This window comes from Nelumbo lutea, chromosome 7 (genome assembly GCF_056320005.1).
Source record: "Nelumbo lutea isolate HS-2025 chromosome 7, American lotus-T2T, whole genome shotgun sequence".
In the NCBI taxonomy this organism is placed as follows: domain Eukaryota; kingdom Viridiplantae; phylum Streptophyta; class Magnoliopsida; order Proteales; family Nelumbonaceae; genus Nelumbo; species Nelumbo lutea.
The window spans coordinates 14,900,443-15,044,621 of record NC_142690.1 but is presented as its reverse complement, the minus strand read 5'-3'; the positions used below and the strand labels follow the sequence as shown (position 1 = coordinate 15,044,621).

General features: G+C 40.3%; 5 protein-coding genes, 1 long non-coding RNA gene, 1 other non-coding gene and 1 pseudogene across 9 annotated transcripts in view; 5 read left to right on the top strand and 3 right to left on the bottom strand.

Moving 5' to 3' along the window:
• Positions 1-6,656, top strand: part of LOC148845259 (uncharacterized) — a 7,022-nt gene extending 366 nt beyond the window's left edge. Inside the window, exons 2-6 of one of the 2 annotated variants that reach the window (XM_088953445.1) lie at positions 88-162; positions 308-389; positions 921-1,534; positions 5,472-5,647; positions 5,766-6,656. In XM_088953445.1, coding sequence (XP_088809571.1) covers positions 926-1,534; positions 5,472-5,647; positions 5,766-6,252 — 1,272 coding nt within the window. In that variant the 5' untranslated portion in view covers positions 88-162; positions 308-389; positions 921-925 and the 3' untranslated portion in view covers positions 6,253-6,656. The remainder of the gene's footprint in view (positions 1-87; positions 163-307; positions 390-920; positions 1,535-5,471; positions 5,648-5,765) is intronic. The other variant, XM_088953444.1, reaches the window with a different exon arrangement.
• A 1,158-nt stretch (positions 6,657-7,814) lies between these two features.
• LOC148845257 (uncharacterized) lies at positions 7,815-10,909 on the bottom strand (annotated as a pseudogene).
• LOC148845258 (small nucleolar RNA snoR114) lies at positions 9,759-9,842 on the top strand. Its single transcript, XR_016102734.1, has one exon. It is a non-coding gene; the product is annotated as a small nucleolar RNA snoR114 (small nucleolar RNA).
• Positions 10,910-42,930: 32,021 nt separating the features above from the next.
• On the top strand, positions 42,931-104,666 carry PYD2 (pyrimidine 2). The gene is made up of 13 exons (XM_088954058.1): positions 42,931-43,465; positions 43,567-43,722; positions 45,379-45,430; positions 58,990-59,259; positions 59,406-59,617; positions 61,330-61,450; positions 80,851-80,938; positions 81,029-81,107; positions 83,380-83,467; positions 83,583-83,623; positions 83,732-83,784; positions 86,863-87,019; positions 104,207-104,666. Exons 1-13 carry the CDS (start codon positions 43,313-43,315, stop codon positions 104,396-104,398), a joined length of 1,662 nt encoding a protein of 553 aa, XP_088810184.1. The 5' UTR covers positions 42,931-43,312; the 3' UTR covers positions 104,399-104,666.
• LOC148845256 (uncharacterized) lies at positions 45,347-102,681 on the bottom strand. Of its 2 annotated transcripts, none has more exons than XR_016102102.1 (4): positions 102,588-102,681; positions 102,434-102,485; positions 102,187-102,256; positions 45,347-45,483 (listed from the first exon to the last, which is right to left on the bottom strand). It is a non-coding gene; the product is annotated as an uncharacterized LOC148845256 (long non-coding RNA). The 2 variants fall into 2 exon arrangements; XR_016102101.1 differs by lacking the exon at positions 45,347-45,483 and adding an exon at positions 85,411-85,559.
• A 447-nt stretch (positions 104,667-105,113) lies between the features above and the next one.
• Positions 105,114-107,470, bottom strand: LOC148845254 (uncharacterized). The gene is made up of 3 exons (XM_088954059.1): positions 107,364-107,470; positions 105,957-106,163; positions 105,114-105,328 (listed from the first exon to the last, which is right to left on the bottom strand). Exons 1-3 carry the CDS (start codon positions 107,382-107,384, stop codon positions 105,266-105,268), a joined length of 291 nt encoding a protein of 96 aa, XP_088810185.1. The 5' UTR covers positions 107,385-107,470; the 3' UTR covers positions 105,114-105,265.
• Positions 107,471-108,993: 1,523 nt separating this feature from the next.
• LOC148845253 (RNA-binding (RRM/RBD/RNP motifs) family protein) lies at positions 108,994-109,870 on the top strand. The gene has a single exon (XM_088954060.1). It carries the CDS (start codon positions 109,335-109,337, stop codon positions 109,707-109,709), a length of 375 nt encoding a protein of 124 aa, XP_088810186.1. The 5' UTR covers positions 108,994-109,334; the 3' UTR covers positions 109,710-109,870.
• Positions 109,871-122,144: 12,274 nt separating this feature from the next.
• Positions 122,145-124,246, top strand: LOC148845252 (flavonoid 3',5'-hydroxylase 2-like). The gene is made up of 2 exons (XM_088954057.1): positions 122,145-123,192; positions 123,443-124,246. Exons 1-2 carry the CDS (start codon positions 122,299-122,301, stop codon positions 124,070-124,072), a joined length of 1,524 nt encoding a protein of 507 aa, XP_088810183.1. The 5' UTR covers positions 122,145-122,298; the 3' UTR covers positions 124,073-124,246.
• The last annotated feature ends 19,933 nt before the right edge of the window (positions 124,247-144,179 follow it).

Here is a 144,179-nt window from a genome sequence, read left to right as displayed (position 1 = left end):
TCTGTTCTTCCCTCTTTCTCTCTGTTACCTGTTTCTCTTTGTTCGTTTTTTTTTTAATGTTTTATCTTTCTGGGCTGATGGGTTCAGGTGGAAAAGCCTCGAGAAAGATCTGATGTGCTTGCTGGTGGATCATAACTGCCATGGTTTCTCCAGAACATAAAGGTAAGATTTTTGAAGCATGGGATCTGTTGATCTTTGGTTGTGTTGATTTTTCCCCTTGTGTTTTGCTGTGTTTTTCTGTTTCTGGCCTTCTTGGACTTTTTAATGATCGTACGGAACTGTCATTTTGGTTGTCACATTGATCTAGGGATCTAGATGCCGTCGAACAATTGCAAATGTTCTTGCTTTTTTGTGGGATTATACTGTTTATTCGAGATGGGTTTTGAAAGGTTTGGGACTCCAATGCTTTTTTCCTGTTTAATTTCGTGTTTCTGTTGTGATCACTGCTTTTTCTTGTTCGATGTTGTGAATTTGTTCCGCATCAGCAGTTGGGGTTATCTTAAAAAAAGGGGAAAGTGGAAATCGTAAGGGGAAGTGGAAAAATTCCAAGCTTCCCATGTGGGTTGTGCTTATCTAAGGATGATGCTCTAGTTTTACTTCCGTGGGGTTTTGATTTTGCTTAAAGGTAGAGGGAAATCATTTTGCTTTCCCTACTTGCATGTTGAAAATGTTATTTTTATTATTTTTTTGATCAGTAACATAAAGAGTTTGAACCACCTCCAAACTGTTCCAAAAATGTACATCACTTAATTTTGTGAAGCATATCATTTGTGTGCACTTGCCACATGGAAATCAGAATATATACATTTTAACAATGTTTTAGTAACATATGATTTGTTTTTGTTCATCTTACATGGAAAATGTAACAAACAATAATATTTCTATTCTGTTTATCTTAACGAGGTCCATATTCCTTGCAGAAGCAATGCAAAAAAACCGTGAGGCATCCATAAGATGCCTCCAGAATAAAGCATTCTCTTGCAACCTACAAGAGAATGGGAACTCAGTGGAAGGATTTCCTGAGACCAAGGATGAGACCAGTGTTCATCCTAGAGGTGGTTCGGTGGAACCAGACAATTCATTAAGCAGTGAGTTCTTTGCACCTCCAAGTGAAGTTTATCATAGACCTATGTACCAACAGGACTTTTATATGTGGTCAAACTTCCATCCTGACTTCCAAAAGGCACAGCAGAACCAATGGAATGCCTTCGAGAACCATTTGTACTCCATGAATCATGAGTACCCATTTCCTGTCGATAACAGATATCAATATGCACCCTTCAAGATGTACTCTCATGGTTATCCGTATGAGTTCCAATTCCAAGAATTTCAGTACTTTGTGGTCATAGACTTTGAAGCCACTTGTGACAAGGAAAAGAATCCCCATCCTCAAGAGATCATTGAGTTCCCATCTGTTCTAGTGAATAGTGTGACTGGACAATTAGAAGCTTCCTTTCAAACATATGTGCGACCTACACTTCATCAACACTTGAGCGATTTCTGCAAGGAGCTTACTGGTATCCAGCAAATTCAGGTATGCTTTGCAATTTGTGATCCCATATTTCATTCAATTTACACATGAATATTAAACCCGTGAAATATTCTGTTATCTATCAAAAGAAAAAAAATGTTAAACCCTTGCAACAATATACCCTTGATTCCCATTTTCTATTATTGCATTTCTGGTAGTATTTTTCAGTACAAGGCAGTGGACTTCATTCTATAGCATCATTGATTACAAGATCCAGAGCTGTTGTTTTTCTATTTACTTTTTCCTTTTCAAAAAGGCGTAGTATTATTTGTAATATATTTATATGTATAAGAGCATGTAGAAGATATTCAAAAGCATGTAAAGTAGTAGTTTGAGATCTTGTATGCCAAGCTGCTATAGTGGGATAGCAAAAAACAGAAATATGTGGTTTTTACTATTTAAAATAAAGAAGCATAATAAACCAATGCTGGTAAAAAAAGAAGCATAATAAACAAAGGATGAAGGTTGAACTCCATTGGAGTGGACTCCTTGGAGTTGATAACTATGCCAATTCTAAGCTCTTTGATATTCCCTGCAAGAGCTAGAGGCAGAAACAAGATGTATGTAATCATGTAGCCTACTTATTAAGTAATGTCTTTGGTCTTGCAGTAAAGGAATGATAAAGTCCCATCAAAGAAACCAGCACAACTCTCTCTCGAATGTTTAGCTTTGAGCAAAAGTGGGGAACTACATGAATTTTCATGATTTTTTACCACATAAGATTCTTGCACCAAAGCATCACTAAGTAAAGCTGTTCATAAAATGGAATAAACCAACCAAACCGGACTGATCCGATCTGAGGTGGTCGGTTCTAAAACGAAGTTGGCCAGTTTTAGTTTGATAAATATTAAAACCCAATGAGTTGGTTCGGTTGCCAGTTATATCCCCATAAATCGAATTGAAACTGATCCAAACTGAGACCTATATCTTAGACTGACCACAGGTTTCAATCAATTATTCAATCCACTATTTTATTTTAAGAATAATGAGAGTGAAGTTCCAACTTGACTTTTGCTCAGTTAACTGATGAAAACGATTTGAATTAAAAAAATTCAAAATTGGTTTTATGCCATTATCGGTCATTTTCAGTTGGCTCAATAATCAACCCAACAATGTCAGTTTGGTTGGCACAAATAAGTAAAACCGAACTGAACCAATCCATGTACAGTCCTATCACTAGAGGGCCGTTTGGTAACATCTGGAATTGCTAAACTGAATGAGATATTGCTTTGTCTTTTGGTGAATTAAGTTACTAGTGAGGTTGTAGGTCCCTTAATGACTGAAGCTGCAGTTGATTGATTATGACACCTTTAAATATTTTATTGTTTAATTATTTTATCGACTAAAAGATGAAGCAATTAGTCATTTATTTTAGCCATTTCAGCAATTATCAAACAACTTATAAGGGTCTTGCTGAAACTTCACCTTAGATCCAAAATCCACCTTGTAATTAGATCATTTTCATAAAAGAAATATAGGGCTTCTCTGTTCCTTTTAACAATGAAAATTCTGCATGATGACCTTACCACCCTATTGAAAGTTTTTTTTTATGCCATTTGATCCAGTTAGTTATTAGGTTGGGCATGGATTTCATACCTGCATATGTTATTAGGTCTGGATGATATCCAGGTCCCCATTTAGTCAAATTACTATAACAATCCAGATTGATTTGAAACCAAAACATATGGCCTAATTTGAATGCACAGCTTTTCCATACCAAATAGATTTTTTTTTATCAGTAAAATGAATTGAGGTTTTATCATGAGAAGGGGAGTTCATTCCAGACTGTTGGAACGAAGACCAATACTAAACATAGTCTATAACTTTTTTACTGATAAAAGAAAACATAGTCTATAACTAATAGTCTTAAGGAAAATGGTTAATAAAATTTGAATTCCAGTTTTTTTTTGTAAGTCGACTTCAATTCTACTTTTTTTCTTTCTGCTTCTTTTCTTCTTTACTCTCTTGCTATGAATCAAGAAGTGACTGATCTATGCTTTCAAATGTTTAAGAACCTAAATGATTTTGTTCCGCATGGTTTCCAAACAGGCCCTTTATGGAAGCTGACAATTTCGCAGACTTGATATTGATTAATGTAAAAGTTCTCTTTCCTGTCCTTTCCAGGTTTTTATTTGTTTATTTATTTATTTTTCATTATATTAGGATTAATTTCCTGTTTATCATTTGCAAGATTTCCCGATTCCTGAGTGTTAAAACCAAAAGGTGTTAGCAACACTTACTCCAACTCATTCCGGAGTGCTTTCTTTTCTAACAAGTTGGTGTAATTTGTTCAAGCCAGCCATAGACAAAACATGTGAATGATTTTAGCAGTCAAAGTTGAAATCGTTCGCATTTAACATGGAGACACAACCTCAAGTCTGCTGTTATGATTCAAATCTTGTCAACTGTATTTTCATCTGTGAGACCTACTTGTACTTTTATCTTCTTCCTCATTAAACTAGCTTCAGTAGCTCAGCTCAAGTTTTGTAGCACACTCCTCTAGTTTCTAGAAGATAGATATAGATACATGGTCTTTTTAGTTTGCATGAAAACAAATCCTTGTTTTAGTTATGGGGGGCGTCAATTGGGCAACTGGGTCCCCTTTAGAACCTAGTTTTGTATGGCCTAGTTTAACTTCTTGTAGTTTGAAGATAAGACTTGAAAGAGGAATAATGGTAAGGTGAGCCATTGTTCTATGGGTTTTTGGCAAGTTGACCTACTGACCCCATTTGCGATTTTTCTTGGTGGAAGTTCTAAGTAAAATCATGCTCAAGATAGAAACTTTACCTTTTTTCATAAAAAACTGTGAGATATAAACTTTACATTGATTAAATGCTTTCAAGAAGTAAATAGGGTATCTAAGGTTACACTTCTACAATTTTCTGGTAGCATGAATATTTTTGCACCCATAGGCAAGGTGAATAAGGGTGAAGTAGCGTCCATTCTCCTTAATGTCTTGTGGGAGGGAGACAAACAAAAATAAGAAATGTATTTTTTTATCAATAAGTAAAAGAAGAGTTGCATAGCATTTATGAACTAAACTAAAAACTGATCAGAATATTATATATTATTAATAAAAGAATCTAGAGATGACTGATATTGTATTATGAATAGAATGATTTGATAACTTATTTAAGACTTGAACCTATGATTTTTTAGTAAAAATATAACATTTAAGCCAACTTTACTACTAGATGAGTATTTCATTTATTCTGTTCGGACATTGTTAGATTTGATCAAATCAGACAGGATAGATCAGATCCATAATTGATTCTGTTATAAAATATTAATGGATTGAATTCAGATTTTTTTAATTAGATAGAATTTCAATTTTGAATTTGGTCGAACAGATAAATGTTTTCTGCTCCATCATGGGAGGGATGTTGGATGGGATCCTAAGCTAGGAAACATGGTGCTATGCTGACATAATTGATTCTGTTATAAAATATTAATGGATTGAATTCAGATTTTTTTAATTAGATAGAATTTCAATTTTGAATTTGGTCGAACAGATAAATGTTTTCTGCTCCATCATGGGAGGGATGTTGGATGGGATCCTAAGCTAGGAAACATGGTGCTATGCTGACATGCTGCCTTGTTGACTTGGTTACTGTGGTTGAATTTCTATTTCAATAGATTTCAGAACAATCAGTTCACTCTGCAAACTTGACTGTCTCTTCCAAAATTTTATTTATTAGTAAATGACAATGCTAGCAAATGTGATCTTAATATATCCCCTAGATCAATGTCCTTCTCAAAACATCCTTTAGCGGTGAATTTTTCTTTGTTCTGGACACTGGTGTTTATAGTGTACAATAAATTTATCATTTGTGTTCTCAATGTTTTATCCTTCCTCCACTATAATATGAAATCAGCTCTGTTCTTGTGGGCATAGCTAGGTACCTTTAAAGCCTATTTCAACTGTACTTTTTTGTTCCAGGTGGATAGAGGTGTTCCTCTAAGTGAAGCTTTACTTATGCATGATAAATGGCTAGAAGATAAGGGGATTAAACACACCAACTTTGCTGTGGTGACATGGTCAGACTGGGATTGTCAGGTGATGTTGGAATCTGAGTGCCATTTTAAGAGGATCCGGAAGCCACCTTACTTCAACAGGTAAAAGATCCTGATGCTTCTTGCTCTCTTCGTCATTGAGAGCTTTCAAATGGTTTTCCTATTAAACAGCAAAGAAGAATTTCAAATGGATTTACCGCTTTGGGATTTCTGTGACTAGATGGATCAACTTAAAGGTTCCATTTCGTGAGGTATTTGGTGCGGTTCGATGTAATCTAAAGGAGGCTGTGCAACTGGCTGGCCTTGCATGGGAGGGTCGTGCTCACTGTGGCCTTGACGATGCCAGGAACACTGCCCGGCTTCTTGCCCACCTCATGCGCTGGGGCTTCAGATTCTCCATAACCAAGTCTCTGATGTGGCAGCCGCCTGACCGCCCATTGACATGGCAGCAGTCCCCTGACCGCCCCTTGGGTGCTAACCATCATCCACTCAAGCTGAAACAGCCGCTGGTGCCCCTTGTCCAGTACCACCCCTCACATGTGGACCCTGGGAAGGAGCGACAAATTTACTGTTTCTGTGGAGTAAAGAGCAGCAAACGCATGGTCCGGAAGCCTGGGCCAAAGCATGGGAGCTTCTTTTTTGGATGTGGGAACTGGACTGCCACCAGGGGCCCCCTGTGCCGATATTTCGAATGGGCTTCATCTTGACCAAAGAAACATGACTTATTGTTGAACTTGTCCTAAAGTTTCACTCAGCATCTCTTTAGGAGTGGAAGTTTAGGAAAAGGAGAAAAAAGATGTTGGTAGTCACCTGTGAAAGCAAATAAACCCTAGCTGCTTTTTGGGGTTGCTACTGCTTCTTTACAAAAAATGCATATAGTATAGTAGTCTCAGAACTGTCTCTCTACTCAATGCCTCTAAGAAGTCTTGTAGGGAATGGGAGTTCTAACATGTAAAACTGACTTCTTATTGACATAAGAGGAAGAAGTGGGGAAATGGGAGATACTCCTTCCTAGGAGGAGTCTCTACATGCTCAGACATGCTTAATTATGTTAAATAATCTGTGAGATAGGACAATTTGTTCCTTTTTAGTGCTTTTCCCATGGGAATCATCGAGTGTGTCACTGCTATGCCATCGTGTGTTGTCAAACTGTTCGATGTTGGTTCCTTGTTGGATCAAAATGGGAATTCTATATAGTTTCCATTGGAGAATCTTCAAGGGAGATGATCTACCTAGCAGATATAGTTCTGTAAAACTGTTACTGTATGACATTCTGGAGGCTGTGATCTAAGTAGACAAACACTCAAAAATCACTGGATGATTGTAAACCATGTGATCTATGGACTTCTTATTTTAAAGTACTGACCCATTCTTCAACACCCGGATACATGCATGATGGATCTCACCCCTGGTGGACATGAAACAGAAAATGAAAGATGTATTGGCTTGGGGCATCGGGTGTTATGATATGGCCCATGCTTCTATTTAAGAATTGCAAGGATAGGATCTGTTACGTTGAAGTGTCAAACCTTTTAAAATATGCATGTATTGGTGTGTTTTTCTGTTAATAACCTGAAGGCCCTAATTTCTACTCCTTATTTAGTGTCAGGGTTTAAAGTATCATGTACCTAGTACTACTCTCGTCCAAGTACATTTAGGGTTTGTTTGTTTCTTTTTTACTCTCATCTCTTAGGAGAAACCATTGAACTTTAAGAGAAATATGGTTGTTTGTTTCTTTTTATCTTTTATCTTTTAAAGTATGATCATACAACTTTTTGTTTTTCAATGATGTTTCAAAAAAGACAAACAAAAACTTTCATATATGGGGTCAAAATGGATATTTAATAATTTTTTGAATTCAGAATTTGGAATAACATTTTTTGCATTCAAATTTCAAAGGAAAGAAAAGTTCACCGATACTAATATACTTCTTAATGTAATTATTGCACTTTTAGATATTAAGAGTTCAGAGCCAATGAATGGTCTCTTAACTTCAGAGTTCTAACGGGATCGGGTGCATTAGTGCTGGTATGATTATCCTTTAATTTTGTTGAAAAATTCTCATATTTTATTTTAATTTTTGAGAGATTTTATTGTATAGCTCTTCAAAATAAATTAATAAATAAATGCCAGGAGTTTTGTGATATTCATTTGTTTTAAATGTTAATAAATTGTGTATTATATTTATTGATAAAAAATCCTAATAAAAAATGGATAAATCTCTTAAACTACCCTTTTTATTTGCAAAATTGATTTATTAGACCCTTAGAGTATCCACAATTGACTAGCTCTACCTTGTTAGCATCCGTTACGTGTAACATTTAAATTTTTTTAAAACCCAATACCTCATCCATTTTCTTTAGACAGACAGCCCTTATTTTGACTGCTTACACCCTGCCAAATTCATCTCATCTTCACGAAACTTCCACTGCTCCAGTTAGATCGCCACTGCAAGCCTCTTCTTCCAGAGAAAGTCCTTCTCCGGTCCCAAAGACAAGGGTTATTTCGGCGTATTCGAGCTGCAGAGGAAGAGATCCGAGTTCTGTTATTGAAGATCCCCTGAGCGCACCCACAACCACCATTTGACCTCCACCACCACCATCGGCGGCACCGCCATTCTCTTTCTCCCACACTATGATTGATCGATCACATGCACCGGAATACAACACAGACCCGTCATTACTGAGTGCTAATACATTAACGGTAGACTGATGTTTCTCCAGTGTTGCCAACAACGAATGCTTCTTGTCGGCTGGTAACTTACTCCACACCTTAATTTTCTTGTTGGCTGATCTAGTGTGGACGAACCCATCATTGGACAAGGCCAATGACTTGATCGCGTCGTCGTGCGCGCTCCCTACAAACACTTGAAGTCGGAGGTTTGCCAAATTTTCAACATCCGATCCCATGAAACGGAGTAGAGCCGTGAGCCATCCCTAGATAGAGCGAGTGCTGAAATGGTGTCGACGTGATGAACCCATGTGCATATTTTGTGCCACCGCACTTGAACATGGTTCTTAGATGGGAAGAATCGCATAACGTGGTCACTGAGGGTGGGAAGTGTGGCCAACCGCCCGTACCTGTACTTGCCTTGGTGGGTCTCCTCGTTACAAATTCTCCATACATTGATCTTGTGGTCCTGGTGGGCGCTGAATAGCTGGTCGCTGAAGATCACAAGAGAACTGTGCCCTTGCCGACAGCAACCGCGTTGTTGGTCTGAGACGTCTCTTGGGCATCAGCGTCAGCTGTTGGCATGGGTAAGTACCGTGGCTTCCCCTTCGTTCTCTCTCCCTGTCTCCCCTGTTTCATCACAGACCCCTCTCTCCCCTGTTTCTCCATTGATATCGGCGTCTTAGCCCAAAGACTTCCCCGCCCTCGACCAACATCGATACTCCTTCGTTCTCTCCGGAAAACCAGTCCAATTGAGATGACTCTCTTACATAATTCAATAAAAGTAGTGGAGGATAAATTTGACATTTCGTTTATTTCTGTTAGACGTTATCGTTTTTTAGAAACAGTAAGACAGTTAATTTCACAAACAGTAAGAATATTTTAAGGGATTTATCCTAAAAAAACAGTTTCAATTGAATGAAACTCTTGATGGACCATTTTTGTGTTTTGAGATTATCAATACTTAGATTCAGATTGTTGATTATTATAAAAATAAAATAAAAATCAGATTGTTGAAAATCCCATGAATTGATGTAGGCATAATGCACCATGGGTAGGATCTATCATATGAGTTTTGGTGCCATCGATCAACCCCCTGACAACAAGTTGGAGTGGGCTCCCTTCAAAGCGTGACCATAGTCCATCCCCTCCGTGCATTGGGAACATGATGCTCTGATGGGGATTGGGGGAGCCAATGCCGTCTCCATGACAACATGGAGCTTCAAGGCTCGAGGAGTATCAACTATCAAAAGTGGGTTATTTTGGAGATGCCCGAGTTGAATGCAGAAATTATATGAGGTGAGGTGGTATGGTTTTCATATTTATTAATGAACTGAATCTGCATAATAAGAATTAAGTAGGAAACATACTAAAACTGGATAGTAATCTCTTAACTCAGAGTTATACATGGGCTACAACCTGGCAATGCAGCAATTGTTCATCTGTTCGTCATGACTTACTGTTCGCCGTTTCGAAGACTGTCCCACATCCAAAAATTGCTACCTCACAAACTCCTTTAACTAATGCCAGACCAACGGATGATGAGCGATAATAAAAGTTGCGTTTGGGTGGAAATGGGTTCCCACCTCCGTCTGATCTGAAGATGACAAGAATCGCGTTTGAGCTCAGATTCGAATTTTTTTCTATTTTATCTTACCTGGCATTTCTCAGTTGAAAACATTCTGACCTTTGGTTTATTAAAATTTTCTTATCGATGGGTGAGAGCTCAAGAGCGATTATTGTCATCCAACATCAGGAGCTGGTGGAAACCCATGTCCACCGAAACGCTGATTCTTATCATTGCTCGCTTACAGTGTGTGAGTTTCTGTAGAACAAACCCTCTACGGAGTTATAATTTTTCCGATGTGGGAATCCGCCAACAGGTCTTGAATCTTCGATAAAACTCAAACTCCAACTGCCCAATGGCTTAATATAAAAATACTGCAGAAGGTGAGCTCAAGTGCGCTTCTTGTTATCCGGTAATGAACTTACAATCGCCCAATTTCTCTGAACCGAAGACCTTTACTATCGTACTCTGTTTTGTTGAGAGTTGACTGCCTGACGAGGATGGACTGGCGCATCCCACATCGGAAGTATATAGAATAAGGAAGTCCTTCTTCAGCACCATTACCAAAATATTTATACAGCAATGATAAGATCTAGCGCGTCGGTGGATTTGGGTCATCGCCTCATCCTGATTGAAGAATTACTCAAGCTCACATGAGCTCGATTGTATTTTATATTCACGCAATTTTAGACGTAGAGATGAACCGACCGCGGGTTTGCCTTATGGATTCGGTCAAAACCATGTTTCCAAGCGTTTGAAATGATTTTTTTTTGGAATATAGCGGGGCAACTTTTGGGGTTAATATCAATAAAAAAATAATTTTAAAAAAATTAAAAATATTTTAATTTTTTTAAAATAATATCTGTTAAGGGTAAAAATATTGTTCATCTTTTTTCTCTTGCAATCCATTCACGGGTGTTGCCGCCTTTGGCAATGCCTCCGACAACGTTGTCGGAAGTGGGTGGAGGCAAAGGCGGCGACAGTGGTGCTGGTGGTCATTCTTCTGTCCAACGCCACCACCTCCACCCACCTTTGCCTCCGCCTTTGGCAACGTTGTCGGAGGTGGGTGGAGATAGAGGCGGAGCGACGACATTGGATAGAGGAATGACCATCATCACCACTGCCATCGCCTCTGCCTCCGCCCACCTCCGGCGATGTTGCCAAAGGCAAAGGCAGAGGTGGAGGTGGGTGGAGATAGGCGGAGGCGGCGGCGCTGGTAAATAAATTGCAAAAGGAAGAAGATGAACAATGTTTTTGCCCTTAATTGATATTCTTTTTAAAAAGTTAACCTATTTTTGAAATTTTTTTAAAAATATTACTTTTATTGATATTAGGGCCCTAAAGTTGCCCTTATATGTTATAATCCCTTTTTTAAGAAAAACGGTGTCACACAATGTTTCTGAACCATTGCTGATCCAGACGGTAGGACCGTTTGGCCCAGAAACCTTCCAAACAACCGGTTCCGTTTCACCCCTAACATGTTTTTGGGTAAAAAAACCGTTGACTTTGTTAGAAAATCGCTGACCCTGGTGGTCGAACTGTCGATTCATTTGACCCGGATAGTGGTTCGTAGTTTAAGAAATTGCAAAGAGGGGAGTCTGAGACAAGTACTCAGATCTGATATCAAGAGAGAGAGAGAGAGAGAGAAGAAGTTGTAGAGAAATCGAAGAAGAAGAAGAAGAAGAAGAAAAAGTTGTAGAGAAATCGATCTTAGATCTGAGATTCGAGAACTCATGATCATATCTCATATCTCAGATCTGTCATTTGCACTGTTACCGCTGTCGTCATCGTCGGTGGGTGTCAAATCATTCTCCTCCTCTTCCTTCTTCTTCCCTCCTCCCTCTTTCTTTCCTTCCTTCCTTTCCTTTCTCTCATTTTCCTTTCTTTTTTTCCTTTATTCTTCCTTCCTTTCTTTCCTTCTTTTCTTCTTTCTGAGTCGATAACAGACTCTCTTCTCCAGTTCTCCTTTCTCATATACAAGACTACAAGTATATAACTATTTGCTATTTTGCCCTAATGTCACGGGGATAATTGTTGGGGCCCCGTGCGGCACTCGAAAGGGGCGAGTAAGCCTACGCAACAAAACAAACACATACAAAAAGGCAACAAGATGGAATGCGAATAATCAGTGGCAAGCACAAGCACACAATACAGTGTCAAGGGGATCTCGTGCTTAACCTTTACACGCTTATGAACTCACTCGACTACCTACCTCCCCTCAAAGAGTACGTTAAGCTTTTGGGGGAGTGACAATAAGAAACATCAAAAAGGTGGAAAAGAATACTACAATATTACAATAGTGTCATCGGCAATCCCCCATACAAACGCACATGCATTGTCCACCCATGGCACACACTTGGACGCTAGAGTGGCGGTTGTAGGCATGGTGGTTGGCACTTGAAGGCGTGGCGAAGAGAACACTTGTTACAGTCTCCCCCACTCAATTCAGTCTTCGTCCTCGAAGACTATCTTCAGTTTGAGGCTTGAACTTGCTGTTGGTGAAAGAAGGTTCTTCGACTGCTCCACGAACTGGGTTTCTTCCAAGGCCCAGATAGTAGGTTGGGTAGGTTGCTAGTGGATGTTCTTGATGGTGGGAAAACCTATGGCTAGTCCCTAAGTTAAGTCCCTGCTTGGCTGCTTCAAGGTAGGATTTTGACTTGTTCCTGATGGTGGTAGGAAAGTTGGTGGCCAAGACTGGGTCAAAATGGTATTTTGGATTATTAGCATATTGGTTCCCATGCATTTTTCCCCAAGGGTGACTCACAAGGCTACTACGGAATTTATCTCGAGGGATGATGTGAATGTGGTCCCTAGATGGCTCGGATGGCACTCGCTCTCCCCGATGGTTGTGGTAGTAGGCGTGGGCAAAGTTTGATACGGCCTTGGGTCTTCTGTTGGGCCCACCAGTTGTGGGTGTGTCCGGCTTCTGCTGCAACGGTGGCTTCCACTGCTGTTGTTGTGGCAGCACTGGCAATGACGCTGACTTCTTCCCAGAGTTGTTGCGATCACTTCCTGTTGCAATGGTGGTAGTTGTAGATCTCTCTGCCAACAATGGTGGAGGGTGGTGTTGGAGTTGTAAGGCAGAGACATGCTTCTTCTTGGTGCTGGCGGTGCCGATCATGTTAGCCATGCAAGATGACTGCTCGTCCAAGATCATCAGGGTGTCAAGGTGAGGCGTCGGTGCAGCTTTGGCCTGTATATTGAAATCATCTATGTGGATGATAGAGAGGTCAATCTCTCCATCCCAGGTACCGAGTTGTAGTCTTACTCGGCGGGTCATGCCTTCAATAGGTTTGGCACCTGTGTTAACTGCTTTGAGCCAGCCAGGCTCTTTGGAAATGGCCAAGTTTAATCTCTTGGCCTTTACAATGGATATGAAGTTGTGAGTGGCCCCTGTGTCAACTAGGGCCCTGGTTGGCCTCCTGCCGATGGTTACATCAACATACCTTAGTCCTCTTTTGATTGAGGAGGGTTGTTTAGAGGTAGCCCCTTTCTTCTTCATGGCATTGAAAAGTTGGAGGGCACCCACTCTTGGCACCTAGGTATTTCGTTCCCCATCACTCTGCTCATCATCACTTAGCTTGGCAATGAGGGCATTCAGCTTTGCTCGCTTTGGAAAATTTCTGGTAAAGTGCTCCTCCCCACAAATGTAGCAAATGGGAGGATGGCTTGGTCTCCCTTGATATCTGTTGTTGTAGTAGCTTTGACTTCCTTGTGGCTGCTTCCCCTTGTGGTGCTCGACTGGTTTGTGGTTGAAGGGTGGCTTCTCTTTCGGGGGACTGGGTTGTCTATCTCCCCCACTCAAATGTGTGGTACGTGGGCTGGCTGGTCTGCTTCCTTCGTCATCTGACAATCTCTGTTCACTAAGTTGTTTGAACACGGCCATGGCGGAGGCAATGTCCTGAACATTGCATCGTTGGAGCTCGAGCTCGGCCCAAGGCTTTAGACCATCCATGAAGTTGAACAATAAGTCCTTGTCTGACATATCGGTGACTTCTAATGTGAGAGCTGAAAACTCTTTGACATAGTCATGGAGGGAGTCGTCGTGCTTGAGAGTCTTCATCTTGCGACGAGCGAGGTATTCCACATTCTCTGGGTAGAACTGTCTCTTCAGCTCTCTTTTAAAGTCAGCCCAGGTACGGATAACACACGTACCACGTTCTATATCAACACACCTTCTGCGCCACCACAACATAGCGACATCAGTCAAACACATAGTAGTAGTACGTACCTGAGTCATTTCATCAGTCGCATTGGCGGCAGCAAGGTACTATTCCATTTGCCACAGGAAGTTGTCAAGCTCTCTTGCATTGCGGGTTCCCGAATAGGGGGTTGGCTTCCTAATCTTGATGTGGGAGGGAGTATGTGTAAAGGAAGTGCTGGTTGGATTAGCGACGGCCCTCTTCAGGATTGCACATTCTACTTTGAGCTCCTCTAATTGAGCTTGGGTGTCGGAGGAGGAACATGCAGCGAACTTCATTGAAGCCCACTCCGCTTTCATTTCATCTAGTTGGGCCTGGACGGCCATTGATGTGGAGGTGCTTCTTCTCCACGTTGCCCACTCGTTCTTCATCTCATCGAGCTGGGCTTGAAAACTACCAAGCCTGTCTTGGACCTACGAGTTGGAGGAGCTTGCTTCTTATTGGCGCGTAGTGCTGCAAATTTGCTTGAGCGTGCCATTGATTATGTCTCGGACCTCGTCCATGACTCCACTCAAGCGACCTTCAATCTCGACCAGTGTGTTGTCCATGGCTTCCATGTTTTGATGCAGCTCGTCTATCGAGTCTTGCATCTCACCTACGGTGGCTTCACAACGTAGCATGCGCAACTCAACAGTTGCATGCTTGTTGGAAGATTTCTCACGTTTGCTGGGCTTCGGTTCCTTGTCCTTGCCGATGTCATCGGCGGGCACATCATCGGCCTCATGGGCTGTGGAGAGTCCATGCTCGATCTCCACCACAATGTCCTTATTGTGCTTCATGTTGTCACTCACGTCGCGGGTTGAATGGCTTAAGAGGAGCTCCTGCTCTGATACCAACTATCACGGGGATAATTGTTGGGGCCCCGTGCGGCACTCGAAAGGGGCGAGTAAGCCTACGCAACAAAGCAAACACACACAAAAAAGCAACAAGATGGAACGCGAATTAGCAAAAGGCTATTTGTATTGCAATAATCAGTGGCAAGCACAAGCACACAATACAGTGTCGAGGGGATCTCGTGCTTAACCTTTACATGCTTATGAACTCACTCGACTACCTACCTCCCCTCAAAGAGTATGTTAAGCTTTGGGGGGAGTGACAATAAGAAACATCAAAAAGGTGGAAAAGAATACTACAATATTACAATAGTGTCATTGGCAATCCCCCATACAAACGTACATGCATTGTCCACCCATGGCACACACTTGGACGCTGGAGTGGCAGCTATAGGCATGGTGGTTGGCACTTGAAGGTGCGGTGAAGAGAACACTTGTTACACTAATGCAAATTGTCTGAATCGTTTGACTCGGACAATCAAACCGCTGACCCGGAAACTGGTAGCTAGAACGGTTCTATTTCTGAGTCAGATTTTAAAAGCTTGGTGTCACATATGGAAAGAAAGACATGATATTGAAAAAGCTTATGGTCGAACTTTTTTTGGTATTCGGTGCTATGCGCTATTAATAATTTCTCCCTTGACCCTTTTTTCCTCAAAGTGCTAGTTGCAGGATTTAATTCCATGTTAACGCTAGAACAAACCAGATAATACATCAACGAGCCAGCCCTCAATTGGTATTAATAATAAAAGAGGTGATAATCAGGTGGTATTAATCACAATTCATAGGGTGTTTTGATTGGTCAAAACTCTTATGATCTTATAGTATCAAAGGTTTTCCTAAAATTTAAAGATGTAATTTGAGTTTTTGAATTTCAACCCTACCTTCTAACCTTAACAGAATAATAATGAATATAACATTTTTTTTTCAAGAAAAATGAAAAACAATTACCTTTTAGGCAAGGAGCTGTGAGTCGGATTGCCTACGATTTTTGCCCTCCTTTCAAAAAGAGTTGAGAGGGCAGAGATTAGAGGGAAAAGCTGTCGTTTGTCTCCATTGTGCTATTGTCGCTACCTCCACCGTAGTGTGACGGTCTAACACAGGCTTAGCCTTGCCTACGCTAGGCAGGCTTACATTAAAGACATGCCCGTCATTTTTGCCTGTAAGATTTTTGGAAAAACTGATGTCATCTTCAGGCAAACCACCAGAAGCTTAACATACTCTTTGAGGAGGGGTGGTCAACCTCCTTGGGTGCCTAACCTTGGCACTCCTAGACCTTCATCCCCTTGCGGGGCGGCCCTGGTTAACGACTAGCATGGCTACCAGGGTTCCTCATGGGCGCACACTTGCTCATGGGGATAGTGTTGGACCGGCACTGCATTGCTGATACTCAAGGGAGGCTTGGCATACGGGCTTGGCTCAAGCACATCCCTTCACCACGCCAGTCCCTTGCCCAAGCTGAGTGAGCTACCCCGTTGCCCTTGGCGCACGAGTGTGTTCCGGCCCAAGCGGTTGCCTATCATCATGGCACACAGGTGCCTGTCATCATCAGCATACAGGAGACCCATCACATTGGTGCCAAGTCACCTCATCGGTGCATGGTCGCCTTGCATTATGGTTGTCCCCCTTTAGCACGTAAGCGGCGCCTCCCATGGACTGGTCTGAACTAGGAGAGTGCCCCGGCCATTGGACTTGAGGTCATGATCCAGTGCCACTGACTTTGGTGGAGCCATCCCATCGGGCAACTCCTAGCCTCTATGCGTTATAAAGGCTTGTTCTGGCCTGCCTTGGCCAGGACGCTGCACGGGTTCTTCCGCTGTAGAACTACCCCCGTGACAGTTGGTATCAGAGCGATTTGGCCAATTGCAGTTGCAGTTGGTTTTCAGCAGATTAGCCCAGAGCCAGTTGAAGCGGTCATTTCAACAAGCAGCATTTTGTGGGGTGCGGTCCCTAGGCACTTCCACCCAGGATCGAGCAGATTTCAAATCAGGCCTGGCAAGAGGCCATTTCTTAGTCCATATCCCCATTCCAATGACACTAAAACAGCTTCCCTTGTGGGGCAGATGCATGGGTTGTTGTCCTCATGCGCGGGCAGATGCGTGAGCCTTGATAGGAATGTGGGTGCACTACCCAAGCAGATTGCTTATCAGGCCTAACAAGAGGCCATTCATTGTTCGTGTTCCCATTCCAATGACCCTAAAACAGCTTCCCTTGCGGGTGGGCCTTGTTAGGAATGTGGTTACGCTGGCCGTTGGAGCATGGCGGCCTTACACCGGCAAAGTTTCAGGTGGACATGCTCAGTTTTCAGGTTGAACACTTGCAGTAGCAGAAGCTCATCACAAGGCGAGTGCATGTTCGGCAACTCATGGGTAAAAGTTGCCACACTCGTACAGATTGCGGTCAGGTCTCCTTGAGGCAGCAGTAGTGGGGCCCCCTCGGAGTGAAGATGTAGCCCGAGTCGGCGAGGCGAAGCGTAGTTTCGAGGGCCAGGAGAGCATAAGCCATGGCTAGGTTTGAGTAACCCGCACAGGGCGAGGTGAAGTCTACAGGCCAGCATGGTGAAAGGGTACCCAGGTCATCGCCAACATGAGGAGTAGACCTATCAGCGTGTTCGGTAGCATCACTGAAAAGCTACCAAGAAGATGGTTGAGCCTTGAGGTAAGATGATACATGGGGCGGACCTCCGCGAAGCACCACACACATTTCTTCGAGGGCCCTTCTTTCACAATTCAACGGCATAGCCATTGCACGGTTTGAGTAACCTCAACATTGGAGGGGTGAAGTCCATGCAGGCCGGCATGGTGAAATGGTTCCGTCCCCATAAATGGACACCAACATAGGCAAGACCCGGGTTGACCAAGCGAGCCCAGGAACTGGTGGAGAAGTGGATGGCGCGGGACACAGACGCGCATTCACATGAAAGACCATTGTCGAGGTCGACAATGGATTGAGTGGGGGATCCTGTGATGGTCTGACACAGGCTTAGCCTTGCCTACGCTTGGCAGGCTTACGTTAGGGACATGCCCGTCATTTTTGCCTGTAAGATTTTTGGGAAAACTGATGTCTTCTTCAGGCAGACCACTAGAAGCTTAACGTACTCTTTGAGGAGGGGTGGTCGACTTCCTTGGGTGCCTAACCTTGGCACTCCTAGACCTTCATCCCCTTGCAGGGCGGCCCTGGTTAACGGCTAGCATGGCTACCAGGGTTCCTCATGGGCGCACACTTGCTCATGGGGACAGTGTTGGACCGGCACTGCGCTGCCGATACTTAAGGGAGGCTTGGCATGCGGGCTTGGCTCAAGCACGTCCCTTCACCACGCCAGTCCCTTGCCCAAGCTGAGTGAGCTACCCCGTTGCCCTTGGTGCATGGGTGTGTTCCGGCCCAAGCGGTTGCCTATCATCATGGCACACAGGTGCCTGTCATCATCGGCATACAAGAGACCCATCACATCGGTGCCTGTCATCATCGACGCATGGTTGCCTTGCATTATGGTTGTCCCCCTTTAGCACATAAGCGATGCCTCCCATGGACCGGTCTGAGCCAGGAGAGTACCTCGGCCATTGGACTTGAGGTCATGATCCAGTGCTACTGACTTTGATGGAGCCATCCCATCGGGCAACTCCTAGCCTCTATGCATTATAAAGGCTTGTTCTGGCCTGCCTTGGCCAGGACGCCGCACGGGTTCTTCCGCTGTAGAACTACCCCTGTGACAGTAGGGCACAATGAAGTGCGATTTGTGCAGTGGAACTTGAAGAGTGAAAGTTTGAAACATTTCATGTCGATTATAGGGTTTTAAAAGGTTAAAGATGTAGTTGAGGTATAAGCCTCAAAGATTAAGAATAAGATTAACTAAAGTTTATAAATCAATGAAAATAACATTTAATAATGTACCAAGTTAGAATAATAAAAAGTATACATATCTATAAAATATTTAACAAAAAATATCTATAAAATAAAACTTTATAAGGAATAAATTTTATGGTAAATTTCTTGAACTATCTGTTTAGTTAATTGAGTAAATGTACTCTTACTGTTTAAAATTTGAGTAACACTATTCCTACTGTTTCTGATAATTCACTAATACTTCCTTTATCATTAGTTCCCGTTAATAAAAGACAAAAAGACTATTTTACCCCTATTATTTCTGAGAACCAACAAATGAATTGTCACACCCTTCATCCTCTTTCTTCTTCAACATTGGAGTGCTCTGTTGAAAAAACAGAGTGGACCAAATAGGGGCGGCGGTGACAACCCCTTGTGAAACCCCTCTCTCGGAACTGCATCCGCATTGGGCCTAGGAAACCCGAAAACGAAAGCCCATAGATCGGAGGACCCTTATTTTCTTCTTCAACAGAGCCTGTGAAACCCCTTATTCGGTTCACTTGTTCTCTCTCTTCATTGCCACTGGTTCACGGGAGAACCCTTCATTGCGACAGTGGCAACCCCCTATGAAACCCCTCTCTCAGAACTATATGCGCGTTGGGCCTAGGAAACCCGAAAGCGAAAGCCCACAGATCGAAGGACCCTTCTTTGCTTCTTCAACAGAGCTTGTGAAACCCCCTGTTCGGTTCATTCGTTCTCTCTCTTCATTGTTGCTGGTTTACCGGAAGGCCCTTCATTGCGGCGGTGGCAACCCCCTGATCCCCCATGAGGGGATTAGTAACTAATTGTTTTTCTTTCCCTTCTTCTGTTTTGTTTTGGCCCTGAAAGTGTTGAATCTGCTGATGGAGTAATGATATTTCCATCCCACTATGGGGCAATGATAAGTTGTGAAAAATCAATAATAATTAATTAAGAAGCGGCCTTTGATGGTGGAATATTAATTCAAAGTGGTGCATGCGCATTGCATGCAGATCTGTCTGAGATGGGTATACGAGCAAGGGGTGGGTTTGTTGGTGAAAAGCTGCAACGAGGGGAGGCTGGAGGAGAACCTAGATATATTCAATTGGGCGTTGAGCGAGGAGGAATCTAAGAAGATCAGCCAGATCCCATAGTGTAGATTATGCACTGCAGATGTTTTTGTCTCGGAGGATGGGTCGTTCAAGTCTGTGGAGGAGCTCTGGGATGGCGAGGTGTAAGAAAACTAGAGACCGATGCGCGTACATGCATGGTATCGTCGATCTCTACTCCAACCAGAAACAACAATGGCAATCGCCGCTGCCGCTGCAGTTCATCTGAACACGGGGGAGCATACGAGAAGACCGGTTTTTCATTTGGACATTGAGACCAAAGATAGGAGCGGCAACTGAAGGAGCATTTGCATGATAATGATAAGAGCGGCTTTCAGTTGGACACCGAGACCTAGGACGGGCAGAGGGGGAGGTCTGAGAGAGAAGCATAGGCGGAAGGGGTGGTCTAAGAATGGAAGAGAGAGAGAGAGTGGGGGGGTGTCATGGGACGAGGGTAATATTGGATTTTGAAAAAATCTTATAAGCCACATGGGGTTATATGTGGAGAGATCGTAACACAGCATTAAAGGACGTTAACGACAGGGGTATAATTAGTCAATTGTCGGAAACAATAAGGGTATTGTTAGTAAATTTGCAAAGAGTAAGAATACACTTAGTCAATTAGCTAAACCATAAGGGTAGTTTAAGAAATTTATCCTAAATTTTATTGTTTAAACATTAAATAAAATAATAACTAATCAACTAACAATTATAAACATTCTACATTTCATGTTTCAAAATGCACAGTCCTCAAATAATTCAAATGGCCGATTTAGAAGAAAGGAAATATATGAAGAATCATTTATATAATTGGATATTAGATATTTATGGTCATTCAATAGCTTAGAAGAAAGAAAACAACTTATTTTTTTTTATGCAAAACATCAAAAAAAAAAGAAATAAATTCATTAGGAAAAGAAATGAGAAAAATAACAAACTTGAATGTTAGATTTATAATAACAAGAAAAAAAATCTCACTTGATATATCCAAAAGAAACTAAGAACTTGATTTCCCTTATTTGGTTTTTCATTTTCTATTAGTTTCATTTGTTTATCCCATAATTATTGAAGTGTTTCTTTCAAATAACTATAAAAATACACACACACAGACATATATATATATATATATATATATATATATATATATATATGTATGTATTTGCATTAAATAGATAAATAATCAATGATACTTGAAGCTTATGCCTTTTTATGCCTTAAGCTATGTTTCACGCCTTGAGTCTTGAGGCTCACACCTCATTTTGACAAAGGCTAAAGCCTCACATCAAAAGGCATATTGATCAATGATCAATTAGAGGAAGAAAGGGAGGAGTGAAAAAAAGGTTTTTGTTGATTAGGTTTTCATTCAAAAATCAAAACCTAATCAAAATGACTCTTTTGGACATGTATATAAATTTTATTTAATATATAATATATTAAATGAATTTTATATAATATATCAATTTGGGTGTAAGTACCATACATGTTATATCAATTTGAGTGTATAAGGTCCATTGAGCAGTATCAACATGTTATGTCATTTGAGTGTGTGACTCATACGACCCGAAAATGGAATCGTTTTGGCCACTAGTTTTCGAGTTGATGGTTCAAACGTTTGATTCAAACAGACGGCCCGTTTTGACAACAAAAACTAAAAATAAAAAAAAAATGGCCAAAACCATTGAACCGATCAACGAGTTGACGGTTTGACCACTCGGGTAAATGGGTTATTGGTTGATTCAACGGTTTTTGGTCAAGGACTGGTATTGGGGTAAAATAGAACTGGTTGCCTAGACGATTTTCAATTAAAAATAAATAAATAAATGAACGACCCGTTCTGACAACAAAAATTGCAGGCAAAAAATTGAGTGTGTGAGGACCATTAAGTAGTACCATGCATGTTATGTCATTCGAGCGTATGACTCATATGACCTGAAAACGAAACCGTTCTCGCCACTGGTTTTTAGGTCGATAGTTTGATTGTTTGGTTCAAACAGATGGCCCGTTCTAACAACAAAAATTAAAAAAAATAATAAAAAACAACCAAAAACCATTGAACGGGTCAACGGTTTGACCGCCTGGGTCAATGGGTCATTGGCCAATTTAACGATTTTTTACCAGGGACCAAGGTTAGGATAAAACGGAACCGGTTGCTTGGATGGTTCCCAATTAAAAAAATAAAAATTGGTCAAAAACCATTAAATAGGTCAACGAGTCGATGGTTCGACTGCTTGAATCAATAGATCATTGACCGATTCGATGGTTTTTGGCCAGAGACTAGGTCAACGAGTCGACGATTCCATTCCAACCCTTACGGAACAGGGCCCCTCCACTAGTATAATCTAATTATGATAGATAGAATGCCCTGAATATTATGTGAATTAATAATAATATTGTGTGATTTAATTAACATTATGAACTTATGACATGTTAAAGACTTTTAACAACTAAAAAATGATATAACATCACATTTTTTTACTACCAATGGCAACGGAATGGGGTGGGGATGGGAAACCAGTCCCCATTCTTGTCCCCACCCTACCAATGAGAATGAGGTTTTCCTCATCCCTATTCCACCATGGCTCTTAAAGTATGCTGGTACAGAAGCTATTCTCTTGTCATTTTCCCTATAAGGCCAGCTCTCTGGTTTCCTATCACAATATGCATCATTAGAAGCCATTAATTGCTCTATCTTTTTCCTATATACAGGCATAAAGTGATCACTGATCATGATCATGGTTTGTGAAAGTCTTAGCTTGTTGTACAGTGACCCTGAGTGATGAAAATCCTGACCTTGTCCCCTGGTGGCTCCACATTGGCTGCATTAGAGTTTGACAGCACCATTTTGACACCGAGGCCCTTTAGGGAGGAGAAACTGACAATGTGCACGATCTTTCCAGGAGGGAAAAAATGGTGTGCTTCCTTCAGGTTTTCACCCACCTTACCAGTAATGGTTGCTTCCTTTCTTCTTATCTCCTTCGCCACATTACCATCTTCACTTTCTGTTCGTGAGGGCATCACCACCATCCATACCTCGAGACGTTGAAACTTGAAATAGGTAGTTCTTAGTTGCCGATTCCTGAGATGGCAGTCTTCTCGACGTTGTCCATCAATGCCTGCTTCCCTCTTCCACCCAGACCTTCTCGCGAATTCCGTCCAAGACCACACAATGTAATAAGCACCAACCCCAACTAATGACGCACTGTGTCACAATGCTTGGTGATGAAGATTTGGCCCGACCTCACAGTTATGTGACACGTGGTAAAAGCAACAGCTCGGCACAAAAGCAAGCCTAAGGCGCGAGCACCAAGGGGAGAAACCAGCGGTCCGAACTCCCTACTAGGGGTCCGAACTCACCCTTAGCCCCAAACTAGAAAGTAATCCGAACTAGCCTGCCTTGCAACAGTTCGGGACATACCTCACCGAACTGGCCGGCCTTGCAACAGTTCGGGACATACCTCGCCGAACTGGCCGGCCTTGTAACAGTTCGGGATACACCTCGCCGAACTGGCCTACCTTATAACAGTTCGGGATACACCTCGCTGAACTGGCTTGCCTTGTAACAGCTCGGGATACCCCTCGCCGAACTGACCTGCCCTATACATACCTCTGAACTCAAGACTTCGCCTCGTTCACCACTCCACCACATCACCTTCAAGGCACTAAAACCAAACAAACCGTACTATGCCTGACACTAAGGAAGTCCGTACCCGAGGGCGCCACACCTGACTGACTTGGGATCTGACGCTGACGGCCGCACTCTAAACGGCCACCTGCCACCGCCTCCTGACACCGCCATCTCCAGTTAGAGAGACGGTTAGGCAGTGATGGTTCTGTCCCAAAAGAAAGGACGACAACCGAATTAATAGACGCAAGGGTAATCATACCCGACCTGACAAGGGCCTCGGAGCGAGTGCGCGAAGTGATTATAAAAGCCCCCTGCCCCCAACAAACAATGTATGTGAACTTTGCGCTATCTGGTCTACACTTTGCCTTTGAGAGATTATTGACTTGAGCTTCGGAGTTATCACACTGGGTTCCCCTCGGAGTTCTTTCATCTTTCCCGTTTCAGGCTCTCCGACCCTCCAGCTCAGAGGCGAGTTCGTTGACAGCTAAGACCGGCCGGATTGCACTCCATCACTTGGCATTTAAATTAAAGGAAAAAGTAAAATAAATTAGAAAAAAATATTTTAGACATTTAAAAACTTTAAATAATCATATGAAAATCTTTTTCGGAATTAACTGATGATGGAACGCTTAAGGAGGGGGCTAAAGTTCAAAGGAGTCTTGTCTCGACAAGGAAAATCATAGCCACCCCCACTTCATTTGAAACAGGTCCCTATGTGGGTGAGGAAATGAGGAAAATTGTCTTCTCTATTCATCACTTGTTATGCAAAGTTTCAAGTTAACAATGCATGAATAGGTGATTTTGTCAACTAAAGAAATGGCAATGATAGCTATGACCTTGTAAGGGTCATCGTTATATCATTTTTGTCTATTGGGACAAACAATGCTGGTATTTGCCACATGTACTAGTTTATTGAAGATTCCAAGACATGTTGGATTTCTCATTTCTTGTTGGCCAAAATACTTGGACGGAGTTGTAGACTAATAATCATGATGAATTTCAGTTCCAATTGAGGCATTTTACTCTCTCTCTCTCTCTCTCTCTCTCTTCTCGAAAATTTTAAACTAAAATAATAACAATAAAATAATTATTATTACTATTTGTTATTATTATTATTATTATTATTATTATTATTATTATTATTATTATTATTATTATTATTATTATTATTATTATTATATTTGTATTCAATTTCTGTTATAAATAAAGAAATATTTTATTTTAACAATTATTTTTATTTAATATGATGAACATATAACATTAAAAATGTTCCCAAATTTTTTCGACAAAATTTTATATTTTTTCATTTTTTGTATTCTATATTTTTTTATATATTTATTATTCAATTATGACATTGGTTTTAAATTATATATACATCTATATTATATAAATAATTTTTACTTGTCATACTTAATTTTTGTTTGAGATAATCAATATATATTTTTTATATATTTTTTGATTACTTGTACTTTATTTATTTTTTAAAGATTTGTTATTTAATTATCAAATCATCGATTAATCCATTTGACCTAAACCGCTAACCCACCACCCAAAAGAAAAATAGTTTGATTTTTATGTTAACATTAAAATTGTATTACATTTCCATATTCGATAAAATTATTTCTTATGTATAATACTTATTTTCGTTCAATATAATGAATGTATAATATTAGAGATGTACCCAATATTTTGTTTTTTATAAATATATAACATTATATATGTGCCCAAAATTTTCTCTATTTTTTCTTTTGTTTTTTGTGATCCTTTGTATCTTCTATTTTCAAAAAAATTTATTATTTGACTATGACATTATTTCATTTCAAGGTTGATTTTAAATTTGTCATTTCATTTTCATCATTAATTAAAATACTTCTTACATTCTATACTTATTTTTGTTTAGTATAATGAATATATAATATTAGAGATATGCCTAATTCTTTTTTGTATTATATCTTTTATTTATCTTAAACTTTTATTATTTAATTATGGCATTATTTACTAACCCATTTGACCCCAAATAGTTGAATTGCTTACCCACCACCGGGAGGTAAGAAAATGGTTTTGTTTTTAAATTACTTTTCAAAATATTCATTTTTATATTATTAAAATTAATGTTGTGGATATAATTAATAGAATTTAATGATGAGAAAATGTATATTATATATAGGATTTAATGAGAGAATTTACTTGAGATATGAGATTTAATGAGACGAAATAAGAAAATAGTTTTATTTCTAATTGGTTTTAAATTTTACATTCCATTTCCATCATTAATAAAAACATTTCTTCTTTATCATACTTAATATTGTTTAATATGTCAAATATATGATGTTAAAAGTGTTTCCAATTTTTTTACTTTCGATTTTTTTTTGTCTATTTTTAAATTTTATTATTTAATTGTGGTAGCATGAATTGACTCATTTGACCCAAAATGATTTAATTTCTTACCACCACATGAAAAAACTACTTTTTTAGGTAGATTTTAAAGTCTTTTAACAACTTAAAATTGGCATTACATCTCATTTTTATGACTAGTAATGGTAACAGAGTGGGGCTACAGCCGCATTCCACCCCATCCCCGTCCACACGGTGATCCCCATTCTTCATCATTTTTATGATATATTAAATTCATTTTATTTTTTATTTTTAAATAAAACAGTTACTATTTGTAATCCGGTGAGTGAGGTGATGCACTGACTGCTCTAAAAATCAAAGTTTCCTAAGAGCTCAAGAGCACATCTTATCATCCAATATCAGATGATGGTGGAAACCCATGTCCACCGAAATGCTAGTTCTTATCATTGCTCGCCTGCATTCTCTGAGTTCCTGGAAAACAAACCATCCACAACATTATACGTCTTCCGATGTGGGATTCTGCCAAGTTAACAGCTGTAGAGTAGATATTAAAATACTGCAATAAATTATTTTAAGTGGACTTCTTGTAATCCGATAATCAGGATTAGATGGCAATCCAATTCCACCGAAAGCAGTATCTTATCATCGCCCAATTTCTCTGAACCGAAGACCTTCACTATCGTACTATTCTGTTGAGTGCCGTGAGGATGGATTGGCCTATCCCACATTGGAAGCGTATAGACTTCGGAAGTCCTTCTTCAAATCTATTAGGAGACAATATAACAGCGATGATTAATCTAGCGCGTCGGTGGGATCGGGTTGCCACCTCATCTTGATTCAAAGATGACTTAAGCGCTCATGAGCTCAGTTATTTTCCTCCTTTTATATTATGATCTGGATTGGATAGGATATAGATACAAGTATTAATTCTTTAGTTTTTTTTTATTTTTTATTTAAATTAAATAATTTATAAATAATACATTAATTTTCTATTAATTATTGATTAAATTTAGTTTTGTCTTAAATCAACACACTTCACCTAACATAAATCCAAATCAATTTGACCCGAGTTCGGATCAATTCAACGCGGTCTAACCCAATCCAGCATATACCGATCCAAGTCTACCCGAATCCAAAATAGGCCCTGGGTGGGATGGTTCGATAACGCTTGCTCTGCCCAGTTTCGGTCATTTCGTCCAATCAGTATTCACACAATCCGATTCAAGTCGACCTGATTTATTTATATTGACCCGCTTCGGGTCAATCGATTCGGTCCCAAACCCGTGCGCAAACCTGATATGGTCCAGTCCAAACCAATCCACCATTGATTGAACCGGTCTAGTCCGGTCCAACCAGATTAATCTAGATCTAAACGATTCAACCACCCTTGATGTAATTAGCTTGAAGATAATCCAATTAGGTAGTTTAAGTTGGTCTGACCGGTTTGAACCTAAGTGGTTTGATCAAACTCGAAATCCAAAATGGCTTTGTCACTTGTGTAAAAATAACATGCATGTAATGTGATTTTAACCTTCACCACTTGTATAAATAGTAACTATAATTACCACCAAGCTATGACCAACTTATTTGTTAAGAGAGAATTAGTTTGTTTTTTAAGTCCATAAATATAAGATTAATGTGTTTGGGTGGGTTGGATTGGGCTAAAACGGGTTTGGGTTGAACCCCAACCCATTTAATTTTATATAACTTGGTCATTAATGGGTTGACGGGTTAGATGAATTGGATTGAAGCTCATCCCAAACCGGACCCAACCCAACCCACCCAATTGTCATCGCTGCAATCAGCACCATGATTGAAATATGTTATTTTAGATCACACACTCAAACAAAAAACCAAATGTTTTATGAGAAAATGACGTACCAATGCAGTGCCATTTTCTCAAAAACACCTCTTAGATCTAAACATGGAAGAGACAAACATTTATTTCCCCACCTACCCATATAGCCCACACTACCCATTCTAATGACATGATATCTAAAAAATAGAGGTGTAAATCGAGTTGTGCCAGGCTCAACATGATCATGTGGATCATGCTGGGCCTAGGTTTTAGGTCCACGAGCCGTACAGTCCAACACAGTCCATATATATTATATTATATTATATTATATATATATATAAAATAATATATGATGTATTTATATAAATTAAAATTATATAATAATATATAATATATTAATAAAATAAACATTTGTTTTCAATTTTATTATATTAATTTATTAAATTATTGTATATCTAAGCAATTGTATATATCAAAATTCATATAAAATTAAAATTTCAAGGGTCAGTTTGGTTAGTGATTGGAATCGGAAACGGAATGAGAATGAGAATCTCTTAGAATCGGAATGGTCTATTCTCCCTGCCTATTTGGTTCAAACAGGAATCAGAATCGGATTCCAATTGATGCTGCTTGGTTCATGAAGAGGCTAGAATCAGAATCAATCATGATTTTCAATTTTACCCCTAATAAAAAAACATATAAAGAAATAAAAAATCTACAAAAATTCCAAATCCAATACAATCTAATTAACATGTAAAGAGATAGCTAGGGCTATCAATTAAACCGGGTTTGGTCCAATCCAATCCAACTTGTGTCTATTCATAATCCAAATCCAAACCTAGTACAAACCAAACCCAAACCAATCCATTTAAATTTAAATGGACCAAATTGGATCAAACTAATCCAATCCAAACACTCCTATAGGTGTAAAATGGGTCGGGTTGAGCTGGCACAACACTGCTCGGGGGTAGCTCGCGCAAAGTGCGAGTTGTGCCGCAGTAGCCCGCGGGCCGTCTTGGGCTGTGTCGTCCTCCCCTAGGAGAACTTGGGGGATCAACCCAGCATGGCCAATGGCCTAAGCTCGTGCCATGCTATGCTATGCAGCGGGCCAAGCTAGTCCGTGGGTCAACCCGCAAGCTGGACCATGCCAACACATAGGCTGCAGGCGACATGACCCAACCCACGGACCTAAAACCCCAAGCCTAACACGGCACATACCATCATGTCGGGCTTGGTACAACTTGGGGGATCGACCCAGCATGGCCAACGGCCTAAGCCCGTGCCATGCCATGCTATGCGGCGGGCCAAGCTAGTCCGTGGGTCAAGCCTTGGTCCAGGTCAAGCCGCAAATTGGACCATGCCAACACATAGGCTGCAGGCGACATGACCCAACCCACGGACCTAAAACCCCAAGCCTAACACGGCACATACCATCGTGTCGGGCTTGGTACAACCAACGTGTAATCGCGTTAACGGATCGGGCCATGGGCGGCACGACCCGATTTACACCACTAAACACTCCTGAACGATAAGTATGAAACCACTGAATCGTGCAAAAACAACACAAACAAACGAGAACAAACAAGTGATCAAAGAAATGCGAGACGAATCGAACTAGAAACGGGCAGCGGAGCAGGAAGGCCCTTGCGGAACACTGACGAGAAGAATAACTGCACACTTATCATGATAATCCTCGAAGCTGGATCGACAAGCTTCGACAGCCACCCTCTTCTCCCCGCGTCCATGGGGTTCCAGACAACGATCGCTGGCCTATCGTAAGGCGTCGATGTGACTCTCCGAAACAGCTTTTTCCGAAATTTTCCACATGCTCCTCCTTCGTACCCTCCTGCCGTCGTCGCCATGACAGCTCGGTTCCAAGCTTCTCTCAAGACATAGAAACGGAAGCAACGCCCACCTATAATAGGGTTTTTACTTTTTCATTTTCCAGAGGAAGAGGAGAGAGAAGGAGAGGGAGAGAGAGAGAGAGGGAGGGAGGGAGAGAGATCCGTGATTAATTACTTGGCCGGAGTAGTTCAGGTTGGATCTTTAGAGTTCGGCCGCCGAATTGTTGAAGGGTTTGAAGGAGGGAGTGACAAGAGAGAAGAAAGAGGGTTGGACTTGGAATCGGGGGTTTGAAGGTTTTTTTGATCATTTTCATTTTTCGTGTTTTAATCGCATGGAATAGGAATCCGATTCCGAGGGGGTGGGCCGAGAATGGCCATTCCCTCATCAAATGGGGGAATGCCATTCTGCCCAGAGGGAGAATCTGATTCCGATTACACTCAACTAAATGGCCGGTTCCGATTCCGATTTTGGGTCTCTATTCCTATGAACCAAATATACCCTAAGCTTTTTTTTTTTTTTTTTTTCAATTCACAGCATGGCATGGGCTTGGGCCATGGGCCATGCCGGGATGACCCCCAAGTTATCCCAGGGGAGGGTGGCATGGCCCGAGAAAGCCCACAGGCCAACAAGGCCCCATTTACACCTCTACTAAAAAAAATTAACCAATTAACTAGTACCATAAAACATGCGAGTATGTGACCAACCAGGTGGTATTAATCACAATTCAGGGGGTGTTTTGATTGGTCAAAGCTCAAAGCTATTTTTGTATCATTTTTTTTTGGTGTCATAGATTTTTCCAAAATTTAAATATGCAATTTGGAGTTTAAAATTTCAACCCTGACCTCTAACCCTAATAGAATAACAATGAGTATAGCAATTTTTCAAGGAGAAAAAAAAAACGATTAGCTTTTAGGCATACCTTCCACTGCCATAAAGTTATTGTCATTGCTATCACTATTGCCTCATCATAAGGCAGAGATTAGAGGGAAGAGAAGAGCTGAGTGCCTAAATCGTTTCCATTGCTGTCTCAAGACTCTCAACTATGCTATTGTCGCTGCTTCCACCATCAAGTGAAAGGGGGGAAGAGATTAGAGAAAGAAATCAATAAAAGAGAAAAATGAAAGGGGGAGGATTTTGTTAGGGAAGAGAGCTGAAATGTGATTTGTGAAGACCAAAAGTGGTGGAACTTGGAGAGTAAAAGTCTCACACAATTGATGTCGATTACAAGGTGTAGTTGAGGTGTAAGCATCAAAGCTTAAGAATAAAATTAATTAAAATTTATAAATTGATAAAAATAACAAATAATATATCAAGTTAGAATGATAAAAAGTATAAATATCCATAAAATCAAAGTTTAAACAAAAAATTTCAGCATTTAATAATTAAATAAAACAATAACTAATCAACTAACACTTAAAAACATTTTTCATTTCTTGTTTCAAAGCACAAAGTTTTCAAATAATTCAAATGACCAATTTAGAAGAAAGAAAATATATGAAGAATCATCTATATATATTGGATATTAGATTCATGGTCATCATTAGTTTAGAAGAAAGAAATAACTTAATTTGATCTATGCAAAAAAATCAATAAAAATAAAACAAATCCATTAGGAAAAGAAATGAGGGTCCGTTCTGGTCATAGTCAAAATTGGAATCAAAATTTGTCTGAATTGGAATTGGAATGGTCTATTCCCATAATTTGTTTGGTTTAGGCAGGAATCAGAATGGGAATTGGGATTAGTTGGAATGGGATTTCAATTCCAAGAGAGAGGGGAGGGAATGACCATTCCCTTAAATGAGGGGACTTCAATTCCCAAATAGTTGGCATTCTGATTCCAAATTTAGGCCCCTATTCCCACAAACCAAATGGGCCCTGAGAAAAATAACAAATTTGGGATGTTAGATTTAGAATAATAAGAAAAAAAAAATCTCACTTGACATATCCAAGAGAAAGTAAGAACTTGATTTTCCCTATTAGTTTTTCATTTTTATTCTTTTTATTTATTTGGCCCATAATTATTGAAATGCATCTTTCATATAACTATAAAAATGCATAATATATACATATACATATATATATATATATATATATATATATATATATATAATTTTGAGGCTTACACTTTTTATGCCTCATTCTGACAAAGGCTTAAGACTCACACCAAAATTGTTAGGCTTAAGCCTTCCACGCAAAATCCATGTGCCTTGTCTCAAGGCATAAGCCTCATGGCTTAATCCTTTTAAAATTATATATATTAAATGAATTTTATATAATATTATCGTTTTGGGTCTAAGTCAATTCGAGACAAGGTAGAACTAGTCCTGACCCGAAAATAATTGGGTCTAGAAATCAAGAACCAAAAAGGACCCATTAGAATAAATCTTGGAACCAGAACCAGTGCAATCAATTTGGTTGGTTCAAGTGCTCTGGATCTATCTGCTATTGTGCTAAGGAATATTTGGAAAGCCAGAAATGGCTTTATTTTTGAGTCTGCTTCCCCGAACCCTTTTAATACTGTTCATGCTATTCGCAGGTTGAGGATGGAATTGAAGAGAGCTTCCCCTCCAAAATCAATCGACTGTTCTCTGCATAAAAAGTTGGAGGACAAGCCTTTCTTGTGTGAGGGGTGTATTGCTATGACTGATGGAAGCTTTGGAGCAGGCAGTAGTGCGTTTGGTTTTTGTGTTTATGTTAACAGAAAACACTTATTTTTTGCTAAATGTGGACCTTGTAAAGTGATGTCTGCTCTCTATGCAAAGGCCATAGCAGCTCAAGAGTGTGTGTTATTCCTTTATGGGCTGGGCCTAACATCTATTAATATTTTTTGTGACTCCTCTACTCTTGTGTCTGTAATTACTAGGAGACCTTTTGATTGTGAGCCTGTTATCTGATCGATCCTTCACAGCCTGTGACTTCTCTTTGAAGGTAATTTTGGCAAAGAGGACTTCCATTAGAGCAGTGCATAGGCTGGCTGCCATGGGAAAGAATGGTTCTCAGGAGTTCTGGAAGCATCCCCCGCCTTGGATGCTCCTGCTTTTTAGTGTTGAAGATGTGGCTCAAATGCCTGACTTTGCGGAGAGGACCTTTGATCCTCCTTAGTTTTCTGTGATTCTGTGCTCTTGTTCTTTTCTTTTCTTTCTGTTGCTGTGTTGTTTTTTTTTCTACAAAAAAAGTCATCAAGTTAGACCCGACCCATTGACAACCTTACTTTTTCTCTTGTTGCTGCAAGGCTCAATAATCCGTTGAGCTCGACTGTGTTTTAGTCCTGAGTTAGATTAGCCTAGCTTTCCATGACTTAAGCCTAGTAAAGCTCTATTCAAATGATTCTTGATGGATCCTAGTTCCAATTGAGACACTTTAGTCTCTTGTGACGCATCACCTTGGAAAAGGGTAAATTATAGATAACCACCCCGTACGCACAAGTGGGTAACATTTGCCCCTCAAACTTATGCATTCCAACATTTTACCCCTTGAGCCACTAACAAGAAACAAAATTGCCCATTTGAAATTTCATTGTCTGATACAATGGGTATCAAATGATAAAAATAACCATTCAAAAGTTTTGAATGAACCAATTATTCTCAATATGTTCACAACATGAATTTGTTGAAAGAAAGTTGAACGAAACATGTTAGAGTTTTTTTTTTTTTTTTTTTGTTAAAAGGACATTAATAGATAGCACAAGACAACACCAAAACCATCCAGACAACACAACAAAAAAATACAAACCCAATCAAATCTAAGACATGAACTACATAACTGAAGAAAACCAAATAGGAAAAGCTTCTTCCAACAACATATTTGAACTAAAACCCCTCTAAGCTAAATTATGAGTTGCACGGTTGACTTCTCAAGGCACCTAAAGGAACCTGATAGAGAGACGACCTTTGCACAGCTTCAGAATATCATCTTTGATGATTATCATATCAAAGAGACAAGGACTACTAAAGTTCAAGAGCTAGTTAACAAGCTGTACAGAGTCCAATTCAACATCAGCATTAGCAAAATATTTAGATTTTATAACTTTTACAGCTTGAAAAAAGGGGAATTCGCTAGCAAAGAGCCACAACCAGCCCATCTGCAACAATGGTTTGAATCTCTCGTAATAAACCCAAAAGCAATTTTATTGGGAGCCAAAAAATAGGGGATTCTCTTGTCTTTTAGTTGAAGAGCTTTCCAATCTCTGGTGAAAAGTTTAGAGATATATCGGCTATTGACCTATTAATGATATGGATAGCAGTATAGCACAAAGTGGATTGGAATCTTCATTCTCAAAATAATTTCTAGTGCCCTCTATATTAAAAAGATTAATAATAATCCTTCTATCTATCTTGGTCCTTACTCTCAAAGGTCCCGTTCACTTTTTGGTAAGTTATTTACCCAGGTAAATGTAGTTACCTGGGTAAGTGTATTTACCCATGCTTTTTTATGTCTCACGTAAATAAGGCAATGATCATTTTAGCCATAAAAGTCCATTATTAAAAGGGGCATTTTTGTCCCATTCAAGTGTTAGCAACTTCCCCCTAGGTGGGAAAGTTATTTACCCACGTAGGAGATGGGTATCACTTACTCGGGTAAATGATACCCAAGAAAATAAACTTTTCCTGATCCCCACATAAATCTGAAAAAAGAACATGAGATTCTTAGTCAATGGGAACCAAAATCCTATTGACCAATTTTCCCCCTCTCAAAATCCGAAAAAAGAATGCCCCCTAATAGGTAAAAAGAAATGTCAATTGCTCCATTATATATCTGAGAGGGTTGCTTTAAAGGATTTGAGTTAGAGGGACTCATTGCTCTCTCAAGCAAGAAAATGTCCTTTTGAAATTAGTGATTTCATCCATTCCAAGCTATCGTATGCCTTGCTTCTTATTGCTAAAAAGTGTAGGATGATAGCTCTAAACTCCATACATGGTTTTAGTGGGGGAAGAGCAAAGGGAAAGGTAAAATTACATGGGTCTCTTGGGATCAATTGTGCAAAACAAATTGAATGGCGGTATGGGAGACCCATGATTTTCAAAATCGGGCTGGACAGTCAGACCAGAAAAATCGGGAACCGATCAGGTGACCTATTCCATTTCCCCAAAAACAGGATTTCCCCCCGAAACTATTGATTTTAGTCAACGACCCACTGAACCAGATGGTTAATTATTCGAACCGTTTAACCCGATAACTGGACCCCTAACCGATTCAGTCACCGGGTCGATTTTAAAAATCTTGGGGAGACCCACATGCCTTCAACCTTGCCCATGGGCTAAAGTTATGAAATTAAAATATTTTCAGCACTCTGATTTTTTGAAGACCAAGCCTAAAGCAGGGTAGTCTTGGGGGTGACGAGGCATTCTTGAGGCTAGGAAATTCTTGAGTAAGGGTATCCTTTGGAATGTCAACAAGGGTTCTAATATTAATCCTTAGATGGACCCCTAGATTTCAGGGATTGAAGGCTTTACTCCCATTAGTCTAGCTCCCCACTATGTTGCGAATTTATCTATTTCAAACTTGATTAATCAGCTAAATAATAGATGTTGGGAGGAGATCAAGATTAGGGAGTTGTTGAGTACACATCTCCGCCCCACAACACATCCCTGCCATGTATTGGGAGTATCTCCCGATGATACATCATCGATTCTCATACTATCATCGGGAGATGTTCCTAGTAGACAGCGGGAATATGCTATGGGACGTTGTGGGGTGGTGCCTTGTGAGGCGGAGATGTGAACTCAGGAGTTGTTCCCTGAACCATTGTGTAGAAAATCTTGCAAATAAGATTAGCTTCTAACCTGATGATGCGCAATTCGGTTGGTCCTAGCTGCCGATCACCTTGCCTTTGACAGAGCCGAAGATGCCTGAAACAAGGAAGAAATTTGAGACTTCCAGGAGGAACCCGATTGGAACATTCTGAAGCTCAAGTCAATGCTCTAGAGAAGGCAAGGGAAAATGAGAGATGGGGGCCTTTTATAATCACCCTATACACTCACTCCCATACCTCTGCCAGATCGGGCATCATCACCTCCGCCAGATCGGGTGTCATCATCCCTGTCAGACGCCAGTTCGGGTGTCATAACCTCTATTAGTTGCCAGTTCGGGTGTCATAATCTCTGTTAGTTGCCAGTTGCCAGTTCGGGTGTCATAACCGCCACTGTCCTTGTCAGGGCCGTCTCTGCCACGTCTGAGATGGCGGTGGCAGGTGGCCGTTGGAGGGCGGCTCTCATGTGTCAGACTCCTAATCAGTTAGGAGTTCGGATAGAAGTGTGGCCCGAACTGCCCCGGGGTGGGTCAGCTTGGGTTTTTTCCCTTTGCGCTCCTTGTAAGGCTCAGGACCTCTAAGGGAGAGCTCGGGTTCTTCCTTGGGGAGCTCGAGTCATGGGTTCCTTTTTTGGGGGGGAGCTCAGGACTCCTTTCCTCGGAGCTCGGGTTGTGGGCCCGCTGTCGTGCCGAGCTGGCGCTTCTGCCAGGTCACCTCGATTGCTTCCACGTGTCGCATGGCCAAGGGGTCAGGCCAAATCTCCCTCCATCAATTGCCCCCACTCCCCGTGCTCGGGGTTCTGACCCGACGTGGGGAGTTCATGGGATGACGGGTGGATTTGCCTCGTGACGCTTTGGCCTTGGTTTGGAGCTTCTCCGGTCTGACCTGCTTGTGTTTTTGGATGAAGTGTAAACAAGATTAATTTGCAATTAATAGTTCCCCTTTTTTGGCAAAGTGTTGGGCAATTATTTTCCTTTTTTTTTGTCGAACTTCTAGACTTAAGCCCCAAGGCGAGTTAACATAGTGAGGCTATGTGCCCGACCTGTCCTTCACCTGGGTTAGTTAAGCTGAATTGGGCCCTGGGCTATGCACCTTGGGGTCCATACTCATGCAGCTTGCTTCGTTGATGAGGTGCTAAGGTCATATTTAGCTCGACATTCTGGACCTTAGGCTCTGGTAGTGGCTCATGGCCTGCTTAGTTTGATAATTTATAGGTAAAATCGTCTTAAGTTGACGATGTTCCGTGCCCGGGGTATCTGTTTACTCTCCAGAGTCTCGAGCTCGTATGCTCTCCCGAGTGCTCTCTTTACTCGGTAAGGTCATTCCCAGTTCGGCCCGAGTTTGCCAACGCCGGGCTCAGGTACCATGACCTTGCGGAGAACCAGGCCGCCGACGCGGAAGTTTCATTTCTTAACTCTGGCGTTGTAGTACCGAACTACCCTTTGCTGGTACATCGCGGTCCTGATGTACACGAGGTCCCTCACCTTGTTAAGTAGGTCGAGTATTGTCGTTGTATGCTTCCAACCGAAGTGAGGGGATTCCGATTTCGGCTGGGATGACTGCCTCCATGCCATAGGTGAGGTTGAAGGGAGTTTCTCTGATGACGGTCTTTTTTGTACTTTGGTATGCCCATAGGACGCTGGGCAGCTCGTTTGCCCATAACCCTTTAGCTCGGTCTAGCTTGGCTTTTAGCCCGCGGAGGATAGCTCTGTTCGTGACTTCTGTCTAACCGTTTGCTTGTATGTGCGCAACCGACGTGAAGTTTTCCCGGATCCCCATGTCTTGGCACTACTCTTGGAATTTGATGTCCTCGAACTGCTTGCCATTGTCGAAGATCAGCACCCGAGGTAGCCCGAAGTGGCACACTATGTTCTTCTAGAAGAAGTTCTGGACGTTTCGAGCTGTGATGGTTACAAGAGTTTCAGCTTAAATCCACTTGGTGAAGTAGTCTACTACCACTAGTAGGAACTTCCTTCCTCATATTGCTAACGGGAATGGCCCGAGTAGGTCAATACCTCATTGTGCGAAGGGCCACAGTCTGGTGAGGTACTTGAGGTCGGCGGCGGGCTGGTGGTGAATATTGGTGTGCTTTTGGCACTTCTTGCACTTCCTGACTAGCCTGACGGCGTCTGCTTTCATTGTTGGCCAATAGTACCCCTGTCGTAGTGCTTTCTGGGTGATGGCCCTACCCCCCAAGTGTCCGCCACATAGGCCTTCATGAATGTCGTGGAGTACGAGCTCGGCTTTGGGAGGTCGCAAGCAGCGCAGGTAGGGAAATGTGTAGGATTTTTGGTACAATCGTCTGTCTATCATGACGTTCTTGGCTGCCTAGCACTCTACCCTCCTGGCGGCATTGCGGTCTGCGGGGAGGGTTCCATGTAGCAGGAAGCTCGCGAGTGGATCAATCCAGCTCGGTTCCTCTGCCCCCCGGAGAATGCTAGGCCAAGGTAAGTCCTCTATGTACACAGTTCTCATGGTGTTGTCACTGGTGCTAGCTAGCCGGGACAGGGCGTCAGCCTCAACGTTTTTCCCCTGTAACTTGGTTTACCACAAGTTGGGAATCGCTGCAGATAACTATGTATTTTGCCTTTACCTCTTGCGCCAGGGCTAGCCCGGCTATCAATGCCTCGTTTTCTGCCTCATTGTAGCATGCTGCAAACTCGAAGTGTAGCACGTACTCCAGTTCCATGCCACTCAGACCGTGGAGAACTACATCGGCTCTGCTGCCCTGCTAATTTGAGGAGCCATCTACGTGAAGGATCCATGGCTCTTCATCCCAGCTCACGCTCGGCCTAACTAGGAGAGATACCGAACTAGGTGTGACCTCACGGGGCTCGGACTCAACTGGCCTAGGAGCACCGAGCTCACCCGAACTGGGAGCCTCGTGCTCAACCGAGCTAAGGACCTCGGAGCTGAACGTGCATTCTGCAACAAAATCCGCCAAGGCTTGAGCTTTGATAGTGGTTTGTGGCTTGTATTGGAGGTTGTACTCACTAAGTTCGATGGCCCACTTCGTCAATCAACTAGAGACCTCGGGCCTGAGTAATACTTACCTCAAGGGTTTGTTGGTGAGGATGATGATGGTATGGGCTTGGAAATACAGACGGAGTTTGTGGGCCGCAATGACCAGCGCATAGGCTAGCTTTTCTATCTCCGAATATATTGTTTCTGCTCCCTATAATATTTTACTAACATAGTAGATGGGTCATTGGACCCGATCTGCTTCCTTTATTAGTACCAAACTGATCACTTCGTCGCTTGCCGAAAGGTACAGTTCTAAAACATCACCCTCTTCGAACCGGGTCAACACTAGGATATTGGCGAGGTATTTCTTGAGCTCGTCAAATGTGAGCTGGCATTTCAGGTTCCACTCGAACCCTTTGCCTTTTATTGCCTTGAAGAAGGGCAGGCAATGGTCTGTTGATTTAGACATGAAACGACTTAGAGCGGCTATTTTGCCGTTTAGCCTCTGAATCTCTTTCACTTTTCGGGGTGGTCTCATATCTAGGATGGCTTTTCTCTTGTCCGGGTTGGCCTCAATACCACATTGGTTGACAATATACACTAGGAACTTACCCGAGGTGACATCGAAGATACACTTATTTGGGTTTAGTTTCATGTTAAATTGATGCAGAATTTGAAAGACAGAACGTAGATATTGTATCAGTTTATGCGAAAACTATGTCTTGACGACCATGTCATCTACATAACATTCTATCTTTGTGCCAATTAAGGGTATTTTCAGTCCGAAGGGCATAACCTTGTAGCAGTACAGGTCAAACTCGGTTACAAAAGCGGTTTTTTCCTCGTCGGCTGGGTCTATCCTGATCTAGTTGTAGCCCGAGTAGGCATCCATGAAGCTTAGCAACTCGTGTCCCGAGGTCGCGTCCACTAGGCGGTCAATCCTAGGGAGGGGGAAGCAATCTTTCGGGCAAGCTCGGTTCAGGTCAGTGTAGTCGACGCACATGCGCCACTTGTTGTTTGTCTTTTTTACTAGAACGGGATTGGCTACCCAGCTCGGGTAATGAACTTCCCTTATGAAGTCTGTTGCGAGGAGCTTCTTGACCTGATCGGATTTCACAAATAATGATTTGAATTCAAATCCAATAAAGATATCAATTATCCAAATCTGATTCGGTCCAATTTAACTTTTAAAAAATTAATAAGTTATTAAAAGGGAAAGAAAATACAACAATTTAAATAAAGAAAACAAAAAATACAAGTAATTTTCAATTATTTTCAGCATATATACATGTTTTTTATAAAAAATAAATAATATAATATATAGGGGCTGATGTTAATTTGATCAATTTTTTTAATCGGATCCTATTATCCAATCCAATCTGATCCGAAAATATGAAATAGGGATATCTGAATCAAGGCTGGTTTGGAATTTAAAAAATGTTTAATGGAATATTCTATAAAGATTCGGGGACTAAGTGTCACTAACTCTTGAGCACAAGGTGTTTGTATGTAATTTATACTTTTGAAAATGGAATCTCTCATAGACTCCAATTATGATACAATATCTTGAATCTCATGTCAATTAATAATGATATTGAGTGATCTAATCACTTTTTAAACACTTTTAGTGAATCCAGATCTTGCCCACGTCTGCCCACAACACACTACCCCCCCGTGTATTATTGAGAACATCTCCCCTTGTATAATAGTATGTAGGAGGATGAGATGTTCTCCATGTGTGGCTGCGATGTTATGTAGGTAGACATGGGTAGAGTTCTTGTGGGCAGGAGATCCCAAATCACTTTTAACAACTTAAAATGGCATAACATCTCATTTTTATCACTAGGAATGGCAATGGGGTGGGGTGGGGATCGGGGGCCACTCTCCCTTCTTGTCCCCATCCCCATGAACGGAGATGGGGTTTTTGTAAGTACCCGTACTCGCGATGATCCCACTCTCCTTTATTTTTTTTTTCTGATGTTAAATTCATTTTTTATTTCCATTTCATTCCAAATTCTAAATAAAATATATTTACAATTATACCAAAATAGATCTAAATATATTCAAAATATATTTAAATACATTTAAACATGTTCAACCATATTTTTAAAATATTAATACAAATTAAAAAAAAATAATATAAATACATATTAGAATGCATGGATCTCTACGGGGTTAGGAATACTCTCCTATCCCCATCCCAAGAGGAAAAATAATCCTATCACATTCCGATTGGGAAAATCATCTCCATCCCATTTCCTACGCACTACTCTTTACCCACACTCTACATGCCTTTAAATTGCAGCCGCGCATCTTCATCTTGTGTTGTCAGACACTTAGACGTGTGATCGAGGGCACTAGGGGCGTTTATAATTCGGTTAACTAAACCGTGGCCCTTTTTTTTTATAACCAAACCAATACTATTAGTTTTAAAAAAACCGATTGATTAGTTTGGTTAACCATCAGTTTGATTCATCGGTTTTTTAATTTGTATAATATATATTATAAATATATAATAAAAAATTATAAATAAATAAATAAATAAATATATATATATATATAATATTATATTTTAGGGTAAATTTCTTAAACTACCCTTATGGTTTAATTAATTGATTAAGTGTACCCTTATTATTTGAAAATTGAATGATGCTACCCTTATTGTTTCTAACAATTGTGTAAGTCTTATCAATGTTGTGAAACATGGATGGAAAGTCTAAAATGTCCGTTTTGCCCTTTAACTCAAACATTTGACTGATTGGCAAAATTACTTTTTTATCCCTCATTTTAATCTAGATGTGCGGGTTCACTTAGCTTGGATGAGTGGCCGCCGATGACCACCGATCTCTACTCGTTGCACCTACCACCGATCTCTGTTCGGAGGAAACACTACAACATCAACTGCTGCGAGTCTCTGTTGGATTAACCTTAGATTGCTATGAAAGCCTTTTGCCTGATGGGCTAAGATGGAGTTCAATAGATGATTCTCAAAATGTTCCACCAGAAGAGGATTTTCAAACCCCACCAAAGGATAAGGATCAATAGAGCGCCCAAGAATAGAGAGGAGCACCATCGCCTTCGCCCGTGACGCTTGTCACTACAATTTCCAGATGACGGTGAGAAAGGCTGGAGATCTCAAATCTGCAAGGAACCCAGATCTGATATCTAGCCCATCATCTGTCGATTCAATGTAGGTACTCACCATTGATGATGATTTCTTTCGATAGGTGGGTGTTAATTTCTCATCGCTTTGATATACAAGGAACCCTTCTTCTCCTCTGTTGCCGATACTCTTCACCCAAGTCCTTTAAACGCCCAGCTGCTCCCACTCGGGTTGGACTTTTCCCTCTCATTCAAACTCCCCTCCAACCTTCTCTCATGCGAATCCTAGCTAATACAAGACCATCGACGACCAACATCAACTGGTGTGCGACAGCAAGGACTCAGCCGGAGACTGAGTTGTTCCATTCTTGAGGGAAGAAGATGAGAACTAGATCTCATCTTAAGCACGGTCTAAGGTTCTACATTCGACACTCCCGAGCCCTCATCCCTGAAAGTCACTTGCATTGGCTAGGTTCGTGTCAAGACGAAGAAACAGGGGAAGAAGATGAGAATGACATCGAAATGAGAGTTTTAGAAGAACAGACCCAACCTAGGCCGGGATTCATCCGCAACCACATCAGGATTTCCTGTAGCACAAGAAACAGAGATGGGTTCATTTGCCTTTAACGATTTGCAAAGCTCTAAAGAGCCTTCGAGGTCAAGTTTAACCATTTCCTTCCTTGCCAGTCTTTGTGTACTTCAACGAATGAGAGTCAAAAGGCGGTAAAGGCGAGGACTTCATGAGAGTTTAACTGTTCATTGTCTTCGACGAAGAACAAAGTGACGAGAGTAGAGGATTCTGGTGGCCCGTGGTCTTTGTTAGCTCATGAGATCAACAGAGGGTTGATCTTGATAAGAATGTTGATTTGGGAACCGATCTGGTGTTGACGGAGAGGAATCTCTCTTTGTTAGTTCGGGAGCTCAACGAAGGGTTGATCTTGATAAGAATGTTGATTTTGTAACCAATCTGGTATTGATGGAGACGGTCGGAGGAGGATAGAGGGAAGAGAGATCTTAGAGGAGGAAGGGGGTGCCGGGGTTGAGAGGAAGGGGATAAGGGTAACATTGGATTTTAAAAAATTTTAAACTTCTTACATTTGTACGGATTTTGAATGGATGCTAACGTAAGGGTAGGTGGCGTTAGTCAATTTTGTCAATTAGTTCATATATTATAAAATATATATTTATATATAATGTATTTTTATTAATTTATAATATATAAAAAATATAAAAATATATAATATACATAAATATATATAAAATATATAGAAATATATCTATACCAGTCGATTGGATGTCGATTTTCTATATTAGCTAATCAAAAGGAACCATTACCTTTAATTTTTTAAAAACACCAAATCGAAACTAAACCTATTAGTTCGTTTAATCGAATTTTAGATTCAGTTTCAATCGATTTTTTTAACTTTTTCTCACCCTACAAAGCAATGTGGGTAAAGAGTGCAGATAGAGAAAGTGAGACTGGATTTGCTCTTCACACCTGGCTCCTCACACGCATATTCTATTATGCATTGGGAACATCTTCTATATTTATTATTCACAAGTGATATTCTCAATGCACGGTGGATGTGCTTGTGAGACGTCCATTCGTGAGGAGCAGATCCCGTTAGAGAAAAAGTGAATAATAAATTTACGTTCATTCAGGTGGGTCCCGCGAGGATGGGATAGGAGGAAAATTGCCATCCCTGTTTATCGATGACCACTCGATATCCTAAGCTAGTCATACATACAAACGGAATGACTTCGATAGCTATGATCTTGCAAGGGTCATTGTTATATCCTTTTCGTCTACTGAGGATCTTGTGGGGCCTGGTTTGATCTCGTCTACTGAAGATCGACTCTGCTGGTGTTTGACACGTGTACTAGTTTATTGAAGATTCCAAGACACGTCGGACGTCTAGTTGAACGAAAATACTTGGATAGAGTTGCAGATTGATAGTCATGGTCATAGATTCCTGAGGATTCAAATATAAAAGGCGAAGCCGCAATGGAACGGTGCATCATCGTCTTTGTCCTTTCTGAGCATCGGCGAACGCTTACTTGCTTGTCTGCGACTGCTGCTCAGCTGCTGATAAGGTGCTTGACTTAGAATGGCAGAGCCTCGTTTCAGTCGCTCATGGTGGATTATCGGTTATGGATCATCGATGGATTCCAGCTTCAGAACCCAACATGTTGACCTGTTCTGTGTGGTTTTTCTTCTTTTCATCCGTTCTTCCATCTCCGTATCGAACGAGATTCCGGGGGTAAGTGGAATTGGATTTTTTTTTAGGTGAATTCAGGGGGTTTTTTGGTTTCAAAATTTGAATTCTGTCGTTCTTTTTGTATGAATTGGATGGGTTTACAGTTTTGTGCTGTGGGATATGGAGAGTCCGAGTGTGGACCGTCGTCTTCTTCGAAACTGTTGATCAAGGGAGGAACTATTGTGAATGCTGACCGTCAGGAAGTGGCGGATGTTTATATTGAGGATGGGATCATTGTTTCTGTGCAGCCTAATATCAAGGTATAGTCGAATTTTGTTGTAATTTTTCTTTTTGACTGGTAAATTTGAGAATTTTGTCAATTGTATAAAAGTGTGAATATTTATAGGATACGAGCACTCTCAATAATAAAGTGTAAAGCACTCTAGTGAGTAGTGTTCATCTTTTCTGTTGGCGAATTGAATGTATTAGTTTGGTTTTTCTTTGAGTGTTTAAGATAATTCAATTTTGTGGTGAATGAAATAGTGAATAGTCATGTAGTCAACTGTTTCCTTGAAGGATGAAGGGATTTTGTTATATAGCATAGGTAAAGAAGATGGAAGGATAGGGCAGGGCGTGAATGATTTAATTCCATCATCTATGGTTCGGTACTTTAGGCGGAGGGTGACGAGGCTTGAGCAGTGGTTTGAATGGGTTTTAGGATCACCATAGACATACTGATTTATTTTTTTCTTTTTAATTGTTAAGATATACCAATGAAAAAAATTTCGTCAAGCTGATTTTTTTTTAGAAAATGAAAATTTAGGATTTTCTCTATTGTTGTTTGTGATAATGTGTTTATGTGTCTTATATGATGCTATATTTAACGTCTTTTATTACTTCCTTGGTGCATATTAGTTTGAGTTCTTCTTCATACAGTAGTGCCATATTATATTTTTCCTGCATTAATTATTTCAATTATTTTTATATGCCTTTATTGTACAAAAATGAGACCACGGGTTGATGTCAATACAAGATAAGAAACCAAAAAAGTACAAAATGCATAAACACAAAACTTATCCAGTTCAGCAAGATGCTTGCATCCATTATTGAAGATTCGTCCAAAAGAATCCACTAATAAGCCAAAAAATTATATAGATCCAAATTCTCTTTTCAAGAGAGGTACTCTTGGCCAAATCTAAGAATCATTGTTCTTCCCTAGGGGATGCAATCATCTTACCTCAAAATGAAAGAAGATGATTCACCTACCTAATAGAAGGATCCATACACAGTATTGCATGGACACAACATGAGAATCAAAATCTGATGCATGTCTCATAGTCTGACTTGGCAAGATGAAAAACAAGGACTCATGGAGATGTCTATAGACAAGTATAAACTATTAAAACACTCCATACTTGGCTGATTTTTAATATTATAATCCTACAGAAAAGGTTTTAAAAGTTTATCTTTGTTACTTAATAACATTTTGTAGGAATAATGACATTCAATGTGTACATTAACTGTTCATTTACATAAGCAATGAGAGAAAGAAAAGTATCACATAGAAGTGTCCTTGAAGAATCCAAATGAATAGATCAATTTCTCATCCCATGGAGCGCCTAAATTCCCAATGCCTTTCAATTTTGTACCTACTAGATAAATATTTCTTGACTTAAAAAACCCCAAATCTTTTGTCATAAGAAAGCTTCATACACTTCTCCCTACAAAAATTCCAAAATTAACATCTTCATAATCAACTTCTTTATAACCAATTACTGCAGTCAAGAAGGTCAATACTATATTAGAGAAGTGAGAAGAGGAATTAGTTTTCACCTAGGAAACACTGCTCCAAAACTGAACTAGTATATTATCCTTACCTGTATCCACATTTTACCTCCATTGTCTGGTTACCTTGTTCTGTTCCTACGAGGCCCTTGTCTTAGCCTGACATTTTCTTAAACACTTGCTATCTGCAGGTTGGTGATGATGTCACTGTGCTTGATGCCACTGGGAAGTATGTAATGCCAGGTAAAACCTCATATTTCCATGCAAATGGCAACAAAATTGAGGGTTTTCAGTACCTATATCATGGGGTTTAATAGAGTAAATGTGGGACATACATCTGGCCTCATTCAAGAAGCAAACATTGGCACTACTCAGACCTTTCAGTATGAAATTATGAAGTGTATGCTTTGTTTTTAAGAAAAGTCGTTGTTCAACTTTTGCAAATATTACTTGTAGAAAAAGTAGTATACTAGTATACTTTCTATATGTGTTATCAAAGCAGGTAAGCATCCAACTTGAGCATATAATCAGAGTTTGTTAAGCATCTCTAATTTGTTTTAGATTCTCATTGGTGGTATGGTGGCATTTTATCATGCTCTTGAGCAAGGTTCAAAGTATCGACACATATCGGCCGATACGTATCGTTCCGGGACCCCTCCGATACACCCTACAGTGGGTGTATCAGGGGTCTGACCGGTTCAGGGGGTGGAGGAGCCCTAAACTGGCCCCCTGAACTGGTTTTGAAAAATAAAAAATAAAAGAAAGGTATCGATTCGCTCGATACGCCTCTACCAGCGTATCGGGCGTATCGATATTTTGAACCTTGCTCTTGAGGCATCAGTAGATCATACCTGGTCACATGGTTTGCCTTGTGGTTGTGGACTCCTGTCCGACTAAAGGATTTAGCAGAAAAAAGCAGTATTCTCTAGAGTTTCTCTCTTTCATGGAGCTTATGGGAAGAAAGGAATAGCATAATCTTTGGAGGGAGGCATTGGGAAGTTAATCCAGTGATAGGAATTGTTAAAATTTAAATAACAATTGCTTCTTGGGCAATGATTCTCAATGATTTTCAAGAGATTCAGTTTTCTAATTTCTGTAATGATTAGAATGCCTTAGTTTTTTATCTTTGTTATGTTAGGATTGTAATCTGGTTTGTGTGGAATGCCATTTACGGGCTTGTGTATTGGGTTATGACCTCCTTATCTTTTGCCAATAAAGTTTTTTCTTAATTTCTGAAAAAGGACATAAATTGGTAAATAGAAAATTAGAAATTAAACATCTCGTTCATAGACTTGTCACTTATCCTGAATTGCTGGCATAATATTCTTGCCTTTCCAAATAGTAGGGTAACTAAAAGGTAATGATTATCATGTGGTTAGTTTTGGCACTGAAGTTTTCTGAGGAGGACCTACTTGGCTGACTTAAAAATTATTCAATTGTTTAATTCACTTTTTTTCCTTAGATATGATGAAGTGCATGCTTTATTTTTAAATGAGGATTTCATATCCTTGTATGCTATTAGTTTTTGGACAAGCCTAGAAAATTAAGCAATATATGCAAGGTTCAAAATGTCAGTCTTGGAAAATGTTTTATTCCAGAATTTGGATATGCCTTGATCTGATCCGTTTAGTTCACGGGTCGAATTTGGATATGCCTTGATCTGATCTTCCATGACCCGATCCAATCCATTAGTTATGAAATATTATATATTATATATGTCTTTTCTATATATTATTTATATAATTATATATTATATATTGTATATTACATATTATGTATTATATAATATATTATTATATTATGTAATAATATAACATATTGTTTATGTTATATCATAATTTTTTATTACAATTCTAATCAAATCGGATATCCAATAAGATATTCGAATCATACTCTTGAAAATCCGACGGATTCTTATCGCATTCGGATCGGATATACCCTTTATCGGATCCGGTCTGATCCGCTTGCATCTCTACTAAATATTTTGTTGTTGCATTATGGGTAGCACAATTAAGGTATATAATATTAGTGTTATCCCCCACCCTTACAACATAGAGAATTTTCATTATTTATTTTTATAGAAAATATTTATTTATATATAATGGAATAGCTGTTAGAACACAGAAAGTAAATATAGAAGCATAAATTAGTGCAAACAACACTAACAATTAAAATAATTGTACTTGTGATGTAGGACTAGCTTAATTTCAGTCTTAGAGAAGGTTGAATGGTCTATTTTTGGTCAGAAATTTATGGCTGTTGATGGCTGTAATGGCTTGTTGAAGGAATAAGAAAGAAAATGGGAGAGAAAGAAGAGAAAAAAAGAAAATGGGAGAGAAAGAAGAGAAAAAATACCCAAAATCACTCATAGGGTGCCTAGAACCACTCTTGGGTATGGGAATCACTCACCATAATTAGCATAAGCTCAAGAAAACTCAATAAACTTCATTGATCTTTTGTAAAACATCCATATCCTAGTAGTCAAACTGTTGACCCATAATAATCCCAGTAGGGCTCAAACCAAACTGTCATATTCTATTTCAATTCAAACAGGACTTAATAACTCTAATCCTACTTATGCAATGACCCTGAAATTTTAAACATAAACAAACTATAAATAGACAAATCAGACCCTACCATTGGACCCTATAGAAAATCTGTAAAATAACAAAAAAAAAAAACCCCTGGTGTCCACTTCAGTCCAAATCCCAAGTACCATCATTATGCCATATTAGGACTAGTGACCAAGGGTGTTGGTCGATTTCCATCAACTTGACTATCCTAAATTGTCAAATATTACAAGTTCACAATTTATAATGAAATCTTAGTATAAGACATATCCTCATTCTGGGATTGAAGAGAAAAACTAACCTTCTGCACCTGTCATACATTCATCGACATCAATTGGAGTCAAGCTCCCCTATTATATGGGTCTCTATCCATCTAGTCTGGGTGAGACTAGCATTGGTTGGATGGTTGGCAAAGAATGAAATCATTTTCCAGAAATTATTTTCAGGTTGGATAGTTGTAGCCTTGGTTTTTGGATCAGGTTTGTTTAGGATATCACCTTTATATGTACCCTGTTGAAAATGTTAAAATAATTGATTTTATGTTTGTTAGGGTCTGTTTGGCTGATTAAAGTCTTTTTTATTTTAATCTTTTATTGTACTATCACTTAGTAGGGGCACAAGGGTCATTTCCCTTCTTATTTTTTCACCCTATATATTATAATGAAGCTGGCACCGCCAGCACTGTTCCATTGCCTCAACACTTCATCTTCCTTTCCTTCTTCTCTTCTCTTCTCTTTGCTGTAACCTTCAATCAGATTTACTGTCAAGATGGTATCAGAGCATGGCCGTTGAATCTGGGTGATCAAATGTCTTCTCCAAGTTGCTGAATCTGGGCGGAATAGTGGAGTACATCTGAGTTGTTCAAATCAGACCTGCAACTGATACCGCCCCATTTTTTTCTTTTTCTTTTCTTCTCTTCCCTTGGTCGTGTACCAAGAGGAAAACGAATGGACCTGAACCACTGAATGTTGGCACACCCTTGTGAGGTTTTTCCTCTGTTTGTTTCGGATCGTTGATCCTGTACCTGTGAAAGGCTGTTGTAGGTCACGTATGACCTATTTTCTCTACTTGTTGGCTTGATGCCTTGTGTGTAAGGATCTCCCCTTGTGATTATTGTTTGTAGACCTGCTGAGAAAACTAGTAGGCTGGGACTGCTACTCCGTACAGGTCTGAATATCAGATCTGTCATCTTGTTTATTCTGGAAATTGGTGCTGGTCTTGTGCTCAGATTAAGTCCAAAGACTGCAGTGTGGGTGGATTAATCACTTGTTGTGTGTGGAGTTTTTTGTTCTGATATAAGGAGTGATCCTAAGTTGAAGTTTTTTGATAAAAAAAATTCTGTGTTGACCATGTCTTCTGAGAATTCTGCTACTTCAGGGATTTCTGGAAATCAAAATGGGGTAAGTGGGGGAATGGATATGAGTTTCCCCATGGCTGTCATTTCCTTTGATGGTCTGAATTACCTTGAATGGTTTAGGGGAATGAAACTCTACATCACTGCTAGGGGAAAAATAGGATACATCAATGGGAAAGTGAAGGAACTGAAGAGCGGAAGTGCTGAATATGATAGATGGAACCAAGAAAATAGTATGGTGATGTCTTGGCTCTTGGTTTCCATGCTGCCACAGGTGAGAAAAACTTTTATGTGGGCTACTGCTTGTGAAATATGGAAACAAGCAAAGTCCACCTATTCAGAGCAGAGACACTATGCCAAGATATACCAATTGCAAGCTGAATCGTCCACTTGTAAGTAGGGAGAAAGGAGTCTCTCGATGTACTATTCGGATCTGACATCGATATGGAAAGAACCTGATCACTATCAGAATGTTAATTGGAAGTTTGATGAGGATGCAAAGGCATACAAATCACTTGTATCTCAGCAATGGGTATTTGCCTTTCTCTTGGGGTTGAATCCTTTATATGAGTGCATCAGGGTGCAGATCTTGGGAAGTAAAGACTTGCCATCAGTCAGAAGAAAGTAGAAGAAATGTGATGAATTTTATAGAGGGGGAGCCAGTTGCTCTAGCTGTTCGGGGAAGTTCAGATACTAATGTTAGAGGTGGTTAAGAAGGGTGACTCTCAAAAGAGAACAAATGATAAGAGTAAGCTTTGGTGCACTCACTGCCAGAAGGCAAGACACACCAGAGATACCTGTTGGGATCTCCATAGTAAACCTAAATGGGCATAGGATTTGGGTAAGAAGTCAACAACTGCTTAGGGCAAGAAACCAAGTCAGTAGAATTAGAAAATGTATAACTCAGCTAATATGACATCTCAAGAGACTGGTCCCATGGTAACTTAGGAAAGGCATCCTAGTTCTGACCCTAAGGAAGAGATCATCAACTCCTTCCATGACCATTTGGAGTTATATGGTAGGACTCTTCGCCAGATGGATAATGATCCTACTCCTACCTCTTTTGCATCTACTTCAGGTAACACTGCCACTGCCTTTCCTGTGTCATCTCGTACCTTTGATTCCCCTTGGGTAATTGACTCCAGAGCCTCAAATCACATGACCGGTAAGTCAAATTTATTTAAGGCATACAATCTTCTCTCTAGGAGAGATAAGGTGAGACTAGCTGATGGCTCTTTCTCCACCATAGCCGGCCAAGGAACCGTATCTCTCCCACTCCGCCTTACCTTTTCTAACATACTACATGCTCCTAAATTACCTATAAATCTATTTTCCATTAGTAGTATTACTCACTCTTTGGACTGTTCAGTTACTTTCTATTCGTCTTCATCTGTGTTTCAGGATTTGGCCTCTACGTGTTGGAGAATAAAGCTGGTATTGTGGCTATAGAGTCATTGAGTTCGTCCAGTGAGAGTCAAGCCTATTTATGGCATAGTCGTCTTGGTCATATTTCTTTTGAGTTGTTAAAAGTTATGTTTCCAAAGTTGTTTGAGTCTTTGCTAGTGAGTCAGTTGCAGTGTCAGACATGTCAATTGAGTAAACATTGTAGAAGCTCTTTTCCTTTGAGAAATAAAAGATCTGAATTTCCGTTTCATATTGTTAATTCTGATGTTTGGGGCCTTATTACTCTACCTATTGAGGTTGGATATAAGTACTTCATTACCTTGATAGATGATTTCTCTAGATACACTTGGGTTTACCCTATGCGATCTAGAGAGGAAGTGCCTAAAATTGTGAAAGACTTTCAATGCATGGTGTTCACTTAGTTCCAAATCGAAATCCATATTTTCTAATCGGACAATGCAAATGAATACTTTCATAGTGATCTCACAGAATTCTTTGCATCGAGTGAATCACTTCAACGAAGCTCTTGTGCTAGGACACCTCCGCAAAACAGTGTTGCTGAAAGAAAAAACCGTCATCTTCTCGAAGTAACTTGTGGCTTGTTAATCCATATGAATGTTCCGAAGCGCTTTTGGATGGATGTTGTTCTGTGTGCTACGTACATCATCAACCGTATGCCCTCTTGGTTACTAGAGTATAAGACCCCACATCATCTTTTGTTTCCTATAGCTCCATTGTTCCCCATTCCAATGCATGCTTTTGGGTGTCGTTGCTTTGTTCATAACTTGTCACCTACTCGGGTTAAACTTGATCCTCGTGCTATTCCTTGTGTCTTCCTTGGTTACCCTCTATCTCAAAAGGGGTACCGTTGCTATGATCTCGTCTCTCGTAAGTACTATGTCTCAATAGATGTGTCCTTTGAGAATTAACCTTTCTTCTCGGTTTTTCCTCAGGGGGAGAGTAGGGTTGAGGAGAAATAGGCTCTGACTCAACTACCTCCTCTACCCGACCCTCCTCCATTCCGTGTCTTTCTTCGCCGCCACAAAAGCCAACGGAGTTCAAGAGCCATGAAACTTGACACTATGCAACCAACATCATCGGCTTCACCGGAGGTTGATCCTTCCCATCAGCCAGGTACACTTGCTTCTATTGATATGCCTGCTCTTCTCAATGTTGATTCCCCTATCATTAATGATCTTGATGTTCCTATTGCTAAGAGAAAGGGTGTTAGATTTTGTACCACTAACCATCCTTTCTCTCACTTTGTGTCCTATGATCATATTTCATCTTCATATCGTGCATTCCTTTCCTCTATTGACAGTATCCCCGTTCCTAAGAATGTGGCAGAAGCTTTATCCAAACCTGAATGGACAGATGCAATGAAGGAAGAGATTGATGCATTACATAAAAATGGCACTTGGGAGTTAGTGGATCTTCCTGAAGGGAAGGAACCAGTGGGGTGCAAGTGGGTGTTCATAGTGAAACACATGGCTAATGGAACTGTTGAAAGGTACAAGTCCAGACTGGTGGCAAAAGGTTTTATACAAGTATATGGAGTGGACTATGCAGAGACTTTTGCCTCAGTAGCCAAGATGAACTTTATCAGAAATCTCCTTTCACTAGCGGCAAATCTTGACTGGGAATTTCACCAATTGGACATAAAAAATGCTTTCTTGAATGGTGACTTAGAAGAGGAAGTGTACATGACCCAACCTCTAGGTTTTTGTGCTAAAGGAAGTGAACAGAAAGTGTGCAAGCTAAAAAAATCTTTATATGGGCTGAAGCAATCTCCTCGGGTCTGGTTTAGTAAGTTCCACTCAACAATTCAACAGATGGGGTTCAAACAATGCCAGTCAGATCACACACTATTTGTAAAGAAAGGTGAAGGGAAAATTGCAGCTCTAATTGTGTATGTGGATGACATAGTGATCACAAGAGATTGGGAGGCTGAAGTACAGAGACTAAAAAAGTTCTTAGCCACTCAATTTGAGGTGAAAGATCTAGGCCTCTTACGTTATTTCCTTGGAATTAAAGTTGCTCGCTCTCACAATGGCATCTTTATTTCCCAACGAAATATGTACTTGTTGGAAAACATGGGGTTACTGGTTCAGATCTGAAAAATAGAATTGTATATATTCCTAGGATTGTGGAAGGATTGATTTAGAAAGTTTTTTCTTTGTATTTCTTTCTTTCTATTTTTGTACTTTCTATTTTCTCTTCTTTCTTTTTTTCTTCTTTCTATTTTCTTTTCTTTCTATTTTTCTTCTTTCTATTTTCTTTTCTTTCTATTTTTCTGTCTTTCTATTTATTGCAGCAGCTTACTGTATAAATATGCCCATTGGCAATAGAATGAAACATATCAGTATTCTACCATTCCAAAACATGGTATCAAAGCTCTAGGTTTGTCAACCTTGAGATTTTTTCGGCCTTCATTGCCAGATTTTGTGTTTTTCTCTTCTGGCCTTCAGTGTTGATCTGTAACTAGAAGTGTTCCTTTATTCTCCTTTCCTGCTGGCCTTATTTTTCTTCCATTAACAATGACCGACATGACTGCAACAAGTGCCCCCGTCCAAACCGATGAAGGAGCAACAAATTCTCATCCTCACATTGGTGATTTACAGAATATTCAGGCAACATATAAACTGAATGGCCAGAATTACTTGAAGTGGTCACAACTAGTGCGTACCTATTTGAAGGGAAAAGGAAAAATTAGTCACCTCCTTGGAATAGGACCAAGGTTGGGCGAGCCCAATTTTGATGCTTGGGACGAAGAGGACTCCATGATTATGTCATGGTTGTGGAGTTCAATGACACCCGAGATCAGTGATACTTGTATGTTTCTTCCCTTTGCAAAGGCTATTTGGGATGTTGTCCGACAAACCTATTCCAAAGCCCATGATGCTGCTCGTGTCTATGAGGTCAAAGTGAAGACTGTGGCGGCCAAACAAGGGAGCAGGAGTGTTACAGAGTATGCAAATCTGCTGCAAAATTTATGGCATGAACTTGATCATTATCGGGTTCTTGAGACAGTGCGCAGATGATGCTGTGATCTTGAAGAATTTTATTGAAAGAGATAGGGTGTGTGATTTTTTGGTTGGACTGAATGCTGAATTTGATCAGGTCTGAATACAAATTCTTGGCAAAGAAGAAGTGCCTCCATTGAATGAAGTCATAGCCCTTGTCAGAGCTGAGGAAAGCCGCCGTAGAATCATGCTTGAGCCTAAAGATCCCGAAGGCTCAGCCATGGTGGCAAGGGGAGGAAGTTACAGTGGTTCAAAGGGTGAGAACAATCACAACTTGGCTCGTGACACAACCACCCGTGACTCTAATGATAACCTCTGGTGCACCTATTGCAAGAAGCCTAGACACACGAAAGATCGGTACTGGAAACTTCATGGGAAACCTCCCACATCCAGCAAGGAATGGGGAAATCTAGGAGTTTCAAAAGGAGTTTAACAGGCCCATAATGTCTCCACAACGCCGCAGCAAGAACACTCAAGTCAGGGACCATTTAATGATGAAGAAATTAAAGGCTAAGGTGCTTCCTGAAATCCTTGAAACCAGGAAGTGGTTCTACCTCTCTTGCTCTCTCAAGTGAGTTTATCTCTAGGATTACATGCCTCGGCTAGTGTTTTTCCATGGATTCTTGATTATGGAGTTACTGACCACATGACACCCTCTTCACTACATTTTCTCACCTATACACCACACTTTGTCCTAGTAATAGAGAAATTCTGTTGCTGATGGTTCTTTCACCACAGTGGCAGGGATTGGGAATATTCAAATTACTCCATCCCTATTACTTAAAAATGTGCGTCATGTTCCTAAGTTATGCACTAGCCTTATCTCTATACATAAACTCACACAGGATGTGAACTGCAATGTTGTGTTCTTCCCTTCTTACTATGTATTTCAGGACCAGGTTTCGGGGAAGAAGATTGGACTTGCTAAGGAAAGAGATGGACTCTACTACCTTGAAGCAACCAGCAAATCATCTCACACTGTTATGCATGTCACATACGAGTCATTCTTATCTACCTTCAATAAAGATTTAATTTGCTGTCATCATTTCCGTTTTGGTCATCCTTCATTTCCTATTTTAAAAACAATGCTTCCTTCCTTGTTTGAAGGAATTGATGTTGAAACCTTTCATTGTGATGTTTGTGAACTTGCTAAGCACAAAAGGGTTTCTTTCCCAATCAGCAATAAAATATCTTCAACTCCTTTTTATTTGATTCATTCGGATATATGCCCTTCTCAAATTCCCAACGTTACTGGTTCCAGATGGTTCGTCACCTTTATTGATGATTGCACTAGGGTCACATGGATTTTTCTTCTTAAGTCTAAATCTGATGTGGGTACGATTCTTCCCAACTTTCATAACATGGTCCAAACTCAGTTTGGTGTGAGAATTAAAAGGTTTCGATCTGATAATGCTACAGATTATTTTAATCAGAATTTGTCCCCATTTTTTCAGAAAGAAGGCATTGTGCATGAATCCTCCTGTGTTAACACTCCCCAACAGAATGGGGTAGCTGAGAGAAAAAATGGCCATCTTTTGCAAACCACCCGAGCCTTTCTCTTTCAAAATCAGGTGCCAAAACAATATTGGGGGGAAGTTGTCCTTACTGCTGCCTACACCATAAATAGACTACCATATAAAGTTCTTGACAACCAAAGCCCAATACAAGTCCTTTCTCAATTTTACCCTGATATTCGAGCCTCAAATAATCTCACACCAAGAATTTTTGGCTGCATTGCCTTTGTTCATGTCCATAATAAGGGAAAATTAGACCCACGGGCAATCAGGTGTGTCTTCTTGGGATATTCCCCAACTCAGAAAGGTTATAAATGTTATCATCCCGTCACCAGAAAATTCTACACCTCCATCAATGTCACATTTGAGGAAGGAAAATATTTTTTCACTCAACCTTATCTTCAGGGGAAGCCCTCATTAATGGAAGATAAGGCCTCGGATCTACTCTCCCTAGATGTATTACCCTCCTCATAGACATTCAATCGTCAAGAATCACATCCCTCTGAGTCACATTCCTCTGAGCCCCACATTCCCGAGTCTCAACAAGAGTTAAACAATCCGACCATTGAACCAAATTCGGACACTGTTAACCCCACGAATGATGTGCATGATAATGTGAGATATATGCAGGTTTACTCTAGGAGGAAAAATCCAGATCCTCAACCTGTGCAAGTCCAAGATTCAACTCCTAATCCTAGAACTGAGGGATGCTTAGAACCTGAACCTACACCTTCACAGTCTGAGTATGAGTATGACCTACCTATTGCACTGAGAAAAGGAACCAGAGAATGTACCAAACGCCCATTGTACCCTTTAGCCAAATATGTATCATTCCAAAGATTCTCTAAATCCCATAAAAGTTTTCTAGCCAGCCTTAACACCATTCCAATTCCTAATACTCTAGCCGAGGCACTTTCTAACAAGGAGTGGAGAAAAGCCATGAGAGTGGAAATGGAGGCATTAGAAAAAAAACAACACATGGAAAGTTGTGGATCTACCAAGAAACAATAAGACGGTAGGTTGTAAATGGGTGTTCACAATTAAGTACAAATCTGATGGTCATTAGAAAGGTACAAGGCACGCCTGGTAGCCAAGGGATATACACAGACTTATGGGGTAGATTATCAGGAGACTTTTGCCCCAGTAGCTAAATGAATACAATAAGGGTGTTACTGTCGTTGGCTGCTAACTATAATTGGGATTTGCAACAGTTTGATGTAAAAAATGCGTTTCTCCATGGTGATCTAGAAGAGGAGATATACATGGACATTCCACCGGGTTTTGGAGAAGGCATTAAAGGGAACAAAGTTTGTCGGTTGAAGAAAGCACTATATGGTCTCAAACAATCTCCGAGAGCATGGTTTGGAAGGTTTACGAAGGTAATGCTGAGTACAGGTTACAAGCAAAGTCAAGGTGACCACACATTGTTTATCAAACACACAGCCTCAGGGGGAGTTACTACACTATTAGTCTATGTGGAGGATATAATCGTTACTGGGAATGATAAAAAGGAGAAGGAAGCATTGAAAAACTGCCTTGCCAGAGAATTTGAGATAAAATACTTGGGGAGACTAAAGTATTTTCTCGGAATTGAAATTGCACATTCTAAACAAGGCATCTTTATCTCTCAACAAAAGTATGTTATTGATCTTTTGAGAGAAACAAGAAATATGGCATGTAAACCAGCTTCCACGCCTATAGATCCCAATCATAAACTTGGAGAAGCCAACGAGAATGCAAGTGTAGACAAGGAGATGTTCCAAAGACTAGTTGGAAAAATCATTTATCTTGCACATACACGACCGGATATTGCATATGCTATAAGTGTAATAAGTCAGTTTATGCATAATCCTAAAGAAGTTCATCTGCAGGTTGTTCATCGAATTCTACACTATTTGAAAGCCAATCCAGGAAAAGGAATTTTATTCAGAAGAAGTGGAGGACTGACTCGTGGAGCATATACAAATGCCGATTATGCAGGATCTCCAGTAGATAGACGGTCCACTTTTGGTTACTGTACCTTCTTAAGAGGAAACTTAGTCACTTGGAGGAGTAAGAAGCAAAATGTAGTGGCTTGGTCAAGTGCAGAGGCAGGATTTAGGGCTATGGCACAAGGAGTGTGTGAATTACTCTGGTTGAAGATAATTTTAGAAGACCTGAAGATTCCACGAGAAGAGCCTATGGAACTATATTGTGACAACAAGTCAGCCATCAATATTGCTCACAATCCTGTTCAACATGACAGGACGAAGCACATCGAAATTGACTGACACTTTATAAAAGAGAAACTGGACAACAAGTTGATTTGCAGTCCCTGTGTGTATACAAAAGGACAACTGGCCGATGTACTTACTAAAGGGCTCAATAGTACATACTTTTGGAGAATTATAGCCAAGTTGGGAATGGAGGATCTCTATTCACCAGCTTGAGGGGGAGTGTTGGAAAACGTGGGGTTACTGGTTCAGATCTGAAAATAGAATTGTATATATTCCTAGGATTGTGGAAGGATTGATTTAGAAAGTATTTTCTTTCTATTTTTGTACTTTCTATTTTCTTTTCTTTCTATTTATTGCAACAACTTACTGTATAAATATGCCCATTGGCAATAGAATGAAACATATCAGTATTCTACCATTCCAAATTAGTACTAGATCTATTAGAAAATACAGGCAAACTGGGGGTGAGACCAATTGACTCACCAACTGAACCTAACCATCATCTGGGAGACAGTTAGGGAGAGTTCTTGAAAGATGTGAAGAAGTTTCAGAGACTTGTAGGGAGACTCTTGTATTTGTCTATGACCAGGCTTGATATTGCTTATGGAGTGGGTGTCCTTAGTTAGTTCATGCACAATCCTAAGACAACTCGCCTTGAATCTGTAGAGAGGATCCTTAGATACCCCAAGAAGTTTTTTGGAGCTGGTTTGCTGTTTCAGAAACAACATTTAAAGATGGAGGTATGTACTGATGTTGATTGGGCAGGGGCAGTTGATGATCGAAAGTCTACCAGTGGATATTGTGCCTTTGTAGGGGAAACCTAGTCACATGGAAAAGTAAGAAGCAAAGTGTGGTGGCTAGGTCTAGTGCTGAAGAAGAATACAGAGCTATGTCTCATGGAGTTGCTGAAATCATGTGGATAAGAAATCTGTTAGGAGAACTGGGTTTTACAGTTAGCACTCTATGTCACTCTATTGCGACAATAAGGCTGCTATCAACATTGCAGCTAATCCAGTCCTCCATGATAGGATGAAACACATTGAAGTGGACAAGCATTTTATTAGAGAGAAACTTGTAAGTGGAGAAGTGTGCACCCCATATGTCAGTTTAGAAGAACAACTTGCAAACATTTTCACCAAAGGCCTTCATCATGTGCGGCATAATGATTTGTGTGACAAGTTGGGCATGATTGACATATATGCTCCAACTTGAGGGGGAGTGTTGAAAGTGTTCAAATAAATGATTTTATGTTTGTTAGGGTCTGTTTGGATGATTAAAGCCTTTTTTATGTTAATCTATTATTGTACTATCACTTAGTAGGGGCACAAGGGTCATTTCCCTTCTTATTTTTTTGCCCTATATATTATAATGAAGCTGGTGCCGCCAACACTGTTCCATTGCCTCAACACTTCTTCCTTCTTCTCATCTCTCCTCTTCTCTTCTCTTCTCTTCTCTTTGCTATAACCTTCAATCAGATTTACTGTCAAGACACCCTACAATTGTGTCTTCCTACCCTTATCAATTCATGGCATGCATTGGATAGAGGAATTGAGGATGGTTTCTTTTCATCCAATTACCCTTAAATGAAATCTCAACTCTCCTATATATATATATATTATAATCTTTATAATCTTAAGCTATCGCATAAACACTAGCATGTGCTTTTTTATACTATTAATATCTTAATAATGGACTGTGGTTTTGATTTCTATGATTAACAGGAGGGATTGATCCTCATACGCATCTAGAGATGGCGTTTATGGGTACTGAGACCATAGATGACTTCTTCAGTGGTCAGGCTGCTGCATTATCAGGGGGAACAACAATGCACATTGACTTTGTAATACCAGTTAATGGTAGTTTATCTGCTGGGTTCGAAGCCTATGCAAAAAAAGCAAAGAAATCCTGCATGGATTATGGTTTCCATATGGCCATCACAAAATGGGATGAATATGTTGAAAGAGAGATGGAGGTTATGGTTAAGGAGAAAGGTTAGCATGTGCTACTTGCATCTTGCCTTTTGAATTGGTTATCAACCAGAAGTTCATTATGTTGAAGGGCCATTATTATGGGTATCCTGATGTAGTTATTTATTTCCATTTGGGGAGAGTTCTAAGTCTTGTCATGTGGCTCATAGGTATCAACTCTTTCAAGTTTTTTCTTGCCTACAAAGGGTCTCTTATGATTAATGATGAACTTCTACTGAAAGGCATGAAAGCATGCAAATCTCTTGGTGCCTTAGCTATGGTCCATGCAGAAAATGGAGATGCTGTAGTTGAGGGTCAGAAAAAGATGATAGAACTTGGTATTACTGGTCCAGAGGGTCATGTGCTTTCAAGGCCTCCTGTGGTAAGACTTAAAACATCTTTTCCTTTTTTTTACAAGCTTATATTATTATGAAAATTTATTAGAATTTCCTTTTTAGACTTTCTAAAATATCGTAGGGAAAGTATTTCTTTTGTGAAGGTAAAGCAAAAGGAGTTTTATTATAACAAGGAAAAATTACATCAAACCCTTGAAAGGAGAGGGTGATATGGCATCATCAATTAGATAACATGAACTAACAGCCTTACAATCCATTAGAACTTTGACGAGAATGAAATAGTTACTTAAGGCTCAATTCCCTCTTTGTAGTTTTGATCAATATTCGTTTCAGCAATGCTGCATTGTGTGCAAGGTACAGGTGGTATTAGGAAGTATGCATCTGAGTTTTTTTGACTTTCAGTTTCTAATGAGTTGGCTAAAACCACATCACAAAAGGCTACATTTTATGTTAATGACCTTAAATCAGCCATACAAGAAAGAATGGCAGGCTGAGATGTATGATACTTGAATGAGGCCGTTTGCCTTGCTATTAAGGCTGGAAAGCACCTTGAATGCTATCCAAACAGAGGCCAACAACTTGGAAGGCTCTACTTAAGTGAGATGTCCAGGGTTGAGACAACATTTGAAAGGGGAGAGGAGGTTGTTAGAGACAACCAGCACACCTCCATGACTTTTCTAAGAGCTGGAGCCCCTATTACACGATTCACTGATATCTATTAGTGAAGATATCAGCCTATGGAGAAACAAAATCAACCACACATGGAATAAAACCAACCTATACAGTAAAGAAAGCAGCCTAGAAACAGCAACCCCTAGGAACATCTATTGGGAACAAGTGTTATAGGTATGGGGGAAGTGACCATACTTATAATTCATGGCCACAGCCACATAATACAGCAGTGCAAGTATAGGGGAAGTGTCCATACTTCTAATATATTCATTGTTGCAACTTTGGGAATAAAGGAATGACCGAAAACTTTTCAAGTCGTGGGGCATACTCCTTGACATACATTGGACTTGGTTCCACTTCCAAGAATGTTGAGGTATATCATAGCACCAGAGCATTTTGTTGATAAGATTATTTCCACTTATGAAGAAGTAAAGAAAGCACTTAGAAGTAGCCAATGCCAAGTACAAAGAAGAAGCTAACTAGAATAGGCATTTTAAAGTTTTCAGAGAAGGTAATGAGGTGATTGTGTTTCTTACGGAGGATAAATTGCCAACAGGTTACAAGATTTTGAAGAAGATTAGTAACAATACCTAGGTACTCCCATGAATATATCTAGGACTTTCAATGTTGCTAATCTTTATGAGTACCATCAGCTCATGCTAGCATTACAAGAATCAGGGACCAGTCCTCTTCAAATGGAGGGGATTGATGTAGAGGCCACAACACTCAAGTATGGAGAGTCATGTGACAATTGACAAGCCAAAAAAGATCAAGAAGAGGAAACTGTCATATCTCTGATTTCACTAATTAATTGTTTTCAATTCTGTTTTGATGATTTCTATTTGCTTCTAAGTTAATTCTTGCATTTCTAATTGATCTACTTCTGTTAGAGGGTCTTTGAATTAGTTATTAAGATTAATTAGTCATAAAACATGATTATTTTAGTGATCCTTGGACAAGGGTACACTTGTAATTTTGTTTGTTAGCACTTTTTTTTTTTTTGTTGGTAATGCCTACAAGGTTATGCTTTTGATCTAATTTCTCATTTAGTTCTATTCTTCTGCAGCTAGAAGGGGAAGCAACTGGTAGAGCTATTCGTTTAGCAAGTTTTGTGAATACACCACTTTATGTGGTTCATGTCATGAGCATTGATGCAATGGAAGAGATAGCAAAAGCTAGAAAGGCAGGTTAGGGTCTATTCTCATTTTCTATCTTCATTGTGTTTAGATACATATAGGGATGACATCAATTTTTAAGAATCTTTTCATGTTACTGATTGGGCATAACTTGCATTTTGAATTTACTTAGAAATGGGACCATGATGTCTGCATATCATCAATCTTTGAACCTTGATCCTTAAGTTACACTTGATTGGTGCTATCCATGATTCCAAGTTATTGCGACCTAGTCTCTACCTTGAAGAACGTTTCCACACTTAGACAATAAATGGAATAAAAGAAATTGTAAGTTATTGCATCAAATCTTGCTACTGTGGAGCCTTTATGCATTTTAGAACATGTTGTGTTGGAGAGGTTTGGTCTATGGGTTTGCTTATGGTATGTTGTTTCTTGACTGTGATCTTCTTTTACTATTTAAGATTTCTGTATGGTTCCCTGGGGTTCATGATCACTATAAAACAGTGTTGCATGGACTCTCCTAAATGGACGATTTGCCCCATATCAGATACTCAACACTCCAAGGATTCCTGAGGACACTTCTACGTACAATTTTCTTCTATCTTATTTGACATAAATGATGAGGTAATTTACAAGATAAAAGCCATTTTTTATATCAAATTCTACTTATTCTTCTATGTTTTTTGTCCAAGTTGGCTAGTGGTATGGGATTGCCTTGACCCAACAGTGAACATAGAAAGGTATTGATTAGCTAGAATATGGTTTAGGAAGGTTCTTAAAGCTTAATAATAACAAGTGCAAATTTGTCTCAAAATTGTGAAAAGTTTCGAATTGGGGGTTTTAGGTTAGAATTTCGTATATTGGCTTGCTCTGGGTAGTTGTAAGAGGTGGTGGCATTTGGCAATTTGGAGTATATCTATGGATAGGGGTGAATTTGAGTTGAGCCAAGCCGAATATTTGGCTATTCAAGCTCTTCTCAATAGTAAAGCATGAGGCTTGAGTTTGAGCTCGGTTCAACTTGAACTTGATAGTGCATAATAACAAGAGCGTCCATCCTTTGGTCGATTTGGGAAGAGAGAAATAATATGATTTTCCAAGGGAAAGAAAAATTCAAGGAAGCACTTGTTGAGGGCATTACCATCAAGATTCTATATTGGCTGAAAGCTTTGCAACTTTTCAAGAACTTTTCCCCAGTTGATTTAATTAGAAGTTGGAGTACTACAGCTGTATCCTCTTCCTCTTATCCTTTAGTTCAAGAGAGTTGGTTCCCACCACCATAGTTCAGGGTGATATTGAATTTTGATGGAAGCTCCTTAGGTAATCCGGGCCCATCGGGAGTTGGGGGGTTGTTTTTAGAGATGAGGAAGGAAGAGTGTTGGCCCTATACTCTAGCCCAATTGGGGTGGGAGACTCTTTAAGGGTCGAAGTCAAGGCCCTATCCAAGGCCTGAGATTGGCAAAACCATGGGGAGTGTAACACTTAGAAGCGGAAGGAGACTCTAAGCTGGTAATAGGGTGGTTGCAAGCTAGAAACCTAGGAGTGTGGTCACTCAGACAACCACTAAGAGAAATTGTGAGCTTAGCAAGGGAGCTTGGGGTGTAATTTAGATGAATAAGAAGGCCAGAAAATGGAATGGCTGACACTTTAGCTAAGCAAGGAGTTAATAGGGAGGCTTTATTTTGGGCTTGTTTGTAAGGATAATATTGTTTTGGCTTATCCAACCATCCTTTGGGTGGTGATATTTGTACTCTTTATTTAGCTTCATCAATGAAAGTTACAATTTCTTGTAAAAAAACTTGAGCTTGATAGTGATCCAAGCTTCATATAAAAAATAAAAAATTATACATGTAAAGTATTATACATATAAAAATTAAAAATATTAAGAATATTCTATATAATACTAGCCCAAGATTCATTGGGGTCGAGCTTATCTTATATTGAGCCGAGTCGAGCCTTTCATAAGCTGAGCTCGAATAGCTCGTGAAAAGCTTGGTTCATGTCCACCCCTACTTGTAGAAAAGGATGAATAATCTAGGTTGTGAAGAAAATTAAAAACTTATGGAATCTTTGGTTATCAATGGAGTTTTGGGATAAAATTTGGTTGAGTGAGAGATTATGAAGATCTATAGGGCATCCAAAATATGAGAGAAACCGGACATATTTTGGCACAAAAGGACAAAAACTGCCCAAAATGAGAAAATTTCAGATTTTGGTGTAAACTGATGTAGAGAAGATGGACCGAATGGCCCATAGGCTGTTTATCCTTTTTATCTTTTATGTTCTTTGTTGTAATGGGCCTTAATCTGGGCTTTATTCTTTCTTATGTTATGTTTTTTAATTTTCTACCCAACTAGGGGCCTCTCTATAAATTACTCAAGTTTAACTTAATGAAATGGAATTAGGGGTGTAAGAGAGAAGGTTATGTTCAAAAGTCTCTCTTTGAACCCTATTTTTCGCCACCTTCTTCTTCTTCTCTCTTCTTGAAACTTGATTTCTACTACTTCCTTTTGATTTTTTGCAACTTTTTAAACAGTCCTTTCTTTTCAAAAGGCTGTTTTTCTTCTTGGTATCAGAGCAGGCTCGACTTTTTCCTTTTATCACCTCTTTTTTCCCATACCCAGTGCATATGGAGAACTAAATTGTATAATAGTTAGAGAAACCTATTTCAGCCTAGTTGTTAGTGGTTTTTGGAGAGAAGGGGACTGGTTTTATCATCCTCATGGCAGATTCAAGTGTGTTGCTCGAAACCCTAATTTTTTGGAGAAATCTAATTGCGGGCCTCATAGGGAGTTTGACCTAGGTGCTCAGTGACTGAAAGTCTTCTTGTTAGAATGTTAGAGTGATGTTCAGCTGATAAGAGTTCTTATTAGCCCATTCTTATGTTTAACTTATCTTGTAACTGGGCCTGTGTTAATGGGCCTAATCCTGTTTAATGATTTAAGTCATCTGGGTGTCCCATCACTAATCAGGGGCATCCCAGTAATTTCTTGTACCTTGTACTACATTCATCTATAAATAAAAGACTGGTCGACTGGCTAGTACAGTTCGACATTCTCTTCATTTCAGTGGTTCTCTTCTCTTCTTTGCTACTTCGAGTATGGCTCCTCAGATTACATGGTATCAGAGCATTAGCTCCTTCCTGGTTTCAACAGGCGCACTCTCTTCTCTTGCTGTCTTTTCATCTTCTCTCTTCCTTTTCTGGGTTGCTGCAGTAAAGACCTAAAAGTGTAAGAGAGTAAAGCAAGTTTGAACCTAGGGTTTCTCTTGGTTGTAGGACTCAAGGGAAGTAAGACCCAGAAGTAGATGTCCTACTAGGTTATTTTCAGCAAGTAGTAGCTATTGGGCTACTAAGAGAGGTCTGTATAGGACAAACCTAGTTGAGGATTGATTCCAACAGTCCTAGCACTAGCCGAAAGCGGGAGAGCTTCCTCTACAGTTGCAGCTTCGGTGCTCCAGCAAGACTTGCGCAGAACAGTGGTAAAGACTTAGCCTCTTCTATAGCTGCAGCTTCGGTGCATCAGCAAGATTCTTATAGAACTGTGGCAACTTCAGTTACTGATTTTTTTCAGGTCGGTTACCAGCCCTACTTCTGCACTGCATAGTTGCAGCCTTGAACTTTTACCAGCACTCTGAACTGGTTCAGTTACAGACCTTTACTTGCTACTGTACCCGAACTGTGAACACTTCTACCAGCACTGTGAACACTGTGACCACTTCGGCTAGTCCTAAACAGAGCCACCTACAACACTGTGAACAACTCTTGGACTGAAGTTAGGATGTCCTCACTATCCGGTGAAGTTTCCTCTAGAGATAACAGACCTGTCACAAGGTCCTCAAACCTGGAAAACCCTAATCTGCACAGCTTGTAGATTACAAGGGTGTTGCTGGATGAGTATAACTTCAGAGAGTGGTCCGTCTCAGCAATGTTGTTCATTACCTCTCGTGATCTCACAGGCTATTTGGATGGAGACAAGAAACAACCAGAAATTGGTAGTCCTGAATACACCGTGTGGCGCAAGGAAAATGCCACAGTCATGTCTTGGTTGCTGGCCTCCATGACTCCTCGGGTGGCCAGAACTGTTTATCACTTCCCTACAACCGCTAAAATTTGGGAGAAAGTATCTAAGACATACGACCAGAAAAAGAACAATGCTAGAATTTACAGGCTGAACCAAGACATTGCAGCCCTAAGGTAAGGAGACATGTCCGTGGCAACATACTTTGCAACACTGGAAGGCCTCTGGGAAGATCTTGACCACCACTTGATTTTGGATTGGGAAAATACCAAGGATAAGGAGAGGCATGACAAGCAGATTGAGGGGGGCAGAGCCTTTAAGTTTCTGGCAGGCCTTGACCCTGTATATGAAGGTATAAGGTCACAGATTTGAAGGGAATGAGAGATCCATCCCATGGACGCCCAAAGATTGCGGAATAAGGGGCGAATTTCAAAAATTTTTCTCTCCCTTCAACTGGGAATCAAAAGGTGTTCACGCCCAAGGAAGTAATATCTCCCAACGAAGGTGTTCACGCCCAAGGAAGGATCCAAAGACTGCTCCCACTGAAGATGGCGCAGTGCAGGATGGAGCAGAATCAGTAGTGTTCTTTCCCAAGAACTCTGTCCTTCGCAAGAAACAGTAGGATGGAACGTGAGCACAACTCCCTTTTCAATCATTTCTCAAAGAATTGATGTCAAGATCCAATCTTGACTTCTCCCACAGCTGGAGATCGAACTGGCAAACAGGGCGGCAAGAGCAGGGAGGCGGCAAGAGAGTATTCGTAGGGTGCTGAATTCTCTCTTCTTGATTTCAGCACTAAAGAGGATCTGATGTGTTTCTTGGTCTCTCTCAAGGCTGCCGCCCCTTCCTTCTTTTGTTAACTTGAAAAGATCAGCTCCTAATCCCATTAGGAGGTGCTTATCCAAATCATATTTGGATCAGCCTTCTCTTCTAATGATAAGGATAAACCCTTATCTTATCTACAGATTAGATTAGCTTTATCCTAATCTTATTAGGAGGTTTCTAGATCTGAATCACATTCAGATCTGGACTCTCTGAGTGGATAGGATTAAGACCCTATCCTAATTGCTAATCCATCTCAGAATTCGCCCCTTTAATTAACTAAATTAATAACCTAGTTCGAAATGGGCTTTAGGCCCATTAAGCTTATGTGCTCACTTAACCTTCCTAACTGCTGCCCAGTTGGGCTTCCTTGTATGGCGTGGGACCCAAGCATTGATCTACACATCAGCCACATGGGTTCGGCCCAGCCTTTGTTACAAGGCCTGGTCGAATACACTGTTAAAGACAGTGCACCCCCTAAAACCCATCAAATGGGCTCTATGGGCCCAACACTTACCCTAAGTGGTCCCTGGGCCAAGCCACCTTGTAACACCCAGGGACTGTGGGCAGATGCAAGATTAGCCCATCAGGCATTATCCTCAATGGTCTTACACTTAACCTCTCAGCCCATAATGATGCACTCTCCACTTATATGGATCCTCGGCTGCAAGGATTGAAAAGGAACAGTGTTGCACTCTCCACATATGGATCCCGGGAATTAAAACCTTTTGCAAACATTTTAGAAACCATAATATATATACTTTTATATCTCATATAAAATATATTTTGCAAAACAAATTTCAACGGTTGAAATCGGCTGCCGGCAGTCTTGGTTTCCAACAGTGAGAGTGCATCCCCGATCATTACCTTTGTTCGACAAAGGGGCTGATCCTGTCACTATGATCACCCACTCAGATGAATTCTCGGATTGTCCCAACATACCCAGGTTTTGACCCCCGCTAAGGATCTCACTGATTAGTACATCAAAGATAGCCCGATCCGACACCTAGTGCAGTATCATAATCGAGTCTAGGGGTCGGGTGTAACTTTCCAGTTTTGCCCATCAATCTCCAAGGTCCAGGGCAATACTGGAAATCTGGTCCAGTTCAAAGATTCAATTAATCCCACACTGTATGTGCCTAGGGTCTCACCCTGGTAGCTGAGACAAGCCACCCCAACCGACTTGGTGGCACCACAGTGTCAGCCTTGTCAGGATAGGTCTCCCTAGACCGACCCATTGGCTGTGAACATTCAAAACTAACACGAGTCTCAATAAGTGTCCAGTTTAAGGGTAATACACAGAAACATACCAAGGGAACATGAATCAAATATGTACTTTTATTCATTTACAATAAACTCATAAAGTACATCAATTTTGATTGAAGCTAAGGGCATACAAAACTGTCTAACAAGATTCTAGGGAGAGATGAATTACCTGAGCTTCACCATGTCTACTACCTGGTGGGGAATGAAGAAGTAAGGAGAAAGGAGATGCAAGTTGACTCCCAAACACAGTCAACAGAACTACCTAGAGAACATTCAGCCTTAGTCTCCACTAAGGGGAATAGATTTTCAGACAAGAAGTCCCTCAAGTGTACCCATTGTGGTGGTGAGAAACACACAAAGGAGAAATGTTGGGTCTTGTACCCTCATCTGAAGCTAGCTGCTCTGAGAAAGGACAAAAGGCAACATAAGGGCCACACAGCAAGTGGGAATCTGGCCACCAACAACAGTAGTGACAACTCACAGAGTACTCAGACAGTGTCCTCTTCCACCGCAAGGCTGGCTGCCGACTCCTCTGGACCAAGTACTTTGGGCTTCACAGTTAGTGAGGTAGAGGTTCTCAACTGGGCATTAGCTCGTCTGAAGAACAATTCTTTAGCTTCCACCTCTATTGCCGAATCAGGTACAGCCTCTGCATTTAGTGCAACTAGTTCTATTAATTCTACTTCTTAGGTGATTGATTTCGGAGCCATTGACCATATGACACATATGTCCTTATTCTCTACATATCATTTGTTGTCTGGCCAGGATAAGATGAGAGTAGCTGATGGGTCCCTCTCCACCATCTCTGGAAAGGGGGTGGTTGACCTAAGCAAGGATCTCTCTCTTAAATCAGTCCTACGTGTTCCTAGTCTTACCTCAAATCTGTTGTTTGTTTCAAAGTTTAAAAAAATTTGAACTACAGTATAACTTTCTTTCCTTCTCATTGTGTCTTCCAGGATAGATTGACAAGGAGAACGATTGGGAGTGGTCATGAGTATGGGGGCCTCTACTATTTTGATGAGGATGTTAGCTCAGCCTTGCAAGCTTCTGCTACTACTAGTTCGAAAAGTGTGGAGTCAATAGCTAGGCTGCACTTGTGGCATGCTAGGCTAGGTCATTTGTCTTTTTCTTCTTTAGCAATGTTGTTTCCCGAACTATGTAAGGGCATTCCGAGTCAGAGTTTAATTTGTGATGTGTGTCACATGTCAAAACAATGTAGATCAATGTATCCAATTTCTAGTAATGAAATTCAAACCCCTTTTGATTTGGTTCATTCTGATGTTTGGGGTCCTTCACCCATTGTTTCCATTGATGGATTCCGTTACTTTATCAGTTTTATTGACCATTATTCTCGGTGCACTTGGATTTATCTGTTGAAAGGACGTGATGAAGTTCTCCGGATAACTATGATGTTTTGCAAGATGGTTGAAACACAATTTGATAAAAAGATCAAGCAATTCCGTTCAGACAATGCAGCTGAATACTTTGAAAGATCCCTGAACTCATTTATGGAAGATGCAAGCATGTTACATCAATCATCATGTGCTTACACCCCTCAGCCAAATGGGGTTGCTGAGCGCAAGAACAGGCACCTATTGAAGACAGCTCGAGCCCTTCTTTTCTAGCACAATGTGCCCAAGCAATATTGGTCTCAAGTTGTTCTCACTGCATCATACCTGATAAATCGGATGCCATCTAAGGTACTGGGTATGAAGACTCCTTTCTCTGTTTTGTGTCCCACTCTTCTAGAATTTCCTCTTCCCCCACGGGTTTTTGGCTGTACATGCTTCATACATGTGAAGGATCCAAAGAAAACGAAGCTGGATCCTATGGCTACAAAGGGAATATTTTTGGGGTATTCTCTTACGCAAAAGGGGTATAAGTGTTATGATCTTGTCTCCAAGAAAAAATATGTCACCAGAGATGTAATCTTTTTTGAGTCTTAACCCTATTTCCAGTCTTCTCAGAATCCTCTTCAGGGGGAGAGTTGTGGGTTGGAAGAGGATTCTCAGTCTCCCTTCTTTTTTGTTCCCCTTTCATCACCTTCCACTACTCCTAGCTGTAACATTCCGGGTCAATTTAGTGAGACTCCCACTGTGCCAGTTATTTCTCCAGATTCGGTTGATGCTTCTGAAGGTTCCAGTAAACAAGAGAAAGAGATACTTACATACAGTAGAAGGAAGAAGGACCCTCAACCTCATGATTGCAACCAATTGAACTCAGATCAATCTGTTTCTGCAATCCAAGGTAATTTTGACTCACTCAATTCAGATTTGGATCTTCCTATTGCTCTCCGTAAGCCTGTTCGTTCTTGTACCACTCGGCATCCTATAGCTGATTATGTTTCTTACTTACACTTATCCCCTGCCTATCATTCCTTTGTGTCTGCTCTTTCCTCTGTATGTGTCCCTTCCAGGTATTCAGAGGCGGCATTTGATCCAAGGTGGAAAGAAGCCATGAATAAGGAGATGAAAGCCCTAATGAAAGCAGGAACGTGGGAATTGGTGGACCTGCCAGAGGGGAAAGACACTGTTGGGTGCAAGTGGGTATTCACAGTAAAGCACAGGGAAGATGGGTCAATTGAGAGGTACAAGGCCAGACTTGTGGCAAAGGGATTTACACAAAAGGAAGGAATTGACTACAAGGAAACCTTTGCCCCAGTAGCAAAGCTCAACACAATCAGGGTTCTACTGTCACTAGTAGCAAAATTCTCTTGGGAACTTCATCAGCTGGATGTGAAGAATGTCTTCCTAAATGGTGATCTTCATGAAGAGGTATTCATGGAACCCCCACCTGGATATGATGTTGGAAAGAAGGTATATAAACTAAGGAAAGCATTATATGGTTTGAAGCAATCTCCCCGTGCATGGTTTGAGAGACTTTGTTTGGTCATGAAGAAAGTGGGGTACACTTAGAGCAGTGCAGATCATACATTGTTTACAAGGAGATAGGATGACAAACTCACAACACTCATTGTGTATGTGGATGATATGGTGATTATTAGAAATGATGTGAAAGAGATGAAGAGGCTAAAGGAGTTCTTAGCTTCAAAATTTGAGATCAAAGACCTGGGAAATCTGAGATACTTTCTTGGGATTGAAGTTGCTAGATCAAGAGAAGGAATCTATATATGTCAAAGAAAATATGTGCTAGATCTCCTAGAGGAAACAAGCATGATGGGGTGCAGGCCAGCAGACACTCCAATAGAGCCAAACCTTGGATTACAAGAATCAATGGGTGAGGAATACTGTGATAAGGAAAGGTACCAAAAATTGGTAGAAAAACTGATATATTTATCCCTTACTCGGCCAGACATTGCCTATGCAGTGCATGTTGTCAGTCAATTCATGCACTCACGAAAGACTCCTCATATGAGAGCAATGGAAAGAATTCTCAGATACTTGAAAACTTGCCCAGGGAAAGGAATTCTATTCAGGAAAAACAGCAGACTTGAAATTGAAGCCTACACTGATGCTGATTGGGCCGGGTCTGTTGGAGACAGAAAATCAACCTCAGGTTACTGTATATTCTTGGGAGGAAACCTAGTCACATGGTGCAATAAAAAGCAGAATGTTGTGGCTAGATCAAGTGCAGAAGCAGAATACCGAGCTATGGCACACGGGGTTGCTGAGCTCTTATGGCTCAAAACCCTCCTTAATGAGCTTGGTATCAAGACTGAGGGTCCCCTCAAGCTGTATTGTGATAATAAAGATGCTATAGGACTGAAAGCCCCTATAGAACTTCAGAGGGCGAAAGAATGATCTATTATTATTTATACTAGTACAGCCGAACAATGTAATCAAAGAGGAAATTACAACAATACCCTTATGGTACTAAACCTGAATACATAAACATAAACAACTGACAACACTCCCCCTCAAGTTGGAGCATAGATATCAATCATGCCCAACTTGTCACAAAGATCATGATGTCTGGAAAGGTTTAAACCCTTTGTAAAGATGTCTGCAAGCTAGTTCTCAGAAGTGACATAGGGGGTACACACTTCGCCTGTGATAACTTTCTCTCTGATAAAATGCTTGTCAACCTCGATGTGTTTTGTTCTATCATGTAGCACCGGATTGGCAGCAATGCTTATAGCTGCTTTGTTATCACAAAATAGAGTTATAGGTTTGGTCATTGGGAAATCCAATTCCCCCAACAAATTCTTTATCCACATGCCTTCAGCAACCCCGTGGGCCATAGCACGATATTCAGCTTCAGCACTGGATCTAGCTACCACATTTTGCTTTTTACTTCTCCATGTAACAAGGTTCCCTCCTATAAATGTGCAGTAGCCACTAGTAGACTTTCTGTCACTTTGGGATCCAGCCCAATCTGCATCTGTATAAACTTCAACTTTCAAATGTCCGTTCTTTTGAAACAACAAACCAGTACCCGGATACTTCTTCAAATATCGGAGGATTTTCTCTGCTGCTTCAAGATGAGAAGACCTAGGAGCATGCATGAATTGACTGAGAACACCAACAACATATGCAATGTCTGGGCGAGTCATAGAAAGGTATAACAATCTCCCTACAAGCCTCTGAAACTGTTTCACATCCTTAAGTGATTCACCACTGTTGTCACCTAATTTATGGTTGGGGTCAATGGGAGGGTCAACTGGCTTCACCCCCATCTTTCCAGTGTCCTGAAGTAAATCTAGGACGTATTTCCTTTGAGAAATGAAGATACCCTTCTTTGATCGGGCAACTTCAATTCCAAGGAAGTATTTGGCGGGTCCTAGATCCTTCACTTCAAACTGAGTTGCAAGGAAAAGTTTCAATTTCTGAATTTCATCCTCCCAATCACTAGTAACAATTATGTCATCCACATAAACAATTAGAGCAGCAATTTTACCTTCTCCTTTTTTCACAAACAGTGTGTGATCTTATTGACATTGCCTGTATCCTTTCTACTGAATTGCCACATGGAATCTACTGAACCAAGTTCTTGGTGATTGTTTCAGCCCGTATAAGGACTTCTTCAACTTGCACACTTTCTTTTCATTGCCTTGGGCTAGAAACCCAGGAGGTTGAATCATGTACACTTCCTCTTCAAGGTCACCATTCAAGAATGCATTCTTGATGTCCAGTTGGTGTAAAACCCAATCCAGATTGGCTGCAAGAGAGAAAAGGACTCTAATGGAATTCATCTTGGCGACGGGGGCAAAAGTTTCAGCATAATCAACTCCATACACTTGAATGAATCCCTTTGCCACTAATCGAGCTTTATACCTTTCCACTGTTCCATCAGCCTTATGCTTGACTGTGAACACCCATTTACATCCAACTGGAACCTTTCCCTTGGGAAGATCAACAAGTTCCCATGTGCCATTTTTGTGAAGGGCATTAACTTCTTCCCTCATGGCATTTGTCCATTCAGGAATTGAAAGAGCTTCTGCCACATTTTTAGGGATAGGGACACTGTCAATAGAGGTAAGGAAGGCATGGAATGAGGGTGAAATATTCTCATAGGAGACAAAGTTGGAAATGGGATGTTTTGTGGTGCACAATCTAACACCCTTCCTGTGAGCAATAGGACGGTCAAGATCATTAGCAGTAGAGGAATCATTTTCAATAGATTCAAGGACATCATTGGGAGCTAAAATACCTGAGTGAGAATGATCCTCCCTCGAGGAGTCTGGTGGCACTGGAGTTACAGCTTCTGGATTCTCTACAGCTCTTGGATTTGGCTGGCCTTTGCGACGACGAGAAAAAACACGAAAAGGTGGAGGGTCAGGGAGAGAGGGAAGCTGAACTAGTTTCTCCTCATGTCTACACTCCCCCTGAGGAGAAACGGAATAGAAAGGTTCATCTTCAAAGAAAGAAACATCCATGGAGACATAGAATTTACGAGAAACAGGATCAAAAACACGGTAGCCCTTTTGAGTGAAAGAGTAACCAAGAAATATGCAAGGTATAGCACGAGAGTCCAATTTTCCACGGGTGGGAGACAGATTTTGGACAAAAAACCGACAACCAAAGACACGAGGAGGAATAGAAAAAGGGGAGCCTTAGGAAAGAGAAGTTGATGTGGGGCTTTGTACTCTAACTGACGAGAGGGCATACGGTTGATAAGGTAAGTGGGACAAAGAACAACTTCAAGCCAAAACCGTTTGGGAACATTCATATGAAGTAGTAAACCTCGAGCCACTTCAAGGAGATGTCGGTTCTTCCGTTCAGCCACACCATTTTGTTGTGGTGTGCGGACACAAGAGCTACAGTGAAGGGAATCATGCGAAGCAAAAAATTCCGTAAGGTCACTATGAAAAAATTCTTTTGCATTATCTGATTGGAAAATTTGGATTTCAGTTTGAAATTGAGTGAAGACCATCCGCTGGAAATCTTGAATGATTTTTGGTACTTCTTCCCTGGTTCGCATCGGGTATACCCACATAAATCTAGAATAATCATCAATGAGGGTAATGAAATACTTGTAGCCACTCTCAGATGGTAAAGTAACAAGGCCCCACACATCATAATGAACAATGTGAAATGGAGATTCAGATTTATTATGTCTTTGAAGAAAATGAGTTCTACAATGTTTACTCAACTGACACGTTTGACAAGAAAAGTCAGAGACCGACATTGACTTAAACAGTTTTGGGAATACAACTTTCAAAGACTCAAAAGACAAATGACCAAGACGACAATGCCATAAATAGACTTTTTTCTTACAGGACTGACTCATAGACTCTGTAACATGAAGACCGGCCTTATTCTCCAGCATGTAAAGTCTATCAGCCATACGACCCCTACCAATCGTCCTCCCCGAGGCCAGATCCTAAATCACACAACGAGAAGGGAAAAATGTCACTGAGCAATTCAAGGAATTAGTAACACTACTAACAGAGAACAAATTAATGGGAAAGTTTGGAACATGAAGAACATCAGAGAGGGTAAGGCCAAGAGGAAGAGAGATAGTTCCTTAACCAGCTATGGAAGAGTATGATCCATCGGCTAGTCTCACCTTGTCTCTTCCAGAAAGAGGGTGATAGGTTTGAAAATAAGAGGACGTACCAGTCATATGTTTTGATGCTCCAGAATCAATGATCCATGTAGAGTCATGGGTGTGAGAAGCAACATGGAAAGCAGTGGCAGGGTTACCTGACGTAGATGCAAATGAGGTTGAGGGAGGAGTATCCATTTGACGAATTGCTCTACCATAGAGCTCTAAATGGTCACGGAAGGAATTCATAATGTCCTCCCTCGGGTCAGGTCCAGTGAGATGTGTCTAAGTCACAGTAGAAATGGTAGGCTGATGCTCCCGAGTAGCCATGTTGGCCATGTGATGTTTCTTTGTATTTTGCTGCCCGTACTTCTTATTCACCTCTGAACTATGCTTCTTAGTAAGATCTTGAGCCCATTTTGGTTTCCCATGAAGATCCCAACAGGTATCTTTGGTGTGTCGGGGTTTCTGGCAATGAGTGCATCACAATTTTTCCTTATCTTCTGTTTTTTTCTGGAGATCTCCTTTCCGGGAAGAAGATCCCCCACCAGTAGATACACCCTCTTTTGCAACTAACACAACAGCATCCCCACCAGGGCTGTTCATCAAATTTCTCCTGCTTTCTTCCGATTGTACAAGAGCATAGACTTCCTGAATAGAAGGGAGATCCTTAGAGTTGAGAGTCTGAACTCTGATAGATTCATACATAGGATCCAGACCATGTAAGAATGCAAACACCCTTTGTTGGGAGACAATCTGTTTGTACTTCTTAGCATCCTCATCACACTTCCAATCCACATCTGGTAGTGATCCAACTCCTTCCAGGCAGATGTTAAGTCAAAGTAATAGACCGATAAATACCTCTCCCCCTGTCTACAAGTAGAAAATGCTGCCTACAGTTGATAAATTTTGGCATAGAGTCTCAGTTCTGAATATGTCGACTTTGCTTGTTCCCAGATTTCATTCGCAGTTTCAGCCCACATGAAATTCTTCCTGATTTGAGATTGCACAGAAACCAAGAGCCAGGACATAACAATACTGTTCTCCTGATTCCATCTATCATATTCAGCACTCCCGGAGGATGGTTTTTTATCCTCCCATTAATGTAGCCTATCTTCCCTCTTGCAGTGATGTATAACTTGACCCCTCTTGACCACTCTAGGTAATTTAAACCATCAAGAGGGACAACAGCCATAGGAAAGGATAGGTCACCCCCACCCATTCCATTCGGCATTGATGAAACTCCAGATGAGGCTGAATCTTCACTACTCATGATTCCTGGTTTAAAAAAAAAGCAACCAAAGGAGTACTTCCGTACACGGCTATTATAGAAACAGGGCCTTTTGACCTATGGAATAGGTCTGTATAACCTACGGTCTTGTAGGAATCCAAGAAGAGAACACTGCAGTTGCAGTACACAATCAGGTCTGTATGACCTACAGTTGTATAACCTACGGTCTTGTAGGAATCCAAGAAGAGAACACTGCAGTTGCAGTACACAATCAGGTCTGTATGACCTACAGTTGTATAGATGTCATATGACCCTCCAACAGAATAGAAAAAAACAGGTGAAGATCACCACACCCTCTACGGCAGGTCTGGTAGCCGAACAGTCAATGACTGAGATCAATACAAAAAATCTGTTTTAGGACATCAACAGTCCATCGAAGGGGTAAAGGACTACAAAACAATGTTGAATAACTACTTTGTTAAAAAAAAAACACAGTCCCTCAATAGTCCATCAATTGGCTGAACAGTCAATCAATAAACAGCCATCCCATAGGGCAGCCGAACAGTAAATGAGCAGTACCTCTTTTAACTTCAGATGATAGCCTCTCTGTAAGCCCAAAACTCCCTCTACGAACCTCAGATGATAGCCTCTCTACAGTCGAATCGACAATGAATACCACTTCTGGGCTGGAAGATGAAAAGTCTCTACAACTTCTGGGTCGAACTGAATACAACTGATTAGCAGTTCGATGGATACAGCCTTGGGAGATGAAAAGACTATCTGCTATTGTTTGCTTGACATCACCCTTCAGGCCTGGACGACTTGCTCTGATACCATGTTGAGCAAGAGCGAGAGCAAGTGAGAGACAAGAGGAGAGAAGAGAGGGAGAGAGGAGAGGAGTGCCGAGAGGACTGAAAGCCCCTATAGAACTTCAGAGGGCGAAAGAATGATCTATTATTATTTATACTAGTACAGCCGAACAATGTAATCAAAGAGGAAATTACAACAGTACCCTTATGGTACTAAACCTGAATACATAAACATAAACAACTGACAACAGGTGGCTACAAATATTTTATCTTGTTCATTGATGACTTTTCTCGGTTCACTTGGATATTTTTGATGAAGTCCTGTGATGAAGTTCCTAGACTTGTAAGGCAATTCCTTGAATTTGTTCTAACCCAGTTTTATACAAGAATTAAAATTTTCAGATCCGATAATGCAAAAGAATATTTTGAGAAAAAACTGACCTTCTATCTCACCGATTTGGTGGTTATTCACCAAAGCTCCTATGTTAGGACCCTAGAACAGAATGGGGTTTCTGAAAGAAAAGATCGACATGTTGTTGAAGTTGCAAGAAGTATCCTATTTGCCTCACATGTCCCTACAAAATTTTGGGGTGATGATGTTCTCACTGCAACTTACCTAATCAACCGTATGCCATCCAGGGTTTTGGGGTTTAAGTCTCCCTTTATTCTTCTTCATCCGGACAAGGATCTTTTTCCTATTCCTCTCCATGTCTTTGGTTGCACTTGTTATGTACATATCTCAAGTGTCCAGAGACATAAATTTAAACCAAAAGCCCACAAGTGTATATTCCTTGGTTATTCCCCCACACAAAATGGTTATTGTTGTTTTGCTCCGAAGATTGGCACTCGGTATGTCTCAATGGATGTCACCTTTGATGAGCTCTCTTCCTTTTATGATTCTTCTAAGGAGAGGCATTGTCCAAAGGGGGAGAATTTGTCACAGTTGTTTGCTCTCCTCCTTCCCGTCCTAGTTGAGACTTTTCCTCCTTCAAATGAGTCAAGAGAGGATCAGTCATTTCATTCTCATTTCAGTGTTCCTATCCCTCCTTTACCTCCTCGTTTTCTTTTTAATCCCATGTTGTACCAATGGCAGAGAACCAGAAGTGAGCAGATTGTTTCCTCTATAGTACATGAGCCTCCTACACCTTCAGTCACAGAAGAGACAACAGGTACTGATACAGCCCCTTCGGAGTCATCCTTTCTAGACCTTGATATCCCTATTGCTATTAGGAAAGGAAAAAGGAAGTGTACTGCACATTGCATTTCCAAACACCTTTCTTATAGTTTGTTCTCTCCATATTTTGGCTACCTTTCTTCTGTTGTTTCTAACCCAATTCCCAAGTCTGTGTCAGAAGCTCTTGCTATTCCAGAATGGAGGGATGCTATGAGAACAGAAATTGATGCCTTGCACAAGAATGACACTTGGGAAGTGGTTGATTTACTTGAAGGGAAGGATCCAGTAGGCTGTAAGTTGTTTTTTACCATCAAATATCATGTTGATGGCACCATTGAAAGGTACAAGGCTAGGTTGGTTACAAAAGGTTATACATAGACATATGGGATTGATTATCTGGAGACCTTTGCTCCTGTTGCCAAGATGACTTCTGCGAGAGTTCTGCTATCTCTGGCTGCACACTCAGACTGGCCACTTTATCAACTGGATGTAAAAAATGTATTTCTAAATGGAGAGTTACATGAGGAGGTCATATGGCTCTTCCTCTAGGGACGTATGAAACAAATATGAAAAGGAAGGTCTGCAGGCTGAAGAAATCTCTTTATGGATTGCTTTGGCCATGTACAGACACAGTCTAATCATACCCTCTTTGTGAAGAGGAGAGGATCCTTGGCCGTTTACCTGATTGTGTATGTTGATGATATTGTTGTGACTAGTAATGACATTAGGGATTAATGATCTCAAATTTTTCCTTTATACGGAGTTTGAGATCAAAGATTTGGGGGAATTGAGATACTTTCTTGGTATAGAAGTTGCTAGATCCAAAGATGGGATCCTTATCTCTCAGAGAAAGTATGTACTTGATTTGCTCTCTAAAACAGGGAAGATGAGTGCTATACCAGTTGCTACTCTTATTGATATGAGTCATAAACTCTCTACTTCAAATGGAATATTGTTGAAAGATAAGAGGGTCTTCTAGAGGCTACATGGAAAGCTTCTTTATCTATGTATGACTCGGCCAGACATTGCATATGCTGTCAGTTGCATTAGTCAGTTCATGCATGCTCCTAGGGATACTCACATGGCAGCAACAGAGTGGATTCTATGTTATTTGAAGGGTTCCCCTGGAAAGAAAATTCTATTTGCTAAGCATGGCCATATGAAATTTGAAGCCTACACAGATGCTGATTGGGCCAGAAACATTGATGATAGAAGATCTACCTCTGGGTACTGTAGCTTGGTGGCAGGTAATATTGTCTCTTGGAGAAGCAAGAAACAATTAGTTGTTGCCCGATCTTCGGTCGAAGCTGAATACAGAGCTATGGCTCATGGAGTTTTTGAACTACTGTGGCTTAGATCTTTGATGGAGGAACTGGGTATTGAGCATGATAAGCCAATGATGTTATACTGTGATAATCAGACTGCTATCAACATTGCTCACAATCCAGTGCAATATGACAGAACTAAACATATTGAAGTTGACAGACACCTCATTCGGGAAATAGTGTCTTTTGGAGAGGTGTGTCTACCTTTCATCACTTCTAAAGGACAGTTAGCTGATTTCCTCACCAAGGGCATTCCCAAGGCTAAACTTCATCATGATACTGGCAAGCTTGGCATGATTGACATCCATGCTCAGATTGAGGGGGAGTGTAGAGAAGATGGGCCGAATGGCCCATAAGCAGTTTATCCTTTTTGTCTTTTATGTTCTTTGTTGTAATGGGCCTTAATCTGGGCTTTATTCTTTCTTATGTTATGTTTTTTAGTTTTCTGCCCAACTAGGGGCCTTTTGTAAATTATTAAAGTTTAACTTAATGAAATGGAATTAGGGGTGTAAGAGAGAAGGCTATGTTCGAAAACTCTCTCTCCGAAGCCTGGTTGCCGCCACCTTCTTCTTCTTCTTCTTCTCTCTTCTTGAAACCTGATTTCTGCTACTTCCTTTTGATTTTCTGCAACTTTTTAAACAGTCATTTCTTTTCAAAAGGCTGTTTTTCTTCTACTGAAGAATAAGTGTACCTCAATCAATTTCATTCCTTTAAAGATGTTTAATGTGCTCTTTTGATGAAGAATTTGGGAGCTGTTGGTGGCTGTGTTTGCAGGGATAGAGACATGATAGAAAAGATTTGAAATCACTCAACAGGCACCTAGAGTCACTCTAGGATTTAGTGGAACTACCCTTACTCGAATATTATTCCAATATCAGTTACCATGTTTTTGATTCTAATTATAAATGCATATACATAGACACTAAAGGTGGCTGATCATACTATGACTAGGAGATATTTCTTTCTTTCCATACCTCCCAACTGACTGCAAAAGGAACACAAGGCTGCACATTTTTTTCTTTCTTATTCCCATGAGGCACTGGCCGAGATGAAAAAATTTAGACCCTATGATCAGACCTATCTCTGCTGGCAAATTCAATCCAAACCCCAAGTATATGATTGTACTGTATCAGGACCTGTTGCAAGGCCTTCTTTTTCTAGAATGAATCTTCAGGGGTGCTAATTTATCTCTATCAGCTAGCCGTATAGGCCATCTACTTCAGTGATTTATATAAGTATAGGCTATCTTATGGCTAATTTATGTAAGTATGCATGGAAATTTCAGTGATTTTTGCACTGGTTTAGAAGGTTGCTTTGATAAGTACAATGGTTCAGACGTTGAAGAATTCTTTCAGGTGATTTTTGTCCTAGCTATTCAATCAGTGCCAATTTACAGAACACAAAGATACAACTACAGCAAAAAAGAAGCTTCCAGCTATGCGTATTGTACACCAGCTACACGCATTTTACATTTATCTGCTCATATGTAAATATATACATGAACACATACATATGATACATCCATGAATTTTAATATTATACTATTATAGACAAAAAGGTGTACCACTTGTTCTAGTGAATCTTCTTGAATTGCAGACTCTCAGTGCTTGTACTTCCATTTATAGTTGGGTATTCAAAAAGAAGTAAAAGTATACCCACTAATCCCAAGTGAGCTACAATAAATTTTGGTTTAAAGAAATTGTGTGGAAAATGATACTAAAAGGCAAACATACTATACCAACTTTCCATCTTCTATGAAGTCAAATTGCTATGTTTCATGTCTGGAAACTTCTGATGCACTCTACAAAGATTTTTATAATGTAGACAGTGATGGTTTCTCACTTTTATTCCAAACTGCAGGGCAGAGGGTTATTGGAGAACCAGTAGTTTCTGGACTTGTGCTTGATGATTCCGGGCTTTGGGACCCTGACTTCACCATTGCAGCAAAGCAAGAATCCATATAGCTTTCAGTTTCTTCTTGCCATCTTTTCTGTTTTAAAAGCTTCCAATCATATAACACCTTCTTTTAATGTTTTAGGTATGTCATGAGTCCACCGATAAGGAAACAGGGGCATAATAAAGCCCTTCAAGCTGCCCTTTCAACAGGACTTCTACAGGTTTCTTTCTCATCTCAGGACTAAGCTTCAAAATTTTGTTACATATCGGGGTGTATCGGGCGTATCATATCATTCTGATAGTACCCTGATACATCTAAGTAAAAGGTATTTTGGGTTTTGGGAAATTTCAGGGGGTGGCCAGGCCTTAGGCTGACCCCCCTCAAAGCATGCGTGCCATGGAAACACCCAATATGCTAGGTTCGTGTGCATCAGGTGTGTTGATATTTAAAACCTTTCTCAGGACTATAGAGTTTTAAATTACACCTTTGTTCCAAAAATGAAAACACAACATGAATGAGCACATGTTTTTGATAGGGTAACAGCTTAAGTGCTCTAGGTGGCCATTGTCTTAATTTCCACAAGCAAAAAAAACCTGAGAATACAATTTCTATATATTTGAATACTTTTCAGAGTTGTATACTATTTCCTGTATGAAGGATAATTTTGTTTCTCAAATACTCCACACTTACCAACTTCAATATTGCCATTTTATTGCTGATTCATCCTGTCAATATTTTATTTTCACCTCCTCTTTTTTGTTTTTCTGTCCAAGTAATTGGATGATTTCATTAAAAAAGAGAAAATGTACATGAAATGATGCCCACTTTTACAAAATGTACAGAAGAAGTTCCATCCTCAAACAATAACCAAGGAGGGCTAGAACTGCTACTTTACAAAAAGACCCTTCCTACATCCCTTCTCACAAGATTTTCACCTACAACATTATGCTCTCTAGGATTCCAAACTCAAGGAAGATGGGAAGACTTTTGATTCTCCCTCATCTTATTTAGGAATGTGCCAGTTTCCATGGGCCTCCACCCACTCGTTGTCCATCTAATTACATTTCTTGAAGTCTGCAAGGAATAAGAGAGGACATTGCAAACCTTTTGCAATTCTTGGACTGGTCAAAGGGTGCATTGGCATTAAAAGCCATTGAAAAATCATATTTGGCAGCTAAATGGATTTGTACAACCCCCTTCAATTCTGTCTAGGCCAGGGTTTCCAAATAAGCTGCCATTAAAGTGAAGATTCACCTGTCCCTCAGTGACAAGTAAAGAGGGTCTGGTTGGTTGATGGATGTCAGGGAATGATTTGAGGATCTCCACTAGATCTCTTTAATCGAATTGAATGAAATACATTTGAACTCTTCGGTGGCCATAATTCAAGAGTTAACCAGGTAGACCGCATTTCCTTTCATTGCTTCAAAATATGTGATATTTCCTTCAAAAATACAATTATTTTTCTCCTTCCAAACTCCCCAACAGATGGCATGTGTAATGGATTTAGAGTAGAGCTTTCCCCTTTCACCTGTTCTTTAATGATGAACAAAGGAGGTTGGTTTCCTGATGGATATGAAGGGATTATCCAAGGATCCCTACTAAATCTCTTTGGATGAAATTGAATGAAATACCATTGAATTGTGGCCAGCTTCCAACAGTTAACTGGTAGAAAAACTTATCTTGCGTTGATTCAAAAGAGGTAAATTTTCCTCTAGAAATACGATTATCATCTCCTCCCCAACTCCCTAAAAGATAGCATATATAATGAATTTTGAGTAGAGCTTTTCTTTGATCCTAATCCAAAGATCTCCATTGAACTAGCACATCCACAATATTTCAGGAACCACCAATTCCATCCCAATCAAATAATGAAAAAAATTCCATGGCTTCCTTGTGTCAGGTCAGGGCAGTACAGAAGGAGATGGGGGATGGGCTCCTTGTCCTTCATATCTAATTGCAAGATTTCTCTAATATTTGTGGGGTCAGGGGTCTCATATGAGATCTCTTTATTTGGATATTGGTCTGCACCTGTGATATTTATCAACCTATTTTTCATATTCTTTTGGTATCAGATTATATATTGCTAATGGGCTTAAGAAAGGTGAATGTTAGATCCAGCATATTATGGGTCTTTCAGATTTTTATGTCTAAACATGGAAATTCTTTGCTGAGCCTGCAAACTTGCCCCAATTTTGGTTTCAGAAAATCCAATTTAAATCCATACCAAATATTCTTAGCTTGATTGTTCAAATTTTTGGGTTGACTCAGCCCCCACATTGTCCAATCTGAGTTGAAAATTTCCCAATCAGCCCTTATTCTGACTTATTGCCATATACTTAAATATTAAGTTAATAAATAGTAAATTCATTTTTACCTGAAAGTTTTCTTAGATTCCTCTCCTCATCTTATGGTTCCAAATTTCTGATTCTACTGCATTTAATATGATAGGTGGTTGCAGAAGCATTAATCATTTGGATTTTTGCTCTGTGCAGCTTGTAGGAACTGATCATTGTACATTCAATTCCACCCAGAAAGCTCTTGGTATTGATGATTTTCGAAAAATTCCAAATGGTGTCAATGGTAATTTCAGCTTTGAATAGTCTCAATATTTAATTTCAATGAATCAAAGGGTCATTTTTTTTTGTCATTCTATTTCTTAATCCCTGCAATTATGTTACAATCATGAAATTCCCAGGTATTGAAGAGAGGATGCATTTAGTCTGGGACACAATGGTGGTAAGTTTCTGTGGTTTTTTGTCTAGCTTCACTTAAACAAAGTGGACAGAATTGGATTTTTTCCTATTCCGTCTTGTTATACTGTTCCACAATTTTATTTTGATGCAGGAGTCTGGCAAAATATCTGTTACAGATTATGTGCAAATAACAAGCACAGAATGGTACGTATTGGCTCCTTTTCCTTGTTAAAGAAGTTTTTTTTTTTTATACTATTAAAAGTATTATTTGATTAGAATAAATTAATGAGTATAAAAGTAGCAGCTGGATAGTCAGCCTCAGCTAACCATACATGTACATTTAGATTTTAGATATGCATGTGCTCCTCCCCAACTATACAAATTACAACTTGACCCAAAACAAAAGATCTGTTGTAACCTCTTTGCTTATCTTAACAATCAGCCATTGAATTGGCCGACTCCTGAACCCATTGTTCGTGATAAGCATTCATTGACCAAAAGGTGAAGTACATGAGAGGACATATATGATGTGTGGCTCATTGTGACACTAGCAAGTGCACTAGCCATTCAAGTAATAAAGTAGTGAGTGAAGTATCATTCCCACGAGGATTTAGGAAACAAGTATCAATACTAAATTGAGTACTTCTTATCTGATTAACAAATAAATCAAAACTTTAATGAAAGCTAAAAATCCTAAATTAAAATCTATCTAAATCATTGGTCCAATTGCCTTCAAATCAGGTTAGAAGAGTAAGCAGTAAATTTCAATCTCAGAATTCAGCAACCTATCAATTTGGATCATTCAAATAAATCATAATTGAGCCTTGGTTTGGTGAAACCCCAAGGTCATGAACAGCCTCTCTCAAGCGCATGTTCATCCTATGCATGAGTGACAATTCTTCTATCTCTAACAAGAATCTAATCCCCATGCATGCATTTCTTCAAACACTTCTAAGGCATCAATTCAAAACTGAATTGATCACCAACTGAATTGTGCGAGTTATATCTAATCTTGCATCCAATTCAGTTCTTGAATAGTGGATCTGAATTCCTAGAGTCTCTCTCAAGCACTCTAGGAATTCCAAACTTTAGATCCATTCGGCCAATCTGAAAATTGCAGATCTGAATTCTCTTTCAAGCAATTCAGATCTTGCAATCTCAGATCTGAGAATTCAGATCTGAGTTTTGAAGGTTAGTTGGTCGAATTAATCTACAATAACACCCTTATTCAAGAAACTCCAAGTACAATTCATGACCATTCGAATGAATAAAAAAGAATTAGATTGCTGAACTGAAATTTTACAAGCTGAAATACATCAAGGAAGAATGGAAGAAGGAGAAAGAAGAAATAAAATATAACAAAGAAACATAATTCAAATTAAAGGAGAATGAAACTACAATTGAGTTATTACAAATGATCTTTGAATCACAAACCCCCAATTTCGAACTCACCTTCTCTTCTAGCTTGCTTGTCTTGAATTTCCTTCAGCCCTTCTTCTTCTTCTTCCTTGTGCCTAACCTTCTTCTCTTCTCTTCTCTCAAGGTGGCCGAACCTCTAAGAGTGGGAGAGCCTTTCTCTCAAGCAATTGAACACCTCTCCCCCTTCCTAGAGGCCTCCTTATATAGTTTTTCAAGGGGGCTCTTGCCCCTTCTTGAAGCCTCTAGAATGGATTTCTTGAACTTTCTAGAGCTCTCATGAAAGCCTCCTAAGGGCTGCTATTTGGGCTGCACTTAGGCTCTCTCTTAGCACATGATAACTATACATTGAGCTGCTCTTTTGGGCTGAGAATGGGCCTTCCTTGCTGGGCCGAATTCTACTCTTAGCTAGGCTTTCTTTTCTTGGGTTTTTTCAAGGAATCCACTTGCTCTTCTTGGGCTGAAGTGCTCTCTTTTGCTTCCAAAACCGGGCTGGGTTGAATTTGGTCTTTTTGAACCTTCTTTTCTTGCCTTTTTCCTTCATTTTCTTGAATTAATTACCCCTGAAATTTATTCTTAGCATTAAGCTAAATTAAGGAAAAATTAATAAAACCGGCATAAAAATCCATGCTAAAGTCCTAAAAAATTATAGATAAATTGTAGGTTCATCAATATACTTTACAGATTTACCCCTTAATTCTGACTAAAAAGGACAAAAAAGGAACTTCCCACAGAAGATCTAGCTAAACTGCTAAACTATCAGCCATAGAATTCATCTTTTTAGGGGTCTATCTGAACTAAGCCCATTGAAGCTGGTATCTATTTTTCTTCATTGAGATAGTGGACTAAACTGCATGGACCTCTATCTGCACCTGAACAGCGAGAGATGACATTGGAAGAATCTCCTTCCACAACTAAAGCATGCTCCTGTTAAAAGGGCCATTGCTCTGATTTAATTGAGGTTCTTTGCACAAAGAAATTTTATGTGTATGAAATTCTATTGATGATTACTTTTAGAAGTTAACAGACCATGTTCAGATACACCGATGTTATATCTTATCATATGGATCCATGGGAAATTATCTTTTTTTGCAAAGGATGTAGCAGCCACATAATCACCCATGCATGGAAATCGGGTTCAGCAGGTTGTTCAGCAAAAAAAAAAAATTGTAAAGAAAAGAAAAAAAAAACGGGTGCAGTGTGGAGGGTAAATGGTATGGAATCTAGTGTTGCATGGCTATAGATTAAATGGGCAATGTGTCTATGTTGGACACACCAGAGTCTTGCACTTCACAGATTTTTGTGGATGCTTCTGTATGATTTCCTTTCTACTTCCTGGCTTACTTGACATAAATGAAGAACTAATGTGCAAGATGAATGCCATTTTTGTATCAAATGTTACCTTGTAGAACGAGCAACATTTTTTGCAGGTATGTAATGCTAGAATACAAAAAAAAGGAACTATTTTAATAATATATACTTTTCCATAGATGTGTCAATGAATCCTTATTCTCTCAGTTTGCTGTGTCAGGTTCTTGGACACATTGGATTCAGACTTATGTTTCCATGTCCATCCACTGCTGGACTGGAATCAAGGAATTCCATGCAGTATCTTTTTATCTTACTGCCATATAATCTTTTATTTATCTTCTTCCATCCAATTTTTAAAATAACAACTAACCTTGGAAAAAATAATGATATTTTAGTGTAAATAATTTTACCTTGTCATCTCCATAAGAAAGTAGGGCCCTGTCTATAAACTAGATTGATGGGGAAAAAATTAAACCCCATTTTTGGAAGGCATCCTTTACAATTTTATTGAACTTCATTATTTGGACAATAGCTTCACTTAGTAAAACTGTGCAGTGCTCGGATCTTCAATATTTACCCAAGAAAAGGAGCAATTCTTGCTGGATCTGATGCTGATATAATCATACTGAACCCAAATTCAAGTTTCCAGATAAATGCGGAGACCCACCATTCAAGAACTGATACAAATGTCTATGAAGGAAGGAGAGGAAAGGTAATTCTTGTCTTAGTGATTATTTATTGTGAAGATAGTGGACTAGTTTTAAATCTAGTTGGCTAGTATGCTTAATATCTAATTCATTAGGGTGATTATGACTTATGAGACATATACATGATCTCTGTTAGAGGGGGACAAGATTTTTTCATTCTGATTGAAATGGCGATATCATATATTTGGCTCCTACTTATTCAAGCTGTTAATCCTTCTGATTTATACTAAATTATAGCCTGATATGCTGCATCTCCGTTGACCATATTCCTTAAATAGTAGTAACTGGAGTTCATCTCTCCATTGGTGGTATGTTTTTTTTTTTTTTTCTTTTGGTTTTATCTTCTCTTTTTCATTTGAGCTTCCTCCTGAGGTGTCATGGCTGGGTCATTCTCCCTGTTTATGGGCTTTTGACAAATGTATCACAGTTTTTCTTTTTCTTCTTATATTGATAATGATTCTATTATTAATCCAAGAAAAAGGTCATAATCTTCTATTAAGTTGCTTATTTTGCAACCATTGAAACTACAAAAAACAAAAATAAAGGTAACTATTTGGTTTAATTGAGGTTTTGACCCATCCTAAGTTATCCTGGTTATTTATTTGACTGATTTGCATATATACTATTTGACCAGGGAGACAACACTTGTGCTCATTAGTCTTAGTAGTGACCTTTTTGGACATTTCTTGGGTTGGCCATAACCCCAAGATTATAGTTGGTAGAAAAATTGACAATTCAATATCTTTACCCTTTCATCACTCACTTCATACTCCCATATTTAAGCCCTTGGAAAATAAAATATTTCAAAAGTTGGATTTTAACTGTTTAAGGAATTCTGTCTAGGCCTTGAGAAGAAGATAACGGAAAGTGCTAGAACTTGATAGGATTCCACCAAAGGTGTGTATGAAAACCTTATTTAGTCCTAGGTTACAGTAGAGAAGGAGGAGGAGAAGAAGAAGAAGAAGGGTTCGACCAGTAGAGGAAAATCAGTCCTCTCTCTAATTGACCCACTTGTATTTATCTCCAATAACATGGTTACAAGAAAGACCATATTGTCCCTCATAAATGATGGGACACATAACTTAACTTAAATAGATAAACCCAAATGACCAAAATACCCCTGTTTTGTGTACTCTAACACTCCCCCTCAAGCTGGAGAGTATATGTCATATGGTCTCATCTTGTCACAAATATAATCTACTCTGCCCCGAGACAATCCCTATGTAAAGAGATCTGCCCACTGATTTCCTGAGCTCACATGAGATGTGGTTATCACTCCACTTATCACTTTCTCTCACAAAGTGACAACCGACCTCAATATGATTGGTTCTCTCATGGAAGACTGGGTTGGAAGAGATGTGAACAGCAGCTTGGTTATCACAGTATAGTCTCATGGGTTTGTCAACCGAGAACCCCATCTCTTGTAGCAAGTTCTTCAACCATACTAGTTCATATGTGGTATGAGCCATAGCTCTGTACTCATTTTCTGCATACTCCTTGCCACCACTGTTTGGTTCTTGCTCTTTCAAGTTACAAGATTGCCACCAAGGAAGGTACAATACCCTGTAGTTGATCTCCTGTCTGATGTAGAACCAGCCCAATCAGCAACTGTATATCCCAATGAAGAATCCAAGGATGTTGCATAAACTGACTCACCATACTCACAGCAAATGATATATCTGGCCGGGTAATAGTCAGATAATTCAACTTTCCCACCAACCTCCTGTATCTTCTAGGATCATCAAACTCTTCACCTACATCAACACTCAACTTGACATTAAGTTCCATAGGAGTCTCTGTTGGTTTAGCACCTAACAGTCTTGTTTCTTCAAGTAGGTCAAGAACATATTTTCTTTGACATAAGCTAATTCCATGCCTTGACCTTGCAACTTCTATTCCCAGGAAGTATTTCAGCTCACCCAAATCTTTCGTATTGAAGTGGTCTTGTAGGAATTTCTTCAACCTGTCAATCCCATTACTGTCACTCCCAATTATGACAATATCATCCACATACACCACTAGCAAGATTTTTTCATGGCTGAACACAGAATGGTCTGCCTGACATTGTTTCATCCCAAAGTCTTTCACTACTTCACTGAACCTGCCAAACCATGTGCATGGAGATTGTTTCAGTCCATAAATTGCCTTTTTGAGTTTATAAACCTTACCATCCTCCCCCCGAGCAACAAACCCTAGCGGTTGCTCCATATACACTTCCTCAATGAGATCACCATGTAGGAAAGCATTTTTTATGTCAAGTTGCACAAGAGGCCAATCATACATAGTAGCTAATGAAATCAACACCCAAACTGAACCAATTTTAGCCACAGGAGAACATGTCTCCATATAGTCCACACCATATAGCTGAGAATAGCCCTTGGCCACTAACTTGGCCTTCAGTCATTCCACACTGCCATCTGGAAGATACTTCACTGTGTAGACCCACTTACACCCAACAACATGCTTACCAGGAGGAAGAGCAGTGAGTTCCCATGTGTGAGTGTTGTAGAGCAGAGAGTTCCTCTTCCATGGCTTGCCGCCACCCTGGGGAGGTAAGGGCTTCCTAGACAGTCTTGGGAATGGAAATAGATGATAGCAATGATATAAAGTTGCGATGAGAAGCAGAAAGGTGAGTAGATGAAACATAGTGTGAAATAGGATGAGAAGTACAAGTGCGTTTACCTTTCCGCAGGGCAATAGGAAGATCAAGGTCCAAGGGAGAAGAAGCAATGACAAGATCTGTCGACGAGGGCTGAATTGGAGGAGGGGCTGGTGCTCTTCTGTGAGTATACACTTGTCTGATTGGTGGCCTCTCAGTAGTAATTGGCATGGGAGGTGAATCTACAACTGGAATGGGAACCACGGGAAGGGGATCCGCAATAGGGACGGGAAGAGGAACTATGGGGGAAGGAGAAGAAACCATAGTATCCGAGAAAAAAAGAACCGATTCAAAGAAGGTGACATCGGAGCACACAAATGACTTATGGAAGTTAGGATTAGCACTTATACCCTTTCTGAGTCCTTGAGTAGCCAAGGAAGATACACTTAGTAGCTCCTGTATCTAACTTGTCTAAACTAGGCCCCAAGTTTTGAAGAAAACAAACAAATCCAAAGACTCTTGGGGTGAGAGGAAACAGAGACAAGGTGGGAAACAATACCGAGAAGGGGGATTGACTTCCAATGATGGACATGGGCATCCAATTGATGAGAAAACAGGGTGTGAGGACAGCATCACTCCAAAAATGCTTTGGGACATTCGTATTAAGCATCAAAGACCGAGCAGTTTCAAGGAGATATCGATTTTTCCGTTCAACTAAACCGTTCTGTTGTGGGGTGTAGGCACAAGAAGTTTGATGAATTATCCCATGGTACTCTAAGTATTGCTGAAATGGTATTGAGGTGTGCTCTTTGGCATTATCGGAGCGAAGAATTTTAATATGAACACCAAATTGGGTATGTATTTCAGCATAAAATTTTTGAAAAATAGAGAACAATTCACTGCAATCTTTCATAAGATAAATCCATGTCATCCTTGAAAAGTCATCAACAAAAATTACAAAATACTAATAGCCATTGTATGACATCACTTTGATCGGACCCCAGACATCAAAATGAACTGAAGAAAAAGGACTCAAGACACGACTATCAACTCTTTGACTAAAAGAGACTCTATGATGTTTCCTAAGCTAGCATGACTCACAATCCAAAAATGAAAGATGACTCAAGGAAGGAACCAACAACTTCAGAGCCTTGAGAGAAGGATGACCAAGTCTGCAGTTGGTAATACAATCCACCTGCCTCATGCCCTCCACCAATCTTCATCCCCATCTTGAGATTCTGAAACACACAAGAAGAGGGATAAAAGGTTAGGGAACAATTAAGTGACTTGGTTAATCTACTAACAGACATAAGGTTAAAGGAGAACTTGGGGACATATAAAACAGATGATAAAGACAAGGAGGAGAGATCAACATCACCAACACCACAGATGGGAGATGTAGAACCATTAGCAAGAGTAACTACTTGAGATGTGAAGGACCGGGAAAGAGAAGAAAATACATTAGGAGTCCTAGACATATGGTCTGAGGCTTCGGAGTCAATGATCCAGTGTGAAGGCTTGGAAGCCAAGTAAGCCATACCTGAATGGCAAGGGTAGCTGTGTTCTGTTGAGAAGATGTCTGAAGGAACTGCTCATATACTGCACGGGGTACACTCACCATCTCCTTCCCAGAAACACCAGTAGATGTGGAGGGGATCGGGTCAGTTTGTTGACTTTCAGTAGCTATACCACTACCCTTAGTCATAGCATGGTTAGCCCAAGTGTTGGGTGGACCATGTAAATCATAGCAGAAATTAACTGTGTGCCCCTATAATCTACAATAAGCACACTTCCTAGGGGCATTACTTCTTCCTTTACCACAACCTCCCCCTGAGTCCTGACCTCCACTCCGGCCACCTACACGGTTAAACATGGGACCACCACGGTTACCTGGAAGTCCACGACCACCACCACCACCTCTATTTCCATAGCCTCCCCCTCTAGTCACCACAAAACCAGATCTGTCTGTAAGAGAAAAATGCTCTATAGACTCAATAGATGTCCTCCTAAGACGGGCAAAAACTTCTTCAAGTGAGGGAAGAGCAGACCCCCCCAGTATTTGTGCTCGAACAGGCTCATATTCAGCCTTCAAACCCACCAGAAACCTTGTCACATCAAGTTGCTCACGTTGTTGTTGTTGGATCTGAATATCCTATGTCAGAGGATGATACACATTGAACTCATTTCGGATATTCCTCAAACTTACATAGTATTCCTCCAAGCTTTGACTTCCCTGCTTCAGATTAAAGTACTCTTGGTACAACTGATACACCCTTGTTGTATTGTCTTGCCCGGAATACAGTTTCTTAGCATGATCCCAAATTTCTTTAGCTATGTATAGGAACATAAAGTTCACGCTAATTTTTTGTTCCATGCTATTCCACAGCCATGTCATTATTTGTGCATCTTCCTGTTCCCTGTCACTAAACCCTAGAGAATCAGAGGAGGGTTTCTCCTTTCTCACATGTTTTACTTTTTTTCTTGGCTTTTAAAAACACCTCCACAGATTTTTCCCACAGCACATAATTCTCACCATTCAACTTAATAGATGTCATTTGAACATTTAGGTAATCTGGAGAAATCATAATGCCTGTTTTATTGTCATTCCCATCTCCAATCGATGCCATCTTAACTAATTCACCTTACCTCACAAAGAAATCACTACTATATGTAGAGTATTCACCTTCAAATATTCAGCACAACATCACGCACTTCCACAAAACTTATCTCACTTTCAGCACCACCAATTTCTTCAAATACACATTACACATCAAATACAAAAGCTGAAATCACTCAGTCATTAAATCAAACACCTGTACTGCACATTGCAGAACCACTCACACACCAAATACAAGTGCTGAAATCACTGAGTCATGAAACACCTATACTGCACACTGCAGAACCATTCACACACCAATTACAAGGGCTGAAATCACTCAGCCATTAAACCAAACACTTAAACTGCACTCTGCAGAACCAACTTGTACTCAGCTGAACACTGTTCACCCGAACCTGTTCTCTTCATACCATCGAATAGAGAGCTTCCTACCAATCACCACAAACTGGAGGCATGAATGCCTCCTACAGAGAAAAACGACCACTCTTTTTCAACCTTTCCCTTAATCTCCCAGTGGTTCTTGAGAAATCTGCAAAACCCTAGAGAGGAGGGCGATAAAAGAAACTGGGTAAACCAGAATAAAAGAGCAAGACGAGCAGATCTGAACTTGTTACATGCGCTCTGATACCATGTGAAAACCTTATTTAGTCCTAGGTTACAGTAGAGAAGAAGAAGAAGAAGAAGAAGAAGAAGAAGAAGAAGGGTTCGGCCAGTAGAGGAAAATCAGTCATCTCTCTAGTCGACCCACTTGTATTTATCTCCAATAACATAGTTACAAGAAAGACCATATTGTCCCTCATAAGTGATGGGACACATAACTTAAACTTAAATAAAACATACCTTTCACTCTCAAATAGATAAACCCAAATGACCAAAATACCCCTGTTTTGTATACTCTAACAGTGCGGATATGCACATGGTTCGCAATATTGACAGTATTTGGTGATATATCCCCAAAATATCCCCATTTGCTAGGCGGCGATGCAAAATCTTATGGGAATCTTTTTTTTTTCAAATATCCCTGATGTTTTTTCGATATGTTAGTGATATTTTCAAACTTCATTGATAGACTATATATTTACAATTTAAATTTTAAAATTTTAGAATATTATTAAAAAAATTTAAAATATTTCATTAAGACCGTCATAATTAAAAAAAAAAACCTAAAGAAACAATAGGAAATTGATGATTAGATAATTGGCATACTCTTTGATATGATTCACTTACTAAGTCATCATAATTCAAAAGAAAAAGAAAAATGCATATAACTACAAAAGAGTATTCTCAATCTAATCAAAACATATAATAACAATAAAGACAAAAGTTAAAATGGCAAATAATTGACATATATAAAGAAGAGAGGATGGATAAAGACTAAAAAGGAAATAGAGAGAAGCATACCTATTACAGTCTCTTAAACTTTCCTATTTGATTTATATAGTTCTTTGCTATGGTTTTGAGCCTTAAATGTACAATTATATTTCTCCTAATGATCTCTTGAAGGTTTTACTAACTAATTCTATGTTTCTAGAAAACTTTCCTGATTTTTTAGATTTTCCAAATATCTTAGTGAAATTGGAAAAACACACTTGAAAATGGAAACGGTACTAAACTCTTGTCAGGCATATCCAACATGTATATCCCATTCACATCATGACCACTCCCAATCATCTTCCAAACTTTAGGTCCTAAAAAACACAATGGGTAGGAAAAATGTTATACTGCAATTCATCGACTTTGTTAAGCTACTAACATACAAAAGATTAGTGTTAAGTTTAGGAACATGCAGAACAAAGGATAAAACAAGAGAGTCTGAGGTTCTAATGTCTCCCTTGCTTGAAAATGAGCAAGGGATTCATCAACAAGGGATATCTTTTCATGGACAGAAAGTTGGTATGAGATAAATAGGTTAGACCTGCTAGTAATATGATTAGAAGCACTAGAATCTATAATTGAAGGGATTCTATCATTACCTGAAAAAGTGGCATGGTTTGCAAAAGCACAAATCCTGTGTGAGCAAAGGCGTATATGGAAGTGTTGCCTAAAGAGTTGGAAGTTGCGGTTGTAGTCTCCAAATGATTTGAAAGTCTTCCGTACTTCTCAAATGTTGCCTTTACAACTGTCAGTTGTTCTATAATTGACTGATTGACTCCTCATTGCCACACCCTTTTCACCCTCTAGAATAGGAGCCACATTTGCATTTCTCGTCTTTCCAGTTTTCTTACTACTATTGTTGTTTCAGAACCTTGCTGGTAAAAGATGTGGGTGTAATTTCCCACAAGTGTCCTTTGTCTTCATGGGCTTCATACAATATTCACACACCACTTCTTTCTTTCTCATCAATCCCCCTAGACTTCATCCTTAGATGTGCAAAAGGCTCCAAATATCAAGGTAGTCCTGCAATTGTACCTACCGCCTACTCTCTTTACTGATCATGGCATATGCTTGAGCAAGACTGACTTCATCCTTTGCCAAAATATTCTGCCTAGTTATGTCAAACTCAGGGTTGAGTCCAATGAGAAACTCAAGCACCCTATTCCTTTCTACCAGCTTCCTATAAGTTTCGGCATCATTGATGCTTTTCCACACAATAGTTTCCATTACATCAATCTCTTGCCAAAGGGACTTTAGCATAGAATAATATATGGCCACATATTTCTCCCCTTGTCTTAGATTATTCACATTGTTCTTCAATTTATAGGCCCTAGTAACATTCAATTTTGAGAATATGTTTCTAGAACACTACCCTGAATCTCCTTGGTTGAATCTGTCCAAAGGTAATGTTGACTTATGTGGGCTACATGGAATTGACTAACCACCCAATATCTGTATAATTCTTCTAGATCCATTTTTCATATGTAGGACCATATTCTTCTAGTTTCTTCTTACTACTTGTTAGATACCCCAACTTGCCTCTACTACAAATATGAATCCATATAGATTGTGCCCAGGCCAAGTAATTTGTTCCATCTAAGTTGATTGTGGTCACAGAATTCAATAAAGGTTCTAGAGACCCTACCAGAACAACCCCTGTAGGGTCTCTGAAATCACAATAATTTAGAGTTCCACTGAACCCTGCAACCAAAGAGAATTGGTAGAACTGTAGTCACTCCAACTTAACACTCCAGAAAGCTTCCCAACTGAAATCAATTTCCTCTAGGAGTCAAATAGGACCTGACAAGCCCTGAGCGCCAGCCTAACTCAGCTTCCTTGGCCCTTAATAGAATCTCTCTCTAGTTGGCTAGGGTTTTGGGCAGGAGAAAAACAGAAACTTCTTGTCGTCCTAAAAATCAGATTCTAGGTCTCCAAACTCTTCTCCAATTAGGTGGCAATCAACCAAAAGAAATCAGCAGTCTAACTCCATATGCTCTTCCAATCGAAGGGTGTATGGGATTGGAAGAAAAGAAGAGAAAAGGGTTGCTTTGACACCAAGAAGAAAATCAACCCAAGAAAAATAAGTTTTCAATCTGAAAATAGAAGAAGAAAAGGATAGAAATAGAAGAAATCAGAAGAGGAACAAGATGGTGAGAGAAGAAGGGAGAAGGAGAAGAGAGTTCGATCAGTTCTCTTTACTTTCTCCTAATTACCTTTTATTAATTCAGTTGTAATAAACAGAATTGCAAAGATGCCTTGATGGGGTGGCCAGCTCATAAACATAACATAAAAAGGAATTAACAGGCCCATATGGACAAGGCATCAAGGCCCACTAACAAAAAACATAACTAATAAAAGACAAGTAATAAAAAGGGCACTAGGGCCCATTCAGCCCAGTCTCTCTACAAGCTGATACTAGGGCTGCTTTGCCTTTCTGTATAGTAGGACTGTAAATAAGTCCATCTACCATAATCCAGATTGAGTTATTGATGGAGGAGATATAAATAGAGAGTTGATCATGTTGTCAAATATTTTAGTGTAATTGATGGTAAATTCGGGTCAAACTGAAAGACCTTTGGTTTCCTTGTCAATATGGCTCCACAAAACAAGTTCCATGGAAGAGCTTTCAGTTTCTTTGTCAATTTTTTTGTGTCATTTTGCATATTTGGAAAGAAAAGAAATTCTATTTAGTTGAGAAATAATTTTATCTTAGTTGCATAGTTTTCAAGGTGCCAAGGTGAGGCTAGGCTACAGGGGGTGCCTTGTTGCCTAGTCGCCTAAGCTGGAGCCTAGGCGATGGATATTTTTATGTTGAAAACATAGATCCTAGGGTAGTTCCCTAGGTACCATAACCATATTTCCCTAATAATTATGTAATGATTTGTAGAGAGTGGGAGAGAGAGAGAGAGAAAGAAAGGAAAAAGAGAGGTACGATTGAGAGATAAATGATACTATTGGCTGCCGCCAGTCTTCTATTTATATTAACTTAATAAAGGAATACAAATTACAAGTATGCCCCTAGCGGCACACTCTAGAACCAAAAATAATAAGAAAAAAAGACAAGTAACTAACTGACAGTATCCTAAGAAGTCAACCTACTAACAACAGATATAAAGTAACAATTAAATAAGCCTTACAACACTCCCCCTCAAGTTGGGCTGAATATGTCTATCATGCCCAGCTTGTCACATAACTCATTGTGCCGCGAGCATGGAAGCCCCTTTGTGAGAACATCAGCTAGTTGTTCCTTGGAGTTGACATAAGGAATGCAAATTTCCTTTTTTTCCAATTTTTCCCTAAGTATTTGTCCACCTCAATGTGCTTGGTTCTCTCATGTAGGACAGGGTTGCCGGCGATGTTTATTGCAACCTTGTTGTCACAATAAAGGGACATCGGACTATGAACAACAACTCCAAGCTCCCCTAGAAGATTCTTTAGCCAAAGGACTTCAGCCACCCCATGTGCCATAGCTCTATATTCAACTTCAACGCTTGACCTTGCTACCACACTTTGTTTCTTGCTTTTCCTGGTCACCAGATTTTCTCCCACAAATGTGCAATACCCACTAGTGGACTTTCTGTCATCCGCAGCTCTTGCACAATCAGCATCTGTAAAGACTTCCACCTTTAGGTGATTGTGTTTACTGAATAGTAGGCCTGTTCCGGGATATTTCTTCAAGTATCTAAGAATTCTCTCTACTACCTCCATGTGTGGTTTCTTAGGAGAGTGCATGAACTGGTTTAGGACCCCAACAAAATAGGCAATGTCTGGACAGGTCATGGACAAATAAATCAGCTTTTCCACTAACCTTTGGAACCGTTTCACATCTTTCAGAGGTTCACCAACACAGTCACCTAACTTGTGGTCTACATCCATAGAAGTATCTGCCGGCCTTGCACCTAATTTTCCTGTATCCTGTAATACATCAAGGGTGTATTTCCTTTGAGAGACAAAAATACCCTTTTCTGAGCGAGCAACTTCGATCCCAAGGAAATACTTCAGGGGGCCTAGATCTTTCACTTCAAATTTAGATGCAAGGAATTGTTTCAAGTTCTGTATCTCTGAGTTCCAACTTCTTGTAATGATGATATCATCCACATATACTATCAATACAACAACCTGTTCCTGACATCTCTTCACAAAGAGTGTATGATCAGACTGACATTGTTTGAGGCCCATCTATTGAATTGCCATGTGAAACTTACTGAACCAGGCTCTGGGAAACTGTTTTAAGCCATAAAGAGACTTTCACAGCTTGCACACCTTATTTTCACTCCCCTTGGCATAGAATTCAGGGGGTTGAACCATGTATACTTCCTCCTCTAAGTCACCATTCAAAAAAGCATTTTTTATGTCCAGTTGATGCAATTCCCAGTCAAGATTAGCAGCTAAGGACAGGAGAACCCTAATTGAGTTCATCTTAGCCACTAGGGCAAAAGTCTCATCATAGTCAACCCTGTATAGTTGTGTGTATCCTTTGGCTACTAATCTTGCTTTGTACCTTTCAACTATTCCATTTGCCTTGTACCTAACCGTGAACACCCATTTACACCCCACAGGGTCTTTCCCCTTTGGAAGATCCACCAATTCCCAAGTCTGATTTTTGTGAAGAGCATTAATCTCCTCCTTCGTGGCATCTGTCCATTCAGGGCATTTTAAGGCTTCTGCAACATTCTGGGAAAAGGGGTGCAATCAACTGCAGATAGGAAGGCTCGGTATGAGGGGGAAATGTGATCATAGGAGACAAAATGGGTAATGGAGTGTTTGGTAGTGCATGACCTAACTCCCTTTCGTTGGGCAATAGGAATGTCAAGGTCATCCACAGTAGAAGCAGGGTTAGGGGGTGGATTTACCTCCTAGGAGTCTAATGGTGTCGGTTGCTCAGTGTTTGGCTGCTCCATATCTCTATCACACCGCTGATCTCTTCGACGTGTACATTGGAAGACACGGAAGGGAGTAAGGTCCGGAATAGAAGGAAGAGATACCTGAACCTACTTCTCCTCTTCCACACTACGACTCTCCCTCTAAGGAGAAGGGAAGAATGGCTCGGACTGAAAGAAGGACACATCCATAGACACAAAAACCTTACGACTAACTGGATCAAAGCACCGATACCCTTTTTGAGAGGAGGGATACCCCAGAAAGACACAAGGAATGGACCGAGGGTCTAACTTACCTCGGGATGGAGACAAATCATGGACAAAGGCACGACAACCAATGACCCTCAAGGGGATGGAAAATAAAGGAGACTGAGGGTACAATAACTGATGAGGGGCCATGTAGTTCAGCACTTTGGAGGGCATGCAATTGATGACATAAGCAGCTGCAAGTATAGCATCCACCCAAAATCTTTTTGGAACATTCATGTGTAACATCATCCCGCGAGCTACCTCAAGGAGGTGTCTGTTTTTCCTTTCTGCAACACCATTTTGTTGTGGTATTCTAGCACATGAGCTCCTATGAATAGATCCGTGGGAGGAAAAGAACTCATTGAGCTCCCCATGGAAGTATTCTTTTGCATTATCGGATTGGAAGATCTGTATTTCAACATGGAACTGCATAAACACCATCCTTTGGAAGTCTTTCACTATCTTTGGAACTTCGTCTCTACTACGCATAGGAATTACCCATGTATAGCGAGAGTAATCATCGATCAATGTGATAAAGTACTTATATCCACCCTCAGAGATTACATTGGTAGGTCCCCATACATCAGAATACACAACATGAAAAGGAACATCTGATCTTTTATTACTTGAGTGAAAAGTTGTTCTACATTGTTTTCTCAACTGACACGTTTGACACATGAACTTTGACACTGAACATGACTTAAATAAAACTGGAAACAAAGACTATTATTTCGAAAGAAGCATGACCTAAACGACTATGCCACAAAAAAAATTGACTCTTATTTGACTGATTATGTGACTCTAAGGATGACACCGAGAGACCAGCTTTGTTGTCGAGAATGTAAAGACCATCCATTAGGCTTCCTCTACCAATCGTCCTCCCAGAAGTTAGGTCCTGAAAAACACATGAGTCAGCAAAAAAGGTCACACTACAGTTCAAGGAGCTTGTAATGCTACTAATTGAAAGCAAATTTATAGGAAGTTGAGGGACATGCAATACACAATTCAGGTTAAGGCCATGGGGAAGAGATATTGATCATTGGCCTGCAATGGAGGAAAAAGAACCATCTGCAAGTCTCACTCTATCCCTTCCTGACAAAAGGCTATAAGACTTAAACAAGTTCGGCTTACCGGTCATGTGGTTGGAGGCCTCTGAGTCAATGATCCAAGGGGAATCCGTGGGAGTGACATGGAATGCAGAAGTTGTATTACCGGAAGTAGATGCAAATGAAGGAAAGGGAGTACTAGTGATTGAGCCATCCATTTGTCACAAAGCCCTACCATAAGATTCCAAGTGCTCTCTGAAGGAATTCATTATATCTTCCTTGGGGTCAGACTTGTTAGGGTGGTCCCGGGTACTACCTGCAACCTAAGTATCTTGGGTTGCCACATGTGCCGTGTTCATTTTCTTCTGACCTTGACCTTTACCCTGTTCTTGATTCTTTGCTGCCCACTTGGGTTTCCCGTGGATGTCCCAACAAGTGTCACGTGTGTGTCGTGAACACCGACAGTGGGTACAGAACAACTTATCTTTATCATTAGTCTTCTTAGTGTCACTTTTCTTTCCCGTGGAGTAATTATTCATTGCAGCCAAAGCAACTTGTTGCTCCCCCTCAGCTGTAACCATTACATTCCGCCTGCTTTCTTCCGATTGAACAAGGGAGTATACCTCGTGAACCGTAGGCAACTCTTTGCTTCCTAGGATCTGTACCCTCAACGGTTCATATGCAGGGTTCAGTCCCAACAAGAAAGCAAACACACATTGCTGAGAGACCAGCTTCCTGTAGGCCTTAGCATCATCATCATGTTTCCACTCTATAGCCTAATAATGATCCAATTTTTTCCATATGGAGGTAAGGGCTGAATAATATGAAGACAAACTACAGTTTCCCTGTTTACATGTTGAAGATTCAGCTTGTAACTGGTAAACCTTGGCATAATGCCTTTGCTCAGAATAGGTAGTTCTGGCCTGCTCCCAGATCTCACTAGCGGTGTTTGCCCACATAAAGTTCTTCTTCACATCAGGTTCCATGGCTGCGAGGAGCCAAGACATCACCATACTGTTTTCTTGGTCCCACCTATCATGTTCAGCCGTCTCACCCTTGGGTTCTTTCACCCTTCCATTAATGTAACCAGCTTTACCCCTTGCCGTTACATAGAGTTTTACGCTCTTAGCCCACTCCAGGTAGTTCAGACCATTTAAAGGGGTAATTGGCATGGGAAAAACCATGTTTTCACCTCCCATATCCACTGTGCTGCGGGTTGGTGTAGCCCCCGATGAATTTGATTCATAATTTTCCATCGGATACTACTGAAAAACAATCCAAACACCACTCAACTACACAACAGCCACAATCAGAATACCAACCCTCAAGGAATTTACTTCTAGGATGTGAGCAAGAGAACAAAAAACACTGTTGAGAACAACTCTGAGAAGGTTCAGTCAACACAACTAGTCATTAAACCAGCCCGGTAATCAGTTCAACACCACCAAGACAGACATTACTATCAGTCTGACTGTAGTTCATACAATCTAACCATCCAACATCCAAACAAATACCTATATAACCAAGGAATGAGCCCTACACACTATCGACCAAAGAAGACTGAAACAAAAAATACACCTGTTCAGCACTTGTACGAAGGTGCTAACCTGAACTTGACTTCACAGCATCGAACAGAGGAGGAAGGGAGTCTGTACCAGCATTGCCCTTCTCCGACTAGGGTTTTCTGGGTATTACGACCAAGGAAAAAACCACAGAAACTGTCGCCAGAAAATTGCTAGGGTTTCCACAGAAACCGCTGCCAAAAAACTACTGGGGTTTCCACAGAAACTGCCGCCAGAAAACTGTTCCGCCAGTAACCTACTAGGGTTTCCCTGCCTTCCACGTCCAAAACTTTTAAAGAAGGAAACCTTGCTCAAAACAGGAGGGATCGTAGGTCTTTTACAGCCCAGAAAACCTGCTCTGATACCATGTAATGATTTGTGGAGAGTGGGAGAGAGAGAGAGAGAGAAAGAGAAAGGAAAAAGAGAGGTACGATTGAGAAAAAAATGATACTACTGGCTGCCGCTGGCGGCACACCCTAGAACCAAAAATAATAAGAAAAAAAGACAAGTAACTAACTGACAGTATCCTAAGAAGTCAGCCTACTAACAGCAGCTATAAAGTAACAATTAAATAAGCCTTACAACAAATTATTCATAGTTTTCATAAGAAAAGCATAAGGTTCATATTAAAGTATAGAAAATCAACATATTCATGAGAAGAAAAAGAAGGAAAATAAAATTCAAAAAATATAGGGGATGAACCCTTATTTTTGTTATAGGAAAAGAAGAAAAGAAAAAGTAATGGTGGTAGTAGTAGTAGTAGTAATGGTAGAAGAAGAAGAAGTAGAAGAATATATGGAAGAATAAAATGTGCTGACTAGATAAAATTTTAAGTTCTTCCTTACTTATTGGTTCAGGTTTTGAAGTCTTTGAGGGTTCAATACAACATTTGGCAACGTTTGTTTTGATTAAACCCTAATAAATAAGAAAACAATAAAAGGAAATTAGTATATAAACACACAAAATGATTATTTTAGTTTAATGATGTCTATTTTATAATTATAATCTCAAAAAAGAATGAACAAAAAAGTATTTTATAGTAGGAAGTAAAAAACTGCTAGGTGATTATGCGAGGCGAGCCTCAAAGGGCACCTTGTCGCCTAGGTGTTGCCTTGACAACTATGCTTAGTTGTTCAATGTTGGTCTGCAACAGTTGGCTAACATGTTAGCATAGCAATTGTATATAGGGATAAGCTATTTTGGCTCAACTATGAGGTCTTAACTATTGGGTTAAGTGGAAACCTGCCTCTCATTTGGGATGCTTGGCATCATTGTCATCATCTAAGCCTTGCCCCAACTATATGGGTTTAGCTGCATGAATCCTGTTTCGCCACTCTGTCCTGTTCAGTGCCATATCAATTGTTAATTTATGGGCATTTGGAATTCTTGGCATGTTGTATATATTTCATATTCACTGATTCAATAAAATCAATTTTGTTACTCATCTAAAAATAAGAAAAAGAACCACATCTTAATTGCTCCTGGTACTTCACTGTGGGCATATCTGACACACTCCGTTTTTTAGGACATTCTCTCACGTTAATTTTTATATATAACCCCTATGATTATTCTCTCTCATTAACTCCTATGCTATTCAAATTTGTCTAATTGACTTTCTTGCATGCCATTGAATTCCCCCAACTATTATAACCCATATTTTTTGGTGTAAAAACCACAAATAAGAACATTTGAACCTTTTTCTTTTGGTTGAAAGATAGCAAATCCACCATTATACCCTGCTTCAATTACTTGTGGTAATTGCATTTATTCTGAATTTAATTTTTAGACATTTTCTTTTCTTAGTTGATGTTTGTCAATAATTGAAAAAGTGATTATTAAAATTAATATATATATATATATATATTTATTTATAAATATTAACACAGGTCATATTGATTTTTTGAGAATTAAGATATACCATATATGCATGCATATTTTAGTTCATCCACCATTTTTTAACATTTACCAAGTGTATCTCAATAGTTCACACTTCACATAAACTATTAAAGATGTGTTTCTTATGTGTATACAACTTATTTATTGTCATCTAAAACTCATATTACTGTCATTTATATATTATTTAGGATTTATTTTGTGTTTTCCTTGTATATCTTAATTTTTCCATTGTATCCATGCATATCCAAAGTGCATCGTGATACATCTCTTAAAGTTGCCTTTTTGATACTCTGTGTGCTTCCAATACTTAGAACTTTGCATCAAATGTAAAGATGGCAATTCATGTATGACTATGTGATTTATATGGTAACCAATTTGCAAGAGATGCATTTCTGAAAGTCCTTAAATTTGATAGTTGAAAATTACAACATCCCTCCAGAAGCCCATTGATTCCAGTGCTAATCGGGATGACTAGCAAATTTTTGTTTATTTCTTTGAAACTAACAATTAGCAATCATGATGGAAAGTAGAGAAGCCAATGAACTAGCTGGGTTCTATGTATCCTTTTTCTTAAAAACGTTAGTGCTCTATTTAGGCCCTTCAGTATGCTGTGTTTCTCTTGTTAATCCTGCAACTGCTGATTGTTGAACATAAGATATAAAATATCCTCCTCAAGTTAAGGTCAATCTTTGACAAAATCCATCTTGTCCTCCAAAAGGTAAAATGTTGCAGATAACAGCTTACAAAATAATCATTATATTTGTTATTGGCCCATTTGCAATTTCCACATCACATGGCCATGATCCACCAACTCACATAACTGGTACATGTGGATATTATTAGAACTATATAGCTGTTCTTGTGTGTATAAACTAAAAGTTTCCTGATTTTCCTTTAGTGCCCAAATTGAATTGAAAATCTTAGTAGGGTTAGGCTCTGAAATGGTTCTTTTTTTTGTCTCTTGCCCAGGGAAAAGTTGAAGTGACAATTGCAGGAGGAAGAGTTGTGTGGAAAGATGGTGAGCTGAAGGTTCTACCTGGTACTGGAAGGTACATAGAAATGCCACCTTTCAGTTATCTTTTCAATGGTATTGACAAGGCTGATGCTACATACCTTTCTTCCTTGCGGGCTCCTGTTCAGCGCTTCAAAGCTGCAACTTGAGTTGCAGTATTATTTACTTTGAAGCAAGACAGAAGCACATGGGGGGATTGAAAGAATGCAGTGCCATCTTGTGTAATAAATAAATTAAGATTGTGGACTGCGTTCCAAGAAGTAACTATTTTTGGTAATGGTTTAGTGTTTGCAAATTGGTTAGTGTTTACTACACAAAAAAAAAAAGAAGAAAAAAATTGTTTAGTGTTTGCAACATTAGACATTGTTCTGATAATGATATTAAATGACCACTTAAGTCCTCTCGTGGATTTGTTTATTTTTATCATCTTATGCGCTGAACCATATGTTTATTTTTTTGCCTCATTCTTTTGTTTCCTGGTTGAAACATAATTTCTTTTCAAAGAACACACACATGTTGCCTTCATTATGTTAACCCTGCAAGACCAGATTAACTAGGGGTGCAAGCTGATATATGAAATTTGTAGGCCTGTAAATCCAGATTCAGGTGGGGATGGGCCACGGTTTTGCTAATTCCATTTTAGCAAGGTTAGAGAAAAGAGTGATCATGGACTGGCTTGCGCTTGAAACCTTGAATAAGGGGCTTAACCTAGGACCTAGTGTGGCCTGGCCTGCATTCTGGGCCTAACAAACTTGTGTATTATTTAATATGATCGAAGAATGCATAAACTTGATAAATAATAAATTCTTTTTTTTTTTTTTGGCAAGTGATAAGTTATGAAGTTGAAATTCACATTGTGATCCATTTAGATTACAAAAGCCATTGCCATTTATTTGAATGAATACATTTACCAAATGGTAAACATGAAGCTCAGCCATTCAAAATGATGATGTACAGAACACAAGGAGAAAGGAAGAGATGGGATTTACATTGGTAAGGCACTTGTAGTTAAAAAATCACGATGGCCTTACACAGCAAGTAAAATATCTGAGAATCGACCTTTTTCTCGACTTATTGGTCTGCACATTAGTGAATATCATAGGTTAGAAATAATGTCTAATATGTTGTCTAATAACAGCTCTACTGGCTGTATTTAACAAATATTTGTTTTGTATTCTGATAGATAAAATAATTGAATGATAAAGCATTCGAGGGTATAGTAATCAAGGCCATGTCTGTTGTCAATTTCATCATCATCTAAGTCTTATTGGTTGGTTACATGAATACTGTTTTGCCATTTCCATGTATTTATTGTGGCATCTATTGATAACACGAAAAGACAAATCAGAATTCATGATCATAAGGGTGTGACAAAAGTTTTAGTATTGGTTATCCATCTGATGCAGCCCTTATCCTTTATTTTAACTTGGGGCATGCAGTGTATGACAAGCTCACACTGATAATATGCGGTCAGTTTGTTAGCAGTAAATTCTGATTGATAATAATCAACCCGACTTCTGTTTCAACTATTAAGGAGTTGACAACATCCTTAATAACAACTTATTCACTAAGATGCAAAAGAATAAGTCATATAGTTCAGTCAGCTCAGCTGTTCTCAAATGGCTCTTAAGTGGGGAAATATAGTAAAGTTCAAATTCGCTCTCCATTTTAGTGTGTTTGTTTGTGTATGTATGTATAACAAATTACCTTTAGAAATTTTGGGGTCTTTACCGCTGCAACAGGTTCTTCTTTCTGCTCAAATTCTTTCTCATTTCCCAGGCTGGCGCGCTTGATATCAGCTTTGTTCTGCTTTCTGTTTGCTCGAGCGCGAGAAAAAACCATAGAGTAATCAGTTGCTCCTCCAGCTTTCTGATCCCACCCTCCAAATTGGGGAACGGACATCCACCCATTCTTCTGGAGAAGTAGTGCATGAAAATGGTTAGCTTCAAGCTCTTAGTAAAGCCGTTTATCAAAAAAAAAGAAATCTTAGTAAAGCCAGTAATTAAAAAAATCTCAAAAAACTGGCGTAATTAACATCTTTTAATATTTAACCACAAAAAATGATCTCTTCACCGAGGGAAATTGGAGTTCTATAATCAACATTGTATTTGTTTAAATTCTCCTTGGTCAACGCACATTGAAAAATACAAGCTCGACTTTCCTCAGTTAATTAAGATCATAATATGATATTAGACTAATAATCTTCTTAGGTTATAGAAGAATTCCGTTATACAAAAGAGTTCTTTCATTAATAGAGATGAAAGAAGCAGAAAATTGTGATCAGAGATATAAAAGAGATTTATGGTTGTACTTTCTTCATACTATTGCTGTTTTTATATGAACATTTTAGCTGTTTTTATATGAACATTTTAGATTGATCCATGCAAGTTTGTTGTTTCTACCTGAAACACCAATTTTGATATTTGAAGATTTCAACTACTGTAAACGCCAATGATCAGCCCCACATACACATTTGTGTATTTTTGTCAATTTGTATTGATCGGCATCGGCCCAACATGTTACATGTAGAAACACATCAATGGTGCCATTCATTCTCAAATCTCTCTATCTCTCTCTCTCTCTCTCAGAGCAAGCATTAAAACACCATCTTGGATTATCTCTTCAGAAAACTTTATTACAGTTTCTTACCACCAATCAAAATCTCAATGATCACAAACATGGAGCATTTAAGGTGTAATTTGGTATTATTGCTGTTTCTATTTAAAATGTTTTGGGTTGATTGGTGAGAGATACATTATTTATTTCAACTAATAACAATGCATGTGTAGGACTGGTAATTGTTATTTACCATTGAAACGTTATTTGGCATTTCAGGTATTGCATCCATCAATCCAAAATGGTTGGGAATAAAATATCTCTTCTATTTCACAAATTTGTATTGATCAACCCAAAACGGTTCATATAAAAACAACAATTATACCAGATACAACCTAAGTCAATAATTTTAATGGAAAATACCACAGTCATTAAGAAAATCTCAATACAAAATGTGATAGAGAAACCAAGAACTCTATAATACAATCAAATAAAATTAAACAGAAAAAAATTTAAAACATTAATTATTTTGTTGCTTTACTTCCCATTTCTCCTTACCTTCTCCTTGTGATTTTCCATGGCTGGCTGGGCAACGACAAGATGAGGATCAGAGGAGTGCAGAGGGTGGGATCTATGAATGGCCCCGCTTGCGATCCTCTTCTCCTGACTTGAACACCCTCTCCTCATCTCATTTATAAGCTTCTATTTTCTATTTTCTTGGGAGATGATCAAAGCTTGCCACTTGGCATCTTCTGATCCGTGGCCTCCACTGAAATTGCGCATTTTCTGTTATAGACTATTTTTATTTGCTAAATATTATGTGGGATCAGGGCTTTCAGTGATGTAGTGCATTCTTATTCACGGTTTAATATGTGAGCAAGGTGGGGCCACACTGTTGGATCTGGAAATCGTGACCCAACTTGATCCTATGATATGGAAAAGATATGATATCTGAAAACTTCTGACCAATTTACTGGAATCATAAACGTGGTAGTCAATAAGGTATTATTTATCAAAATTCATTGGTGTGTTTTGATTGGTCAAAACTCTTCCCATACCATATCTTTTCCCCATCATAGATTTTTCCATTTTTACCAAAAAATAGAAAAAAAAAACTTGATCCTATGAATGGTGATTAGGTTCCTGATGAGATTCTACAACAAAACCTTGATTTTGGATCAGATATGAATTCGTTGGGACTGCCTTCTTGGGGTCTCGAACTTGCCATGTGTCATGCAATGAAAAAGATTAAGAAACTCAATTTGATCGGTCCTGGTCTCCATCAAAGTTCAGCGTGGATCAATGTTTGGAAAACTGGATCAGAGTTATCGGTCAGACTGATTGAATCATGACTAAGGGGCTTGGCCGGTTTGGTCATATCTCCCAAACCGGAATGTGTTAAAAACCAGCCGAAACCATTGATCTGGCCTGTTTAACGAGTAATTTTTCTGATTTTTTAAACGTAAAGGCAAACTGAACTCCAAAGACCATAACTTTGTAGTTGTTCGATTGGAATATTTTTTTTTTTTTTTCAGTTTTGAATAACTTTTCATGATCTATTGATGACAAAGTGTCTTCCCCTAAGGGTGATCATTTAATCCTGACTTGAAATTTTATTTTATGTATATATATATGATATTATATATATTTTATATATAAATACCATAATATGACACTTATAATCTATACTCTATATAGTATTTCATATCATATAATATATAAAATAAATTTATATGCCATTTAATATAAAAGAAAAGGTTATAATTATGCCTGAACTTATATTTGATGTCCGGAACGTAAGCTAAGCTAAGCCCATATCTAGATTATAGTCCATATGATAAGTGTAAAGTTAAGTCCAATCCATCGTCACTCCTGTCCTGTCCGGATAAGTAATTTTTCCAAAAGTGAACTAACAACCACTGATGTCATGGATTTGAACATAATGCCATTTTACCCTTATATAAAATCATCAAATGTTCGAAAACTGAAATACCCTTAAATCTTTAACCAAAAAAAAAAAACCCTTAAATCTTTAAAAAAACTGTTAAAATATTTAAACAAATTTGCTCATATTTAACAGTTGAAATTAACAAAACTCTACTAACTCGATTGGAATAATTAATATGAGCATAATAGATTTTTATTTTTATTTTTTAAGTCTATCTATTCGTTTCTTTTAAAAGATTACAAATCATTGTAGCCCAGCGAGTCAACGATTTAACTCGGATCGGTATCTTCCGGAATCCCGAGTTTCCGGATCAAACCACCGCCTTTGGCATTCTGTATGTATCCCCGGGTTCACCTCAACTTCATTCTTGGACCTTGGCTCTCAATTCGAACTGAAGGCCACAGGGGGTTTAGAATTTTGTTGATCCGAAGGCCCCATAGCTCTTGTTTCCTTTCGATTAAACCCTAGCTGCTCCATCCCATCCTCTCCATTTTTTCTTTTCATTCAAAACCCTAGCTTTAATTCGTCTTGAAACGAAACCCTAGCTTTGTCGCAGCAGGCCGAGGCAGGAAGGAACGGTAATGGCGACCATCAGCCTGCGAAAGGGAAACACCCGCCTCCCACCTGAAGTGAACAGAGTTCTCTACGTTAGGAACCTTCCCTTCAACATCTCGAGCGAGGAAATGTACGATATCTTCGGCAAATACGGTGCTATAAGGCAGATACGAATTGGTACCAACAAGGATACGAGGGGAACAGCTTTCGTTGTTTACGAAGATATCTACGATGCCAAGACTGCTGTGGATCACCTGTCAGGCTTCAACGTTGCAAATCGGTATCTCATCGTGTTGTATTACCAGCAGGCAAAGATGAGCAAGAAAGTTGATCAGAAGAAGAAGGAAGACGAGATTGCTAAGATGCAGGAGAAGTATGGAGTGTCTACCAAAGATAAGTAGAACTCTCAGTCGAATGAATTTAGGATACCCGTCCATGAATTTAGGCTTCTTTTGGATTATATGTAACTTGGGCTGTTGGATTCGTGGACTATATTTGTACAAGTTCATAAATTTGTGGATTAGCTTCGTTTGTTCTGTTGATTAATCACTTATTGTTTAAAGACTTTTGGCATTGTCTCTTTTCTTGGTATATGCAGATAGTGTCATTACTAGCTTTTATTTGTGAGATAATAGAGGAAAATTTTCCACCCCCTTTTCAGGATTATGATGGATTAACATACAGGGAGGCGAGTTCACTTGAATAATCTAAGAATTGGGAATGCAAGTCTTTCTATCCGTCTATTTATTCTTGTTGCTATCTTTGTTCTGGTGATTCACTTTATCATTGGCCATATCTCTGATGAAAATCCCAACCTTGGAATACTTTTAATTTTTATTCAATTTCTGTTTTTGATCCATGTATTTTCCATCATCCTTCTTAGTTTCTTAGTTTCCTATGTCCTAATCCAAAGCACTTCTTCATATTGGTGCTGTCAATGTGCATTCCCTATATTGGACCTGATCATTCGTGTTCTTAGATGTTCCTCTTTTATTCATACCTTCTCTCAGGTTTCTTTGGGTGATCACTAATGGATCAGTGGAAGCACAATAAATGAAAAGCTAAAACGGTGCAACCCTAACATAGATGTTCTACTTGTGGGACACATATGGTGAAGACCACAGAGCACCATAATATAATTGCATTGCATAGTAGCACTGCAAGCATTATCTCCGTAACCTAGTTTCCAAAAACAGATCAGTCCTTTCCACACCTTCCGGGCTAACCTATCAGATGGGGGAGTTTTCTGATCTTGGTACCCACTTGAATGAGCAGTTCATAGTGGTTGAGGATGACCAAACTTCTCTAATCAAGAATCTGAAAGTCCATGGATGATAAAGACTATCTTCTTCCATTGTTACCTTTTCAGCAATCACAATGTCTAGGGAGAGGTTCTCACTGAGGATTTTGGAGCCATTTAGCTCACTAGCAACCACCTCTAGCATGATTTTCCCTTCTTGATTGTGCTTACTGCGACCCCCATGAATCTTGACTATTATCCTTAGAAAATGCAATTTCTTCATCAGAATAAAATATTCTTTCCTCTTTCCCACTTCTACGTCACAACTTACAGGATATTGACCATTTTCCCTTACCCTACTCTCTTATTGAAGGCACTTCTCAGCTCACGAGCTTCTTATCCACTGACTGGAAGCCATTCACCAAGGTGGACCGAGAAGCATTGCCGTCTATTTAAGAGTAGTCTCCCTGAGTTTCCTGATTTGGGGAGAAGAAGATTATATAAACCAAGCTCCATTGAACTGCACAACACCGAGGAGTACAAATACTTGTGATAATGTAAGAAATGCATGTATTCCTGACCATATCTTTCAAGCATCTACTTCAACATTTGTGAGTGTTGGTGGAACCTCATCTGCATCTAAGCCCCCAATTACCACTTCTCCTGCCACAACAACCACTGGATCTTAAATCACTAATAATGGAATGGTATAAACGATCTTGAGCAGAACTTTCTTTTTCCCTTGGTCAATCACTTTCAATGTTTCTTTATTTTTTCCTCTTGTCAATAACCTCTGCTCCACCACCAGTGGCTTCTAAATATATTTCCCTCAATTTAGACCTGATACCTTAATTACCCTTCCAAGTTCGTTACAAACCCCTACCTCTCCAGGTTTATCGTTCAGAACTGTAGACCAGATTTTTACCATCTCGCCTTCACATAAATCATTAGATCCAATTCCATTTTCACCTCTTCCTTATCCTTCTCCATTCAATAAGAATCATAGAATTCCTGAACGAAATACCCAAATCTCATCTTGCAGTGTGACTGTTAGTGACCGTTAGTCTGTTACCCACTAAATAATCACTTAACCAAAACAAATTTCATTATAAAAGCAACTATTATCTTGCATTATGAGTCTGTGAGTAATAGCATTTTTTGCCCTCGTAAACTTCCTTGTGTTGGACTTGCCTTGAGAGAATGTTAAATGGCCAAAACAGCCCTTGTTGGCAGCCTCATCATAATTCAACCTTCCAACTTTTCAAATGTTGGACTTTCCTGTTGTCTACTTGGTTTAATGCTCTAACCAGATGTGATCTTCCCTTCTGATGTAGCAGTTATTTTTTTCTCCTTTTCTTCTCTATTTTTTTTAGTTCTAGGTAATTCCATCTCACCTATATCTATGTATTCTTGTTCTTTGGTTTTTTAGCGATTTTCATTTTTTTTATTTAAAAATGGACATAAAGCAATCAATGAACGGAGAAGACAGGCCCATTGCAGATTTCTGTATCCCATTGCAGATCTATAAACATTCAAAATGTCAAATACCCCCACTATGCACCAATGCCTGCCCAATTCTGACCCTGGACTGACCATCATTCTCCCATTAATGAGTTTGACATTTCCCTTTTCCATGCTTAATACACTTTTCCATCAACCTAGAACCCAAACCTGCCCCTTTTCTACTACCTAGAACCCAAACCTATATGGTAAAAATCCCACTTTTTGTCTTTATAAACAATTCTGATAAATCAGAATGCGAAACAAGAGAAAGAGTGAGAAATCTCAGATTCTGCCTTAGTTTTCTTCATTTGGTTTGAGCTCTCTCACCATTAGCTTCCAATTCTTTTAAATGAACTGTTCAAACCATTTGAACCATCACCTGAAGAATAGTAAAAAATTATTGACTTGGACAAAATTATCCAATCTAGATGGTTGGACTATTGATTCATTCGACCCAGTGATCGGGTCATAGGTTAAATATGTATGCAAACTTTGGGAGGTCATAATTTTGCATTCCGATTGAGGTAATTTTTTTTGGTTGACTTTTCGAAATCAATGCAGTTCAAGGAGTCATAGGTGCCTTGCCATGCTATTTTTGCTAAAATTTACCTTTTTTGACCTCAAACTGTAATTTTTAATGCTTTTTACAAATAAAAATATTAAAAACTGAATTAAAAGCATAAGTTAAAAAAATATAAGTTAAATATAAAATAATACATCTATGCATCCCAAGGAGTCATAGGTGCCTTGTCCCACTATTTTTGCCAAAAAAAATACCCTTTTTGGCCTCAAATCGTAATTTTTAATGTTTTTACAAATAAAATTTTAAAAATTGAATTAAAAGTATAAATTAAATATAAAATAATACATATATTACATGTAGAACATAAATATACATTATTTTTTGATAAAATACATGTTTATACATGGCATGGTCTGACCCATTCAACCTGGATGGTTGAACCAGTGATCTATGACTTCGAAGTAAAAATGGTTCGGCCTCAGGGTCCGGTTTTTAAAACATTGGTTCATTTTGTTACTCTTAGCATTTGCTTTTGCTTGAACAAACATTGTTTAAAACCGTCTCTATGTGTATGTGAAGGCTACACTACACTACTAAGGTTTTGCCGTTATTGCGTTATAGACTTATAGTTGCAGGAAAGGAGAACCCAATTTCAACTTTATTTCTATTGAATAAGGGAATGTAAATTAAAAAAAAAAAAAAACACACCAAAGAAAATTGTAAAATGGCAAATAAAATTGAAAAGAATTCAAATATGTCACCGCAGAATGTATTTTATCCACCGGGCAAATAAGGCTGAGAATGCTGTCAAGGACTCAAGGACATCTAACAAGGACATCTAAGATTATCTACCAAATCGCATGACAAACGCAATTTTAACATTTATAAATAATTATTTAATAATTACTAATCCTATAATCAATTAATCATTATTAAATATTATAGTTTATAATCTATTTAAAATTTGAAAATAATAAAAGGTAGTAATATTTAATAACATTGATTTTACTAATAAAATAAAATAAATAATTATTAATCTTAAATTTAATTTATATTAATTTAAAACAATGTTTTAAAAATCAATTCGGAGGTTGAACTGATTTTGCCTTCAGGTAGTTGGACATTGGTTTGACCATTTGGGTCAAGTGGGTCAGACCACAACACATCAGCATGTATGTGTGTATGAACTTGTATCAATAAAATAAAGTATATTATATTTCATATAAATTATATGTTATATGTATTAATTTATGTTTAAATTATATTTTTATATTTCATGTTTTACTTTTTCTTTTAAAAAATGTCAAAAATGGGACTTGAGGCCAAAAAATGGTTTTTGGCAAAAATAGTAAGACAAGACACATTTGACCATTGGGACACATTGGTCTTGAAAGATTATCCCAAATTGATATCGTAATCAGACAATTAAATGCAAAGCTATGGTCTTTAGAAGCTTGCATATACATTTAGTGTGCAACCTGTGACCCGGTGATTGGATTGAATGGGTCAACGGTTTAATTTCTCTTGAACAACTTTTTCACCAAACCCTAGGTTTTGAGAAAATTGAACCCAAAATCATGACCAGGAGATTGTTTGAACAATTTGACCATCCAACAATGGCTGGTTCAAGATTCCGACTTAAAATCTATTTAAATTTCACTTAAAAGTAATTATAAATTTATGTTAGTATTTTTCACTAATTTAAAATCCATTTGATTTCTATGTAAAAGTAATACAAATTAATAAAATTAATAAAGAACACCTAAAAAATAATGCTTGAGTCGGACTTGATTTAGAAAACTTCCATTCACATGACTTACTGAATAGGTAAATGTAAGAAAGATGTATTACAAGACGAGAAAAAAGCTGTAGTAGATTTACTGGATTTGTAGGGAAAAGCAACAATGATACCAAAACCAAAATTTGTAAAATTTTAGTAGCTAGAACAGACACACGATTTGTTGAACAGTCCGAATCGTGTTGAAACTTGATAGGCACAAAACATTTCCATTCAATGGACAACCATCTCAAAATAGATTGACCCTCAACTACCACCTAAAAGAGAGAAAGAATTCAATTATTACATTGTGTGTGAAGGATGGAATTATTGATAGACTGGTGGTAGCTGTGCTCTTTGGTGTACATAGTGCGCAGGCTTAGGTGCTGGAACAGTTGAGCTCTTACTAATCCAGTTTCTAGATGTCGGGAAATCTATCCATCTAGAAAGGTTTCCTCTAATTTAAATAAAACAACAATATTGTTTGATAACATAATGATATAATGTAGAGTTGTATCCTTAGATCATTGGAGTTCTAGTGGAAAACACTAGTGTGAACTTGTGCCGGTCCCAAATCCACATGGGTTGTAAGGCTCCAACTTGCGCTGGATTGGCCCGAACCCAACTCTAACCTAACCCGAAAAATAAGGTTGGGTTGGGTCGGGTTGATGCTCGGGTTAGGGTTTAAATTTATGAACCCGATTTTATTTCGGGTTTGGTTAGGGTTGACCTCTTGGACAATCTGATCCAAACCGAACCCGACTCTATAATACATGTCGTATATAAATATATGTTATATATATTATATATCATACATTTATTTTTTTAGATGTACGATAGTTGTATAGCCCTCACTACATACTATCATGTCTTTCTTTTAAGATAATCACTTCACTTAATCCTAAATGAAAAGTCTTAAACCTTAATAACATATTTTATGTTTTTTGAATATTTTATTTTTCATCTCCTCTCTAATGTGAGACCAGATTCAGTCAGGGCAAATCCATGCCCACACCGTTCTAACAGCATTTTCCAACCTTGCATCGGGAATATCTCCGCATGAAATAAAGCATATAAGTGTGGAGATATTCTCAATGCAAGGCAGTAAAGGCTGCTTGAACAGAGGTTGCCCTCATTGAAGCCGAACTCCTCTAATGTTTGGCGCCTATAAAAGATCTATCATAAGTCATAATCATAGTAAACTATAGTCATTTTAAACACTTATTTTTTCGGTTTTGTACTAAAAGAACCAATAAAAACATCAACAAACAAATACTAATAAAACACCAGATTAATATATATAGTGAAAAGTGAGAATATTTGAGATTAAATAGTTTTATGAGATTTTAAAGGATGGGAAGAAGGTTGGGTTGAGGTAGGGTTGAAGGAATTTAGTTAGGGTTGTATACATCGGGTTGAAGGTCGTGTTGGATTAGGGTTAGGGTTGGGGGTTTAGAACTTACGATTGGGCTAAGGTTGACCTCAACCCAACCTAACCCAACTCGACTTGCAGCCCTAGTGGGTTAGATTAATTTGACAGTCCACACTAAAACTTTTGTCAAATTCTTATGAGTATGAGCAAATGAATTATTCTTTGACATTTGAAATTTTAAAAATATATGCCTTCTAATCAATCTTTTTCTAATCCCAAACGCTCTTTCAGTGGATGGTTAGCATCCTGAAATTTTATAAGTAGGAAATTATCTAAAACTCGCCATGAATTTTTGGCATTTCTCTTAAATTCATCATAATTTTTCAAAACATGCAGGAAACCCCATGTCATTAACTTGACATTAAATAGACTAATGGGTTTTAATATAATAGATTACCATTTTACCGTTTTTATATCTGGCTCATTTTTCAATATTCCAGAATTACCCCTATTATTATTTGACCCAAAACCCATTTTTCAGCTTCCTTGGAATACTTTCAAGCAATACAATGACAGAAAATGTCTCCCAACCAGTAGACATTGTATATATAAGGCAGTTGGGTGCTTAAGGGAATTTTAGTAATAAAAATATGTATAATAAGGCAGGCTTGACATTCAGGGGCAGTTTGGTCATAAAAATTGCATTTATGGTGATGTGAACAACTTATATCAATGTACAGTAACACTGCTCTAACGGATGGTAAGTTTTGGAAAATAAAAACTCATCGATTGACATGGTGTTTCCTAGACGTTTTGAAAAGTTATGGTGAGTTTAAGAGAAATTTTGAAAAGTCATGGTAAGTTTTAAACAATTTCCCTTTGTTCATTTAACCAAAAAAAAAAAAAGACTATGAGGGAGATGTAAATACCTTATCCTCTCCTTTGAAAAGCGATACAAAAAGATCTCCAACCCATAGATTTTACTTAATTCATATTGATTACAAGAAGATTTCATTAATGGCTAAAGAAAGAGAGTCGTTGGACATAAATCCCAAAAGTGAATACACAATGATTATAAATAAGGGTGAGCAAAAAAAATCGAAAAACCAAACTAATTGAAATTTAATTAGTTACATCGGCGTTACGTCATCATCGCAGTTACGTCGTCGTCCCCGATCAAGCGGAGAAGAGCTATCCTCCCAGTAGGCTGGAGGGACTCCCTTGAAAATCCCATCAAGGGAGTGCTAACTGGTGCAAGTCGTTCTCTAGCGATGCCGAGTTTTTCGAACGCATCTTCAAACAACACATCGGTGGAACTCCCTGTGTCAATTAGGATTCGCCGTACCTCGAAGTTGATCACTTTGATTGTGACGACCAAGGCGTTGTCGTGCGGTGTCTAGACTCCTCGGAGGTCGTCGTCAGTGAAGATAATAGATGTGTTGCGCCTTCTCCTGTGACCTCGGTCGTCGATCTCGCATAGCTGAACATATATTTTCCATCCCGAGCTGCTTTCCCCTCTGGAGGTGCTTCCTCCCGATATCACATGGATAACGCCAGCTAAGGGGCCACGGGGCAGAGGCTGCCGAGCTTCGTACGCTCTTCTTTCCTCTCAGGCTAACTTCTTCGTTCTATCTACGAAGCCGTTGAGACGACCATGCCTAATTAGATCTTTGATATGGTTGCGTAGGTCGAAATAGTTCTCCATATCGTGGCCTTGGTCCTTGTGGAACTCGCAATATTTTTCTCGGTTCCTCTTGTTGCTTTGCGTCTTCATCTTCTCGGGCCACCTGACATAGTTGCGGTCGCAGATTTGCATCAGAACTTCAAACCGCGGAACATTAAGCGGCGTGAAATTCCGATAGATCAGCAGAGGGGTGCGAGGTGTATGGTCGGTCTGACGATCTTGCCTCTTGGGGTCTCTGCCCTCTCGGACTTGTGCTCGTCGTTCTCTCTCATTTTTCTGTCGGGCTTCTCATCCTCGTCTAAGTTGCGCTTAGGCCTCTTCAGCGTTGATATACTTCCGTGTGTGGCTCATTAAGGGGGCCAATGTTTGAGGAGGATTCTTGGAGATAGAGAAGTTGAACGGGGAAGGGCGGAGTCCGTGCTATATGGTTGTCACCGTGACTGATTGATTTAAGTCCCTGACTTGAAGTGCTTCTTTCTTGAACCTCGCCAGGTAGTCCCTAAGGGACTCTACCTTTCTCTGTCGAACTTGCATGGGGTTGGTTTTTAGGCATCTTGATCGCTTCCTTAATTGCACGACGAGGAATGAGATTTTTGGGAAAGGCTTTTTGTGTGTTTTCCACAGATGGTGCCAATTTGATGTTGCTCAATCCGAGGTAGTGCTCTAACCGAGGAAGGCGATCAGATAGTCCTTGTTGGCAGGGCAGGGCTGAGCTACAAGGACGAGGCCGCACTTCAAGATCTGTGATCAAGGAAACAGAAGTCAGAGGCCCGATGAGTTATCCGCAGGTAAGAACTCCGATGCTCAAGTCAGTAGGTGGTGGTAGGATGGTCAGGCCGAGCTATAAGGATGTCGGTCCGAGGTAAGTAGTTGTGTAGGTCTCCGAAGTTGGATCCCTTACCTTGAGCATGGAATAACTTTTTATAGCAAAGATTTGTGTCCTAGTCGGATTGGACTTCCGGGATTGTTGGGATGAGGTTAGCCACTGAGGTATTCGGGATAGAGTCCCATTTCTCGGCAGAGTCATCTTCCTTGTTCCTCTTTATCCATGGTTGTTCGCATCCATGTGACGTGTAGTTGATATGGCTGAAAGGAAAAGATGGGGAGGGGGGGGGAACCATAATAGCGTAGCTTAGCCGGACTATGCCTACATGGCCGAGTTATGCTGATGTGGCCAAATTAGGAAGATGTGACAGGGCAGTAATTGGATGGCCACGTGTCTCACAGGACCAGCTCGGCCTTTACCGAATCAATGAGAAAATTTTTCTTGGCATCTGTTACACTTACACCATACGTTGCCAAAGAAAGAAAGATTGAATTGAAGCTTGTTGGTTGTTGCTGCGTATACACCTCCATTGCTTCTCGCTACAAAATGCATACAACTAAAAGATACAATGGGTTTTGAGGTAAGATAAATTTTTGTTGTAAACAGGCATGCAATAATACGAGGGTAGGTTCAGATACAGTTGCCAAAACGAGGGAAACTCTATCCTTTCAAGGGAATCCATCTATATTTAGATAAGAAAGAGGGAAAAGGGTAGGTGAGGAATCCTCTTACCTCAATGGTCAAACCAAGCTAGGATCTACCACCCACGAGAAGTTCCCACACAACTGCTCATTACGAATATGTCTGTTATTCATTGCGTGCGAGATGTCATATGCTTGTAACTCTCCATTGCGTGCGAGATGTCATATCAATACCAAGGTTAAAATCAAAATTTGCCAACCCAAACCCACCAAAGGTAAGCCCAACACAAATTGTGATAGGCTAGAATATGTGGATTTGATTAATTAAGCTTGGGTGCAGGTTGTTCAAGTTTGGAAGTTTTCTCGCTCGTCTTTTACTTGTTATCTTTTATTTTGGCTTTATAATAAATTGGATACCACTACAATTATAAAAAGCTATAGTTAATCTATCCATGAAAAGCGGTTCTTGGTTTTTACTTTAATCAAAATAATATTTATATATATATATATATATAAATATCATTTATTTGCTTCTTTATATATACTGATATTCCATAACCTTTTGTTTAATCTTTTATTTCTTTGACATTTCTTTATTAATTGACATGTGCATAAAGTCATTTTGAACTAAAGTAGATCTCTTATCAAATTCCTATTTAACCCCACCAATTGCATGGGTTCATGTGCTAGTATATACTGTATAATAAATTAAGCAATATATGCTCCATCACATGGCCTCTCCTTGCCTCCAAACCCCTTCTTAATTTTCTCTTTTTTTTTTTAAATGTTTTTATTTTTTCATCTGTCACATAGATAGATTATAGATAAATAGGTAGAGGGAGAGAGAGTACCTTTATTACCTAATTACATTATTACCCGTACATTTAAGTAATAGCATAATTAAAATATTACTCTATAACTATTTAATTACTTAATTAAATTATTATCTAATTTTAAGCTTAGCCCTAATTACCAAATTAAATTAAGAAACACAATTACTGTAAATTTAATTATTACCCAATTAACTTAACTCATTAATTCATTTATTTAACTTAGACGATTGTAGATTAACTCAAATTGATTTAAGTTAAACCAAATTAATGTGAATTAACTTAATTTAGCCTCATCAATTAACCAAGTTGATTAATAAAAAAAGGGGAGACATTTTGCATGTAGGTAATTAATTCTGGAAAATTAGGACAATGGACCAAGACTATGAGTACAACCCCAATTACACTGTGTGGTTCCAATCCATGAGGGAAGCCCAAGTCACCTCAGTCCAATCAGCAAATAGAAGACGGTGAGTTCAGTTAGCCGCACCTGAATGAACTCACTCCGATTTGCTACAGACAGAGCTCCACCCACACCAAGCCCCACTAGTTGTGACCTTCCTAATCTTCAACCTTTCTACCAGAAAGAAAGAAAAAAATTCTAACCTTCAACATCTTTTGATAGTGGCAAAAATCTGTCCAAATAGCCGCCGGACCGGCGCCAATTATTATATTCAATAGGTATTGACCGGTAGCCAGCGTATAAGTAGGTGACGAACGGTCCATGTGTTGTGTTTATTCTACTACGTGACAAGAATACATTGTGATCACAATATACACACACATCCTTTTTCTTGCTTTTAACTTTTTTTGTCATGATATGGCGACCAATTTGATGAGTTTGTACTTTAAAAGCTGACCCCAGAGGCTGAACCAGTTTTATCTATTAGAGATGAATGGCTCAATTGTTTGGGCTGAACCAGTATTATCTATTATAGATGAATGGTTCAATTGTTTGGGTTGGACAGGCCAAACTATAACACCTCATCCTATATGAATGTGTGTGTGGTTTGATGATATAAATGATTCGACTGTTTAGGAGGACTTCAGCATTCATCAAGTTGTGTTGACTTGGCGACTGCAAAGAAGCTACCAAAACTAGTTTCAAAAGAATTCAATTTCTCAACTCAATGTAAGCGTTTTTGGGTTTTCCTAGTTTTGTTTTGCTAAACATAGCTTCACCACTTCCTTGTAGTGCCCACCTTGCAATGCCAGAAGTTGTTGCATGAAAGCCCTCCAAATGAACATTTAATTTGGAAGCGTAATCTATTTCAAAGATGAGAAATTGGTGGGTATTGATTGATTGATATAACACCAATATGGCAGGTATCAATTCACACTACATCACGGCCCACAATTATTCTAAACTATAAACAAACTTGCCGAGAGTACTAGTCTACACCCATAGGGGCATTCTGTATGTGTGGTGTGGATCAATTTACATCACATGTTTTGATTCCATACATCTCACATACTACTTGTGAGATAATCTACATAGTCAACCATAAATGAATAATTCTTACACTTTAAACCCAAAACAAATTAGAAAAAGTATCAATAATTTCATATTAACCATTAAGAATTAGTTTAACAAAAAATTATAATAAAAGTAATTTAAACATAAATTTATATTGATAATCGTTTAAAATAATTATATTCATAAAATTATTAAATTATTTAAAATTAGAAAATAATTAAAAATAAACTAAACTTTTAAAAGAAATATTTATGAAAAAAAATGAGCAAGTGAAATATTGGTTTAGATAAGAATAGCATCGAAATATTGGTTTCATTATTCATACATACTAATGTATTAATAAACCAAAGGAACCCCGAAATTAGCTTCACCTTGAGGCCAATTTATTAATTCAGTTAAAAGTGTATTCCGGATTGGGATTTTCAACAAATATATTCTAGCTAGGCCCATCTTAGCAAGCTAGAAGCTGCCAAGTGAAAACCGACTGTCCATGCAGTAAGAGGGAAAAAGAAAGCAGCGAGTCATATTGCATAGGTGATTGAAATAAATGCTTCATAGGTTATGTTTGGTTTGAACGAAAAGGTAAGGAAAGGAAGGGAAAGATAGGAAACCTTGTATTTTCTTTTCTTGCTTTTTCCTTCAAACCAAATATAGCATAAAGGATCAAGAATCCCATGTACAAGGACCACACAGATTGTACTAAACAAGTTTCTATATCAACCCTCTTTATCCATAGATAGATGAACTCGCTCTGATCAGATTCAGATATATTAATTGCTAACCATTGGATGACATGCATGCCCCACGCTTTCTCTAATCTCTACTCTACGACGAGTCCAATAAGTGTAACCACCCACTTTTAACTTTCCCATTTTGCTGCCCCCATTTAATTTTTTATCCATAAATCTTCCACATCCATGTCTAACTTAACTCCTAAAGGAAGCTTTTATCTATCTCCCTTCTGCAAGTACAGGAAATTGGACTCTTCACTAGACAAGTAGTTGAGAGAAGGAAACCCCCCACGTGCCCAACTTCCACCCTTCCCAACCTTATAAACCTAGTCCGAACGACACACACCAGACCAGACCAGCCGAGTTACAGAAAAGCCGCAATAAGCATGGCTTTCGACATAATCCTTGCTCGCGAGCTTGTCGCAGCGGCAATCCTCTTCTTCGTTACACGCCTTTTCATACGTCGAATCATCTCCAAGCCACGAAAGCTTCCGCCAGGCCCCAAAGGCTGGCCGATCATTGGGGCGCTCCCACTGCTAGGCGGCATGCCCCATGTCGCACTAGCCCGAATGGCCAAGCAATATGGCCCCGTCATGTACCTCAAGATGGGTACTTGCGGAATGGCTGTGGCGTCAACGCCTGACGCTGCCCGTGCATTCCTCAAGACCCTCGATCTCAACTTCTCCAACCGCCCACCCAATGCAGGAGCCACTCACCTTGCCTACAACGCTCAAGACATGGTCTTCGCCGACTACGGACCGAGGTGGAAGTTGCTACGTAAACTGAGCAATCTACACATGCTCGGTGGCAAGGCCCTTGATGACTGGGCTCGAGTAAGGACCATTGAACTAGGCCACATGCTCCGGGCCATGAACGACGCATGCCGCCGGGGCGAACCAGTTGTCGTTCCGGAGATGCTAACGTATGCCATGGCCAACATGGTAGGGCAGATCATACTTAGCCGACGTGTGTTTGCGACCAAGGGGTCGGAATCTAACGAGTTCAAGGACATGGTCGTGGAGCTGATGACAAAGGCCGGGCTATTCAACATCGGCGACTTCATTCCATCGATTGCTTGGATGGACTTGCAGGGGATCGAAGGGGGGATGAAGAAGCTGCACCAGAGGTGGGACAGCCTCATCTTGAAGATGATATCCGAGCACAAAGCCACGGCTCACGAACGCAAGGGAAAGCCAGACTTTCTTGATGTAATCTACGCCAACAGGGATAACTCGGACGGAGAGAGGCTCACTGAAACCAACATCAAGGCCCTACTATTGGTATGAAATATGAATATGATGTTCTCACGCCACCACTTGCATCTAGCTTCATCTATGTATATATATATATATATATATATGGTTTCTCGTTATTGTTTGCGTAATGCGTAGGATATTTGTGTTAATTCCGGCATGTGGGTTACAGCAACAAATTATCACTAAACATTCTTTAATTTTCTATATAGCTTTTTACAGTTCTTTAGTTTACAACTTAATTGCTTCATTAATTAATTCTTATTATGTTTGGTAGAATTTGTTCTCGGCCGGGACGGACACATCATCGAGTATAATCGAATGGGCGCTGGCGGAGATGCTGAACAACCCCAGCATTCTGAGACGTGCACATGAAGAGATGGATCAAGTGATCGGCAGGAACCGCAGGCTGGAGGAATCCGACATAGCCAAGCTGCCATACTTACAGGCCATCTGCAAGGAAACATTCAGGAAGCACCCGTCGACGCCGCTCAATCTCCCAAGAGTAGCGATCGAAGCATGCGAGGTGAATGGGTACTACATACCCAAGGGCACAAGGCTGAGTGTCAACATATGGGGAATTGGGCGGGACCCAGTCGTGTGGGAGAACCCCCTGAGCTTCACCCCGGAGAGGTTCTTGAGCGGCAGAAATGCAAACATTGATCCTCGTGGAAACGACTTCGAGCTGATCCCGTTTGGAGCAGGAAGAAGGATATGTGCAGGGACTCGGATGGGAATTGTGCTAGTGGAGTACATACTAGGCACACTCGTGCACTCATTTGACTGGAAAATGCCAGATGGGGTTGAGCTAAACTTGGACGAGGCCTTTGGGTTGGCTCTCCAGAAGGCTGTGCCGCTCTCAGCCATGGTGACCCCTAGATTGGCCCCTACCGCTTATGCCGCTTGACCCCGGCCCCGCCCAGTAATTAACAAGCTGCTTGGATGGATCGATTCTGCTCTTGTTTTGCATGGTTGTCCTGTTGTTTTTCAATTTCTTCTTCTTTATTGCTTTATGTCAAATTAAGTTTGGAAGTTGTCTTAATCATCGTATTAATTTATGTGCTATAAATGGTTGTCTCTAGACTCTACTCTCTAGTAATGAGTTTGTAAGGAGTAAACGAAATCAATCAAACATATATATATATATATATATATATATATATATATATATATATATATATATATATATATATATATATATAAATAGTTTGAGAACTCAGTTTTGTGTCATGTGACATCACATGAGCATGGCACATGATATATATATATATATATATGGTGAATGGTTGAAGTGGCTTGAAGATAAAAAATGCAGATTTATATTAATGAAGTTCTTAGCCCCGAGCAATATTAATGGTGAACGGTTGGTAAGTTTATGTTGTAAAATAGGGTGGTATAGTTCGAGAATCGTATGCTATCATTTTTTTATATGAGAATTCTGTCCTTTTTCTTTTTCTTTTTTTCTTTTGCTTTCTGAAAATAACAATGTAAAATGGTTGTGTGGCTTCTTGTTTATTTTTTTATCCCTTAGCATTGGTTATGAAAAGCAAGTGTGTATTTCAAAAAAGTAAAAAAAGTAAGAGCCAAAAAGCACTTTGTTCCGATCAACAAACATTAGAAAAAAAGAAAAAAAAATTAGCAAATCTTAGAACTTATTATCAGGCGCACTATCCAAGAAATGGTTAAATTAGAGAGTATTCCTTGTCAAAGACATGACTGATAAATAGGGGTGATAGTCAAGACTCTGAATTGTTTTAAGGAGGGAGGTTTAAGAATAAGGGCTCAAATAGTAAACCAAAGTCTAGGTTAAAATTTAGACATAAGAACTTGACCTGTAACTATCGTCACAAGAAAAGGCACATTAAGTCAAAATGTTATAAGTTGAAAAATAAAAATCAAAATGAAAAAAAAAAAAGAATAACTCTGCAGAGGCTAGTGTGGTTGAGGATGAGAATGTGGATGTTCTCTTAGTGACAAATGATAGAACTAGATCCAAGGACTAGTTCTCCACCTATGAATCTATTAATGGTGGAATCATATTGATGGGTAATAATGCCCCTTGTAAAACTGTGGGAAAATGAACAATTCGAATCAGAGTGCATGATAGTGTTGTGAGAACATTAACAAATACGGCATGTACTGGACTTAAAGAAAAATCTCATATCTCTTGGTACTCTAGATGTTGAAGGGTGTAAATATCCAGGTGAAAGTAGAGTTCTAAAAATCAATAAGGGTAATCTTGTTGCGATGAAATGCATGAGGATAGGAAGTCTGTATGTGCTACATGGTACTACTATCACAGGTTCAATTGCAATTTCTACATTATCTCTATCTAAGTCTGACACCACCAAGTTATAGCATATGAGGCTAGGACATATGAGTGAAAGGGGACTTACTATGTTAAGTAGGAAAGGTCTTTTTTGTGGCAAAAGTATAGAAAATCTTGACTTCTGTGAACATTGTGTTTTCGAAAAACAGAAAAGAACCAGTTTAGTACTAATGATGCGCAATCCGGCCACTCCTAGCTGGAAGTGACGAGGCTTCTAGCTGGCGACGGGCAAGAGATACCTGCGAGAAGGATGAAGGGACCCGGGGTTGAACACCCGGCGAGGACTCTCCGATGCTTAAGTTAGAACTCGGTAGCAAGCTGAGAAAGAGAATGAATATGCAAGAAGATAAGAGATAGAGAGTGGTGAATATGCGATACATTTTCCCCTGGGGGAGCTGGAGTCTTTATATACTGGTGCCTTGACAGATTTGGTGGGGTTGATCGCAAATCCCTACTACGGCAGGATCCATTGTCAGGTAACGTTTCGGAGTGACTGACCATCCTTATTAGAACTGGGGAGCAGGTGGGCTAATGTGACCGTTGTAAGGTACGGTCCCTCTAGGCATGGGACAACCTCCAAGGTTGGTAGGCACGGCGCCACCAGGTGAGAGACATGAGTGCAGTCCTCAGAGTTGGCAAATACTACGCCGCAAAGCGAGGGTCATGAGTGCAGTATTCAGGGATGGCAGGTATGGTTCTATCAGGTAGGAAGCTTTCCGCAAGACGCCAGACTACCTGATAACGAGCTACCTGTGGCGAGCTGCCTATGGCGAGCTACCTATGGTGAGCTGCCTGTGGCGAGCTTGAGCTGTCTAGTTGTCAAGACGCTGCACTTAATTGGCATAAGGTGATAGGTGTCACAATTTAAATAGAGGGACAAATCCACCCTCATCATTTGCCCCTCACTCCCAAGTTGAGAGTAACTCAGCGAAGGGAGTAGATTTCTCCTTTTTGCCCGTAAGTCAACGAGCTAGTAAGCACTGATCCAATTTCTTAGGCTGTGGGAGCTGCCTGTAAGTGGCGAGCTGCCTATAAGTGGCGAGCTATCCGTAAGGTGAGGAGGTCTCTATCAGTTCAGTACTGCAGCCCTTAGGCTCTGGGGGCAACTTATAGTCCATTTTTGTTGATTTCGCCCATGCTGACGAAGCAGCTGGGTCTTGAGTAGTAGAGTGACCCATGTCGTAGAGGCAACTGGGTCTTAAGCAGCAGTGTTGCCCATGCCGTAGAGGCGGTTGGGTCTTAAGCAGTAGTGTTGCCCATGCCGAAGAGGCGACTGGGTCTTTCAGCAGTATTGTTGCCCATGCCGTAGAGGCGACTAGGTCTTAAGCAGTAGTGTTGTTGCCCAGTCCGTAGAGGCGATTGGGTCTTTAGTAGTAGTATTGTTGCCCTTAGGCTTCGGGGGTCGACTCATAGTCCACTCCTGGACTTTGCCCATGCCGTAGAGGTCTTAAGTAGTAGCGTGGCCCTTAGGCTTCGGGGAGCAGCTCGTAGTCCACTCCTAGGTTTTACCCATGCCGAAGAGGCGACTGGGACTTATGCGGTGCTGAGGTCTTTTCCATTGTCTCTCCTCCTCTTCTCTGCTAGAGCTTCGGCTTTTTGATTTCCTCCTCGGTCTCGATGAATTGGTCAACGAGCTTAAGGAATGCGGTGATGTCCTTAGGCTTGTTCGATTCCACGTGCCACTTGAACTCCCGGTGAGTGACTCCTCCTTTGGCCGTAGTGAGTCTAACCGTGGGGTCCAAGTTCAGGATCGAAAGGTAGGTGTCGTTGAAGCACTTGATGTAGCTCCAGATGGACTCTCTCTCTTTCTAGATGATGCTGAGAAGGCTTTTCTGCAACCTCGGACACTTCTTGCTAGTGATGAAGTGCGAGGTGAATGCTTGCACGAACTGTGCCCAGCTCCAGATTGTCCCGGATGGGAGATTTCTATACCATGTGCACACTACTCCTCTAAAGGTCATGGAGAAGGTGACGCACATGCAGGCTTCGCTACGGTGAGGTGCATCTGGGACTGAAAGGAGTCCACAAGGTCATTCGGATCGAACGACCCATCGTACTTGTCCAGAGGGGGAATTTTAAAGCCTTTTGGCATGGGATTCGTTAGGAGGTCAGGAGAGAGGGGAGATGGCACCGAAAGGAGGGGTGCGGCCTTTGTGACCCCCGGGTCCGCTCCCGCCTTACCTTCGGGCTGCTCGGGTTGGTCGAGCTCCGCGAGCTGTTCAAGGATTAGTGCACGGTGGGCTTTGGAACGCTGCCACCACTGCCTTTTGGCTGAGTCTGCGCTAGTGTTGGTTGTTTCGTTGCTGCCAGGTTGGGCCTTGGCCAGGTGAGAGTCTGATTGAGACTGGCTTTTGCAAGCTGAAGGATTTCGCCCAGAGTTTGTCGCCAGGACTTCGAACTGGTTGCCCGGCTTCCGGTTGCACGTGCTGGGATGGACCGACCTTGGTGGGGCGGGCGCTCCCCGACCTGCCTTGTTGCTGCGAGGCGACGGAGGCTGTTGGTCCTCTCCTACTATGGGACGAGGCCTGGGAGGTCTCCCCCTTGTGGGGAGGTCGGCCACTTCGGTGGTGATCGAACGGCTACTAGTTCAACGGTGTTATGGGGCATCGCGGTTGAGCTGGCTGCTGGCTCTATTGCAGCGCTGGGACTGCTGCTGGTAGAAGTGACACAAGACTTGTTGTTGGTAATGCTGAAGTTGCTGGACTTGCTGCATTTGGGCTTGCATGACTCTTACGCACTGCACTAAGTCACCAAGCTGGCTCTGCCCCACCGCGGGGGGGACCACGACGGGTTTAGCGAAGGTGGTGTTCACCGCAGAAGGGAGTAGGGAGTTCACAACTTCGGTGACCTGAGGTAGGTCCAGTGTGGGAACTCCGAAGGTGTTGAGGGGTACAGTAAAATGTCCAATACGTATAGTGGGAGCTTGGAGGTGCCCCCCAGAGGTGTTTGTTCCGTTGTTAAGCCCGGCGTTGCTAGAAGACGTCATTGATGCTGGTGAAAGTTTGGTAGAGAAGCCTTTTGAAACGTTTCCCATAAACGGCGCCAATTGATGATGCACAATCCGGCCACTCCTAGCTGGAAGTGATGAGGCTTCTAGCTGGCGATGAGCAAGAGATACCTGCGAGAAGGACGAAGGGACCTGGGGTTGAACACCCGGCGGGGACTCTCCGATGCTTAAGATAGAACTCGGTAGCGAGCTGAGAAAGAGAATGAATCTGCAAGAAGATAAGAGTTAGAGAGTGATGAATATGCGATACCTTTTCCCCTGGGAAGCTGGAGTCTTTATATACTGGTGCCCTGACAGATTTGGTGGGGCTGATCGCAAATCCCTGTTGTGGCAGGATCCATTGTCAGGTAACTTTTTGGAGTGACTGACTGCCCTTATCAGAATTGGGGAGCAGGTGGGCTAATGTGACCATTGTAAGATATGGCCCCACCAGGCAGGGGACAACCTCCAGGGTTGGCAGGCACGCCGCCGCCAGGCGAGAGACATGAGTGCTGTCCTCAGAGTTGGCAAATACTACGCTGCCAGGTGAGGGTCGTGGGTGCAGTCTTCAGGATTGACAGGTATGGTTCTGTCAGGTAGGAAGCTTTCCGCAAGACGTCGGGCTACCTAATAACAAGCTGCCTGTGGCGAGCTGTCTAGTTGTCAAGAAGCTGCACTTAGTTGGCATGAGGTGCTAGGTGTCACAATTTCACTGAGGGCCAAATCCGTCCTCATCAAGTACAGTCGTTCACAGGACAAATGGCACTTTGGATTATGTTCACTCAGATCTATGGGAACCTTCATATGTTCCATCAAAGGGTGGTGCTCAATATCTTTTTACCATCATCGATGACTACTCTAGGAAGGTATGGGTTTATTTTCTAAAGCATAAGAGTGATGTATTTGTGACTTTTAAACAATGAAAAACTTTCCTTGAAAAGCAAACAAGAAAATAGGTCAAGCGGTTAAGAATAGATAATGGTTTAGAGTTTTGTGAAAATGAATTTAATGAGTTTTGCAAAAAATGAAGGTATTGTAAGGCATCGTACTATTGTCAAAACACTATAGTAGAATGGAGTTGTAAAATGTATGAACAGAACTCTACTAGAGAGAGCAAGGTGCATGTTGTCAAATGTTGGGCCCTCAAAGGATTTTTTTGGCAGAAGCAGTTAATATGGCTTGCCACCTGGTAAATTGATCTCCATCTACAACCATTGAATGTAAGACTCTAGAAGAGGTATGGTCTGGCAACCCTTCTAATTATTCAAATTTGAAAATATTTGGTTGTCCGACATATGCACATGTTAATGAAGGCAAGCTTGAGCTAGGGCCAAGAAGTGCATATTTCTTGGTTATGCTTCAGGTGTGAAGGGATACAGATTGTGATGCCTTAATCCAAAATTTATATTTAATAAAGGTGTTACTTTTGATGAATCTGCTTCACCCAAGAAGGGAGTCTTCAAATTCTTGTAATGCAAATAAAACACAAGGTTTAGGAAAGAAGGTGGAGTTAGAAGTTAAAAGTGCTTCCTCACCTCAGTTTACATTAGTCCAGGTACCAATTTCTACTGAGATAGAAGAATATGTACAAGAGGAAGAAGAGGATGAGCATTATTCTATTGCTAGAGTCTGAATAAGGAGAGAGACTATACCACCCTAGAGATATGGTTATGCTGATCTGGTTGCCTATGCATTGTCAGTTGCAGAGAATGTTGATGTTACAGAACCCAATACTTATGCAGAACCTATATCATTTGTTAATTCTGCTAAGTGGTCGATAGCTATGCATGAAGAGATTGAATCCTTGCAAAAGAACCAAACTTGGGAGTTGGTAAGATCACCTAAAGGAAAGAAGATTGTTGGATGCAAATGGGTCTTCAAAAGAAAATAAGGTACTCCGGATGTAGAGAATGCTAGATATAAGACACGATTGGTTGCAAAATGCTACAGTCAAGTACAAGGTGTTGATTTTAATGATGTTTTCTCACCAATTGATAGACATAGCTCCATTCGTGTTTTTTCTTGCTTTGGTTGCCATGCATAATTTGGAATTAGAACAATTAGATGTTAAAACTGATTTCTTGCATGGAGAACTTGATGAACAAATTTATATGCATTAACCCTAGGGTTTTTGTTGAAGGGATGAAAGACCATGTTTGCTTGTTAAAGAAAATCTTTATATGACTTAAAACAGTCTCTTACACAATGGTATAGAAGATTTGACTCTTTTATAATGGCTCTTGGATATTCTAGATGCAAGTATGATAGTTGTGTTTATTTCAAGAAACTTGCAGATGATTCTTCTGTTTTGTTGATTTATGTTGATGATATGCTTATTGTAGAAAGAAAATATCTGAGATCAACAAATTAAAAACACAATTGAGTGGCGAGTTTGAAATAAAAGATTTGGGTGCAGCAAAGAAAATTCTTGACATGGAGATTCAGAGGGATCGAAAAGTAGGGAAGTTGTATTTGACACAAAAAAAGTATGTTGAAAAGGTCTTAGAGCGCTTTGGCATGAAAGATGCTAAACCAGTAAATACTCCTATTGTAGCCCACTTCAAACTTTAAGCAAATTTGTCACCACAAACAGATGAAGAAGAAAAATTGTCACATGTCCCCTACTCCAGTGTAGTTGGGAGTATTATGTATGCCATGGTTTGCATACGTCCTGACATTTCACATGTAGTTAGTATGGTGAACGGATATATGTCATGTCCTAACAAGACATTGGCGGGCAGTGAAGTGGATTTTCAGATACTTGAAATGTACATCAGATACTTGTTTGGAGTTTGGGAGTAGTGACAATTTGATGAGTTATGTTGATTTAAATTATACAAGTGATCTTGACAGGAGAAGATCACTCACACGTTAGTTTGAAAGCTACTTTACAGTCTATAGTTGTTTTATGTACCATTGAAGCTGAGTATATGGCAGTGATTGAGGCAACTAAAGAAGCTATTTGGTTGAGAGGTTTGTTTGGTGAACTCAGTTTGGGTCCAAAAGTGGTTGTTGTCTACTGTGATAGTCTGAGTGCTATTCATTTGATTAAGGATCAAATGTACCATGAGATGACGAAACACATTAATGTGAGGTACCATTTTGTTCGCGATGTTGTAGAACAAGGAGATATCATTGTGAAGAAGATCGGTACTATAGATAACCCAACTGATATGTTAACAAAGCCTCGTCCTGTGGCTAAGTTCAAGCATTGCTTGGACTTGATTGGTGTTTGCAACATTTGAGTTTTCCCATTAGGGCTTTTGTTGGAGGTGGAGGGAGATTATTGTTTTATGATGATTGAGAGAATTCAAGCCAAGGTGGAGATTTGTTATGTTTGTGCTTTGAATTCTTTATGGCAACTCGTTTCATAAATCCGCTCCAAATTAATTTGAAAAAAACCCGAAGGCAAAATTTCATAGTGATTTGTAGTGGATGCGTAGGGCGTTATGGACCCGACCCATATTCATCTTATAGGTCCGAACCAAATACGAAAAGTCGTGTATTTCAGGGGTTTTCTCTATTGTATACAGAAGTCTAAGTCTTGTAAGAGGGGAGTGAGACATTGGGTGTATTTAGGGCTTAGGGTTTTTCAGTGAGAGCACAACTCTGTATTTCTTCTCCACTACCTCCTAGATAGTGGATTTATGTTCTTCTTTCGCCCGTGGACATAGACTAGTGTCATTTCGAATCGGTTTTCTTGGGATTTTTCTGCAACATAGATTTTTCCCCCGTCTCAAAAGGATTGATCCTCAACGTCGTCTCCATTTTCTTGCGCGGAGGTTGTTGACCATGACAAATAGGTCTGTTAGCTTCTATAGCAAAGGTGACTCACCATTTCCATAGGCATCGTTTTCTGTTTTTCGAATGATATCTTCGGAATGAAATGCACTGGCTTAGAGTTAGAGGATGGATTTGTTACCTCTGTTTTAATGATGTTTAGTAACTAATTTTACTTCTTTTAAGGACAATTACAGCTGCTTCTGTCTTTGAGTATTTAGATCCTCTTTTATATGTGAAGGAAAAGGTAGAGTAAGGAGAGAATGGTAAGAAATCTGTACAAACACAGCTTAACGGTATTTAATCACAGATTTTTCAAATCTCGTCTTTCTGGTATCATAATACTCGAACCCATATATTCTCACTTTTTGACTTTTTGGCTAAATAACTTACCAATGACCGAACAATATAAAACCCGTAATTTTTTTAGAAGAATTAACTAAAACTTATCAAAATAATATTATAAAATTATTAATAAAGGGAAATAAACTTGACTTCATTGAAAAATGAATATAAACCCACTTGTATGAAGCTTAAAACTATGACTCCTAAATAAAAATAAAAAAAATCCAACAATCAAACCAAACAAATGAGAGAGATTATCTGTTGATATTTTGGCGTTTAACCAATATTTCTATGGGGGAGGGAATTCCCAATTCAGGGGATATTATTTCTAGGGGTGAGGATAAATACATTTGGAGAATTAATTAATGAATTTGAGATGTACTGAATTCTAAAAGGACTAATTTCTAATTTTTTATGATCTCTTACCAAGTTACATGAAAAATTTTTCATCGTAATGTGAATTCATTCTCTTACGTGGTGGGCCGTTTTCCAAATACAACGGTGTAGTTGTGTATTTACACCACATCCAAATGTTTACCGGCAAATATTTCTCTTTCTTCAACTCCGCCAAGACCGATCACCGCCTCAACTCCACCAAGACCGCCACCTCCTAGGCTCTGTCGCTGTTTCTCTCATTTTTCATCTCTGCAGCTCCGTCATAATTTTTTCCCTTTTTTTCTTGATTTTAAGTGCAAAAAAAATGAATCATGGTTAATCGGTTAGTTCGGTTTGGTTTTGGTTTAAACTTTTACAAAATTGATCAAATTGGTTCGGTTTAAAAAAAAAAAAAAAAACCCTACAGTTTGGCTAACCGAACCATGAACACCCCTAATTCCAATTGTTTGGTTGAGCAGAAGATTCTCATTTTGTGGTGAAATGTTATTCCCCCATTTGCCCCTCTAAATCAGTTTGGAAAAAGTATCAATGCAAATATGTACAGTATAAATACATATAAAATATAAGGTTTTTCACTCTACATATTTGCATCTATACTCCTTCCAAACTCAGCCTTTGAAATGAAATTTTCATTTCAGAAATTTCTAATATCTATCTGAATCAAAGAGACAATGAGTAGATCATTCCAATTCTAATTTTGAGGGATTTTGATTTTGATTCCAACTATAAACCAAATGGACCCTATAACCTATCATGGTACATGCAATTAATACTCACTCATCCAACCATCCGTTTAAAAATTAAAAACTAAAACATGTTTTTTTATAGCATGCCCAGGAAGAAATACTTGGCCTGGCAAAAAATTTGTAAACCTTGATTGCAGATGACATGGACAAATTATTGTCAATACTGTTTCAGTTAAGAAATCAACATACAACATACACTGAGCAGCCGATATGACGACTTTTACATGTGAGAGAACTGGACCTTGCATCCCAATTGGAAGATCTTTATGCCCCAAGTCTCAACAACTGTAAACTTACAAATGGCAGCAAGCTTCCCAAAGATTAAATGGTTGTTAGTATTGCCTGTCTGCAGGGATTAAAATTTCATCACATATCAGCTTGTATATCGGCCGATACATATCATATCGGAGCCTTCCTAGTACGCTCCTATAAGGGGTGTTTCGGGTCAGCAAATGGCTTAAAAAGTAGATCGGCCTTAAACTGTCCTCTCTAAACTAGTTTCGAAAAAAAAAAAAATACACAAGAAATAATACCGATAGAGGGCTATATGCCCTACGGGCATATCATCTTATATCGGTATTTTGAACTTTGCCTGTCTAAACACCCAAATGTTAGTACTTCCCCTCCGTTCTACTCAACCTGCATGGACTTCTATAGTCTGAAATTAATGGTAATATAATTTTCAAATTTTTAATTGTTACTACTAATTTTTATGTGATTTTATTCTATAATTTTTATGGTTATGTTACGGCCCTAAATGGTTAAAGTGCTTGGCTTGACGTATTCCATCAATCTTAAGGCTCTTAAAGCATTGGTCAAGTACATAACATTTGGTATCAAAACCTACAACCATGTCTCAAATTTGAATCATAGAAAGGGTTACTTGGGATAAGGGCTACTTAGAGTAGAGTGAAAGCTATCGTGGAAAAGACTACCTAAAATAGAGTGAAACCTATAACGAAAAGGGCTATCTAAAGCATAGTGAAAATCGCCAAAGGAAAAGTGATACCTGTTGCTAAAGTGTGAACTATCATGGAAAAGGTTACCTATTGCCTGAATGAGAACCATCGTAAAGAGGGCTACTTACCACTAGATTAGAGTGAGATCAACCTAGAGTGAAGCCACCGAGATGTGTTGGGTTGACGCATTCCATCAATGATAAGGCTTTTGACGTATTAGCGAAGCATATAATAATCAACCACGTTTTAATTTTGCTTCTTCAGTTTTTACTCTTTGATCCATTTCAGTTATTTATCTCTTGTGACATTTATGTGCGTATCTCTCTTCGGATATGTTGAGAGAGGGAGAGAGGACAGGGAGAGAGAGATCTTTCTCTGATAAACTCCTTAGTTGATTGAAAGGAGGAAATGAAGAACAATTATGAATTTTTTATTCATGAATATATACCGGTGCAGCACAATTAAACTACAATGTTGATTGCATACATTAACTTGGTTAAACAAAATAGATAGTTAGAAGCAAATTTGAGTGCTGAGTCAATTTTCTTTAGATTTTTCTTATGGTTTCCATGACTTTTATTTTCAAGTACATTTTTCCAATAAATCTTTATCATATGATCCTTATCTGTAGGGTTTGGTATTGAAACCTCATATCTATCATTTGAGAGGGTTGAGATCATCAATTATTTGGGAACGTTATTATGGAAATATATATGAATATCATATTACTAGATCAACCATAACCAGAGAATATGCATGAACGACCTCTTGAAAGAAAGAGTAGAATGGGGTGTTTGGTAATTGTCTCACCTCAATTGAGGTTTATGAGAGAATGCTTAAAAATAAGTGCTTATTTGGGTTGGAACTATACCATTAAGCACTTATCGGTGTTTGGGAAATAAGCCTAAAATAAGTGTTTATTTTAAAAACAATGGCTTATTTTTTAAGCTCAAATTTTCTGTTTTTTCTTTCAAAATTATCCATATATAAAAGTGATTTTGGAAAAGTACTTCTATAAAAGTGTTTTTAAAAAGTATTTTTATAAAAGTATTTTCGTAAAAATACTTTTATAAAAGTGCTTTCATAAAATTTGAAAGAAAATAGAAGGCAAATTAGTCACGAATGATTATTTAAGTGTTTATTGGAGAAAAAGACTACCAAATGCCTAATATTAAATAAGCACTTAAAAAAGTTGGATGCCAAATACAAATAAATACTTATTTGAATAAGCATTTATTTTTAAGATAAACACTCCCAAACATAGCCTTAATGATTTCTTCTTACAGTTTTCATTATTTGTTTATGGTATTGTATCATTATGGTTGTGATTGCCTTACAACTTATTAGTTTCACTATTGGTGATTGTCCCACCTCAATTGATGTGTTTATTTAACTTGGGTTGACTTATGATTAGTTTACTGTTTTTATTAAGAGAGCAAATTGGGCGGACTCAACAATCTTTTGCATGAATTAGGCTTGAGTTTTCGGGCCCCAGACTAGGCCTAGGCAATAAAACTCAGTCTTTAACAAAACTCATCGAGACCACCCAACATTTTGTTTAAATATAAATATAAATGTATATTATATATATATATGGTCTAAACTATATTTAGCTATTTGTAATATGTGTAAATGTGTATGATTAGTATAAACTCACAGACGTGCACAAACATGTACAAATGCACACATGTTGTGCATTTTATTTGTATAAAAATATATTTGCTTACCTGTATTTATACCTACATTGTGGACTGAACTCCCTACCGGGGGTCCGAATTCACCCTTTGTAACAGCCCGGGATATACTTCGCCGAACTGACCCACCTTGTAACAGTTCGGGACACACTTCGCCAAACTGACCCACTTTGTAACAGTTCGGGATACACTTCGCCGAACTGACCCACTTTGTAACAGCTCGGGATACACTTCGCCGAACTGACCCTATAACAGCTCGGGATACACTTCACCGAACTGACCCTGTAACAGCTCGAGATACACTTCGCCGAACTGACCCACCTTGTAACAGTTCGGGATACACCTCGCCGAACTGACCTGCCCTATAGATACCTTCGAGCTCAAGACCGCCTCGCTCAGCACTTCGCATCACCTTCTGGGAACCAAAACCAAACAAGTCGTACCATGCCTGACACTAAGGAAATCCGTGCCCGAGGGCGCCACGCCTGGCTGACTTGGGATCTGACATTTGGCGGCAGCACTCTAAACGGCCACCTGCCACCGCCACTGACACCGCCATCTCCAGTTAGAAAGACGGTTAGGCAGTGACAGTTCTGTCTCAGCAGAAAGGATGACAGCCGAATTGATAAGCACAAGGGTAATCATACCCGACCTGACAAGGGCCTCGGGACGAGTGCACGAAGTGATTATAAGAGCCCCCTGCCCCCCAACAAACGAGGTATGCAAACTCTGTGCTATCTGGTATTACCTTGCTTTTGAAGGATTCTAACTTAAGCTTTGGAGCCTCTACACCGGGTTCCCCCCGGAGCTTCCCCATCTCCTCCATTTCAGGTTCCCTGCTACCCCGTTCAGAAGCAAGGCCGCGGACAGCTAAGACCAGCCGGATCGTGCTCCATCAATTGGCGCCGTCTGTGGGAAAGCTTCAAAAAGCCTCCCTCCAAACTTCCATAACCCCTTTTCTTCAAAAAACCCAACACTCATGGCCTCCTCCAGCAACACCGGACGTGGCACGGAGACAAACGCCACCGGGGAACAACTTCAAGTCCCCGTGGTGTGCATTGGACAGTTCACCATCCCCCTTTCGGTGGATGGGATCCCCAGCTTGAACGCGCCACAAGCAGTGGCACCCGTAAACCCTCCTACCACAAGCATCCCCTTTCCTCTTCCCATTGAGACAACCTTCATTGAACCGACTGTCGTCTCCCTGGCAGCCAGCCAAAACCGGTTGGACGACCTGATGCAGTGCATGCGGGCAATGCAAGCCCAAATGCAACAATTCCAGCAGCACCAGCTTCACCAGCACCAAGTACCGCACAACATCTCCCAGTATCACTATCAATAGCAGTTCCCCCAACTACCACTGAACCAACCACTACTTCCACCTTGCCACCCCGCTCCGAGGCCGGTCAAGGCCTCCCCGCAGGATGGACGCCCCCACCAGGCGAAGGCCTCCCGGCCCCAAAACCCCCCTAATAGCCAGGCCTCATCCCCAGGCCGAAGAGAGAAAAATGTCATCCCCGTCTTGCAACCCGCAGGCGGGTCGGGAACCTCGCCCGCGAGGTCGGCACCCCGGCACTCCAAGCCTGAGCTCCCGCTCACCGAAAACCGATTCGGTGCTCTGGCGGCAGACTACCAGCATTCCGGACCCATCGAGCTCGGTAACACGAAGGCCAGCAGCGCCAGTACAAGGTCCGCTCAGCAGCGAAGGCACCGGCGAAGTCGCCAAACCGCCACCCGTGCCTTGTCGGAATTCAGAGGCAAAGACTCAAGCTCGGACGAGGTAGGGGCTGCCCCGATCCTCTTGGTTCCTTCCCCCCTCGCATCAGAACTCCTGGCGGTCCCCTTACCCAGAGACTTCAAGCTCCCACCTCTGGACAAGTACGACGGGTCCTTCGACCCCAACGACCACGTTGACGCCTTTCAGTCCCAAATGCACCTTGCCAGGGCCAGCGAATCGTGCATGTGCGTGGCCTTTACCACCACCCTCAGGGGGGTAGCCCGCAGTTGGTACAGGAACCTGGCCCCCGGGTCGATAAAGTGCTGGGCCCAGTTCATGCAAGTCTTCACCGCACACTTCGTCACCAGCCAACGGTGCCCCAGAACAGAGGAAAGCATCTTCGGAGTAGTCCAAAGAGAAGGAGAATCCATCTGAGGCTACATCAAGCGATTCAACGAAGCATGCTTGCAGATATCGCGGTTGGACCCCACAGTGCAGCTCGCGGCGGCCAAAAGAGGGGTGACGCACAAAGAATTCAAATGGCACATGGTGGCAAACCAGCCCGCAACCGTGGCCAAGTTCCTTAAGCTCGCGGATAAATTCATGAGGAAAGAGGAAGAAATCAACCAACGGACCGAAGGCGGGAACGAGAAAAGAAAGAGAGAATGTGAGCTCTCCAAACCGGTGGACAGAAAAAAACCCGACTTGGGAGCCGAAGCCGAACCAGTCGTTCCGAGCTCCCCTAGCAGTTTGGACGGACTACACGCCGTTAAACACGAGGCGGACGGAGATCTTAATGATGATCAAAGATGCCCCGTACGTGAAGTGGCCACCTCGCCTAAAGGGAAATCCGAATGAGAGAAATAAGAATTTGTATTGTAGTTTCCATAGAGACCATGGTCATAGTACCAAGTAGTGTAATAACCTCCGGGACGAGATAGAGGGCCTCATACGTCGCGGATACTTGAGAAACTTTGTACAGCACAACAATAATAACAATAAGGCAGGTCGGCAAGGGGAGCACGAAAAGGATGCCCCCGAGTCTAGCAACAGACCTACCGAACCGTTGCAAAAGCAGCCTCCGGAAGAGAGGCCGGTTTGGGGAACCATCCTTGTAATAGAGGGAGGTTCGGTGGTAGCGGGGTGTACCTCGGCAGCAGCCCAGACTTCAGTTCGCGAAGCGGCCCTCGAAGAATGGAACCCCCCAAAGAGACCAAAGACCGAAGAGCCAATCTTCTTCACGAAGGACGACGCGCGAGGGGTCCACTACCCCCATGATGACGCACTTGTCATTAAACTAAGGATCAGCGACTTCGAGGTCAGGCGCGTACTCATAGATTCGGGCAGCTCAGTGGACATCCTCTTCAAATCAGCATTTAACCAGCTGCAATTACAGAAGAGCGAGCTGAAGCCCGCGAACACTCCCCTGGAGGGTTTCAGCGGAGAGGAAGTCAAGCCCCTCGGAAAAATAATCGTCCCTGTGGAAGTCGGCACATGGCTTTGTGCAGTCAGACTCAGCCATGATTTCCTGGTAGTCACGACCCCCTCCCCATACAATGCCATAATAGGGCGGCCGATCACGCATATCCTACGGGCGGCGGTCTCCACCTATTATTTGGCCATGAAGTTCCCTATGGACTTTGGTGTATGGGTAGCGCGGGGCGACCAGCTCGAGTCCCGCAAGTGTTATGTTGCCGCCCTGAAGGGAAAAACCAAGGCGGCCGATGACCTCGAACTGGAGCGGTCTGCGGAGCAAGGCGAGGAACGAGCTTCGCCCATGGAGGAAACGGTCGCAATCCCGACTTCGGCTATGGACCCAGCTCGCACACTTCAGATCGGAGCTTCCATCGAGGATCCCCTACGAACCGAACTGGTGAGTTTTTTACTTCAAAATTTATATATTTTTGCTTGGTCCGCGGCCGACATGCCCGGCATTAGCTCCGGCCTGATAACTCACAAACTTAATACTAACCCTGTAGTCAGACCCATTAGACTGAAGAAACGCAACTTAGCCTCAGAACGCTGGAGGGCGGTCGACGAGGAGGTCGAGAAGCTCCTCGCAGCAAACTTCATAAGGGAAGTCCATTACCCGAGCTGGGTGGCCAACCCGGTGTTGGTAAAAAAGGCAAGCCGCAAGTGGCGCATGTGCATCGACTACACCGACCTGAACCGAGCTTGCCCGAAAGATTGCTTCCCCCTCCCCAGAATTGACCGCCTAGTGGACGTGACCTCGGGAAACGAGTTGCTAAGCTTCCTGGACGCCTACTCGGGCTACAACCAAGTTAGGATGGAACCATCCGATGAGGAAAAAACCAGCTTCATAACCAAGTTCGGCCTGTATTGCTACAAGGTCATGCCCTTCGGACTAAAAAATGTCGAGGCGACTTTCCAAAGACTTGTAAATAGGCTATTTCGACCCCTAATTGGTACGAAGATAGAGTGCTATGTAGACGACATGCTCGTCAAGACTCAGTTTTCACAAGAATTAATACAAGACTTAGATTCTGTCTTCCAAATCCTGCGTTAGTTTAGCATGAAATTGAACCCCAACAAATGTGTCTTCGGTGTCACCTCGGGCAAGTTCCTAGGGTACATTGTCAATCGGCGCGGTATTGAGGCCAACCCGGACAAAATAAAAGCCATTCTAGATATGAGACCACCTCGGAAAGTAAATGAGGTTCAGAGACTAAACGGGCGCATAGCCGCTCTAAGCCACTTCATGTCCAAATCAGCAGACCGCTGCCTACCCTTCTTCAAGGCAATCAAAGGCAAAGGGTTCGAGTGGACCCAGGACTGCCAGCTCGCGTTCGACGAGCTAAAAGGTTACCTCGCTAGTGTGCCAACCTTAGCCCAGCCCGAGGTGGGCGAGGTCTTAGAACTGTACCTCTCGGCAAGCGACGAGGTGGTCAGTTCGGTACTAATAAAAGAAACAGACCGGGTCCAGTGACCCATCTATTATGTTAGTAAAATTTTGAAGGGAGCAGAGGCAAGGTACTCGCAGATAGAAAAACTAGCATACGCCCTAGTGACAGCAGCTCAGAAACTCTGCCCATACTTCCAGGCTCACACCGTCATCGTCCTGACTAACAAACCTCTTAGACAAGTTTTACTCAAACCCGAGGTTTGAGTAAAACTCAATGAGTACGACCTCTAGTACAAACCAAGAACCGCTATTAAGGCCCAAGCTATGGCAGATTTTATCGCCGAGTGCACTTTCAGCCACGAAGCCCCACAGGTCGAGCCCGAGGTCCCCAGTTCGGGCGAACCCGGAGATCCCGAGCCCATAGAGTCTGAACCCCGTGAAGTTGCAGCCAATGTGGCATCTCTCCTGGTCAGGCGAAGCGCGAACTGGGATGAGGAGCCCTGGATCCTTCACGTGGATGGTTCCTCGAACTGGCAAGGCAGCGAAGCTGGAATAGTCTTGTGCGGCCCGGGCGGCACAAAATTAGAATACGCACTACACTTTGAGTTCGCGGCATCCAACAACGAGGCAGAGTACGAAGCACTGATCGCCGGGCTGGACCTAGCGCGAAAGGTAAAGGCAAAACACTTGGTCATCTGCAGCGATTCTCAGCTCGTGGTCAACCAAGTTACAGGCGAGTACGAAGCACGCGAGCTCTCCATGATCGCATATTTGGCCAAAGTAAAAGAAGCCCTGCTCAACTTCCAGTCACACATCATCAGGCAAATCCCGAGGTCAGAGAACACTGAGGCCGACGCCCTGTCCCGGTTAGCCAGTACAAGTCACAACAATATGAGAACTGTGTACATAGAGGACTTACCTCGGCCTAGTATTCTCGGGGGGACAGAGGAGGTCGCTCCCGCCTTGGAGGCAGAGCCGAGCTGGATCGACCCACTCACGAGCTTCTTGATAGACGGAACCCTCCCTGCAGAACGCAATGCGGCCAAGAGGGTGCAGCGCCAGGAAGCCAAATACGTCATAATAAACGAACAGTTATACCAACGGTCCTACACGCTCCCCTACTTGCATTGCCTGCGACCTACCGAAGCCGAGTTCGTACTCCACGACACTCATGAAGGCCTGTGCAGCGAACACTTGGGGGGCAGAGCACTCGCCCAAAAAGCACTTCGACAAGGATACTACTGGCCAACGATGAAGGCAGAAGCTGTCGAGCTCGTCAGAAAATGCAACAAGTGTCAGAAGCACGCCAATATCCACCATCAACCTGCCTCTGACCTCAAATACCTCGCCAGCCCGTGGCCCTTTGCACAATGGGGCATTGACCTCCTGGGGCCATTCCCACCAGCAACAGGTGGAAGAAAATTCCTAGTTGTTGCAGTAGATTACTTTACAAAGTGGATAGAAGTCGAACCTCTGGCAACTGTTATGGATCGAAACATACAGAACTTCTTTTGGAAGAACATAGTATGTCGGTTTAGGTTACCTCGGGTACTAATCTCCGGCAACAGCAAGCAGTTCGAGGATATCAAGTTCCAAGAGTGGTGCCAGAACATGGGGATTCGGCAAAACTTCACGTCAGTCGTGCACCCGCAAGCAAACGGTCAGACGGAAGTAATGAACAGAGCCATCCTGCGCGGACTGAAAGCACATCTGGATCGAGCTAAGGGATTGTGGGCCGAAGAGCTACCAAGTGTCTTATGGGCTCACCGAACTACCAAAAAAAATCGTCACGGGAGAAACCCCCTTCAACCTCACCTACGGCACTGAAGCAGTGATCCCGACGGAAATCGAAATACCAACATTGCAATTGGAAACATACGATGATCGGACGAACGGAGACGAGTTACGTACCAACCTTGACCTACTGGACGAGGTAAGGGACCTCGCGCACATCCGAACAGCGGCGTACCAGCAGCAGGTAGCTCGCTACTACAATAGCAGAGTAAAGCAACGAAGCTTCCGAGTCGGTGACCTGGTCCTTCATAAGATTATGGTGCCCGAACCCGGCGTGGGCAAGCTTGGACCTAACTAGGAAGGGCCCTATAAAGTAAAAAGAGCGCTCGGGGGGCATACGAACTCGAAACCTTAGAAGGCAAACGAGTACCTCGAGCGTGGAACATCGTGAACTTAAGGCGATACTACCTATAAACCACCAAGTGAAGTGAACAAAATCAGGTCCTATGTGCCACGATGCAAGCCAAGAGGAACCTCGGAATAAACAAGCAAAGAAGTCGAGCATATTATCAGCTCGGCAAAAAACCAGTTCGCGGCAGAACAGACCGCGGAAGTATAATAACCCGGACAAAGTGGCATAGACAAAGAATCAGTTCGGGGAAGAAGAACACTTGGGGAAAAAGACATATATATTCCATTGCAAGAAATAGTACATTGGCCATCAGAAAGGACTTACAAAAAAAAAATATTACATGCCCGGAGCCACTTCTTCGCCATCAGAAGGCACTTCAACAACACCCGAAGGCCCTGCCTCTCCTTCAGAGTCCGGCTCGCCATCAGCAGCATTGGCCATTTCCTGAGTTATACGCGAAGTGGATATGGCACTTACATCGAGGTCGGGGTACGTATTCCGGATCATCCACCAGGTCAACTTGAACCCTCTCTTGTAAGAATCCACCATCAGATCGTCAAAACGCGGAGAGGCAATGTAGTCCTCAACTGCCTTCTTCTTGGTGTCTTCAATGCCTTGGGAAAAAATCTGTGTTCTCTCCCTAATGTCCTCCTGAAGATATTCGACTTGATGCTGCAAATCCAACTTCAAGTCCGCCATATGCTTGACAACTACCCCCATGGCCTCGGCGTCACGCTGAGACCTCGCCTGCCTGGCCATCGCGACGCGAGCAACCTCTTCAGCAGCGTAAGCAGCCGCCTCAGCAGCCCGGGTATTTGCCTCTATAGCACGGAAAGCTTCTTCGGCAGCATGAGCGGCAGCCTCAGCAGCTCGTGCCTGTCGCGAGCTCCTCTCCACTTGGGCTGCCAAGGCATGAATTGAAGAATTCACCTACCAAAAGAAACAAGTGAGCAAATAACAGCAGAAGCAACAGAATAAAAAAGGAAGACGGAATCTAACTTACCACCATGGCATGTGTTACGGCGCGGCAAGCGACCTGATTCAAGGGAAGAT

Excerpts from the sequence above, each read along its gene's own strand:
- PYD2 (XM_088954058.1), top strand. The coding sequence starts at position 43,313 with ATGGCAGAGCCTCGTTTCAGTCGCTCATGGTGGATTATCGGTTATGGA. Across the intron at positions 59,618-61,329 it reads TGCTTTCAAGGCCTCCTGTG|CTAGAAGGGGAAGCAACTGG; the intron begins GTAAGACTTAAA and ends ATTCTTCTGCAG. Across the intron at positions 61,451-80,850 it reads AGCAAAAGCTAGAAAGGCAG|GGCAGAGGGTTATTGGAGAA; the intron begins GTTAGGGTCTAT and ends TCCAAACTGCAG.
- LOC148845254 (XM_088954059.1), bottom strand. The coding sequence starts at position 107,384 with ATGGAAAATCACAAGGAGAAG. Across the intron at positions 106,164-107,363 it reads TGGAAAATCACAAGGAGAAG|AAGAATGGGTGGATGTCCGT; the intron begins GTAAGGAGAAAT and ends CTACTTCTCCAG. Across the intron at positions 105,329-105,956 it reads AGACCCCAAAATTTCTAAAG|ACCAATAAGTCGAGAAAAAG; the intron begins GTAATTTGTTAT and ends ACTAATGTGCAG.
- LOC148845253 (XM_088954060.1), top strand. The coding sequence starts at position 109,335 with ATGGCGACCATCAGCCTGCGAAAGGGAAACACCCGCCTCCCACCTGAA.
- LOC148845252 (XM_088954057.1), top strand. The coding sequence starts at position 122,299 with ATGGCTTTCGACATAATCCTTGCTCGCGAGCTTGTCGCAGCGGCAATC. Across the intron at positions 123,193-123,442 it reads ACATCAAGGCCCTACTATTG|AATTTGTTCTCGGCCGGGAC; the intron begins GTATGAAATATG and ends TATGTTTGGTAG.